This window comes from Sorex fumeus, unplaced genomic scaffold (genome assembly GCF_029834395.1).
Source record: "Sorex fumeus unplaced genomic scaffold, SorFum_2.1 ptg000013l, whole genome shotgun sequence".
Lineage (NCBI taxonomy): Eukaryota > Metazoa > Chordata > Mammalia > Eulipotyphla > Soricidae > Sorex > Sorex fumeus.
Window position 1 is genome coordinate 31727156 of NW_026606070.1, and position 119627 is coordinate 31846782.

The window sequence follows — 119627 nt, forward strand, 5'->3', positions numbered from 1 at the left end:
GCAACTTCTTGGCTATGAAGCTCAAGCAGAGGCCAGAGGGATAATTCTTCTGACATTTGCCTTGTATGTGACTGACCTGGGTTTGATCCCCAGCATTCCATAGGGCCCCCTGAGCCCGCCAGGAGTGATCTCTAAGCACAGAGCCAGGAAAAGGACCTGAGCGGCAGTAGAAGTGGCCCGAAAAACAGAGGGGGAAGGAAAAAGAAAAAGGCTCTTGCAATCCTCCGGAGAAGTTGGCCAATCCCAGAACTCACATCCACCCCCACCTCTCTTCCTTTGCTCGAACAGGCAGCACTAGGTCCAGTAAGAGAACGCACAGCGCACTGCCAGCTTCTGCATCTCACTCTTGCAAGCAACCTTATCCTGCAACCTAGCCAACAAAGTGCTGGGTGCAGACTCCCACTCCCAGGCTGAAACCTGGGCACCAAGCCCCTGGCTGCTCTGTGACTTGTCTAGCAAGTCCCCTTCACTGTCTTTCTGTGCTTGTTGACAGTTGTTCAATGGTTGGTGTTGTGTGGCGGTCTCCTCCTCCGGGAGATGTGAATCAAAGTAGTGGGTGTTCCTGACAGTCAAATCCCACTCCCCCCTCTCCCACCCCACCCCCGGCCCCCACGATCCCTGAGCATGCACAAAGCATTCGTGTGCTCGAGGACCCAGGGAGAGGTTTTATTTCTTGTTCAGGGTCGGGAGTTCATCACAGGGGCTCAGAGCTTACCATGGAGACCATGAAAATGCCCCTATGTCCTGACATCAGGGAGGCAGGCGGTGGCAGGGGCCTCCTGGGAGCCTGTTCTTGCAGCAAGGAGGCCGAGGTGGGCGGCTCCAGGACACTGAGGGCAGGTGTTGCTTGCAGTGTGCCCATGCTGATCGAGGGGGGCACACTTGGGGATCTCTGCCAACCGGAGCCTGCTCTTGCTCTGGGGGCATCTGGGAACCTACTTCCTGGCATGGGCTGGGCATAATCGGTGCCACTGTGGGGCACAGCAACTTTAGGTCTCTGCAGGCTGTGAGCCCTGGTGCTGCCTGCGCCAAGCCACATTATCTGCTCCTCCCACCACTCAGCCTCTAGGCTCCCCACCCCCCTTCCAAATCTGTGTGTTTGTGTGTGTGTGTTGTTTTCCTCCTCTATGAAAATGCCCGGCTGCTGGGCTGACCTTCCAGCACAGCTGCCCTGCCCTTCCCCATTGTGGTGGTGCTCAGGAATCACTCCTTGTAGGACTTGGGGGAACCACGAGGATGGGGAATCAAACTGTGGCTGGCTGCATGCAAGGCAAAAACGCCGTGCCTGCTATCTTACTGTGCCCACAATAAATGATTTACATTTTAAATTAGTTTTTAAAAATAACTTCACTTAATTACTATATTTCTCGTTTTTCAGCTTTTAATTCTTACCCCAGAATAGCCTCCTTTTTTTCCCTAAGAAAGTACTGCTGTTACACAGGCTGATTTCACTTTTTAAAGTCCAGTGAAGATAATGCTATGGGCCAATTCAGGGTGGAAAATCCAAACGGTTTTCTGCCAAAAATGCCAGAAGTGGTGAATGGGCCCTTTTTGGATGATCCAAAAACCTTAACGCATAGAGAAGTGGGATTTGTTTTGTTCTCCTTTCTAGTTAGAACTGCCTTTGGTTCTAGCTAGATTCTAAAGAAATCCTGACAGCTTTTCTCTAATCTTCTGCTTGAAAGTTCTTCACACGGGGATTTGGGGATAACCACATACTTCAGTACATGGTTCATATTACAATCTATGGAAAACAAGTCCACTTTCCCGCACCTCCCAGACCTCCCATTTTTGAGGTTCAAATGACTCAAGAATTGTGTAGATGGAGCTCACTTTCTTCCTCCCTTCTGAAGCTCCAAGGTTCGCCCAACGACCTTCCCATGGACTGAGCAATGGTTTTCATTCTTCATCCCATTCCTTTCAAACAGCATTTCAAACAGGGGGTAACGGTGGTTTACCAGAGAGCACTGTTTCTAGGTTTTAGGAGTACTGTGTTATCCTTCAATAAGAGTGTCAGTATCCAAAGTGCCAATATCCCTCCGTCATAGCCCATGGGACACTTTCAGCCCACACATCCCTCCCCAAATCCTGCACTCACCTCAGTTCTGTCATCAGAGACTAAGGGCTTGTTTTCATTGGACATTTTCTATTCTCTTGCTTTGTTTCCTTAGAGACCACATGATCATGTATGAGCGACATCATTGGGTATTTGTCTTCTCTTCTGATTTTAGCATTACCTCTATTCTGTTCATGTGGCAGTGAAATGAGACTCATTAATTTTTATGCAATTATCTTATAATTGTTAAATCTTTTCTTATAGTTGAGTGACACCTCACTGTGTACATATACCACAACTTTGCTATGGGGACTCCCCAGAGGAGAGCACCAGGGTTATACTCTGGTAGGATTAGGGAGCCATGAGGTGTCAGGGATTGAAATCAAGGCCCTGTGCTTGCTCAAATAATGGCACTGCCTGTAGAATACAGTGTTCCTACCTCCTATGGCCTAGAATATGTCAGCCCTTGACTATCAAAGACTATCAAATGTCCTCTCCTTACTTTTGTCACCTCCCATTCCTTTCTACTAGCGGGAGGGTTTTTTCTCTCCCCTTCTCTTAATCTCCTTCCTCTTCATGGATGTTTGACAATTTTCTTGGTTTGATCCTCAGTTTTTGGCCCAAGTACAGTTGAAGAATCACAATATACATCCGGTTCTTGTTATCTAGATTTTTAAAAGAATAAAATCACAGGGGTTGAAGAGACAGCACAGCAGGTAGGGCATTTGCCTTGCACACGGCCAACCTGGGTTCAACTCCCAGCATCCCATATGGTCCCCTGAGCACCGCCAGTTGTAATTCCTGAGTGCATGAGCCAGGAGTACCCCTATGCAATGCCAGATGTGACCCCCCCAAAAAAATCACAATTCAGTTGAAATTGGACAATCCCCAGTATGTTCAAAGCTTACTCTTGGCTTTCTGCTCAGGGATCACTCCTGGTGAGACTCAGGGGGACGATTTATGATGCCAAAGAGCCAACCCGAGTCAGCCATAGGCAAGACAAGTGCCGTATCCAGCTCCTGGCTACTCTGATCTTTACAGAAGCCAGGTTTCCTAAAGCTTGGGAACGCTTTGCTAAGTAGAGAGTGTTAACTTGCTTCCTCCACATACATTTCCCAGGTGCTAGGGGTCCTGCCATCAAGAGAGTCAACATACCGGTCCAAGGGGCTAACTGGATGACAGATTTGGGGACAGTAAAAGCTATCATTTCTGCATAGTTCCTGGGATGTAGGAAGCAACTATTTGTTCAATGTTTAGATGCATAGTATTTGATAGTGAATTTAAAAAAAATCACAATTTAGTTGAAGAATGTTTGTACTGTTTTTAACAAAAAGTGTCTAGTAAACAACTGTATCTGGAACTGGTCCATGTTAAGAGACGAAGGGGCAAGAAGACAATGTGTATCCTTAGACGACGAAAGAGCTATCTAGGCCACAATGGTACATATGGGGAAGACATTAATCGGAACTGCTTAAGCAACAGTCTTCTATTAGTGTTAAATTCTTGAATTACAGGATTAATATGATTATATAATACAACCCAGCTACTTTCTTGCTGTTACAGGACTGTTCATACTTTTTTTTTTTAATGTAGGAGTACTGTTATTTATTCAGCCACTGATTAGCTGATTGAATTGGGCATGAACTCCACCTTACTTTTTTTTTTCATTTTTTATAATTTTATTTATTGAATCACCGTGAGAGCAGTTACAAAGATTTCGGGTCTAAGTCTCAGTTGTATAATGAAACACCCGTACCTTCACCAGTGCCCATTCTTCACGCCCAACAACCCCAGTATACCCTCATCCCAAACCCTCCCCCTACCTGTGGGGCAGATGATTTCCACATTACTCTCTCTCTACTTTGATCCCATTCAATATCTTGACACCAGACCCACCATTATTGAGATTTTACCCCAACACTCAGATCTGCTGAAAAGGCAACTGTAGACAATTTGTTTTCTATTGCTGGTTATGAATAACATATGATGTTGTGTGGCTGCAGTAGTGACTGCGCGATTTTGAAATTCCAAAATTTTAACAATTAAATCTGGAGGGATTTCATACTTTTAAATACTAGGAGTAAAGCATTATATGTATAAATGTAATTCCTTCTTCCAGTAAAAGAAACGTCTCTACATAGAGGCCTACACATACCCATCAACACTTAGTGGCATGGGAAACCAACCACATAACTATGACTAAAAAAGCCAGGTAACAGGTATACATGATGACTTGTGACTACTGCTACATATTTTTCTATAGCTTTGACATTTTTTAACGTAGAAGGTTGAGAAAAACAGGGAAGAATAATTTAAAACCATCATCAGGGGTCAGAGAGGTAACACATGGGTGAAGGTAGGGCAGCTAACCCAGGTTTGATTCCCCGGCAGTCCTGAGCCCCATCAGGAGAGACCCTTGAGCACAGAGCCAGGAGTAAGCCTGGAGCACATCCAAGGGTACCCAGAAAAGAGGGGAGGGGGATAAAAAAAGAAGACCACTTTCAGTAGCTTGTATTGTTTTTGAGCTACACCCAGTGGTGCTCAGGGATCACTCCTGGCACTCTTGGCAAAGGCGATGCTGGGGAGTAAATTAGGATCGGCTGCATGTTAGGCAAGCGCTTACTTAGCCCCTGCACTACTAGGAGAAACAGGAAATATTTTAAAGCTACTTTCAGGTATTTGTTTTGGCTTGCAGGAGGGGAACGTGACCCCACACCTGGTAGTTTTCCGGGTCATTCCTGGAGGTGCCTGAGGGACCATCTCTGGAGCCAGTGATTCAAACTGGGCCCGGTCAAAAGCAAGGCAAGGAACTCCTTACCCCCTGTACTATCTCTCTGGCCCGCTTCAGTGATTTTTTTTTTTTAAAGAAAAGTGAGAAGAATAAATTCACAAATCAGTTCTGAAACCAAACACAAATACTTTTTATTTATGGGTTATCAGTTTACAACAATTCCATTAAAAACTAAAACCAGTTTGCTGTACTCAAGTTAGGTGGCATAACAGTATTTTAGTTAAGCTGGGAGTCACAGGACTTGCACACGTTTATGAATGTAATGCAAATACTGACGACACAAAGCATTCACAGTTATAGGTTAGCTGCTCTTCATAACAGTAACCCCCAAGAGAAATTATCTTATGGAAAAAAGCAACCCATGTTTTGGTCTCATTTCCAGACACCCAACATTTTAGTTGGTCAATGAATTCTATACATTTATTATACAACATATGAAAAGAATAAAAGATAAGGCTTACAGAGGTATTTTAGCAGTTTTAAGAATAAAAACCGAGGGCACAAACTAACTTGTAAAGCTTTCTGTCTAAACTTCAAAAGCACTGTTAAAATGGAAATTGAGAGGCAAAAGAAATCTACTGTTAAAACCAGAACCTAGAGGTTTATCTAAGTCAGATTTATAACAACTTAATTCAGAGTTTCATGCTTCAAAAAGCTGCATGGGACATGACAGTGAGTGTCATTATTTCAAATCAAATAATGAAATTTCTGACCTACTGCAGCAAGTGAACATCTAAATGCTGTATTCCATTACGACAGAGTATTGCAATGTGGAGTTCAAAACACAATGGAAAAAGAAAAAGGGTTGAAGAAGGCACCCTAATTTATTTAACATTAGTCAGTAAATAAGCTGGATGATTGCTTGATTTGATGTAAGGTGGGGACAGATGGAGAAAGTAACTTAGTACTCTGTCCGGCCCTCCTATCTCCCTCTGCTGTGAACTGCATCAAAGCAAGATGATGAAGGATAAGCACTCTGCATTCGAGTGTTTTTTCAAGTACGTTATTTAGAGTTTTCTAACACAAGATTATCCTCTGGGATAGGTACTTGGGCTCTCCCACCCCATCATCACTGAAATGTTTGTTGTAGATCAAAGGCAGAGTCTCCCTCACAAGAATGCTTTTATTTGTAGGAGTAACTGTGCTTAGTGTTTTAAAAATTCTCCATTTCCTAACAATAACTTTTAAAATAATTTTATCTGTTTGCTTTAAACAAATTGTAGCTGATAAAATGCAAGAACTGTTCCTTTCAAGTGATTTTTCTTAACTTAATGGGATATTTCTGGAAATGAACCCGGTTCAGTTCTCCACAGATCCAAAACTGCCGATGGCCAGGCCCCGCTCTGCACCCAGCCCCCATCCCACCCCACAATGGGACATCTCAACGCTCAAGAGCTGTGCTTGTTTTGCCATCAACATCTTCTCCTTTTTGATACTCATTTGTACAAACTGGTTGGAATTTATAAGGTAAATGGTGAGTCTACAATTCCTAAACAAGGAATGATGAAGTATATTTAATCATTACAGAATTTTTCAAACTTCTGGTTTATTTCACAGCAAACCAAACCCTTCTATTCGGTAGAAAAAGGAAGTAATTTGATTCTACCATATCATGATTTTGTATATGCACACGCACTGTATATTATTACATACAAAATGTCTGTCTTTGGTGGTTCAGTTAGGAAAAAAAAATCTGAAAATCTGAACACTGCTTGCGGGAGGGGGGTTGGAGAGAGAGAGAGGAAGAGAGAAGGAGAGGAAGAGAGAGAGAGAGAGAGAAAGAGAGAGTAGCATTGTCTGTGTGCTTCACTCATATGATGCCATTTAAAGGTTCACATTAAGTCCAACAGATCTGTTTTTGGCCAGATTTCAAAATAATCCAAACTTCTTCCAACCACTGCATGCCCAATCATGGCTCTTGCTCACATATATATATATATAGTATTCAACTTGTTCAAGTGCACCATTAGCTTTTGACTTAGTTGAAAATATTAGACTTTTGTGTTTTAAAGTTTTCACAAAACTTTAGGGACTAAATTAGTCATTCAATAGCACCAGATAGTTGAGGGAAAAACATGTTATCTACACATTTTCTCAAGAAGGGTAAGGCAAGGGCGAGGAAAAAAAAAAATAAAGACAATAAAATACAAGCCCTCCCCCACCCCCCCAAACCCATCCTGTTTCTTCTTATTTCCTCACCCACATAAATAATGGCTCTCACCCTTCTGTGTAAGTTACTCAGGCAATGACGAGCGGGCCTTCCAGGAAAGGCCCTCCCGTGTAAGGGTTAGCTCAATGCTGGTGGTTCCGTGTCCACTGCCTGCAATGGACATTCTGCCAGGAAAAGCCTAGCATGAAAGAAACAAAAAAAAAGAAAGAAGAAAACAAAAATCTCCTCTCACTTACAGGATAGTTCTTTTTTCAGGACAAAAAAAAAAAAAAAAACAAAAAACAGAAACAAAACAAGGAAAACCAAAAACTAGAAAGGTAGACATCATGAACAGTCAACTAAAGATTCAAGCCGCAAATGAAAGTGCTCTGCAATTGCAGACTGCCAGCAAACCGTTTGATTTTCATAAAGGAGGCAAAGATCAACTGCACTCAGAATGGCACAGAAAGCATCAGCAGCCCGAACACTGACTAGAGGAATAAAAAAACAAAAAAACAAAACAAAACAAAAAAAAACCCCCAAAAAACAAAAACCCAAACAAACAAAAATACCCCCCAAATCAAAGACACTAAAGAAAGCTTACGAGACTTTAAACCCCATAAAAAAAAAAGTGCTATTTTAATTTATTTGTACCTATACTCAAATTACTACAGCTTGAACATTAGAAAAAAAAACCCTACACCTCGCATGTTGGAGATGGATTTGTGGCATGGTATGTGTTTATATGTTCAAATAATTATAACTTTCATTTTTAAAATGCTACCGTCTAAGTAAACCAGATTCTATTTGGCATGTGCCTCTGAAAAGTTCTAACTCCCACCTCCTTCCCAAAGTTGGCCTCTTAAATACAGTGAATTCTGGCAACGTTTGCTCACAGTATCCGTCATTCCTGTCTGGGTTCCTGAAATGCTACAGTTGAGACCAAATAAAGTAGAACTGGTTCATTTGAAAAAAAAAAAAAAAGAGGGACTAGAAATATGCCACAAAATTATTTTTACAATACATTTTTGCAGAAATAATCTCTAGGTGAAGCTTTTGTTTTTTTATACACATATACAAAATTTAAACAGCAATATACACATAATCACAGTGAGGACGTTGGCAAATTCACCAATCTGTAGTGGAAAGACAACTGCAAAGCAGCCTTCCAAGAGAACAATGCTACACGGCAGGCAGAGCTGGCCCATTCAATAGCAAACACCAACACGTCCCTGCAGAAGGGAGACAGTGCAAGAAAAGCAGCATGCGCTTTGATACAAACAGCAATTTATGGCTAATGGTGGACAAAACTGTGGTAACAGGAACTCTCTCGCTGTGATGCATCAAGTCCTAGGACATCTGCTTGTCTTTATACCACTCCACGAACTCGTCCAACAAAACTGGCCCTGAGGAGGGAAATAAGGAGGGGGTGGGGTGTGGGGGGGAGAGAGAGAAGACAATGCATTTGGCACTGAGGGCAGGGAGGCGGGGATGCGGGAGGTTCGGGGGTGAGGGAGCAAACAGCGGGGCTGTACTTACACGCTCCGTCTTCGTCGTAGTTGCTGAGGTCAAGGTTAATTGTTCTGCTAAATTCTAGCACATTGCACCACTGGTCTTTGTTAATAACTTTATATTTTGATTGCTGGAAGGAAAAATCATACGCATTACTGACATAACAGCTGGGACAGGTTTCCACTGCTGTCTGAAATCAACTTAGGAAGGTCCAGGAAGGCCGGCTCTTTCCACTGAGGTGTCTCAAGCCCCCAGGTTGGAAAATGGTGAGAGTGTGAGCAAGAGGAGGGCTGGAGACAACTCCTTTCACTACACAAATACTGTGGGGTTCGGCCCCAAATGGCAAACTCGTCAAAGAACTACAACTTGATATGCCCAAAGTGGAAGGTTCCAGGCTACAGAGACCTTTTTATATCAAAGGGAAACGAAATCTATTTGCCAGAGATCTTGCAAGGATTATAAGTGCTTAATGTACAGTATTTCATTCAGTGCTTGGCGTAAAGTGCTCCAGGAAGAGAGGACCCCAGCTGTCATCTCTGACATGGCCAAGCTGTCAGCTGCAAGGACAGGCAGCAGCTGGGGCACCCGCTAGAACTGGCCAAGACAGCGAACCGGCTCAGCACTATGGACTCTTGGAAGAAAATGACTAGTCTAATCATTTTATTTTCATTTTTATTTCATTTATTTTTTGGGAGGTCACACCCAGTGATGCTCAGGGGTTACTCTTGGCTCTGCACTCAGGAATTACTCCTGGTGGTGCTCGGGGGACCATATGGGATGCTGGGAATCGAAGCCGGGTTGGCCACGTGCAAGGCAAACTCCCTACCTGCTGTGCTATCTATCACTCCAGCCCCTAATCGTTTTTAAACAAGAATCTGACCATCCAACGTTGCCAGGAGGGGATTTTTCTACTCCCCCTAGACATCCTCCATATGTTTTAAAAAATGCACTGTATTCCTGTATCAGGACTCAAAAATAAAACCCACATTCAACAATATTAAGACCACAGAGGTTAGAAACATGGGGAAACGGCCCAAGCGGACAGGGCAGAGCCAATGGCTGCAAGGAGACAAATACGGGAAGCACATGGGAAATGGGTCCGTGGTGTCCTTCTGCAGGAAAAACACAAACGCATGTGCGAGAGAGGGGAACAGACTACCACACAGGCAAGGGACAGCGAGGCCAGCCAGTGGGCACAGGCGGTGCTGTGGGAGTGGGCAGCCACTGTGGCTCACAGCAGGGTCTGTCTCTGCAGAGACAACCCCTCGCCCAAGCCCCCAACTCCCAGCCTGAAATCCTGTTCCGCTCGAGGAGCAAACACCTATTCCTGTCAGTACCCCACATGGAGTCACCTTATGTCATGGGATTGCTGAGAAACTACAGCAGATCGGGTACAGATCTGGACCGGTACATGACAAGTACTTCTTTACATTGAAACTAGCTTCTGGACCTTTCTTGAGCAATCCTAGTTGGTGGTGTTAAGAGAAAGCATCCCCAAAGAGTCCTATCTGATGAAGCTCTTCTGGACCATTACAGAGAGTGAACTGTCAGTCATAGATGATTCCAAGAGTGAATGCAGGGCCGGGAAGAGGGCTGAGCTTTCTACAAAGCCCCTCATCCTTTTAAGCGTAGGACATTTGTTAAAAGAGCAGAGCGGAAGGGCAAGAAAGATGCCATTTCCAAACAGCCCTGGTAATTCAGATTTACATCTTAGAAACTTCTGGGTGCTACAGGTTGAATACACCATATCAAGAGCAGCAGTTCAAAATTCCTGATCATCTATACTTACTTAAAGCAAACACAACAATAATGGAGCTGTGGGGCTGAACCACTTCTAACACAAATGTGAAAACTTTAAAGATAGTGTCAGTTTTGCCTAACACTTAGCTTAACCGAAAGTCCCTTAGAATTACGGATAGGTAAGAGTAGACAATACATCACAAATTTATTTTAATAAGAAGGCAGATAGACTGTTTTTTAACCTTGGTTTGATAGTAAGAATCTAAAGTTCTAAAAGCAAGTGAAACTTGGCTTTTCTCTTGTCAGAAAGACCAGGAAACCTAAATAAAGTAGTGCTCCTAAAAGGGAAGGGGGCTGGGGAAGGGCAGTCCCAGCTGTTTCTGCTACAGGTAGACGGGGAGGGAAATGTACACACAGAGACACACAGACACACACAAAAACTGAAACAGACAAGGTACAGACATACATAGACACATATAGACATAAGACAAAAATACACAGACACACAGACACAGACACACAGGTATAGACACACAGACACAGAAACAGACAGACACGGGTATAGACACACACAGACACACATACAGACACACTGACACAGTAACAGACACACTAACAGACACAGTATACAGACACACACACAGACAGACATGTACACACAGACACTCACAGACACAGTAACAGACACACAGATACACAGACACTGACACAGGTATAGACACAAAGAGATATATAGACAGATATACACACATAGACACTGACAGAGATAAGTAGAGACCCTCACAGACACAGATACAGGTATAGGCGTGTGCACGCACGTGCATGTACACACACACACACACACACACACACGCACACACACACACACACACAATATTAACCCTAAGTGTTTTAAAAACCTTCTGGTGACTCTGGAGTTTTTGTATTTGTTAGTGAATTATTTGCCTTTTATCTTTCCCCTATAACCTTTTATATTATTATAAAACAGTGTTCTTTGCTTAAACACAGAAAGACCGCTAATGCTATGATCCTAGTATTTGGGAGCTGACTAACTCTGAAATACATCTACTCCTGGGCATTGTCATAATTACTTGACTCAGGCTTCAGTTGCCATAGTTCCTGACACCTCCAAAAGCTGGGTCCCACCAAAGGATGTGTAGGTAGACCCGGGGCAAGCAGCAAAGCCACCCTGGTTTCAATATGGGACAGTCTAGACATCATAAAGTACATCTTGATAAAGCCATAATGATCTGAAAGACAGGACCCCATGGGGTAGGAAAAGCTACACCAGCCTGAGGACTTAGTTTGGGATTTACAGTGAAAGCCCGGCTGGCTTTTAACCTCAGCCCCTCACTCTCCCTAGCCCAGAGAACTAAGTTTTGGAATCTTTATCCTTTACTGTGTTTACTCAAATAACTGCAAATATTAGTAAGAAGTAAACTGAATTGTTTAATATGTATTAGCAGCAAGGGAAAGAGAAAAGCAATATAGATATGTGCAGCCCCTCGAGTTTCTCAGTACTGTCTCAGAGTGTCTCCCTGAGTTAATCCCCCCTGAATTACCTCTGTCAAAATATTTTACCTTTGTAAGTGATCGGTCACACCCACCTGCAGTCCTATACCTTGGACCCCCTCAGATTCTCTAGAAGATTCTCAGAATACTTAATTCGGTTCTGAATTAAGCGTCCATTGACCATCAAGTCTGAGGTACCTGTCTCTCTCTTTGTCCCTCCACTGAGAAGCAGCTCTTGGCCACCAAAAGCAGCATCGTACCAGGAACTCCCCCTCCCCCCGCGACACACTTTTATTCACAGATACAGACAACGCACAGACAGTTCTAGGTACACACACACACACACACACACACACACACACATACACAGACACACATAGAGACAGGTCTAGGCACACACAGACACACACACACAGGAGAAGACAGGTGGATCTCAGGATTAGCAAAGACGACCCCAGAATTCCTAGAGGCAGAAAAGAACAAAAAGCAAATTACATCAAACCCAGCAGTTCGAAGCAAGCAAACATACATGCCATAAAATAACAATTTGGTACCTCTAAGAATTGGTGAAAAACTGGAAAAAGGGGCCAGATTTTTCCTAGTAACAGTCCCAACATGCACTTGGCAGTGTTTATGTCTAGGCTGCGCTGGTCCTTTTCCTGTTTAACAAACAAAAACAAGGATGAGCCAGATGTCCCCAAATAATAAATTCCAATAATCCAAACGCTTAGTTCACTTCAACAGGAAATATGCCATTGGCTCTTTTACCATACATCATTAAAAACCCAGATTCAAGATGAAGGAGCAGGGAAGGGAGCCAGTCACATCTAATGGAAGGCCGGATCATGTGGACCGACTATTTACTGTGAGAGAGACTTGTCACTTGAGGAATGCCCGTAACACAATACAATTAATAGCACCTACAGTTGCTTCATGGGATAAATAAACCTGCAACTCAATCATATCTGCAGTTTGACACTTGTGGTAATCAACAAAAACCATAACTGCTGACCCCAAAGACTATAACCAAATACGGAGTTTAAAAATTTTGATTTCCCTGCTTTGGAATCAGGTTTCCTGAACAATAAATAAATAAATAAATAAATAAAAGTTTTCACAACAATTTTCGTTGATAATTTTTTTTTTAATTGTACACTAAAGATGTTGGAATTAAATTCAGCTCACATGCCGGGCATTAGATTCTCTCCCAGCTGAAGGGGTAACTTCATCTCTCCACTCTGGGGAATAAAGTAGTCTGTTACAGTCCTCCTTACCTTATCGGATGTTCCATCCCTTGGCAGAATACTTCTAACCAATAACCACAAGAAAGGCATTTCATATGACGAAAACCGGAAAAGAACGGTTACATATACCGCAATATGGGCAGATCAAGTTCACTCCACTTCGGAGAGTCCCAATTAAAGATGCTAATTTCCCGTTCTCCACTTTCTTCCCAGCATTTACTCTGGAGTGAGCTGTGGGAGGTCCTCGGGAAGGGAAGGCCACCGCTGGCTGCCCGCAGCCTCTCGCCAGCACAAGTCCTCTCCTACCACGGGGCAGAGGGCCCGGCTACCCGCTCCCCCCTTCCACGGGGCACTCAGGAGGCTGCAGTCACACCACCGGGACCTTGTGGCCAGAGTGCTGCCGTACTCCGGGCCCTGAGCCAGGGCACTCCGGCCGCTGGAAGGTCTCCTGGTCCTGGAAGTACAGCTTTTTTGCCACAGCCTCATAGCCAGGTCCCGTGCCACAGAGGCCGCCCTACCCCCTGCTCTTTCCCTGCTCAGGGTGCAGCCTTCAGCCCCCAGAGAGGACAGGAGCAATGAACCAAGCCTCCACGGTCTGCTGGACACTCTGCAAAACTTCCTTGTTCCCCCCTGTCAAAGGCATGCGGGACAACCCCCGTCTATTGATCACTAAGAAGCGCCGCGGGCAAGCAATGGGGAGGTAAGGAGATGCATGAACACGGCACAAGATGGGCTGGGGTGAGAGCGAGCAGAACACAGTTCAGGCGGCAGCTCCGGGGCGGAACGCCCTTCCAGCAGTTCCTCACCATCTGCCAACCTCATACCGCTGGTCTGCCCCTGTGACACAGTGTGTGTTTTCGTGCACCACCAGCATCAAGCCTAAGCCGCCATCACAACACACACACACACACACACACACACACACACACACTGACAAAAGGTAAAAAAAAAAAAAGGGAAAAGGAAAAAGAAGAGACACAAAGGACCAGGACAGACTCTTGGCCACAGTGTAATCATCCGACACACTGACGACTAGGAAGGAGTTCAATGCATGTCTGGCCGTGATGCCAAAACATGCCGAAAGGCTTCAGACTCACAGGGCTGGAGAGGCCGATGGGCACACACTCACTCCTGCTCTGCCAGGGTGCCAGCCCGCAGAGCACAATCAGTCACACCATCTTCTGCCTAGCAAAGAAGAGAACGATACTATGGATGCACGCAATGGGGGAACAGAGGGACCTCGCTGGTAACCAACACTGCTGGGAAGCGGGCTGGAAGCGAGGGGCACATGGCTAGCAGGAAAACACTCCGAATTCTGGGAAATGCAGAGATGACGAACGCCTCCAGCGGAATGATGTCCAGGCATCAAAACGAAAAGGGACGTAGGGAGTACCCTGGACAACGAGGTTTCAATGGCGCCTGCAAAGGGGCTCCCTACTGAAAGTGCCATCAATCTTCCAGGCTGCTATGCGGTGGCCATCAGCATAGCAGTCACTGAGAAGAGAAACCCAACGCCCCCCAAAAGTGCAACAGAACTAGCCACACAGACTCAAGGCGTATGGCAGAGACATCCAGAGGTACCTCCCGAGCGATGAAGACGGGACCTTCAATCCCTGTGAGCTGCCACGATGGCGCAGCAGGACGGGGCCGACTCCCTGCCCAGGGTCAGGCTCTCCGTATGAAGTGAATCAGGGGCCACACACAAGACCCCAAAGGTCCAGCAGTAGAAGAGAAGAAACATTTCTCTCTACCCACATCTGCTCCCAAGATGTATAAGTGTGGATTTCACAAAGTTTCATTTTTTCCACCACAAGTTAAAAAAAAAAAATTCATGTTTTAAATGAGAACTAGAACCATGCTGTTGGACCCGCACCAGGCTGTTTCACAAGGGGTGCCCCAGAGGGGGGCAGGTGAGACCCCTCCCCGCCCCAAGGGACTTCAGCTTTGGCAGCCGAAAACCTCCAGAACTCAACAGCTGCCATGCTCTTGGCTGCTCTCCACACACTCAGGCCGAACCTCACCCTCGAGTGAACCTTTTCCTGGAGAGCGTGGCTGCGTGACACTTCACAGGACACATCCTACCCATACTCCAGAGGGCCACACCACTTTTGATGGGATTCAAAGTAGGAGGCAACCAACCTTAGAGGGAAATAATGTATTATTTCATTCTGTTTTGGGGCAGGGGTAGGGGTTCGGGATGGAAACATCCGAGATACAGTGGTGGGAAGGTGGTGTATGGTAGTGGGATTGGTGTTTGAATATTAAATGTAATCAAATATTGTGAACTACTTTATAAAATATAAAAATAGACAAGAACTAAACAGGTACGGGGCACAGGGATGCCTCTGAAGGCCCTTCAGGACACGGCCAGCCCATACCCAGAGGTCTTCCTTCAACAGAGACTGTGACAGCAGTCACAGAGTAGATCTGCAGAGCAGCTGCCAAGCCAGAGACACCACTCTGAATATTCAGACGTCACTTTTCCTGTACATGGAAGATACGCATTCCTCCCGTGAAAGACTGAGAAAGATGCAGAGTAGTGAACAGTGGCATTCTAGGAAGGTCTGATTGGCAGTTCTGCTATGGAAAACACGTAGTGCTATTACTGATGTAAGGATGTTCAAGCATGTATCTGTATGTAGAAATTAAGCACTGCTTTCCTTTGGGTGGGGAACGAGATCGGGCTACACCTGGCGGTGCTGGGATCCAACTGCGGGTCCAGGACGTGCAAGAAAAGGACTTTCCCCGCGTATGAGCTCTCCAGTACTAAGCGTTGCTTTTAAATGGCACAAATAATATAAGAACCCAGAAGTGAAGCGAAACAAGCACTCTATTAACCACTGAACTGTGAATATATAAGTAATATACTACAAAAGTGAATTTTAAACCTCGTAGGACCTGGGGTGAGAGAGACAATGTATGGTGCTTACCCCTATATAAGTATATGGCACCTGCATCTACCTTTGGGCCATGTCCCTAACCCCCAATACTTTCTGGGGGCAGGGGTCCTTGGGTCTTGGTGTGTTAGCCATTCTTAGGCATCCAATGGCGGTTCAATGCAGGGGCCCAAGGACGCACACCACTCTCCACGGAGAACCCCCGCCCCGCCATCCCGCCATCCGTCTGCTCTGCTCACTGCCATTTCCTCACTTAAAGGCCCCCACTCTCCCAAGCAACTTCACCTCCTTCCTGATTCCACCTGATCCCACCTCAGTTGCTCAGAGAAGCCACCTCCCCACCCTGTATCTCCCTTGCAGCCTGGCTCTCTCCATTCTGCTATCAAGACTAGATGGCACAGCTACAGGGAAGCCAATGATGACGGGGAGTGGCCAGGCTGTGAACTCAGGGGTCTCCTCTGAGTGGGGCTAAGATGCTGGGCGACCCTTCTCAACATGCTAGGTGACATCTCACAGTGACCGCCAGCACAGCACTTTGCCTTGACCTGAGAGGATGCAGAAAACTTCAATTTAATAGAATGAGCCCTCAAAAAGAACCCTTCATAAATTACCTCATTTGCTCTTTCTCCAATTTTGGTCTAAGTTCGTTTTAGTTATTTGATTTTGAGGCCATAATGCTCAGGGCTCAGGGCTGGAGCGATAGCACAGCGGGTAGGGCGTTCGCCTTACAAGCGGCCAACATGGCCGACCCGAGTTCAATTCCTCCGCCCCTCTTGGAGAGCCCGGCAAGCTACCGAGAGTATTCGATATGCCAGACACAGTAACAACAAAGTCTCCAATGGAGACGTTACTGGGCCCACTCGAGCAAATCGACGATCAACGGGAGGGGAAAAGAAAAATGCTCAGGGCTTACTCCTGGCTCACTGCTCAGGGATCACTCCTGGTAGTGCTCGGAAGACCATATGGGACGCCAGGGATGGAACCAGGGTCAGCAGTGTGGAAGGCAAACATCCTATCTGCTGTACTACTGCTCCAGCCCCCCCCCCCCCAAGTCTTTTTCCAAAAGAGAAATCTGTGGTTTCTGGCATCTGTCTCCCAGCAGTGCTTATGGGAGCCAGGTTATGCCAGGGACAGAACCCAGGTCTCCGTGTGCAAAGCCTGCAGTCAGCCCACCGAGCTCTCTCCAGCTCTAAAAGGGGATTTTTTCAAAAATGGTGTTTTATTTATATAAATTCATGTAACAAAATTGTTTATATAATCAACTAAATGCACACTGAGGAAAATCTCATAGGCATAAAAAGACTGAGCTGAACCTCCACATGCAGGGGCAATCTGAACCTTTTGGCCCTGACTTGATCCCTCACCATTTGCTCTGTAAGAGCGCAGGGCGGGGCCCTTTGACTGGGGTGCTGGAGGGAATGCAGAGACTCAGGGCGTTGGGGCCTGATGGATCTGTGCCGATATCCCTCTCCGGTCCTGTTCCTCAGCTGCCGAGTGACAAAGGTGGCCTCGCTTCTGGTTTCTTTCAGCTCTAGCCTCGTGAGGATGGCATCTTTACAACTCTACTTTCAAGTCAAAGAAAACTTAGGTGAAAAAGAACACAACTTTACCAACAGCATGATTTTTAAGGGGTGACAAGGCTTGATGGGAAGGGGAAAACCAGGACACTCTTGGGACTATTCCTTGGTGGAAAGATGTGGACAGGAAGAGTTTGCTGAGTTGGAGAAAGCATGCAGATCAAGGAGGCGAAGGGGACTGCAATGTGTGGGGCAAACGGCAGTGGGGGGAGCAGCCAGAAGAATCTCCCTCTCTAAAGACGGATCTGTTGGGGTTGGAATGATAGCACAGCAGGTAGGGCATTTGCCTTGCACGCAGCCCAACCCGGGTTCAAATCCCAGCATGCCATATGGTCCCCCGAGCACGGCCACGAGTAATTCCTGAGTGCATGAACCAGGAGTAACCCCTGTGCATCTCTGGGTGTGACCCAAAAAGCAAAAAACAAAACAAAACAAAAAAAACCATAAAGATGGATTTGTGCGGCTCAGAGGAAACCACTAAGTCTGGAGAAAGAACCACCACAGAAGAGTGAACCGGATCTCCCAGAGCTCAAGCTGGGGTGGAAAAATCTGCCTTCCCTCAGCCAGAGCAGAAAGATCATACGGGCCTCGGTGGGGCACTCAGAGGGTCTCAACACGGGCCTCGGTGACGGGGTCTCACACACAGACTGCGGCGGAGTCTTCACGGGGTAACACCTCACTAGCTGCGCTGAATCATCCTTAGGCTGCTGGCTGCTGGGGACTGGCACAGTCAAGGATCAAACTGACTCCAAGCAGTTTAACCGGGCACCACAAAGGCAGACATCCCATCCCACACTATTTAAAAAACAAAAGCCAGCAGCCAACAATTTAAAATTCGCTATCTCCAATAAACAAGTACTAGGAATGCAGTAAGAAGCAATAAAACACAAGCCAAACAAAAACAAAATGAAACAACAGGAATAGATCCAGGAAAAGACAGATGATAACCACAAGTGGTTAAAGCAGCTGTGATAAACACGAGGAGGAGAGAGATGGAAAAAATAACCAGGAACCAACTGGAATTTCAGGAAAAAAAAAATACTGCATCCAAAGGGAAAAAATACACCATCTAGAATTAACAGCAAACTAGACAAAGCAAAAGAAAAGGTTAATACTGGAAGAAATAGTACTAAAATCATTTAAGATTAAAAGGGGAGAAAAAAAAAAAACCTTGAAAACCTTGATCACAGCATCAAGCAGCTTAGGTACAACTGTATTCCCAGGAGAGCAAAGGGAGAAAAGGGGAAAAAAATTTAAGAAATAAGAGATGAGGGGCTGGAGTGATAGCACAGTGGGTAGGATGTTTGCCTTGCGCATGGCCGACCTGGGTTCGATCCCCAGCATCCCATATGGTCCCCCGAGCACCGCCAGGAGTAATTCCTGAGTGCAGAGCAAGGAGTAGACCCTGAGCATTGCCGGGTGTTACCCAAAGCCAAAAAAAATAAAAAAGAAATAATTGCTGAAATGTATCAATTTGAGCTGGAGCAGCAGGTAGGGTGTTTGCCTTGCATGCTGCAGACTCGGGTTTGATCCCCAGCATCTCATATGGTTCCCGGAGCACAGCCAGGTGTGGCCCAAAAACAAAGGAAGGAAGGAAGGAAGGGAGACGATCACCGATTTACTATAAACTCAGAGGTCTAGAAACTTAGCAAACCCCAATCAGAATAAAATTATGCCAAGAACACTGTAATCAACTCTCTAAATAGCAGTGAAGGGAATGAAAGCAGTTAGAAAACAAAACATTTTGTCCAAAGGAATAAAGAACAATTACCAGATTTAGTTCCTAAAACAGAAGACAATGGAGCAATATCATTAAAGTAACAGAAACATAAACTGTCAACCTAGAAGCTCTGATCCAAAGATGTGCTCTTCTGAACTGGAGGTAAAGTAAGAGCTAGGGAGTCTATCACGGAAGACAGGTATTCTAGGAAATGTTACAAGGCGCTTTTACAGGAAATGATACCAGATAGAAACTGAGATTTACACAAAAGAAGACAGACACAGAGAAGACATACACTTGGGCAAATGTGACAAAGCATCTTGACACCAATTTGAACCCCGAAATGACAACAAGAAATGCAGTGGCGGGATGTTTGTGCCCCAGTCACATGTTCAAATTCTTCAAGGTCTTTGGGAAGGTGACTGGGTCACCAGGGCAGCACGTGCATGAATGTGGCTTAGTCCCTGTAAGCACAAAGTCCCAGTTAGACCCTCCTCCCTTCTCTGAGGCACAGTAGAAGATGGCCTCTCTAGAAAAGGGGCCTCTTCCACACAGCCACACTTCATCCCGAACTCCCCGGCCTCCAGAGGAGTGAGCAATAAATCTGTCATTATAATCTGCTGGTTTCTGGCACTTTGTTGGAGTAGCCTGAATGGACCAAGATAACCTGCTGTGAAATTAACAGCACATATAGCAGAACAGGACAGTGGCATCAGAAAGCTTTGGCAGAAGGAAACTGCACAATCGTGAAGATGGTAAGGATTCCTGTACCTGAAAGGGTACACCATTCGAATACAGACTGTGGAAATTTAAAGAGAAATACTCTAAAGCTAGAGCATCCATAAGAAAATGAAATAGATGTAGCGAAGGAAGCAACAGAAGTAATGAAATGGATTTAAAAAAAAAAAGCCTCAATCCAAAAGAAGTCATGAAAAGAGAAAAAGGGAACAAAAGACAGATGGGATCAACAGGAGCAAAAAAACAAGATAGGAAACACAAACTTAACAATACCAATGTACCGATAATTAAATTAAATGCAAATTATTTAAGTATTCTGATCAAGACTAAATGTAAATTTTTTAAGCATTCTGATCAAGACAGAATTTACAGCCAATTATTGGCTCTCAATAAGAAATCTTTTTAAAAAAATAAGACATATATAGATACTTGTCTTACGAAGACAAATTGGTAAAACCATGGAAATAGACTTCTGCTGACTTTAGTAAGAGAAGCAAGACTGGCTAAATTTATATCAAAACAGACTTCAGAACAAGGAAGATTACCAGAATTACAGGTCATGACAACCCTCTAAGTGTATCTATACCTCATATCAGAGTTTCAATATACATGAAGCAAAAAAAAGAAAAAAAGAAAGAAAAGAAAAATGACAGTCATGACAAGAGAAATACAAACACACTTTGGGATTATGACAGAGAGTGGAAGACGCCTCTCCCAATTACTGACGAAGCAGCAGTGAGGAAGTAGGAAGCACACAGAGCACCTAAATAACCCGGCCAGCCAATCCGACCTAACCAACACTTACAGAACACTCCATCCAACTGCGAGGACATCCAGCACGGTAGGCCACATTCTGGGCTACAAACCCAGTCTTTACACATTCAAATGGATGGACATTTTAATGGGTGCGTTTTCTGGTCATAATCAAATTAAACAAGGCATTGGTGTCAGAAAGATCACCTGGAAAATCCTAAATACTTGAAAAACAAAACATTTCTAAGTAACCACTGAGTGCGGAAAAAAAATGTCAACGGAAACTGGAAATATTTATGGGGGGGGAGGAGGAAGAGGAGAGCACCAAGTTGTCCTCAGGGGTTACTCCTGATGCATGCTCAGGAATAACTTCTGGTGATATTCAGAGGTTCATATGGGGTACAGGGGTTCAAACCCGGGTTGGGTGCATGTAAGGCAAGGGCCGTATCTACTGTACCCCTCCAGATCCCTGGGAAATATTCTGAACTGAAAGCAAATGAAAAGTTAATGTAAAAACAACAACAATAACAACAAAAATACAGCATCCATTGTAGGATAAAGCTAAACGAAATAAGTAAAAGAATTCACTAGCAAAGGTAAAGGTAAAGGTCCTCCCGTTGATCGTCGATTTGCTCGAGCGGGCCCAGTAACGTCTCCATTGGAGACTTTGTTGTTACTGTGTCTGGCATATCGAATACTCTCGGTAGCTTGCCGGGCTCTCTGAGAGGGGCGGAGGAATCGAACTCGGGTCGGCCATGTTGGCCGCTTGTAAGGCGAACGCCCTACCCGCTGTGCTATCGCTCCAGCCCATCACTAGCAAATTCATCTAATTTAGCTGAATTGAATCTATTTGTTAAAGTAATGACTAAACAAGCAGTTATTCATCATTACATAAGAGGGCTCAATTAATTAATATACGAAGATCCTTGTTTTGGGGCCACATCCAGTGGTGTTTAGGAGTTGTTTCTGGCTCTGTACTCGGGGACCACTCCTGGAAGTGCTGGGGGGACCCTATGTGATGCCGGAGATTGAACCTGGGTTGTCCGCGTGCAAGGGAAGCCCTCCACCAACTGTGCCATCTCTCCAGCCCTGATACTCTTTTTTTTTGCTTTTTTGGGTCACACCCAGCAATGCACAGGGGTCACTCCTGGCTCTGCGTTCAGGAATTACCCCTGGTGGTGCTCAGGGGACCATATGGGATGCCGGGAATCGAACCCGGGTCGGCCGTGTGCAAGGAAAACTCCCTACCCATTGTGCTATTGCTCCAGCCCCCCACCCATAATCTTGAGAGCAAAGATCTATGACATCTACTATTACAGATGCGAACTTTGTGTGTATGTGTGTGTATAAAGTCCTCCAATCTATCAGATAAACATATGGCCTACCCTCCCATTCCAAAGGCAGGCTAGAGGAGCTGGCAGGCTGTGTATGTGAAAGCAGCACATACACTCAGGCCAAGGACTGGGGCACTGTGTGGACATGGAAGCACAAGGCCTGGGTCTAACACGATGGGGGAAGGCAGTGCCAAGTGCAAACAGGGGCCCTGGAAAAGTCCCAGCAGGACAGAAAGGCCAAAACAGGTTGGCCTAAGGTTCAGTGAACAACAGCAGATTTGATTTCACCCACGAAACAGGCAGAGAGAGGGCACTTGGAACTCCTTCATGAGGGCCCAGAATACCCGGTACACTGGTCCTGGAGCTAGAACCTGAGTTTGTTTCATAAGTCATTGACCACATGACTGGTGGTCTAATTGCTCCTCTCCTCTCTTTCTCCGTCTGTGAAGATGACCAAAGCCATCCCTGTCACTGCCAGTTGTGGTGGGAACAATCACACCACACGTACCTGCCATCCCTTGTAATCTAAAACATATAGTACACGGTATATATAACATAGTATACATACACTGTGGAGAACACAAAGGCAACAGGAAAGATCCCAGTGCAGGAAGGTGGTTGAGAAACCCTGAGGCTGAAGGAAGATCACTGACACTGGACAGATGTGTGACACTGGACAGATGTGTGACACTGGACAGATGTGTGACACTGGACAGATGTGTGACACTGGACAGATGTGTGACACTGGACAGATGTGTGACACTGGACAGATGTGTGACACTGGACAGATGTGTGTTGGGGGGGCGAGAGGCTGGTGAGAAGGATGTGGGAACAAGGCAGACATGTCAGTGTTTCGTGCTGGTGTGGGCCCTGGGAAAGGCAGGCAGAGTCAAACACGGGTCAGGGATACTGACAGAGAACAGGATGGAGGGAAATGGCGAGAAAGTAGAATGGGATCCGGCTTTAAAGAAGTGGGCAAATGGGCAATTTTGACCCCCTACCCCAGAGAAATAAGAAGACAGGAACCATTTTGATGAAATGGGATCATGTTTCTAAACAAACTTTCACCCATATGGTAAGAAACAGCTGACTCTTAAGAGGGAAAAATGTCATGGCAGAAAAGTATTTAACCCTCAAAGACCAGGCCTCGATTCTAAAAGCACTGGCAAGTATCTTCTCTACACAATGACACAAGTATCACCTGGTACACTCTAGCTGAATTTCATCCAGATATTTTCACGTATGATTTCTCACTGGAGGTTACACCAACACAAAAACCCATGGGTAAGAACACCATGGAGGGCCAGCAACATGTTAACAGTGCACCAGATCCACCGTCAAGTAGGACTCTGAGTAGAAAGAAAGTAGGTAAGAAGTGAGAGGTCAGCCTGGTGGTAAGAAAAATAGACTCACCACCGAGTTCTCGGCTTAAAAAAAAATCATTCAAAAATGATTATGAATATGAATCAGTCAACAAAGCTGAGCGAGATGAATTCACCAAAGAGACGTAATAGAAGACACATTCTGGGATAAACTGTATGGACTGTGAATGAATGAAGATAGTGCCAGCTTCTGCCTCGGAGCACTCTGTCTCTGGTGACAAGAATGAAAAAGACTTTTCATTCCCAAAGAACATGCTCAAGGTACTTGTGCACAGTTCTCTGTGTGACAAACAGGATGATCACTTTTCCAAAGTTAAAAAAAAAAAAGTATCAGCTACTACATGAGAATAATGCGCGTTCAAATTAAATTCAAACGGAACTTTTCAATTGCCTTCCATATGTTATATAGCACCCAAAGTTAAGCAGGATCAAATCCGAGTAGGTTGTTCCTGTAAACTCAGTAAGTGAAGGTTTGCTGTAAGAAGAAAAAGGTTTTACCAGGATAAGCAAAAAGACATTCCTCTTATAAATCACCCCTAAATAAATCACAAGAACAGTAAGGTACTTGCAGCTACAATTTTTTGGCTAACATTTTTGCCTCATCATCTATTAGCCTAGAAATATATACAAGGGAACTCAAACTAGCGTGCAGAGGCGCTGTCACTGAACTTCTTCACTTTAACATGCAAAAATAGACTAAAAAAAAAAACAACAAAAGGGGGAGAAAGGAGAAGGAAATATCTGGACAGGCTTTGGAGTACTCACCCGTGCAAAGTCAAATGCATATCTGTAAATAAGTTTAAAGTTTGTAGACTCATTTAATAATGATCTTAAGTATTCCAAAGTATTTCTGAGTTTTTCTGTTGTGTCACATCTAGAAAAACAGAATAAAAGCAAATTATAACCTGAGCTTTTTTCTTTTTTCACACCACGGAAGCGAGCACTTTACCCCCCAGTTTTTTGTGGAGGGATAATACCCCCCAGTTTTTTGTGGAGGGATAAATCACACTCCACGGTTCTCAGGGATCACTACTGACGGTGCTCAGGGGACCATATGGAGTGCCAGGGACAACCCAGGTGGGCATATGCAAGAGCCCTATTTGTTGTACTATCTCCCTGGACCCCAAAGAAATTAAAACAAAACAAAAACTTTGGAGTTGAAACACATCTATGATGACCTTTTCCCCTAAACTTTTTATATAAGAAAGCTCAACAATACAGAAAAGTTGAAAAACTAGTATGAGTTCTGGTTTACTAGTAGATACATTATCTACTCTGTCCTATTTTTTTTTCTCTCACATACACTTTTTCTCTGTACAAAAGTAAGGTGTAAACAGGACACTTAAACCCCCGAAGACTCAGAATATGGCATGATCATGGTATCATTAACACTGTCTTAGCTACTACACAACCCAAACAGAAATCTCCCTAGTTCTTGCTGCTTTTTTCCCATCCCGGAATTAATGCTCATGCATTGTTCTTAGTTGTCATATTTCCTTTGTTTCTAGAAGGACATCCTGTACCTTTTTGTTGTTTACTTTCTCGACAATGTCATTTCTGAAGAGACCAAATCAGTGTCCAATAGTTTGCTGTAATTGATTTGCTTTTTGGCCACACCCAGGTGTGCTCAGGACTTACTCTTGGCCCTGCACTCAGGAGTCACTCCTGGTGATACCTCAGGGGTCCAGGGCAAGTGTCCTTCTGCTGTACTAGCTGCTCCCCGGCCCCTAATTTCCTGTACTTGTTTGTAAGACAATTTCACTAGGATCATTCTGTGCTGAACACACTGACAGGACCCATACTCGATGTCCTCCTCGATCCCCCCAGCCACACCGTGGTTATAGCACCCTGATTCACAACATAACGAGGGATCTCCCTGCTCTGAAACAGTCTGGAACTGGGGTGCGGGGTCTTGTCCCTACAACCTTTCACTCAGTCACAGCGCATCCATCAATGACAGCTGCCGAGTCAATTTCACACCTTGCCAAGCGATACACATCACAGCGATCTTTCTAGCTCACATGTCTTTGACCTTTGTTGACCGCCAATTTTATGAAGAATAGCTCTGTCACCATCTTGTTTTCCTGAATTTCCACTCTCCCTCAAATGTAACGGTCTGTTCCTTCTGACGCACAAGCTGTCCTGAGTTGGGCAGGGCCCCTTCACGTTCATTTCAGTGAAGGCCCGTCAGCCTCTGAACACACCCTTGCTTTCTGGCACAAGATATTTCAGCTCACCTTGTACTTTCCCGACATGAGATCTGAGCGCTGCCATTTCTCCTGGGAACCCCAGTGATAGTCTATTTTTACTGCTTATTTTTCGTACGGTAACAGACTATTTTTATGAACTAATTTTTTGATCACAGTACCTTGTCCATAAAAATCGAGAACCAAGGGTCACCATTTCATAATTGCCAAGATTATGAAAGCTTTATAATGCTACCTGTGTCCTCTGTAGAGCTTTTAGCTACTATTAGTAAGATAATCTATTATCAGTATCATCAATGTAAATATTTTGCAAACTTAATAAACAATGATTCCAAGACTAAATGGATACATTTATAGAAATAGATTTGTGAAACCATTTTTTGTATAGTTAGCTATATAAGTCTGTGTGATTTTCTTCTACTGAGATGATAAAACATCTGAAAGTCAAAAATTAAGACTAAATATATCTCATTTCTGAGGCTATTACAATTTAGGTCTTATTTCCTTCTGATATTTGAAACCTAAGAGATTAAAATGCAACTATTTTAGAAGTCAGAGAAAGCTTCTTTAAGGGACTGATGCTTGTCTGAGAGCTGAAAGATAAGCAGGAACTGGGTGTTTCTGTTCTTGCAAGACAAAAGAACAGCACGTGCAAAGGCCCAGCAGCACAAGGGGGCAGAGGCGGTCAAGACGGAGAGGAAAGTATTGTGACTAGACTGGAAAGGGCGTGAGGGGAAGGTGGTACAGGAGGAGAGGGGGGACAGGGACAGACCATGTGGTCCACAGGGAGGCTGTTCTGAGATTCTGGACAAATTCCTTTGGGATATCTACAGAGAAGGAAATAAAAGAGACTCAAGCAAGCAATATCGAGCCACAATCCAAGCAGGGGGTAATGGAGGCTGGAAGGGTATACGAGAGAGGTCTGAGGGGCCTGAAAGAGCCCTCTGCTCGAGAATCCTAATGCATGGTTCTTGTTGGGGTTCTTTTGTAATGCATGTACATCATGAGTAATTTATTGATCATAGTTATGAGGGTAAGAGAGGAGGGAAACTAACCCCAAACACCAAGGCTGACCACCTTACTCTTTTCTAGAAAGGAAGGCAAAGGACCACAAGGCTGCAGAGGATTGGCACGACGCTAGCTGGCGATGCAGTTCCGTCCTGCTCCGGGAGCATAGGAAAGCAGGTGAGCGTCTTCCCAGACTAAAGGGCAGACTAATCAAGGTGATGGGACAGGGGCACAGCACGCCCGGAAATGGGTGCACTCCCCCTGGCGAAGTCGCTGAGGCCTTGTCTGCTCAGGAGAAAGTGAGAAGGCTCTCACAGTTTTGAGCACGAAAGGCCCAAAGTCAGCTTTCTCTGCATGAACCTACACAAGACGTGAGATGGCTTAGAGCGAGGCTGTCAGTCGAGATCCAGTCTTTCAGGGGCGCTTCCAGGCAGCGTGGCTGGACTAACCCCCCCAAGGAAACCAGCCCCTCAGTCACCCTGTGCACACCCGAGCTTGCCCCCTGGCCGTCGCTGAGGTGCCTCCACGGAGGGACTGGTTTCACCTCCACGCTGTGCCTGAGCAAACTCCAGGAAATAGAATGATACTGCCACAAGACAAAGGCGCATCATCTCCCAAGCAAAGTGCTGTGGCGTCACCACTTCTCTGACCAACGGAAACCAAGGACAGTAATCCTCCCGGGAAATAGAGAGGCAGTCCCTTCCTCCTGCCTGTCAGTGGGAAACCTTCTCAATATCACCCTGACAGTATTCATTCCTCCAGCCCGGCCGGCAGATTTCAACATCCCTTTCCTTTTGTTCCGTTTCCACATCCCCACAAGCGTTAGTAACTAACTCTTCAGAGGTCACCTGACAACTTTAGTCAAGCGTGCCTGGGGCCTGGAGAGGCTGGGCACGGACTCTGGGGCCAGCAGAGCGCCAAGCGTTTGATTTCCACTCTTGATTCATTCCAGTCTGAGTCTAAGCCATTGCACTGAGCAGGCTCAGTGGACCGAAAACGAGCAGAAAACACTCAAGATGGAAGACAAAACAGCAGCCAAGAAACGAACTAGGTTCCCTCTTCAGAACATACAAATGATGAGTTCTGATTTTCTTCATTTCTAGGGGGGCACCTATCTTAAAGACAGTCCACAAGTAGCTCAAGTTATGTCATATAAAGGGAAGTGACATCACTGTGACTTTTTTTCTTTTTAAATTTTTATTAGTGAAACACCATGAGGTACAGTTGTAGACATACAAATTTTTGTGCTTGGGTTTCAGTTACACAATGATTGAACACCCATCCCTCCACCAGTGCCCATTTTCCACCACCACGGGTCCCAGTATCCCTCCCACCCCCCATCCCTCCCATCCCACCCTGCCTCTGTGGTGGGGCATTCCCTTTTGTTCTTTCTCTCCTTTTGGGTGTTGTGGTTTGCAAAAGAAGCATTGAGTGGCAATCATGTTTGGTCTATAGCCTACTTTCAGCATGCTTCTCCCATCATACTGGAAGCCTAAGCACTGCTTCCAAGCTCCAGGCCCAAACAGACTATGATTTTCTCATGGGTTTCATCTCTCCAAGACCTGAAATAGCTGGCAGACCACTGCCTCACAAAGACTGGAGCAAATGGTAAATCTAGGAGAGCAGAGGCTGGGATGGATGGGGGACTGGTGACAAAGGTGACACCTTTAAACCAGGAAGACTATTTTTGAACTATAAAGACCCTAAGTAACTATGTCTACCACTTTAAGTGAGGAAGCTAACCTGATTTTTGTTACCACAAGAGAGCAATAGTGGACATCGAGACAGCTCCAAGGACTGGAGCATTTGCTCAACATGCACGAGACCACCCCCCCCCCCCCCCCGGGCATGTCAAATGTCTGGCACCACCTGGCTTGGGGTGGAGCCTGCCCAAATTACCTGACTGTCACCCTTGCTGTCATCCACCCAGACCTGCTGAGATCCCAGGGAGGAGGGAGTGAGCTTGGAAAAATGGGGACCCACTAGTACAGCTCTCAGACTTACTGTAGAGAAGTCATTCCTTTCAACCATTCCTGTAGAGTAAAATAACCCATGTTCTGTGCATCCAATTTCCAAGCAAGAACAAGCATAACTACCTGTTTAAAAAAAAAATAGAAAGAATGTTTAGATCTTGGCAATTAAATATATCATCAACTTGCAAAATGCTTCTCGATGGCATACTTTAGTGACTGAAATATTAACATATAAGCAGGGCAACTTCAAAAACTAATTCTAGAGGGGAAAACATCTAAAGTTCTGTTGGGGGTGGGGGAGGGAGGGTTGGAGAAACATGGCCTCCTGTGATGCATGACATGACTGTGGAAGAATAAAGTGACGAACTTTCCCAGAGGGCACTTCTGCAGTACCCACCGCAACTGCAGGCAGGAGTGAGCAACTCCAGTGACGGAAAGGCAGATGCGCAGAGATGGGGATTCAACCACAGTCACGCAGTACTGTTGGTTGCAGTGAATGATTAAAATACACGCAGGGAAAGCGCTAAAATGGATGGAGCGCATGCCTTGCACACTCCAGATCCCAAGTTCAACTCTCATGCCCCAACGCAGCCTCTGAACACTGCTGGGTGCAGCTCTGGTAGTTTGCTCTGCCCTGTGGTACCTGAGCAGCACCGTATGACCAGGCGCAGGCACTGAACAGTCAGGCTGAGTGTCACCAGGGGTGGCCCCTAGGAGCCCAAGAAACAACTGGAGTCTTTCCAATGAGGGACAGGTCACATGCTTCTTTACCGAATACACTTCCTACAGAGGAATACTAGGCTGCAATGAAGACAAATGAAGTGGAGCTACGGGGTTCACAACTGCCAGAGTCGTGAGTGCAAAGAGCAAGAAGAACAGAGCTGCACACGGCTCAAACAGGGCGCAGGGCACACTCAGTGGAGCTCTGTCCCCAACAGGCTGATGCTGGCGCCTTACGCTCTCCAGCACTAAGGGAACACAGGGTGGCCCACCAACATTCCCGCCCAACGGCTCTGGGCTCTGCAGAGCACTGGGGTGCCCACACATGAGCCACTGGCTTTCATGGAATCCTCTGGAACACTGCCTACCACCGGGAGCCGTGACAACTTTCCTACTCAGCTGGCACAGAGGCTAATGGGGGAGAGAGTTTAATCAGTACCTGAAGAGGCAAGATAAAACTTGCACCCAAAGGCACGGCCAGCTTCAGCCATCAGGGCTGGGGCCATGCCTCCCCGTTTCCTCTCCTCACAGATCTGAGGGAAGTTGAGGAGTAACTCATCGGCAGTAGAGAAAGGATCAGGAGGCCCCTCTGGGACAGTCCTGGCTCTCTGGACCATCATTCAAACCTAAGGGACACCCAAGTCCTAAACTGAGGGATCCCATACATGCTACAAAGTGTAACTATCCGTATTTATTGCAGCAAGCATAAAAAAGACAATGGAAGAAAATAGCTATCCTGCAATCCAGCTGGCCAAGGAGGGTTGCACATCTGACAATGTAGTTTTTTTTTTTTATAGAAGACTTAAGGCAACCACTAGAAGAAAGCACTGGCCCCAGACCACTAAACCACCAGCCAGGTGCCCAGATGGGTCAAACAGTGTGGGTTGGTAAAAGGACTCAGCATGAGACAGCACACGGAGAACTGAGACAAGTGGCCAGCTGTCAATCACCTTGAACGAGCCTCCAAGAGCTAACGTGTACTTGATGAACTCCAGAATAGTAGAATTTAGGGCCAGAAAAATCTTTTCAGTTTGCCGATTTCCAGACTGAAAATCTCCAGTTCTAATTTATAACCACAAGATTAATGAAAAGCTTCCTTCTGGTATTGACCTTATGGTTCTCAATTCTGAAAATTAATAGCAGTTGAGAACCCACTAAATCTCTAGGATCTTTCATCAAATACGTATTAAATCAGTAACCACTTCTTTTTTATTCCCTAGGTTTCTTTAGATTTTAAAAATCTTGATTACTAGGACTGATCAAGTGAACCAATGTCTGAAAATATTTTGCACATCATCGCAAAATGCAGCTGTTAAAAAACAGGGACCTAAGTAAGGGTCCCAGGAGATGGGTCAGTGGTCAGGGACACAAACCTTGCATGTAGCAAGGCCCCGAGTTCAACCCTGGCTCCACGGGCCCACCAAGCACATCACCATGCAGCTTGGGAGGGTTAGATCTGGAAACGCCAGAATATCACTAACCAAGCATTATAGTTATATGCTTGGTAGTGATATAGTTTTCCCAGTTTGCCTAGCTGGGAAAACGCCTTTTCTTGGAATTCTGAACCCTGTCATACATCAATTTATTTGGGTGAAGTAACGACATTTTCCGGTTTAAATTTGGTATGTCTCAAATTGTATTTATACCCATCCTCTCTTACCAAGATAAAGAGCTGTACAAATACACTTAAGTCATTTAGTAAATAGTCAGGGTACAGGAACAAACACACAAGTATACAAGAGATAAAATGACAGAGCTAAAGCCGATATTCACAATGGATAGTTCTTCACACAAAATAGGCCTTTTTTCTCATGATTGCTACTAAGGAAGCTATTTTAAGCCTGCTTAAAATTCATAACCTATAAGTACCAGGCGAGGTAAAGATTTTAAATACTTTTAAATGCTTACTACTCATCAATGCAGAATACCTTCAAGAAATTTCACCCCACTTTTTTCAACGGTTACCATTTGTGAATTTTAGGGTGAGCCCACAATAGATGGCATCCCTTGTTCTCAGTGGTGATTTAAAATAACAGCTTCTATGAGTGGAGCTGAAGAACAGTAATAAACACTCAAAATATATTCTGAATTTGGTCTTCCAGTTTTCACTGTGATTCAGCGGCTCAAAGACTATTTCTATTTCTACAGAAATCGTGATCCAAAGGACTCCTGACTGCCAAGGGGTAACACAGCAAGCTCTCCTTCGCAGAGCACCGGTCTGAGTGGTGACGAAGGATTTCTCTTCTTCAGTAAGAATCCTGATGTTCCTGCTCTCCCAACAGGTCTTTCCTCGTCAGAGAGTAAATGCTCACCGAGTTTTCCTTCCAACAGCAGTCTGAACCTTGCCTCTAACTGCCTCACTCCTACTTACCAACATAAGCTGGTATTTTTCGGGGTGGAGCCTCTGGGTACCTCTTGGGGGAACTCACCCTTGTCCCTCCTACTGCACTATCCAACCTGGTCCAGCTCCTCTCAGAGATCCCCTTCTAATGAAGTCAGGGAGAGGCTCTTTCCTGGACTGTCCTCTAAGCCAGAACAGGCTAAAGAGCAATGGCCTGATTGTCTCCAAACCATGCTGAATAGCTGATCAAAGTGCTTGAAGTAGATCATTAACAACATAAAAAGCAGGGGGAAAAATGCAATGAAATAAAGACACAAAGATTCTTTTGAAAATCTGAAATGTTACTGGGGAGAAGTAGGGAAGGAGAGATTTTAGAAATAGGAACAGAAGATCGCAAAGGAAGTTTTTACGAAAAGTGTGACATCTCAATTTTAAAAGAGCACAGGCTTACCCACGGGTACTAGATTGTCTAAATGACGGCATGAGCTCTTGAGAGTGCTTCTAGACCATAAATTCATTTATGAGCTAAGTTATATTTGTTAAATTGGAGGCTAATGTAAAATTAAACTGCATAGTTAACGAGCCAGAGTTATTATGCTCTTTATTGACGCTAAGAATGAGCATAATTTTAATTTTAGTGCAAAAATGTAGAAACAGAAAAATATCCAACAATAGCATGATGACAAGAGTTAGGCAAAAATAATTAAACACTTAGAATAACTTGCAATTAATTTTTTTGGTTTGTTTTAAAGAACATACTGAGGATCTGTATATTAAAAAGCAAACACTTTCTGAGCTAAATTCACTTGGAAATGGAATGAGCTGTGAGAAGTTTCTGATAATTACAACCTACTGAAAACCTCTATGAGTATTTTGTTATTTAAAGTCCTAGGAAAACTCGACGCTGATCTGAACAACTATAGAGAGGGACAAAGGACACAACACACAGATATACAACAACACAAGGTCTCTCAATTGACCTGTTGGTTTAAAGCCTCCACATTTTTTTTTTTATTTTTTAGTTTTTGGGCCGTACCCAGCAATGCTCAGGGACTAGTCCTGGCTCTGTGCTCAGGAGTCACTCCTGACAGTGCTCAGGACCTCATATAAGATGCCGGGGATGGAACCCAGGCGTTCTGCAGGTAAGGCAAGTACCCCACCTCTCTGGCCCCAAGTCTTGAAAAACACTTTATTATTGTACCTTCAAGGAAAAAAAAAAGGAAAAAAATGATTGTTGCTTATGTAAATTATACTGAAACATTTTCGTCGCAAATGAAATAACCAGAGTTTTCTTAGATCACCTCATGGAAACGGACATACCATGACTTCCCTGGTGCTGCTTTATTTGTGAGAAAGTGAAGAGAAACTAATCAACTGAGCTGACCCAACTTACTAAATTAGGACTTACATTTTCTGGTTCCACACCAATGTCTTCACAAAATTTCTCCATGCCTTCTGGACCTACAACATCATCAGTACCTGTGATGAAATGCAATCTTATATAAATTAAATCTAACCATGTCCACACTATTACTAATGTAGCAGCAGAACACTATCAAAATATTCATTATCAAACTAAAGTCAAGTAACACTTAAAGGCCATAGCTCCTTTTGGCTGGGCGTAAGAAATCAAGGGATCTAAAATGAAAAAATATTGTAAATTACAATTTTATCTTTAGGGATTAGAGATATAATCCTGTATTGCACGATCATTGAAGTCAATTTATCACCAAGTCCTTCACCACCTCTGGGCATACATCTATTTTGAGTCTCAAGACAGGACTACCTGAGTTTAATTCCTGATACCGACTATACTGAAATATCAATTATTTTGGCAATATTTTTCATAGTAAGAAAATTTTGAAAACGTAGAAAAGAATCACATAAAATTCTCTGTAAAACAACAATTTGTTTCTTTTACACAAGGAAAAATAATTAAGGCTAAACAGCTGTTATTCTAGCTTTATAGCCAGCCATTTCTTTCTTGAGAACCATCCTCATGTTCCAGCTGATGTATTTTATGCCGGTTCATTCTTCAGCCTCCGCTCCACTAAAACTCTCCCTGCCATAGTCCCAAGAACTAGCCCTAAATGCCAGATCTAACAGACACGATCACCCTCTATTTTATTTGGCCTCTCCATGATATCTGAAAATTCGAAACAATTCACAAAACTGTCTCCTTCCTAGTTTCTCCCTTCTCACCTGCTTTCCTCCTCCCTCACCCTTTCTGGCTTTTCTGTGGGTTCTTTTGGTTCTCTGAACATTGATGTTTAGAGCTCTGTCCTTGAGCCTCTTCTAGACCATTCCACACACTCTCCCTAGGTAATTTCCATTGTGCTAAGGTTTGATTCACTACCAGGACTCATTCGAGCCCACACTTGCCCTGACTTCTGGACCGTTTCTAGTGTCCCCATTATCTTGTAAACTGCCACATCTGTATTCTTGTGTTCAAACTGACTTCTGCATTTCTCGCTGTCGAACATCACCTCCCTGAGCCTCTTCCCTTTCCATGTAAAGCATTTTCCCCCTCCTAGATGCTTTCTCAACTTGAAGCATCACCAGAAATACCTACCTGGGAGCTACCTTGGTTTTTATTTTCTGCGGGAAGGGGGGAACATCTGGTGATACTCAGGGGTAATTCCTGGCTTTGTGCTTTAGAATTACTCCTGGCAGTATTTGAGGGATCATATGGGATGCCAGAAATAGAAGAGGGCAAGGAAAATACTCTTGCCCACTTTACTATCTCTCTGTACCCCCAGCTTAGATTCTTAACCATCTCCGACTCTCCCCCGACCCAAGCAAGTGTCAGGTGTATTGTCAACACTTCCTTCTAGTATTTCTCCCCTACACCCACGGGCTCAGGCTTCTCAGGATTGCCCAAATCCCAAATCCTGTCTCACCACCCACCATGCAAACAGTTATCACTGTCACCGTTGTTCATCGTTTTTGCTTGAGCTGGCCCAGTAACATTGTGAGACTTGTTACTGTGTTTGGCATATCAAATACGTCACGGGTAGCTTGCCAGGCTTTGCCACGCAGGCGAGATACTCTTGGTAGCTTGCAGGGCTCTCTGAGAGGGGCGGAGGAATCAAACTCCAGTAGCCATGTTGGCTGCATGCAAGGCTAACGCCCTACCCACTGTGCTATTGTTCCAGCCCATGCAAACAGTTATTGAAAATAAAAGCCACTGAAACACAAACCCCATACTGGCTCAAAATGTTTCCAACACCTTCCCATCACTGAAAGTTCAAAGTCTTTGGCGTATCAATAAGGTTCCCTAGAATCTAATGCCTTTCCTTTCCTCATCGGCCTCGTGTCTATTTAAAACCTTCATATCAAAGTTCTTGGAAACAAAACAAATAGTGCTGAATAAACAAACATTAAGATCTGGAAACATTTACCTGAGACTTGCTCTGCATACACATCAGGACAGGTATCAAATGCCACATTTCTCTTTGTGGTCTTAGTTCATCTCCCCTTGCCTCCCCGCCCCCCGCCTCTTCAGCTTTCTTATTCTATTTTCCAGACCCAAACCAGACGGGCAGTCTTCCCAATACCCACCACCTCACCCCCGCAAAAGTTGGGCAGGCCACGGCCTCATGCAATACTAGGAACGTTTCTCTCACCGAGCACATCTGTGCCAAGTACCAGCTCACTTCTCAGTTCCTGACATACAACCTGGCATGGGATTCCTGCGCAGCAGTCTACCCGTAACTTCTAGATCTAGCCTCGGAGTTTCATTCCAGTGACATTTCCTGGGCACATCCTAAAGCAATGAGCTGAGGAGTGATGCAGCTAAAGAGAAACACAGTGCTTCACGCCCAACTGAGACCATGAGTTGCCCCCCATGAGCGGCTCTCCGGCACAGCCATGACACCCAGGCACAAGGAACTAATCCAGCGCCCCAGCAGCTTGCAGCAGAAATGTGAATGAACTATGCATTAAACTCTGGCGCCATGCGCCCCCTCCCCCCCCCCCCGGAAAGGGCGTCTATCTCTTCTGCCTTTTCCTCCCCAGGCAGCATGGTGACCCCTGCCTCAGAGCTTATTGGAAAGCCAGGTATGAGCCAATGGTGACAGGGCAACTGCAGCCTCATGGGAAAGGGGGGCAAAACCGGCTCGTCCTCCACGCCCAACCGAGGCCATGAGTTGCCCTCCACAAGCGGCTCCCAGGCACGGCCATGGCACCAGACGCACAGAAACCAATCTCATAATTAACTGGCTCTTGGCAGAAATCCCTCCAGACTTAATTATCAGAAATCCAAAATCCAAAAATCACAGGGTTTTCATAACCAGCAATAGAAAACAAATTATTTCACAATGCCTTTTCGGCAGTTCTGATTGTTGGGAGGAAATTCCAAACAATAATGGTGCATCTTTTGTCGAAATAATGTATTCAAAGTAGAGAGAGAGTTAAAGTAGAAATCATCTGCCTCACAGGCATCAGGAGGGGTAGGAGGGGTGGGAGGGGGGGTATACTTGGGTTCTTGGTGGTGAAAAATAATTACTGGTGAGGGGAGGGGTGTTTGATCACTGTATGACCTAGACTTAAACCTGAGAGCTTTGTAACTTTTCTCACAGTGATTCAATAAATAAACTAAAGAGAGAGAGAGAGAGAGAGAGAGAGAGAGAGAGAGAGAGAGAGAGAGAGAGAAACACAGTATATTTTGACCGCCCTCCAGAAAGGGGGACAAAGCAAATCAGAATTGGTCATTTCAATAAAAAATAATAGCTGGATCAGAAAAAGGAGATGACGGTCATTCTCAGCAGCGGACGACAGTTAAAAATCAACTAACGCACTTGGAAAGAATGATGCGACTTCTATGCTTCAAGTCCTTGGCTTCCTCTAAAGTTCAAACTCGAGCTCTTCCTTCTGATCACAGCCAAAGCAAATACTTTTACTACAGGCTGTTATTTTCCCTTTAATCACACGTGTGCAATTCCATTATAAATGGTTATTGACTAATATAATCAAATCACTACCCTTTGCTGAGATACTTTTTGTCCCCTTTAATTTTGCATGTTTTCATATGTATTTCTAACTTTCTTCCCTGATTATGGAGAATTCAAAGTAAAGCTGATCGAATATTTTTAATTTAATGACATCACGTTAACACACAAACACTTTCTCCAAAAGTGAAGAACGAGGGCCAGAGGGAGAGCGTAGCGGGTGAGGTGCCGCCCAGCACACGGCCAAACACAGCCCGATCTCTAGCCCAGCACGTGGAGCACCTCGAGCACTATCAGAAAAGCGGCCCGAGCACAGTGGCTGACGGCGCCCCTCCCCACCTCCTCTACTCCCCACAATTCTGAAAAATAAAAGTGAAAAATAACGTATTTAGAAATCACTCCAAGTTTCCTCGCTAGCCTTGCCCTGCTTTCCTAAGTACCTTCCTGAAATAAATCCTAGAACTTTACAGGGATGGAAAAAAATACATACGCAGTGTTTCTAAACTGCTCCAAGGCAATTTGGTTTTCCAAGGGCACAATAAAACTGGACCAATTCACATCTAACAAACGGTCGTTTTTGCTTCCTCTTTTCTGATATTAATGCTCCAATTCTTACAGCACTGGCTATTAACTTCCGAAGCAACACCAAGTAGGAACAGTTAGGGTAGGGAGATGGCTCAAAGGCGGGAGTACATCCTTCGCCCGTGGGAGCTCTGGGAATCAACCCGCAGACCCACGTGGTCCCTGGGGCACTAGGTGTGCCTCCCACCCCACCCCCTGCAAAGTAAAGAACGGTGAGAATGGTCATTCTCATCTCACTCAAATCTAAGTTTTTCTGCAGTTTATTATCTGATATACTGCAAGTCTGGAGTCTGAGCAGCTCACGTTTCACATGTGTACATAAACGTTACACTGACACAATCACACTGGGAGACAGAAAAAATGACAGAAATGCCTGTGGAATATTCTCCTGCTCCTTTATATATATATGTGTGTGTGTGTGTGTGTATATAAAGGTAAAGGCCCTCCCGTTGTTCATCGATTTGCTCGAGCGGGCCCAGTAACGTCTCCATTGGAGACTTTGTTGTTACTGTGTTTGGCATATCGAATACATCACGGGTGGCTTGCCAGGCTCTGCCGTGCGGGCGAGATACTCTCGGCAGCTTGCCGGGCTCTCCGAGAGGGGTGGAGGAATTGAACTCGGGTCGGCCATGTTGGCTGCGTGCAAGGCAAATGCCTTACCACTGTGCTATCGCTCCAGTCTATATATATGTATGCTTACCTGGTTATATATAACACGTGTGTTATATATCTCTTCCTAATCTTCACTGCAGTTTACTTGTGTATATACAAACATACCATGAAACCTCATTTCAGATGTGCTTCTTTCCACAGATAGGATCAGCTGTTGCTATAAACAACACACCTCACTTTTTCTGACCACCTACCCTCTACCTGGATTCCTGCTGGCCGATGATGCACTTTGCTTTTCTCTGCTGCCCGTGAATACGGGGGTCAGGTCTACGACTGGGAGACCTTTTCACCATTCTGCTAGTGTTAAGGACAGGACGTAGGCTGTGAGATTAGAATAATTATTCGGCTAAGGAAATAACCATCTACCCCTATTTCCAGAGGTTTTGTTTTCCTAACAGATGCCTTTTTGGTTGTCTATTAACAGGATGTTTTTGGGAGGCTTGCTGGGAGCTAAACAAGTTAATTTGTAATAATGCCTTTTGCTTTTGTCTGTTTATCCCAGAAAACTGACTCTCAGCAGAGGGCTTCTGTGGCCTGAACCCCCCGAGATGCACACAGTAAGGCCTCAAAGAAGGGGCACAGAGGTGAACACAACACAACAACGAGCTGGCTGATCCGTGCCACTTTCTCTTTCTGAACTCTATTCAGCGTGGCACTGCATTACGTATAGGCATGTGCATCTGAGTGATAAAAGAACCTATTTTTAACCAGTGTGACTGGCAATGGCATGACTGCCAAAAGTAATATTCTAGCCAAAAAATATTAAAACAAAGCACGTCAATAAACATTACTTTGGTGCTCTTCATAGTCTTTTTCTTTTCTCTCAGAATTTTCTCTATGCCCCCATTCAGATTTCCCTTTATTACTCATTCTAGTAGTAACCTCACTGTTTACTGGAATTCCAGTTGGATGAACACTGTTGCATCAATTCACAACTGAGCAGTCTTACTTTACCAAGCATACCACGGTGCGAACCAGAAGTAGGGTTTGAAGAAAATGTTTTAAATGCATGTATAAAAATCCTCAGCTCTGCAGTGCCCTGGCGACAGGCAGCTGGGCTACTGACCACTACTTCCAGAACAGGCCTCCCACTGTTCCTATCATCTTTTGGTTTTGTTTTGGGGACACACCCATTGGTGCTCATGACTTACTCCCAGCTCTGCACTCTGGGATCACTCCTGGTGATGCGTGGGGACCATATGGGATACTGGAGATGGAATCTAGTCAGCCGTGTAAAAGGTCAGCGCCCCTGTACCTGCTGTACTTCCGCTCCTGCACCTGTCCCTAACATCTTAAGCGAAGACTGGAATTAAACACGAGGAACCTTCCTGTGGCGGTCCACTACTCACACAGCCCATTTCTTGCTTTTTGGCGAATTTTAAACATTTTATTTTCATAAAATAGTTCACAATAGTTCATTACAGATAATATTCAAACACCCACCCCACCAGCGAGCATCTTCCCACCACAATAAGAGGGAAGTGTGTTGCTGTATTTCATTCCGGGGCAATTTAAGCCTGTATATAAGAGAATACAAGCAAGTATGTTAAAAACAAACAAATGTGTGTTACTTTAGGTACATCAGTGGGCTAGAGTATAAGAGGGTCCAGGAGACTCTGCATCGCTCTCTTCCGGGAGCTTTAGTTTATAGTCTCTGGGTCTTGGCTGTTGATGAGATAATGTGGCGTCGACGGCAGTTTGCAGGTGTCACTGCCAAGCTACTAGAAAACTGGGGAGCTGGGTAGAGGAGGACCAGTCCCGATCCGAGCAGGCTTGGAGATCTCAGCCACAGGTCCCACATACCTGGGTCCCTCGGCCAGTTCCTTCATGTGTGAGGCTCATCCGAGCGTGTGGAGAGTGGCTATGATGAGTAGGCTGCAGCTGGGTTCTGGAAGTTTTCGACTGCCGGGGTTCACAGTACATTTTTCAACCATACTGAGAGTATCTCGCCCGCACGGCAAAGCCTGACAAGCTCCCCATGACATACTCAATATGCCAAAAACAGTAACAAGTCTCACAATTTGTTGTGAGACGATACTACCGCCCACTCGAGCAATCAATGAACAATGGGAGGACAGTGCTACAGTGCTACCATATGGCATGGCCAAGGTCACTTACGAGGCTGTGCCCATCTCCTCTGGCACTGAGGAGCCTCACTTCCTTCTCTAACGGCTTACCTGGTCACTCGGCAACTGACTGCTGAAACCAGAAACCAGCTCCGCTACAGAATCTAACCCAGAATACATCCTGAGGGACGGGATCTGGAGCGCTTGACTTCAGGGTGTGTGACTTGAGTTCCGTCTCGCTGTTACCTATTTGTCTTAATTCCTTATTCTTGGATGTAGGTCAGAGAGTAGAAGTTATCAGATTGAAAAAATGGTTCTTTGCATTCGGCTAAAAGAAATGGATTCCCCGGTTTCAAATGGAGGTCTTACACACTCCTATCCACCCACTCTTTCCATAGTGTCAAAATGGTAGGGGTTGGGGGGGGGGGGGCAGGAGGTGGTGGAGGGACAGTGATTACACGCACCACAGGTGTGACAATAAACACTACTGTAACCATGAGACCTTAACCACAACAATAAAAACCCAAACCAAAAGGCTTTTTTCTCTTTGGGCCAGAGAGATAGTACAGCAGGTATGGCAGGTACGCAACCAACCCTGGCACCACCAGGAGTAATCCCTGAGCTCAGAGCCAGAAGTTGAACCCCGAGCATAGCTAGACATGGACTAAAAACCAATATATATCACTTGACATCCCGTTACTCATCGATTTGCTCAAGCGGTCGCCAGTAACATCTCCATTCGTCTCTGTCCCGTGCTAGTGTAGCCCAATGGCGTCTGTTCACTCCAGGGAACACAAAGAGCCTCAAACTGATTGTTCAGGGTCTTGACGAAGAAGTCTGACCATCTCGTAGGTGGGAGGCCACGCGACCTTTAGACGTCCCGTGGAATCCAGTCAGTAATGGCTCTAGTCCAGCGGTCATCTCCAAATCGCAATACGTGTCCAGCCCATCTGATTTTTGGCTACTTGGCAAACGAGACAGCGTCCCTGATTCCTGATCGTCGACGGAGGTCGGAACTCCGTATTCTTTCTCTCATTTGAGTGAAGTGTGATACTCCACGCACAGCTCTTTCGATTCCTCTTTGGGAGACCCAAATAGCATTGTCATCCTGTTTTCATAGGGCTCAGGTCTCTGAGGTGTATGTTAATGCAGGAAGAACAGTGGAATCGAAGAGATGTGCCCGGAGCCAGAGATTCTTCATCCTCTTAGCTATTTCCTCAACGCTCTTGAAGGTGTTCCACGCCGCTCTCTTCCTCCTGTGCAGCTCAGGTGCCAGGTCGTTTGTCATGTTGACTTGTCAACCTAGATACACATAACCGCTGCATTCGGAGATGTTCGTTCCATTGAGAGTGAATGGAACGTCAGGAATGAGTCCATTTCTCATGAACACTGTCTTCATGAGATTCAGCTGCAGTCCGACCTTTCCACACTCATGGTCAAAGTCAGTCAAAATATACATACACACACACACACACACACACACACACACACACACATGCTGGAGCAATAGCACAGCGGGTACAGTGTTTGCCTTGCACACGGCCAACCAGAGTTCGATTCCCAGCATCCCATATAATCCCCTGAACATTGCCAGGAGTAATTCCCGAGTACAGTGCCAGGAGTAATACCTGTATATTGCTGAGTATAACCCAAAAAGCAAAATAAATAAATAAAGGCAAAGTCACCTTTGAACTTAAAGTAAAAGCTTTATTATTTAATAAAACTTCTTTGAATCAATATTTTTAAACATCTAAAAGGACTGTAAATCCCTAGCTCCAGAGAAGAAGAGGTGGAGCTCCCCAGCAGGAGCTCTGAAAAGCAGAGTGCCCAGTGCCATGGAGAAACAAGGACTTCTGGAAAGGACTAAGTTCCATCCAGAAACAATAGCCCCCCCCCCCAAGGCCCTACTGTCCCCATGCGCCCCCTTCTCACACTCCCCCACGCCCCCTTAGCCTGCAGACGCGCCAGTATCCATCTTCAGTCTAAAAGCTGGTTCTCTCCAAGGAAAGGTAGACACAATTCTTTATTCTGGTGACTAAAAGGAGGTGGGGGTCTGCCTGTATCCCCGAATCCTCCTGTGCACAGCCGTTAGTCACCATGTGTCTCCTCACCCTTGGTCTTTCCTGAAAACTGGCCTACAGTGACTGGCCACGTGATAAGGTTGGGATATTAAAAGTGAAAGCAGGGACTCACTGGGGGGACTTAATGATTCTGAGGTTGAGTCATTGTTTTTACTGGTAAAAATACACCAAATACCATGAAAAGGGATTGGGGTATGTGTGAAGACCAGGACAGCCACATCCACAGACACTTCTGACAGCGACACACTGCAGGAAGCACTCAGCAGGGATCTCAAGGAAGCGAATGACTGTGGATTGAGCACTGAGTGATCCCCTGAGCACAGAGCTAGGAGCAAACCCAGAGGACCACTAGGTGTGGCCCAGAAACTGAAAAAAAAAAAAAGTGGCTTCATCTTTATCCCATGTCACCTCAGAATAGCAAATCATAAAAAGGTCACTTTCATTTTACTTTATTTTTTATTAGTGAAACACCATGAGGTACAATTGTAGACTTACAAACTTTCATGTTTGGGTTTCGGTTATACAATGATCGAGTACCATCCCTCTACCAGTGCCCATTCTCCACCACCAATGAACCCAGTAGCCCTCCCCCCGCCCCCCCATTCCCCCCCACCCCGCCCCACCTCTATGGCAGGGCATTCCCTTTTGCTCTCTCTTTCCTTTGAGGGTCATGTTCATTTTAAAAACAAAACTGTAGCTTACACTATGGAAAAATTCCCTATTTCCATGTAAAAGACACAAACACAAGATCAAGATCAACAGTTCCGTTGGTGGGATTAAGCATATTTTCCTCTTTCAAGACATTTTGTTTTTTTGTTTTTGGGGGGCCATACCTGAAGATGCTCAGGGTTAACTACTGGCACTGTGCTCAGGAATCACTTCTGTTGGAGCTTGGTGGACGATACGGGATGCAGGGATTGAAGCCAGGTCAACCACATGCAAGGCAAGAGCCCACCCCACTTCCCCAGCCCCACTCTTTCCATTTCATAACACATTTTCATAAGGAATATGTTCCGTGAAAGCAAAAGATACATAATTAAACTGATAAATATGACAAAATTCTTCATTCAGCATCCATGTACTGAACAACCTGCGAAAACACCAAAAAAGTTTCCAAAAATTCATGTTCTCATGGTCTAAACATGAAAAGAGACGGACTAGAATACTATAAATAGCTGCTTGTACTCATGGCATGCAAACCAAACCTAGTTTGAGCAATGAAGACATCACTAGAAAGATATTAAATGGCTCAGACACCCCCAAGAACTCCAGGGATCAGGATCAAAGCCTTCAAGCCCATGGCAAGAAAGATACTGTCCTCACTTCAACCAGAGAACCCGACATTTTTATCTGACTGGTCGGACCCAAGTTATCTGCGCGCGCTGGCAAACAATCTCTGCAGCCAAAGGTACAAGGTTCCCATCAAAAGAGGCGCAGAACAGGGCAGGGCAGATAGAAGGGAAAATGGGGAACTAGGCCAAGGAAGGGTGCTTATCTCGGTACCCAATACACCCATTAGTTTGAAAACTAATCATGAAAAATGCCCTGGTGGGGCTGGAGCAATAGCACAGCGGGTAGGGAGCACCCCCGAGCACCGCCAGGAGTGATTCCTGAGTGCAAAGCCAGGAGTAACCCCTGAGCATCGCCGGATGTGACCCAAAAAGCAACAACAACAACAACAACAAAAAATGCCCTGGAGTACAAAGACAGCTCTATAGAGTTTGAGAGGAGGCTAGGGAAATGCCTACAGGAAGGGGAAAGCCTACAGACCACGGAACAGCAGTGGGCACAGGTGACGGCCTGCTCAAGAATCACACTGGGTTTTCGCCAGTTCATTTCTTGTTATTTTTGTTGTTGTTGTTGTTGTTGTTTGCTCTTTGGGTCATACCCGGCGATGCTCAGGGGTTACTCCTGGCTCTGCACTCAGGAATTCCTCCTGGCGGTGCTCAGGGGACCATATGGGATGCTGGGAATCGAACCCAGGCCGGCTGCGTGCAAGGCAAACATCCTACCTGCTGTGCTATCGCTCCAGCCCCTCCTCAGTTTATTTCTTAAAATAAGAACAGCGCCAAGGTTTGGCACAGATGCTTTTCATGTCGACATGCTGATTTTGCTTCCCAGCACCTCCAAATGCAGCCCCCACAAAGCTAAAGACTATTCACCAAGCAAAGCTACTAGGGGACCCAGGAAGCCGGCTGGGAGCAGAGGCCGCTGGCAGGACGGCTGCTAAAGAGCCCAGGCGAGAGGGAGTGAGAGCCCAGGAAACGGAGGAGAAGAGGGAAGGTTTAAAGACAAGCCTTGGGTGTACACCCATACGGAACAATGTTGTCTATTTACACTATTCTCAGCCACAATAACAAACCCAAGATTTCAGTTTTACACCATCCATATTGAATACGTAACGGTAGCTTGCCAGGCTTTGCCATGTGGGCGAGATACTCTCGGTAGCTTGCCGGGATCTCTGAGAGGGGCCGAGGAATCGAACTCAAGACAAGTCTCACAATGTTACTGGGCCCACTCGAGCAAATCGATGAAAAATTGGAGAACAGTGCTACAGTGCTACACTATCCAAACAATTATAATAAGCTGCAAAAAATGATTCTGAATTTAAAGAAAGTTTAAATGGCCAAACATCTTTCATGAAATGACATTTAGCCTAAGAAATTCTATCGCATGACCTAAAGGTACCAGGCAGCAAGGTATATTTTAAACTCTTGACAAATAAACCAAATAATAACCATTACCAGCATTTTAAACAGGTTTCCAAGCAATGCAAAGTATTTCTCTCAAGTGCATTTCATCTTTTTAGTTCCATTCTAGCGTTCAGAATTCTTTGGCTTAGCTGGTGGCTATAACTAGGACATTTGGTGATTTGTTTCAATTATATTCCTCCCTTAAACGAGGACATACAACACACACCACTTTCAAAGTACAGTATCCTTAGAATTCCATAATCTCCCCCCTCCATTTTCAGAAGGATCAATTTTACCTGCATATTCATAGAACCACTCCAAGCACCTCTTACTGGAAAAGGCTTCTTCTTCTGTCTTAATCCTCGTTGAATCATATTTTCTATACATACTGAAAATTAAGGAGGTAGTTTTAATTTAAAGATACTGAGTTTTTTTTTAAAGCAGCATACTGTTTTAATTCTCTGATCCAAACCAAGCTTCTATTCAAATCACTATTTCAAATATATGGCAAGCACTTTACTTCTGACATCCCCAAGCTTCAGACTGTATTATGACAATGATAATGTCATACAAGGTAGAATTAAATAAGCAGTTAAAACAATTCTCTTCCCTCTGGTTAGTAAATTTTCAGTAGAAACTAATGAACAGAACATGTATTCGATAAACTTACTTCTACCTCAGCAGTGAGAACTACAGAACATAGAATATATGTGGAATATAGAAGAAAATGTTAAAAGTGCTTTTCTTCCACTGAGGAGCCAAGAACTTCCTCAGGGTGCTGCAGTGAGTGCTCCTGACTTTTGTGGGAGCAGAGAAAAGTTTAGTGAAGAACGTTGTCAGTATCAGACACCTCATGGGAAAACTAAATAAAAATTATGTCCAAGTCTTTAAAAGACACAGAGACAGGTGTAAGCCTGATGAAATAAAAAGTTCCTTGGATAATTTCATAAGGGATAACCTTAAAAACCTGAGAGAGGGGGCTGGAGTGATAGCACAGCAGGTAGGGCATTTGCCTTGCATGTGGCCGACCCAGGTTCGATTCCCAGCATCCATTATGGTCCTCTGAGCACCACCAGGAGTGAGTGCAAAGCCAGGAGTGACCCCTGAGCATCGCCTGGTATGACCCAAAAAGCAAAAAAAAAAAAAACCTGAGAGCTGAGAGAGTGAAGGAAGGGGAGAGAAATGCTGGCCCCTGGCCTTCCCCAGTGCTGTGGACACCCAGACAAGGCAGGAGTGGTCATCAGGACATTCTGTGGCCTCAACATGCAATGCTGAACACTTCCTTGGATTCCTTAGTTTATGACAACCACAGGAAGAAAGTACCAAGACACTTCCGTACTCAGGACAAGTGGCAGTTTAGAACAGAGGCTGGGATGTAAAATTAGGAGCATGTGCATTACAGGGGAAGAACAGAAATGGTTACATACAACTGTTCATAAGAGCAACTTATTTACATATATTGTATGTAAAAGTAACAATAGCTGGGGCTGTAGGGATAGCACAGCTGGTAGGGTGTTTGCCTTGCACGCAGCCGACCCAGGTTTGATTCCCAGCATCCCATATGGTCCCCCGAGCACCGCCAGGACTACTTCCTGAGTACATGAGCCAGGAATAACCCCTGTGCATTGCCGGGTGTGACCCAAAAAGCAAAAAGCAAAAAAAAAAAAAAAAAAAAAAAAGTAACAATAGCAATTTTGAAGGAGTGTTCTTACAGGACCTTCCCACTTAGCAGAATACTGCTATCTATCTTTGATTAAAAGATTCTGTGCTTTAATACCACCCCCCAGAACATGATTATCAATGCTAATCTACTGAGATTCAATGTCGCGTTTTGTACTTCTCTAGCCAACCCACCTACGGTGGTACACTCAATGAAGGTGGATACTGGCTGAGGGTTTACAGGGAACTGCTTTCTGGTCCTGCATCTAGAAATTCTTATTTCAACTCATGCTCTATCATTAATGGATAATCTGGAGATCTATACAGACACTGTCAAATTTGAACTGCTTAAAAATAATCTACACAGAGCTGGATAGTATAGAAGTTAAGGCGCTTGCCTCTCAGGTGGCTGCTTTTGCCAACCCTGGCCTGATCCCGGGCACCGACTGGGGGTGACTCCAAAGTGCTAAGCCAGTAATAGCCCCCGAGCACTGCAAGGAGTGGTACCAAAGCAAACCAAACCAAATCCGTATAAAAACCTCAAGATGGAAAAAGAATGGAGGAGTCAGGGGATAGTACAGGGTTTAAGGCTCTTGCCTTATGTGCAGCCAACCCTGTTCCATCACAAAGTCCCCAAGCATGTGCCAGGTACAACCCTGGAGACCCCCAAGAAGACTTTTGGGGTAACTGGGTACTCCACAGCACCACAGGGCCCAAGCAGCAGCAAATCCTGGCCCTCACATTAAACTACTAGCCAGGCAGAGAACCTTGGAGAGGCGGGGGGGGCACTGGGTTCCTGAGCATCGCTTGGAGAAGCCCCTCCATCACCCAAAAGAGGACAATGAAATACCATAGAACTATTTATGTGACACTGAATTATACACTTAACATTGCACACATTAAAATATGTAAAAGCTGATTTTTTTTTTTAAAAAAATTGGGGCTGGAGATAGAACAGCAGGTAGGGCATTTGCCTTGCACGCGGCCGGCCTGGGTTCGATTCCCAGCATCCCATACGGTCCCCTGAGCACCGCCAGGAGTAACTCCTGAGTGCAGAGCCAGGAGTAACCCCTGTGTATCACCGGGTGTGACCCATAAAGCAAAAAAAAAAAAAAAGTTTATGGGGCCAGGATATGGCTCAGTGGCACAGAGCCTGCTTTGCATGTACAGGATCTGGGTTCAATCTGCAGCACTGCACACACAAAAGCAAGCAAGCAAACTAGCACTAGACCCCTGAGCCCTGATTATGTCTTCCCTCCCTTCCACAACTCAACTACCCAGTTTTTCAACTACCTATATCATACAAAACTATATCATACAAAATCATATTAGACTGTGGTGTATATAGTAAGAACTATAGTTACAAAATGCAATGGTTGTTAGAATTTAGCAATTCTCTAAAAATGGTATCTACATTCCTTTTTAAAAGGTCAAGGGAACAGGCTTCATTAATCTGAAAAATCAGTCCTCTAAACACTGCTGGTGATTAGAAATGCCATCTCCTTTTAGGTGTTTTTCTATTCATTCGGGACCTAAACAGTGACCCTATTTGATATACTGAAAGTCCTCCTCAATCCCTGTGAGTTAAAGCGTATAAAGTTTCACAACAACAACCACCAGCACTAAAAAGATCATGTCATCTCATATAATCCCCCTGATTTCTCAGTAGGGAAATTGGGGCCCATTAGGGAAATCACCTACAGAACCAGAACACAGGAAGATGGGAAAGCAATGTTTACAGGAGGAAACTTGCATTAAAATCAGGGAGAAACAATAAAGACACCTTAGACACTCAAGTCTAACAGTTCTTTGGATCTACCAAAATTAACTGTTCTCGTGTCTGAAAGAGAAGTTGTTTGAAGTCTTGTTTTTCACAGCTTCTAGCGCGTTCTCACTCTTCTGAGAATGAGCCTCACGCAGCACATCTACGGGCAGGTGTGTGTGGGGGGGATGAGGGGGCTGAGCACATCCCCCCTGGGCCGCCCCTCTCCAGCCCAGCATTCTGCTCTGCACAGAATTCCAAGGTGCACTCGGTGATCGAGACCCCCTTAAAGAGCAAATACAGACCAATCGCTGGACTGAATTATAAAAAGTGCCTCAGGACTCAAACCACCTTGTTTCTTGGCAGCACCCCCACACCTCAGTCGGAGGAAGCGGTGCCCAAGAGGCAGCGCTGGCCCAGGGAAAGGTCACCTGGCAGGGCCCCAACCAGTGCCCACGTGGGCAGCCAGCTGCACAGGCGCAGCACAGAAGGTAGACACAACAACCTCCGCGGCATGATCCACACCCACCTACTGTCTTGGCAACGTACCTATCATGTCTACTTTTCTTGGCAGATAAATCATCTCCAGAGGCAGGTCTTCTCTTTTTCCGCGGCGGCATCACTTTACTAAAGCGGTCTGAAGAGGTGCAAGACCGCACGCTTCCTGCAGAGAGAAGAGTCCCGGGGCACACAGTTAAGGCCTGCCTCGACTGAGCACGAACAGCGCAGCACGCGGCCACGGACCTGGAGGCAGCCCGGGCACTGCTGAGACACTGCCTACAGATGCTCGTGGGGGAGTGGGGAGTGGGTTTCAGTGCTCTGAGAAAATGTTCGAGTCAAGAGATAAAACCTGGACAGGGACACGTTCATTGTTCTGCCACTCCCCCGCCAGACCACGCCAGGGATAGAAAGTCATTACAACGTCAACTTACTCGACAGGGATACTGACACTGAGCATCTAGGCGGCCAGGCTTCTCTAGCACGTCACCGCGCCTCCCAGCGGGACGGTGCAGCTGTCCCATCTCTGGCTTCATTAGGCAAGGCGGGCACAGCCAGCAACCCAGAGTCGCAGACTCATCGAGCATGTCAGTCCTATCATTCTTAAACTGCAGGGGGGGAGCTGACTGACACAACACAGGGACAGAGGGACGATGGGATTTGGGAGGTAGAATTGTGACCTGATCTTAAGCAAAACTTCCCAGTGTTTTACTTTATTTCTGCCGCTCCAGGATTCTGCCACTTTCAGTGTATTCAGAAGCCGCCTTTGTTTTGTTTTGTTTTGTTTTTTTTAAAAAAAGAGATTTCTCTGGTAATAAGGTAAAGACAAAACGGAACACACAAGACCTCATTGTGAGAGGACCTTGCCTCTAACATCTGCATGAAATCACACTTCACCTTCCTCACATGCAGCTTTGGAGAGAAGAACCATCAAAACTGCCTATGCAGAAGAGAAAATGGACACAGAGGGGTTAGGAAAGCAGCCCAGCTGGGACGCAAACCCCACCAGTGCAAGGCAGCCATGAGCTCATTAGGCTACTCCTCTTAGCCCCGGTGCCACCAGAGGTGTGTCAGCCTTTATTTCCACAATAACCCTGGTCCTGCTCGTAACTCCTGCGCCCCGCACCCCCTCAGGAAGGCTGAGTGAAGTTCACATCCCAGTGAAATGACAAAGAACTACATACAAGGCACAGCACTGCTCACAGAACCCTGTGGCAAAAAGCGAAAAAAGTTTCAGGCTACATAAAGAATAAATTGCTTTTGATTTGACCGACACCCAGCTGTGCTCATCAGGGCTTACTTCTGTTTGAGGGGCTTCTGTGGTGTCAGGGATCAAACCCTGGCGAGCCATGTACAAGGTGCCTAAATCTCTGTACTGTATCTCTCTGCCTACCCCCGCCCCCAAGCAATTTTTGAATGCCAAGGAAAACAAACAAATCTGAAGTGTAACTAGCCAATGAGTCCAAAAAAAAAAAAAAATCAGAGCAAGCCATATCCCTCAAATCTGGCCCAAACCTGCTCTCCTGCTCTCCCTAGACTCCAGAAACCCTCCCTGAGCAAGGGTCAAGTGCTCAGATGAACGCACACCTTGCTGTTCAGGACCCAGGTGGGTCACCAGTGCAGACACAGCAGCTAATACAGCATCTTCCAGAGTGACCAGATTCACCCTAAATTGAGTTTGACCAACTCATCAAGTTTTCGTCACGTTCCTAAAACACATGTAAATCAAATTCTGCTTTAAAATAAATAAAAGTACATTTCCGGAGATTTAAAGCACATGTGACTAGATAATACACCATCCCAGATTTTTTTTTTCCTTTGCATCAGTCAGCAAAACCAATACTAGACTTAAAAAAAAAAGGGGGGGGGGCTGGAGCAATAGCACAGCGGGTAGGGTGTTTGCCTTGCACGCAGCCGATCTAGGTTCGATTCCCAGCATCCCATATGGTCCCCCGAGCACCGCCAGGAGTAATTCCTGAGTGCAAAGGCAGGAATAACCCCTGCGCATCACTGGGTGTGACCCAAAAGGCAGAAAGGAAGAAAAAAAAACTCTGAAGAGGGAGGGGGTTGGGGGAGGGGAGAGAGGGAGGGGAGGGAAGAGGGAAAAGAGAACAAAAGGGCCTGCCCTGGGAGGGGTGGGGCAGAAGAAAACAGGGGGACAATGGTAGTGGGAAATGGTGAAGAGATATGTACTGAACATTATACAACTGAAACCCAATCATGAATAATAATAGCTAACATTTATAAAAAAAAAAATCTCTGGGGCTGGAGAAATATAGCAGATCGGGCATTTGCCCTGCATGCAGCCAACCTGGGTTCCCAGCATGACATATCATCCCCCAAGCACTGTCAGGAGTGACCCCTTGGCACTGAATCAGGAGTTAAGCCCTGAGCACTACTATGTGTGTCCCAAAATTTAAAAAAAAAAAAAAATCTTCCACACAATTATCTAAGAATGCTTCTTAGAATTTTGATGTTTACTGTTAACAGTTTTTGGTTTTTTTTGGTTATATCCAGCAATACCTGACGATCATGAAGATCTTGGGATCAAACCCAGGCTTCTGTGGGTCAAACATTCTGCCAACCCTTTCAGCTCCCTACCCCAGCTGTTACGTCTTTTTGTGATAAAAGTAATTACATAGTAAAAGAATGTTTTACAAATTCATATTAATTCATATTAAGACTATAGAATGTAGCCTGCCCACAGAGCAGAGTCTGGCAAACTCCCCGTGGCGTACCCAATATGCAAATACCAGTAACAATGATGGGTCTCATTCTCCTAAAGAGCCTTGAATATAATCTCAGGGCTAGGATGAAGGAGACGTTACTGGGGCCTGCTCGAGGTAATCGACGAATAACAGAATGATGAAATGAAAAAATGAAATGAAATATTAAGACTTAGAGTCAGGGTTTACTAACTCAGTCCGGTATCCCTTTATCTCCTTTCACCTGTCTGAAATTTCTGTAAAAGGAGTCTTTACTTGGGGGCCCAGAAGCTAGCTCAATGGCTGGAGGATATGCTCTGCACCCAGCACCCCCAGCTCAATCCCCAGCACCACACGGTCCCAAGCACTGAAACGGGACCAGCTCCCCCCGCACAGCCAGGGTTAGACCCCCACACAAAACAACCTCCCTAAAGTAACTACTTAGGTTCAAAACAAACCGAATAGGTGGAAGCAAAAGATTAAGACTGATGTTGCAAAGCATGGACAGAGATCTGTTTGAAATCTGAGAAGTGTTTCTACATGGTTCCAGAAAACTGGTCTGCAGGGTACACTTCAAAGTTCCCAGATCAAGAAGGACCTATTAACAAATAAAAAGAAAAATAAAGTCCTAAGAAATTCTAAGAAACCCAGAAATTCATCCAAAATTATTGAGGAGCTGAAAGTTTTTATTCCTTGACGATAAACCAAGAGAAAGTCACGATGAATGAATTCAGGGATCCATCGTAAGCCTCATTAGAAATGTTTGGCAAGTACATATGAAAGAGGAAGAAGTGTTCTGTGGTAAGAAGAGGAGGATAATCTCGGCTAGAAACCCCGCCGCGAGTCCATGTGATCGGACAGTCTGCGCTCCAGCCTGAGCACTTGTACAGTAGACCAAGAGCAAGCTGCCGGCCCACGCTGCTTAGGGCAGGAGAACAACACAAACTGCTTACGTTTTTTTCACCCAAAAATTATTACTTGAGTTCAGATTCATTTCCTTTTGGTTCTGTGTTAAGTGCAAATTAAACAGGGCCGATTGCCTCGAGCAGGCCCCAGTAACGTCTCCTTCATCCTAGCCCTGAGATTATATTCAAGGCTCTTTAGGAGAATGAGACCCAGCATTGTTACTGGTATTTGGCATATTGGGTACGCCACGGGGAGTTTGCCAGACTCTGCCGTGTGGGCAGGCTACATTCGGTAGCCTGCCAGTTTGTCCAAAGTAGGAATGAGATAATAAGATGTTACAGTAAGATGTCGCGTGGCCGCATTTGCGGCCACACGGTTCCGGGAGCTGGTTTTTATAGTCTCTGAGTCTTGGCCGTTGATGGGATTACATGGCGCCAGGGGGCCAGTTGGTGGGTGTGACCCCCGCCTACTGGAATTTGGAGGATCTGGGTGGAGGATGCAAATTTGTGATTTGTGAAACAGGGCCAGAGGGGCTGGAGCAATATAACAGTGGGTAGGGCGTTTGCCTTGCACGCGGATGACCCAGGTTCAATTTCCAGCATCCCATATGGTCCCCTGAGCACCGCCACGGGTAATTCCTGACTGTAGAGCCAGGAGTAACCGCTGGGCATCACCAGGTGTGACCCAAATGAAAAGCAAAATAAATAAATAAACAAACAAACAGGGCCAGAGTATGGCGCTTGCCTTGCACATAGCTGAATGGCTTTAATCCCCTGCACAAAGTATGGGCCCCACAACACCCCCACCCTGCCAGGAGTGACCCCTGAGCGCAGGGGCAGGAGGAAGCCAGAAGGAAGAAAAAAAAGCAAATCAGATATTCTATCCGTTGACCATATTTTAAATAAATGAATATGGCCATTTTCTCCACACTAAACAATTAGAAATACTGCCCCAATTTTTATATGAAAGTTTTCATTATTCTATTCTTTAGACCTAGAAGATAAATTTTAAAAAGCAAACCTGGGGCCAAGACCGAAGGCTAATGTCTAGCCTGCTGTTTTGATGAAAGTTTAAGCAAGTTATTCTCAATAAACGATATCCTTGAAGGTACTTCACTGCCTTCTTTTTACATTTTTCCCCCCACTGCTTTTAGTGAGGTCCTCTATTTTGTGGACCTCAAAAGTCCTGCATAGGATTCACTACCTATAAGATATTAAACTCTGGGTGTGATTGCTAGTCATCACAAGTAACATCTCTAAAATGAAAGAATTTTTGGCTTTTCCAAACTTAGTACCAACACGTTCCCATACAAAAGCCTCACTATGTTGTTTTTAATTTTCTTGGGTTTTCATTTTGTGCATTTTTTTATAGCCTCGTTTCCTAATCAGATTTTACCTGATTTATTCTGCCATTTTAATGTATTCACTCAGCAGTGTCACAACATACATAATTCAAGTTGATATAAATTGCATTTTAAGACCCCTTACCAGTATTTAATATTTTGTTTACTTCGAGAACATTATACTACTGACTTGAGAAACAATTAATGACTAAATGAGCAAGTTTTATCCTATTAAGAGAAAAAAAAATTCCTCCCTTTTTAATACTGGGTGCTAGTATTATCTTTCTTATTTTGGAGATATATCGCTGGAATGATAGCACAGCGGGTAGGGCGTTTTGCCTTGCATGCGGCCGACCTGGGTTCGAATCTTCCATCCCTCTTGGAGAGCCTAGTACCGGGAGTATCCCGCCCACACGGCAGAGCCTGGCAAGCTCCCCGTGGCGTATTCAATATGCCAAAAACAGTACCAACAAGTCTCACAATGAAGACGTTACTGGTGCCCGCTCGAGCAAATTGATGAACAGGAGGACAGTGCTACAGTGCTACTTATTTTGGGGGTATATAATTCTTTTTTTTTGCCTTTTAACATTTACTGAATTTTAATTTTCTCCTATTTTGGAGGAAAATGTACTATCATCCTTGTCTGAAAGAAGTATGACTATAATTTATCCTTGTAGTGCAAGATACGAAATATTTGTGGGAAATGGAGCTAAGGGAACCTAAAATGGGACAAGCAATCCCCAGCACAGTAAAATAAATTAACACATAAAAAAAGGGAGAGAAATCTTTACTTTTTGTTTATAACTTATCAGTGCTTCTTTCAAAACCATGCAGGTACAATCACTTTATAGTTAATGACTTAAAAAAAATTTTTTTTAAACACTGTGGTTCACAAAGTTGTTCATAATACAATTTTTTCAAGCATTCGACATTCCAAAACCAATCTTGCCACCAGTGTGACCTTCCCTCTACCACTGTCCCATTTCCCACCCACCCCCCAATCTGACCTCTTGGCGAACACAAAAATAATTTATATTGCTTGACACAACAACATGGTTTAAGTGGAATTACCAAAAAAAGAGTTCAGTAAAAGAAGTTTGTGGAAGTTGTTCTATCCCACAACGCGGTGACTAAAGCGGCCTGAGGATTTCCTGAGCTGTCTGCTGCCGGCTGTGCCTTCTGTGCTACTGGTTTTTGCTTCCTGAGCTTAGTGGGCTTCTATGCTACTTTCCTGTCTAATCAGCTGTGCCCCTACTGGGCTGTCAGTATTGCGGGAAATGAAGGTGTCATTCCAAATGCCACAATACCGATACAATACTGACTCGGGGGCTCCAGGATCTATGGAACTGGGGGTTTCACTAGCTCGGTGTCTCTGCAGATGAGTTTTTAAAAGCAGTGGAGCTGGGCGGAGGGCATGACAGCCCCTGTGGGGCATGGGAGCGGAGAGCAGGAATCTGTCCCCCCTCCCGAGGGCACCCCAGAGGTTTGAGCCCCGTGACCATACCCGTGTGTCATCAGCTTGGCTTGCCTGCCTTCCGAAATTAGCTGTGAAGCTGTGCCACTGTTTACAAGGTGGCAGCTCTACAGTTAGCAGTTTTGACTGCCTTTGAATTGATCTGTATTTCTTGACAAGGACAGATCAGAACGATCTCCCTAGCCAGGCCTTTTACCAGATTCACACTCTTCCACTGTCACCAGCCAGGAACCAAGTGCAATGGCAGTGGTGGTGCTGGCCCCTGATTATCTAGCTGTGGCAATGGCTGTGTGTAAGGGTATTTCTCACAGGTGAAATACCAGAAGGTTCATGCATCCCTGCTGCACATCCAAATTGTGATTTTCAATAAAAGCATTCCTCTTAACATTTTTTTCTTACCTTGGGGCCACACCCAGCTGTGGTCAGGGCTTACGCCTGGCTCTATGCTCAGGGACCACTCTTGGTGGTACTCAGGGGACTGTATGTGGTACCAAGAACCAAACCTGGGTCAGCTGCATACAAGACCAGACCCTAGTCCGCTATACTATTTCTCTGGATCTTTAATCTCTTTGGTTCTAATTCCCACTGGTTCTGAACCAAATTGGAGGATACAGTAGGATGAGTTCTGAATCCCAACCTTAAATACAGACCATTAATAAGAAAAAAAAGACAGATGCTGAACAGAGTGATCTCAATCAACCCTGAATTTGAAAAGCTACTATAAAAACATGTGTGCCGGTCAGGGAAATGGCACAAAAGACTGGAGAAGAGATGGAGCAACGGGCTGGCCTACATACTTTGCATGCGGGAGTCCTCAGTTCCACCTCCAGCCCCACATGGTCCTGGTCTCCCCTAGCATGGCACCAGGAGTAGCCCCAATCCAAAACCAACCAAGCCCTACCACAGGATTGTGTGTAACTGCCTAACAGAACAAACATTCAACCATGTCCTGGGAGGAAAGCTGCTGAATTGGGAGGCATGAGGAAAACTCACTTTTCCCTTCAACGACTTTTGTGATTCACCAGCAAGTAAGCATTTAGGTACACTTCTCTGGTAACTGTTTTAAAGCGTATTTTATAAAACTTAAACTATTTAACTCCTGAAAGAGATTTTCAAGATCTTTAAATATGTACCCTCCGCTGGAAGTTTCAGGAACAGAGATCAAATGCAAATTTCTGAATTTTCTACAGTTACCAGTATGCTTCTCCAACTGTGGGTTCCAGATCAGTGGCCTCAGCCTCAGTGTCAACTGGGAGCTGGTAAGAAATGCAAAATCTGGGATCCCACCCCTAATCTATGAAACCAGGAACTCGGGAGTTAACCTTAGCAATGTGTACTAACAAACCCTCCCTCCATGATTGTAAGCTTCCACTAATGTCAATGCCACAGGGGAGAGTCATTCAAGGATCATGTTCAATTTTCTCATTCAGAAATCCTCAACACACACACACACACACACACACACACACACACGCACACCCTTAGAAATTTTCCCTCTCCACGATGAGCAATAAGCTTTATTGGGACCTTTCAAACTGCATGACCACATTATCTTGAGCATGACCACAATATCTTGAGTTCTTCCATAAGAAGTAGTGCTGAGAAAGCACAAGGGAGAATTTGACCCCTTTAAAGGAATGAAGTACAGGTCATAAACCAGGACGCCGAGCAACTTTCCTAGCAGAAAAGGAGCTATACCACATCTGCCTTCCTACATCCTGAAAAACAGCTTCCACCCAGTAGCAACTCCCTAAGAGACAAAGCAAGGAGCATTTTCAACTAGTAAGTACTTGTCTTCTATGTTTATATTAGGATGTTTACTTAAAATGAAAATTGTTAGCATATATAGATACCTGTTTGGTGATCGTCTTGGCCAATGTCTTCTGTTAGATTCTGCAAGAAATATGTTCATTATTACCAAGAAATAGTGTATCTATAGCAAGCTAAAATTTCAATAGTCACAAACTGTATCTTAATATTTATAATCGAAATTGTTACCAAATATACTAAAGCAACTACTTTAAACAGTTGGTAATTTTGTCTTTAAAGGATTGACTTACTAGCTTATTAAGGGTGTGATAGATCTTATGAATATTTGCCAGTGTTGAGAGATGAGAGTTCAGCTGAAAGTCTTAAAAAAAAGGGGAGGGGGGAAGAGAATTCAGTGTCATTTATTTCCCACACTGCAAAGAGACTTTTAAGAAAGTTCAGAAGTGAAAACAAATGCTTTGATACAAGTAAATGCTATATCCATTAATTTGTTACTCAGTAAAATCTAACATGCAACCAACCTATCACCTGGAAATAATTTGACAACAATGTTAAAATCCCACCCAAACATGGGACCAGAGAGAAAATACAGCAGACAGGAAGCTTGCCTTGCATGCAGCCAACCTGGGTTCAATCCCTGGCATTCCATATGGTTCCCCAAACCCACCGGGGGTGAACCCTGAATACAGAAGGATGTGGCCCAACCCTACCTCCCGCCTCAAAAAAACCAATAAATTGCTAAAGTAAAATTTTCATGTGATGTCTAAGGAAAAACGAAAACACCCTCAGTATGTTGTAAAATCCTAATTGTAATAAAAATGAACTTAATTTTTTAAAAAAAAATCTAGCAAATTTAAACAAATCATACAAACAGAAGATAGCTGTCAAATGAACTGTCTTCACTTTCCCTTTCTCTTTCATTACTAATAAGGGTATCAAGCTTCAGGCAAGTAAGTGACATAAGTCTCTCAACCAAATGTCATTTCTTATACTTTGTTGTCCCCTTAGCAACCGTGGGAGCAACAGGATCTAGGCTCTCTCTCGCATCACACACACACATACACACACACACAAACACAAACACAAACACAAACGCCCCAAAGAACTACCCTGCCAGCTCCTAGAGACCACTCTTCCTGTGATGTGATATTAAAAGTGAGCATAGACCCAGAAACACAGGTGCAGACATTACAGACATAAAGAAAAGTGTCCAAATCAAAAAATACATCCACCCATCATTTCTAATCATTTCTCAACACACACTAAACCCTACACACAAAATTAAGGCATTCCAGATTAGAATCAAAACTGTAATAAATGAACAAAACTAGTTAAGTTGTTCGGTCTCTTTTAAAAAGAAACTGATGAAGCATGTCTGCGTACCTTTTAGACAATGCAGATACAAAAAGTCTGGATAACTCATATTTGAATATGCACCAAGTATTTATTTTTTTTAAATAAAGTAGTAAGATTTTCTGGCCCAGATAGGTACAGCTGGAAAGGCACTTGCCCTGCATGCAGATGACCCAGGTCTGATTCCCGAGCACCACACATAGATCTCAGGAGCCCAACGAGGAATGATCCCTGAACAGAGCCGAATGGATGTGGTAAAAAAAAAAAAAAGCGAGGAAAAGAACTAAGAATTTTTATTCCTTCCTTTTCTCTAGCATTATAAAGTTTAGAAAGGGTTAATCTGAAAGTTGTTTCAAAAAAAACACTGTAACTGTCCAAGTCCAATCATTCTGATGAAAGAAAACCCCTCCCTGCACTGCAATCTTTTATTTGGGACACGGAGCCAACGCACAGAGCAGAGAATACAATGCAAGTTGTCAGTGCCGGGCTGCCACTCTGAATCTGGAAAGCAAACCCACTTCCCTGCCAGTATTTAGAAAGCTTTCTCTTCTTCTCACAGCCGTGCCAGGAATCTGCTTGAGATCGCCTGCCAGGCGAAGGAACCTGCGGGCAGTGGAGCCACAGACCCTGGCAAGCCGCGGTGGTCAGGAGCAGCAGGTCACGGGGCACCCGCGGAGGGACGCGGGTCTGGCACCCGCAGCAGCAACCAAGGGCCCCCACCACAGTTGAGGGTCCCGGGGCTGGCCCCAGGATCAGGGCCCGCACTGGAGAGAGAACCGGAGAGGCTTCCTGCCAGTATTTAGAAAGATGTAAAGACCTTTCTCTTTTTCTCTGTGGCTCTATATGGGCTCAAGAGTGTGTGGCATCTGGACAGTTTAGCAATGTAAACAGTGACACAATGTGGCAGAGAATCTTGGTTTTCCATCTTAGTGTAAACATACACAAAAGGGTCAAGTATCTGGGCTGTACTGGGGGCGAGGGGGGGGAGAGAGCGAGACAGAGACAGAGACACAGAGAGGGACAAAGAGAGACACACACAGAGACAGAGAGAGAAGGACAGAGACAGAGGTTACTTATGTTTCTAGTTAGCGACCATGGTTGTAGGGTTGTCTAAAGCTGGAAGAGACTAGAGAACCTGAGCGTTCCCCGCCCCCTCCCCACTCCCCCACATTCTACTCAGCAGGCCACTTCCCAACCCCCCTTTTATACTCTCTCAATTTGAAAATAGGAAGTCTATCACTATCTTGAGTGATAAGCATCTGTGGCACTAAAGCAACCCCCCAATAAAAAGCCCCCCAAAATGTAAAAATATAAAGATCTCGCCTCTCTTCCTCTCTAAGGTCAGAGAGGAGAGACTCTCGAGAGAAGGCCTTGCTAAGGTCCATTAGGCAATCGAGGACGCCCTACTCCCCAAGCTGTGCATTTCCCACAGTCCTGAGACACCTTCAAAGTTCCCCTAAGAGAACCGCAACATTTCCAACTACTTTTCTTCACACACCAGGGCTGCCCGAACACCATGTTTCCACCTTCTCCTGTAGCCTGGCCGCTGGTGTGAGCCCTCAGTTGTTTAACCTCCATCTAAATCTCCACGTCCTCAACTGCAAAATGAAATGACAGCGCCTGGGCCCTCACAGGCATTGAACAAGACGCCATCATCCCTATACCAGCCTAGATCCTTCTGCACGACCCGCCCCTCCTGACACTCTCTCCGCAGGCCCCCGTCAGGCCCCACCTGCAAGGCCCACAAAGGTTACCCCTGCAACGGAGCCTTCTGGCCCTGACAGAACCTTCCAGTCTGTGAGGGCATTGCTCTGCTCAGACACCCTGCTTGGGCACCGCCAAGGGGGTGTTCAGAATGACGGCCAGAGGTGATCTCCCCACAGTGGAGCACATATATGGGTGCATGTGAGACCAGGCTTTATAGAAGAATTTTCACACTACAATGCACCAACAAGGCTCACTCCACAGTGCTCACACGTGCCGGCAGTTCTCTACTTAACACACAAAAATATTTAAAAAAAAAAAAAAAGCAAAGCAAATTAATTCTTTCATTTCACCAGGGTGAGAAACTAAGAGGAGACAAAAATTCAGGGGGAAAAGACCAAATGGCATTAAAAGATAAATCCACAAAGGTTAACACATACCGAATTTATGGTTCACTTGCTCACCGCTCAGGGCAAGTAATAGATAGACCTTGAAATCCAAAATGGATTTCACATCCTTAAGGAATAGATGTTAAGGGTAAAGAGCTAATGCTTTTTTTTTTTAAAAACAGAGAACAGACTCAGGAAAGGAATAACTGATTCATAAAAACCTTCCTTCTGTTCATGTTTCAGTGCCAAAGAATAAAGACAAGGTTAAGTCAACATTATTCCACAATCAAATGCTTTCCTCAGTAAAGTGGCAGCCGGGTCTGTCTCTCCTGTGTGACACAAAAACCCTCCAACAGACACACAACAAATGGTCTATCTGATCAATCTGAATGGTCTTCAGGAGACTCTTACTATTGAGTGTTGAGCGACAGTGCAGCAGGTAGGGCATTTGCCTTGCCCTTGGCCAACCTGGGTTCGATTCCTGACATCCCATATGGTCCCCTTAGTGTGACAGTGATTCCTGAGTGCAGAGCCAGGAGTAATCCCTGAGCATTGCCAGGTGTGGCTTCCAAACAAAACAAAAACAGAAAAAAAATATTAACGAACATTCACAGGGCATAAAGCCTCCTGGGGTTGTGTGTATGTGTGTGTGAGTGATTGGGATGGTTGGTTGGTTTTTGGTAATTATTATTTGCTGCGACTTAATGTGAAAGAAGAAACTGTCACCAAGGAGTTCAAAGTCCACGTCCCCAAACTATTCTACAGAGTACCACAAGACAAACACAAGACCTAAATGTTGGTGAAACAATTGACAACATTGAGACAATGACCATCAACTCCAACAATCAAATTTAAAATTTAACACACCTAATAGTTTACTTCCAGAAGAGGATTAGAAGCAATCTGAATAAAAATCATTTCCTTTAGACTATAAAGAATCACTCAAAACACATATCTGGGGAAGATGAACTCAACTGTAATAGCAACAAAAGTAAATATACTTGCGGAAATAAGTATATCACGTACAAGTGACACAAGAAAAGTTTACTAAAAGAAAAAGGGTAGTTAGTGGAAAGACTCAGTATGGTAATCACATCTTTTATTTGCTAAACTACAAATAGACCAAATTCACATTTTTCTGCCTCCCAGATTCTCACCACAGAAACAGAGGCAGGGCAAAGGAGTCAAGCGAAGTTGGTCCACGGATTCTGAGTTCATCTGAAAGAACAAACATACTCCACTTGCCAAGGAATTATTGAAAAAGAATGAGGAAGAACTTGCCCTATCAGATATACTCGGTATACACAGTATAAAAAGCGAAGGTGGGTCAACGGTCTGGAGAAAGCCAGACTGTAAATATTTTAGGCTTTGTGGGCCATTCGATCCCTGCAACTACTCTGCCACTGCAGTTCAGAAACAGCCATAAACAGAACAAACAGATGCATGTGGCTATGTTCCCATGAAACTTTACTTACAGGGGCTTGGGGTGGGACTTGGTGATACATGCCTTGCTGTAACAAACCCCAAAAAGTATCATAAAAACTTTTCTTGGAGCTAATACAGCAGGCAGAGTGCTTACTCTGCATATAGTTGATCCAGGTTTGAACCCTGGCACCACATATGGTTCCCCGAGCCTGTTAGGATTGGTCTCTGAGTGCAGAGCCAGGAGGAATCCCTGAGCATCGCCAAGTGTGGCCCAAAAGTCAACTTCCCCTTCCCCCTTCAAAAAGACCTTTTCCTGGTAGTAGGCCAGACTGTGGGCTGTAGTTTGCTAACTGCTATAAAGATACAGTACTCATGAAAATCAACAAATCAACAGAAGACTTGTATGTAAGTGTATGTATGTATGTATGCATGCAGGTGTATACATAGAATGGCATTTCAAATCAACAGGGAGGGGACAATTATTTAATAAACAGAGGAGATGGCAGCATGTAAAACAAATTAAAATTACATCCAATTTCAGCCAAAAATTACAGATGGAGAAGGAAGGCATCAGTCAAAGAACAACCCTTATTGTGGGCTCAAGGCGCTGTACACTCTATCCCCTGGTACATATCAGATCTATCCCTGACTATCTGCCCAATCTTGTTCTCTCCCCATTTTTCACTGCCCACTGTTCACTGCGACAGTGAACTTCCTGTGTCCTATGAACACCAAGCACACTCCCACAAAGGGCCTTTGTATATGTCATGAGCCTAATAGCACATCTTACCCCTTAATTCATCAACATTACTTCTATTTTGGTGCTGAGGGTTGAACGCCGGACTTCACACATGCCAAGGCAAACACTCTACCACGGAATTACATCCCCGGATGCATATAACCTTCTTACAGCCAGACCAACATTCTTCATTAACTTATTATTATGCCCTTCTTACACTTTGCTTGGTATCAATTTTGTTCTGTTTGTACTAATCCTTTGCCATTAAGCTTACTGAAGGCAAGGATTTGGTTCTGTCCACTGCAGTCTGTCTAGTACCTAGAAAATAATACCTGGTACATATCAGATCCCCAATAAATGAATGAAGATAGGCACCAAAACTTAAATACCATATGTTCAGGACATTTCACATCATTACATCCTCAAATGTGAGACGAAACATGGTCAAAGAGGCAACTCCAGGAATCTCTGACTCTTACTTAGAATGAAAGGTCAGGTTTCATCTCCTAAAGACTTGCATTTCCAACTGGATCCCTGAGGGAACACAAATTTAACAAACATGGCACATTCAAGCAGCGCCAGTTCTACTCGGTGGTGATTCATCTGTGTGAGTTTCCCAGGAAAACAACAGGATCACAGCACTGATTTGAAAGCAATTTCCCTTCCCCGGAGCTCTGCTCAGAGCTGGGACCCTTCCCAGGCAGCAATCACTCAGAACATCAGCCATCGTGAACACTCGTCAAGTGTAAGAAGCACTGCTGTGAACTGGGTGCCACAGAAGTGTGTTAAACACAAGGTTTTTTTTGTTTGGTTGTTATTTCTTAAATAAATGTTTGCCTACAAATGTTAGCCTGGATGAAGGACAGCATGAAGTCAGACTGAACTTTCTTCAGGAAAACTAATGGACTGAACTTTCTTCAGGAAAACTAATGGACATGACAGAGAAGTGACATTATTGGGCCTCTGTTAAGACAATGCTACTAAAGCCGAAAAAGACATCCTGAGTACAGTGGGGCTATTTACTCACCTCCAACTCCCACAAATTAAACTTCATTCACTTGGGGGAAAAGGTACAGAGGCGGGGGAGAGGGTTGGGAGAGAAACAGAAGGAAAAACAAATTCAGTTGTCTTGGTAACTGCCTACCTTTCTACTAACGAGCAAGAGTCAAGCAACATGAATCCAACAGTCACTTGGTCCCTCTGAATCCAGTAAAGAGATTCCACCCCCCACCCCCACCCCGTCCACACACACAACCTAGTCCCGAAATCCAAGTCAGCTGCTTCAACTCAAACAGCTAATAATCTGTCCCAATGTCGAAGGAAACACTGGCTGAGCTGAATTTATCCAAGACCATCTCCAGCAAGCACCTAAAAGTAGCTTTTTGTTTTCACCTTTTCTGTGGCGGCTATGGCTCAAACCCAAGACCTCACACACTCAAGGCATGCGCTCCCACCACTAGCCACATCCCCTGCCCTCCGTGATGGTCAAGGCTAGTCCTTACAAGAAGACTTCAGAACTCATTTCTACATAAGATGTGTTTTATACTGTCAGGAGAAACCATGCACTAAGCCTGAATCCAGGAAATCAGGAGGAGGACAACACTTGTGTCCTTTTGCATAGTTTTCCCTCTTTTCTACTAGCTCACACAGGGCCAGACTGACATGTGGCAAAACTGGGAATAAACCACATTTTCTACTGCCTAGTTCAAAATCTTTCTTCATTTCAAACTTAATTTCTGATCAAAGCAAACATGCGTGCTACATAAAGGAAAAAGCTGCAATATTTCCCATCCAAAGTTAAAAATCAAGCATGCCAACATAATAGCTCTTTAACACCAGTAATTTTAAAGTTAAAATAAAATGTTCTAAATTATAATACTTTTAACATAAACTGGTTAAATCTAAAACAATCTACCAACTTAACAGAGAAACGATGGTGCCAAAAATAACTAACCACCGTTACTGCTATTTTAAGTATTCTTTTCCTTCCAAACACTAAGAATTCATAAAGATATTTTAATATTAGCTAAACTCCCGTTGGCCGGTGAGCAATTCTCAAGTATGGAAAAGTTTAATGCAGCATGATGTATAGATATGTACTTAATAAATGCCTTGATGTTCATGAAAATGATAAACTAGTAAGGGCTTTGGAAAAGGGGCAAAATGGCTTTGTTATGGGGGGGGGGGGGGGGATGTGGAGAGGAGATGGTAGAAGTAAAAAACTGGCCAAAACTAGCAGCAGTTACCAGGGGCTGGAAAGATGGCACAATGGGTTGGGTACCTGCCTTGCACATGGCCAACCTGGGCTCAATCCCCAGCACCCCGTATGGTTCCCCCAAGCCCTGCCAAGAGTGATCCCTGAGTGCAGAGTCAGGAATAAGCCCTGGTCACTGCCAGCTGTGACCGGAAAAGCCTAAAATCAAACCAAACCAAAAACTAGCGGTTATCAGAATCAACATTTACCCATTTCTGGGACAGACACCGTAATGGAAAAGCCTCTCGACTGACTTCATTCGGCAGGGACCACTTTAGGAGTGCCCACACCATGGGCATCCGGCCCACCCTCCTGAAACGTGAACGCCCTCTATGACAGAGAAGGACAAGGCCAGGATGGACAGCGGTGGGATCCATGTTGAAGTTCGCCTGTCTCCCTTCTAAAAAGAGGCCTCCTGGCTGTGGGTTTTCAGATCAACTGAGCACATCAATGTTTGAGCAGCGACTCCTCTCCCCCCACTGGTGTTCACCTGTTACCTTCAGTGGAAGATCTGCTCAGCTGCCAGAGAGTACCCAGAGTATCCCCGAGGTTCCCTCTCCAAGGCCACACACCTCCATTCCCCAGCGGGTTCAGAACTTCTGTGGCTCGCACCACTCAGATGTTTCTGAACAGCCTTACTGTGCGACCATTCACACACCATTCCACTCAGCCCTTAACGTGCACAAGTCAATGGCTGGTCCTCTATTCACAAGTGGTGTGAGCATAGGCACAATCTCATTTTGAAAACGCTTCATCACCCCACCTCTCCTTGCTCCTAAGTCTACTTTTCTGCCTCAAAGACCCGCCCAGGCTGGCCACGTCATGCCAACAGAATCACAAGGTACCTCGCACCGCTGATTTCATGGCCATTCCCGCCTTATCCTTTGCCAGTCTCCCTAGCGCCCAAGACATCCCGGAGAGACAGGCCTCTGGTCCAGGAGTGGCAACGAATAAGGGCAGGAGGACTTGAAAAGGGGTCACCGAGGCTTCAGGGCTGGAGCACATGCCTGACATGCGGGAGCTCCGGGTTCAAGCCCAGACCGCCACCCCACCCCTCGGCACTGAACAGTTCGCCCAGCTGCCAGGTGTTTGCCAAAAACAAAGCCATCACTCAACTTAGCAGTGTGGAAACTGCCCTGGGACTCTGGCGAAGCTGATGAAGCCAAGGAACGAAGGCCAGAATGAAGCAGAGCGGAGGTGACGAAGCAGGTATTATGCCAAACAAACGACCTGTTCAGAGGGTTGCTGTGCGAGGGAAACTAGCCGCAGCCAGGCCCAGGGAGCGCAGCTGGACTTCTCCGCTGGCCAGCCTGCGTGAACGGAACGTGCTAATGTTCAATCCTGCTCAGCGCCCTGAACGTTGCAGAAGGCAGAGTGTAAAGCTCACCAGGCAGGGGCCGGGCAATAGTACAGCGTTTACCTTGCGTGCAACAGTATCATCCCTTATGGGGCCATGGGCACCGCCGGGAAGAATTTCTGATTGCAGAACCAGGAATCACTCCTGAGCATTGCTAGGTGTGACCCCAAAACCAAAACCCAAAAAAAAAAAAAGGCTCATCAGTCTGCACAGTCTTTCACAGGAACCGAAACACACCCAGCACTTCTTATTTCTTCTTTCTGATCCCCCCCCCCCCCCCCCCAGCAGGGTTTGGGAGCCCAGGGACCGCTCCTGGTCATGCTCAACCCAACCTACAATGTTGGACCCAGTCAGTGTGGTGCTCAGACTTGAGGCCCGGCTTAGCAGAGCTACCCTGAGCAGTGACAGGAAGACAGGGACAGGAGACAGGGCTCAACCCTGGGCTTGCTGAGCTCTCTGCTTGGCCCAGTTCGTATGTTTTTAAAGAAAGATCCAGTGCCAGGGGCTGGGAGATAGCTCAAAAGACTGAAGCACATGCTTTGCATGTTCCGAACCTGGGACAAAATTCCTGAGCACTGCCAGGAGTGAGCCCTCTCCCAAATCACAACCCCTCCCCGATCAAACGAAAAACTACAAAATGCAGTTTAAAGTAGAAAAGACGACAAAAATGAGTTGTTTCAAAAATGGCAAGAAACAAAAAATCAGCCCCATATAGTGCTATTTTTTTTTAATACACTACTAAAACAGTGGTATTTTAAGGGACCAAAGATCTAATATGGGAGGTTAAGGCACTTGCCTTGCATGCAGCGGATCTCTGTTCAAATCCACCACAGATGGTCCCCTGAGCACCACCAGGAATGACTTCTGGGCACTGAGCTAGGAGTGTGGTTCAACCCCCTCCCCATCCAAGTGGCATTCCTGTCTTATAATTGTTTAGGGAGAACGTGAAGGGCCACTCCCCAGTTCAGTGTTCACAGCACACAATGCCAGAACGAGCAAAACCGAGATCCCACATGCAGCCTGCCGTCCAGCCCTTCCTTACCTCCCTCGCCCCAGAAGCAGTGTTTTTAACGCTCTGCCTCGCCAGTTTACACCTGGTTTGCCAACAGAGAGTCATTTCTAGGAGATGACAGGTATAAGCCTATTTGTAAAAACAAATACATTCCCATTAAGGCCACCAACTGATCGCAACACAAGAATTTCAAGCGCGTCTGTCACAGAGCAAAACCAGGAGAATCCAGATGCTCCTTTTGTGGGTCAGCTTCATGCCGCATTCCCTGCGCTGCCAGAAGCAGGAATCTCAATCTATAAAACGGCCAACCGTGGCAGCCTTATAAGGAGATGTCGAGGAGTCAATGAGTGAAGTCTGCCATGTGTGTGCGCGGTGGGGGATGGCCGGCCCTCAGCACCCCGGGCAGGGCCCTGGACCCTACCCCGCCTCCAAGAGCACACCACCTTACAGAAACCAAGCCAGCCCGTGAGCATCGGGATTCCCGGGCTCTTTCTCCCGATAGACAAGCAGGGTTGAGATGGTGGGGGGGGAGGGGGGACCTCCAAACTATGACCAGGGGGTTCCAAGCAGACCCAAACGGGGAACCTTTAAGCTTGGCCCCGCCCATCCACCTACCACCTGCCGGGGGCAAATCACCTTCTCCTGGAACCACCACCATGGCAAAGGCTAGAAAGGGATCAGACTCATTCCTTCATTCCTGCCCCTCCCCTGCCCAGCATCATGTGGGAGTGAGTGGGGAGCCCAGCAAGGGGAAATGCAAAGAAACAATGCCTCTGTGAGGAACGGGTCCTTGCAATAGATCCCTGCTCTTGACAAGGCCCCAAAGCCCAACGTGGGGGGGGCAGGGAGCTCGGCCCAGGGGAAAGCAGGTCGGCCCAGGGGAAAGCAGGTCGCTGCAGTGCCTCAGTCTTGTCAGTGCTTCAGTGCACCGAGGCAGTAGGCTCGCTCCTCCCAACTCTCAAAGGCCCAGCAGAGAGACCGCGAGCCACAGAGACCCTGAGATCCACCACCTGGGCCTGTGGGAGGCCTCTCAAGGAGCCAGCTGTGCGGGGCCCCACACCAGTCACACACCCCAGGTCCTGCAGGTCCCACGACCATTCCCCTGACACAGACCCACCTGCTAAGAAACACAACGCCACAGGACAGTGCATATCAGATTCAGCCTTCATGGCCCTAGTGTCACAAGGACCCACTCTAAGGAATGTCGGGAAGGGCCGGGGCAGGAGATCCAGCTGCAGACCCACCCTCACAGTGCCTCAGTGGCATCCATGCCACGGGAACGGAGCACCCTGGCTATCTGAGGACAGAGGGCACTGAGGCAGACACTGTGTCGGTCCACATGCTGCTCCAATCAGGATTCATCATCTTAATTCCAAATATTGTGAGCAGGTAAAAAAGACCAAGAAGGAATGCACTTAGATCAAGAAGCCAAATAAGGGGCTGGAGCAATAGCACAGCGGGTAGGGCGTTTGCCTTGCACCCGGCTGACCCAGGTTTGATTCCCAGCATCCCATATGGTTCCCAAGCACCGCCAGGAGTAATTTCTGAATGCATGCGCCAGTAATCCCCGCGCATTGCTGGTTGTGACTCAGAAAGAAAAAAAAAAAGTCAAATGAGAGTGGATGACAAAGAGACACGCCTTTAAAATGGTCTTCAAACTCAAGCACTGCCATGCTCACGGCCACTCTCCACAGGCTCAAACAGCCTCATCCATGAGTGAATCTGCTAAAAAAAAAAAATCCAGTTATGCAGTACTTGTGACTGAAATCTCCAGGCTCACACAGAGTCTGGAATGGGCGCCCTCCCCCCATCTCCCTGTTCTTCCAGGAGGCTGGCAGTCACACCCAGAAACTGCTTCTGGTGGCATCTAGGCTCATTAATGGCCATGATCCAGTGACGAACCAAAGAAAGCTCTCAAAAGAGAGCAACACAGAACGATACACCCAGAGATGCCTCCATACCCCAAAGTCACCTTCCAATGAACAACAACAAAAACAAAAAATTAACCTCAGCTGTATAACTGTATTTAAAATTTTAGAATTCCTAGAGCATGTGGCCACATGTGGTCGTACATTCGCAATCTCTTATACAAGGAGACTGGCTCCAGGGTGAGATACAACAATCTTCACACACTTTCCTCTAAGGAAAGTTTTTGGGATCATTTTTAGCAGATTATTCATAACAAGCAATACAAAATTAATGATTCAGGTCCTGCTTTGGGGGCAGGGTTTGGGGTTCGGGGTGGAAACATACAAACTATGGTGGTGGGAAGGTTGTAACGGTGGTGGGATTAGTGTTGGAATGTTAAACATAACAACTTACTGTGAACTTCTAAAAATAAAAATAAAATCCAAAAGGAAAAAAAAATGATTTTCAATGTTCAGTCGCCTGGATTTGCATGTACAACTATCCTCCTCTCAGCTTTCTGTTTTTTTTTTTTTTTTTTTTTTTTCCCTTTATTTTATTTTATTTTTTTTAAAGTTGTAGATTTACAATTTTTTGTGCTTTGGTTTCAATTATACAATGATCAGATACCCATCCCTCCACCAGTGCCCATTTTCCACCACCATGGATAATATCCCTCCCACCCCCATCCCCCCATCCCCCCGTCTCTGTGGCAGGGCAATCCCCTGTGTTCTCTCTCTCCTTTTGGGTGTTGTGGTCTGCAAAAGAGGCATTGAGTGGCAAACATGTTCAGTCCATAGTCTACTTTCGACATGCATCTCCCCTCCTGGGAGGATCCTCCAAACATCCTTTATTTGGTGCTCCCTTCTCTATCTGAACTGCCCTTTCCTCTAGGATACCCGGCTGGCCTCTAAGTTATGGAGTAATCCTCCTGGTGCTGATCTCAGCTATTCTTGGGTATTAATCTCATACTTTGTTACTTTATATCCCCCAGATGAATGCAATCTTTCTATGTCTATCCCTCTCTTTCTGACTCATTTCGCTTAGCATGATACTTTCCATATTGTACCACTTGTATGTAAATTTCATGACTTCATCTTTTCTAAGAGCTACATAGTACTCCATTGTGTAGATGTACCAAAGTTTCTTTAACCAGTCATCTGTTCTTGGGCATTCAGGTTTCTTCCAGTTTCTGGCTATTGTAAAGAGGGCTGCAATGAACAAACAAGTGCAGATGTCACTTCGACTATACATTTTTGCCTCTCTGGGATATATTCCCAAGAGTGGTATTGCTGGGTCAAATGGGAGCTCAATTTCTAATTTTTTGAGAATCGTCCATACTGTTTTCCAGAAGGGCTGAACCAGTGGACATTCCCACCAACAGTGAAGGAGTGTCCCTTTCTCGCCACATCCACGCCAGCATCGGTTGCTTTTGTTCTTTTGAATGTGGGCCAGTCTCTGAGGTGTGAGATGGTATCTCATTGTGGTTTTGATCTGCATCTCCCTGATGATTAATGATGTAGAGCATTTTCTCATGTGCTTTTTTGCCATTCGGATTTCTTCTTTGAGAAAGTTTCTGTTCATTTCATTGCCCCATTTTTGGATGGGGTTGGATGTTTTCTTCTTGTGGAGTTTAACCAGTATTTTGTATATCCTGGATATCAACCCCTTGTCAGATGTGTATTCGGTGAATATCCTTTCCCATTCTGTAGACTGTCTTTGTATTTTGGTCACTGTTTCTTTGGAGGTGCAGAAGCTTCTTAGTTTAAGATAGTCCCATTTATCTATCTCTGTTTTCACTTGCTCGGCCAGTGGCGTGGCATCTTTGAAGATACCATTAGCTTCAATGTCATGGAGGGTTTTGCCAACTTTATCTTCAATGTACCTTATGGTTTCTGGTCTGATGTTGAGGTCTTTAATCCATTTTGATCTTACTTTTGTACATGGTGTTAGGCAGAGTTCTGAGCCTATTTTTTTGCATGTAGCCATCCAGTGATGCCAACACAATTTATTAAAGAGGCTTTCCTTACTCCACTTCACATTACTTGCACCCTTATCAAAGATTAGATGAGCATATGATTGAGGAGAGATGTCAGTGTATTCAACCCTGTTCCATTGGTCTGCAGTTCTGCCTTTGTTCCAGTACCATGCTGTTTTAATTATTACTGCTTTGTAGTACAGTTTGAAGTTCGGGAAGTTGATTCCTCCCATTTTCTTTTTCCCAAGAATTGCTTTAGCTATTCGTGGGGGCTTATTGTTCCATATAAATTTCAAGAGTGTTTGCTCCATTTCTTTGAAGAATGTCATGGGTATCCTTATAGGGATTGCATTGAATTTATACAATGCTTTCGGTAGTATTGCCATTTTGACAATGTTAAGTCTCCCGACCCATGAGCAGGGGATATCTTTCCATTTCCTCATGTCCTCTTTTATTTCCTGAAGTAGCGTTTTGTAGTTTTCTTTGTACAGGTCCTTTACTTCCTTAGTTAAGCTGATTCCTAGGTACTTGATTTTCTGGGGCACAATTGTGAATGGGATTGTTTTTTTCATGTTGCTTTCTTCTCTCTCACTGTTTGCGTATAGGAAAGCCATGGACTTTTGGGTATTGATTTTATAACCTGCAACTTTACTATACGAGTCTATTGTTTCTAAGAGTTTTTTGGTGGAAGTTATTGGGTTCTCTAAGTAGAGTATCATATCATCTGCGAATAGTGAGAGCTTGATTTCTTCCTTTCCTACCTGAATGCCCTTAATATCTTTTTCCTGCCTAATCGCTATTGCAAGTACTTCCAGTACTATATTGAACAGCAGTGGAGAGAGTGGGCATCCCTGTCTCGTCCCTGATCTTAGAGGGAAGGCTCTCAGTTTTTCCCCATTGAGGATGATGCTTGCTGTAGGCTTGTGGTAGATGGCTTTAATTATGTTGAGGAAGGTCCCCTCTATAACCATTTTGGCTAGGGTTTTCATCATAAAGGGGTGCTGGATCTTATCAAATGCTTTCTCTGCATCTATTGATATGATCATATGCTTTTTATCTTTTCTTTTGTTGATATGGTGGATTATGTTGATTGATTTCCGAATGTTGAACCATCCTTGCATCCCTGGGATGAATCCTACTTGGTCATGGTGTATGATCTTTTTGATGAGTAGTTGGATTCTATTTGCTAGTAGTTTGTTGAGGATCTTTGCATCTGTGTTCATCAGGGATATCGGCCTGTAATTCTCTTTCTTTGTGGTATCTCTGTCTGCTTTTGGTATCAGTGTGATATTTGCTTCGTAGAAACTGTTTGGAAGTGTTTTTGATATTTCAATTTCGTGGAAAAGCTTAAAGAGTATTGGGAGTAAGTCCTCTTTAAAGATTTGGAAGAATTCACTAGTGAATCCATCCGGGCCAGGACTTTTGTGCTTGGGGAGACTTTTTATTACCATTTCAATTTCCTTGATGGTGATAGGTCTGTTCAGGTATTCCAGGTCTTCTTGGTTCAGCCTTGGGAGTCTGTAGGAGTCTAGGAATTTATCCATTTCCTCGAGGTTTTGATGTTCCGTGGCATAAAGCTTCTCAAAGTACTCCCTGAGGATCCTCTGAATTTCTGTGGTTTCTGTTGTAATGACCCCCTTTTCATTTCTGATTCGGTTTATTAGGGTTTTCTCTCTCCCTTTCTTTGTGAGTTTTGCTAGAGGCTTATCGATCTTGTTAATTTTCTCAAAGAACCAGCTCTTGGTTTCATTGATCTTTCGGATTGTTTTTTGGGTTTCCATCTCGTTAATCTCTGCTCTGAGTTTTATTATTTCCTTTCTCCTGTTCGGGTTGTGCTCCTTTTTTTGGTCCTTCTCCAAGCTCTTAAGCTGTGAGGTTAGGTTACTTATGTGTGCTCGCTCCTCCTTCCTGAGGAATGCTTGTAGAGCTATAAACTTTCCTCTTAACACAGCCTTTGCTGTGTCCCATAAGTTTTGGTAACTCGTGTTCTCATTTTCATTCGTTTCTAGGAATCTTTTGATTTCCTCTTTGATTTCCTTTCTAATCCACTCGTTGTTCAATAGTGCACTGTTTAATTTCCAGGTGTTTGATTTAGTTTTCTGTTTTTGTGTGTGATTTACTTCTAATTTCAGCGCATTATGGTCTGAGAAGATTGTTGATACAATCTCTACCTTCTTAATTTTATGGAGGCATGTTTTGTGGCTCAGCATGTGGTCTATCTTGGAGAATGTTCCATGTACGCTTGAGAAGAATGTGTATTCAGCTTTTTGTGGATGAAGTGTCCTGTATATATCTACTAAGTCCCTTTCTTCCATTGTTTCCCTCAAAAGAAGTATGTCCTTGCTAAGCTTGAGTCTGGTTGATCTATCAAGAGGTGACAAAGCAGTGTTGAAGTCTCCCACTAGTATTGTGTTGCTATTGATGTCTTTTTCCAAATCTATGAGTAGTTGTTTTAAGTACTTTGCTGGTCTCTCATTAGGTGCATATACATTTATTATTGTAAGTTCTTCCTGTTGTACAGATCCTCTGATCAATAAGTAATGGCCTTCACTGTCTCTTATGACCTTCCTCACTCTGAAATCAATGTGGTCTGATATAAGGATGGCTACCCCAGCTTTTTTATGGGAGCTGTTTGCCTGTAGGATTGTTTTCCAGCCTTTGACTCTGAGTCTGTGTTTGCTTTGACTATTGAGATGCGTTTCTTGCAGGCAGCAGAATGTTGGGTTCAATTTTCTAATCCATCCTGCCACTCTATGTCTTTTAATTGGTGCGTTTAGCCCATTGACATTGAGAGAGATTATTGTTATGGGATTTTGTCCCATTGTTATGTTAAAATTGGGTGTATTTGAGGGGCCTTTCTTGCCTTAAAGTAGCCCATTTAGTTGTTCTTGTAACCATGGTTTTGAGTCTATGAAGTTCCTGAGCTGTTGTTTGTCTGTGAAACTGTGTGTTGTTCCTTCTATTATGAATGAGAGTCTTGCTGGGAAAAGTATTTTGGGGGAGGCATTTATTTCATTGAGTTTTTTTACTATGTCCCACCACTGTTTTCGGGCCATGAGGGTTTCATCAGAAAAATCAGCTGTGAATTTTAAGGATGCTCCTTTGTAAGAGATTTCTTTCTTCGATCTTGCTGCTTTCAGAATTTTGTCTCTGTCTAAGGTTTTGGTCATTTTGATCAGAATGTGTCTTGGGGTATTTTTATTCGGATTTCTTCTAGCTGGTACCCTTCGGGCCTCCTGAATGTGGTCACAAGTTTTCTTCAGCTCTGGAAATGTTGTAGCAATGATGTCTTTGACAGTTTCTTCTTCATCGAGGTTTTCTTCCTGTCCCTCTGGGACTCCAATAATTCTTATGTTACCCCTCTTGGCTTCATCACGATCTTCTCTTGCCATCTGTTCCCGAATTGTGAGTCTCTTTTCCATTTTCTGCTCTTTTCGGGAGAGTCTCTGAACTTCATCTTCGAGCTCACTGATTCTGTACTCAGCCGCTGTTACTCTGCTGCTGAGGCCTTCCACTGAGCTTTTCAATTCGCCTACGAGATTTTTCAGGTCTGACATTTCTGATTGCATTTTCCTCATTTCTGCCTTCAGATCCTCTTGTCTTCTATTGGCATTGGTTTCCATTGTTTCTTTTAATTCCCTAAGCATCCTAAGTAGCTCCCTTCTGAATTCCTTGTCAGAGAGGTTGTCTAACACTACAGTACTGTTGGTGTCATCTGGGCTAGACTCTTCAATATGAATGTTTGGTGGGCTTTTGCGTTGCTTTACCATTGTGAGAGGTGTGGTTTAGTCCTTCACGTTCAGTGTTACTATTCCGCTTGATTTGCAGTGTGAGTTAAGATAGGCTTATGAGTTATTGGCAACTGTATTTCTAGTGGCTGAGCTAAAATAGAGAAGTTTCCATCTAAGAAGTTAGCTTATGGTTCCTATGGCATATGTAGTGGGAAAATATTTCGCGGCCGCGTTAGCGGCCGCGGCTCCGGAAAGAGTCCCTGTCACTGGGCGAGGAGTTGGGAATGTCTCCTGTTTGGAATTGGAGCCGTTCAGCTTTGTTGCCCAGAGCTGGGCCTCTGTGCCCGTCCCACGCGGCTCAGGGGTTGAAAACCGGCTGTCTCGGGGCTGTTTCTAGCTGCGCGTGCCCAGAGAGGAACCCAGGCCCTTGGGGGCGGGCTGTACCTGTTGGAATTGGAGCCGTTCAGCTTTGTTGCCCAGAGCTGGGCCTCTGTGCCCGTCCCACGCGGCTCAGGGGTTGAAAACCGGCTGTCTCGGGGCTGTTTCTAGCTGCGCGTGCCCAGAGAGGAACCCAGGCCCTTGGGGGCGGGCTGTACCTGTTGGAATTGGAGCCGTTCAGCTTTGTTGCCCAGAGCTGGGCCTCTGTGCCCGTCCCACGCGGCTCAGGGGTTGAAAACCGGCTGTCTCGGGGCTGTTTCTAGCTGCGCGTGCCCAGAGAGGAACCCAGGCCCTTGGGGGCGGGCTGTACCTGTTGGAATTGGAGCCGTTCAGCTTTGTTGCCCAGAGCTGGGCCTCTGTGCCCGTCCCACGCGGCTCAGGGGTTGAAAACCGGCTGTCTCGGGGCTGTTTCTAGCTGCGCGTGCCCAGAGAGGAACCCAGGCCCTTGGGGGCGGGCTGTACCTGTTGGAATTGGAGCCGTTCAGCTTTGTTGCCCAGAGCTGGGCCTCTGTGCCCGTCCCACGCGGCTCAGGGGTTGAAAACCGGCTGTCTCGGGGCTGTTTCTAGCTGCGCGTGCCCAGAGAGGAACCCAGGCCCTTGGGGGCGGGCTGTACCTGTTCTCAGCTTTCTGTTGAATTAAGAAAAAGTAACAGTGGTCTAATCTTGAGAATGGCGTTTGTGCAAAGAAGGATTAGCGGGGGCAGGAGAGGGCAAAGCAATTGTACAGAAGCTAAGGCATTTGCTTTCCTGCACACAGCCTGCCAGGGAGGGTCTGGCCCCCAGGACCACATACAGTGCCCCCCCTCCAGCCTGTCCAGGAGTGATCACTGAGCCCAGAGCCAAAAGCAAGCCCTGAGCACCACCAGGTGTTACCCAGGAACAGAAACAAAATAATTAATGATGGGGGGGGGGGGGGGGGGAGATTTAAAATTGCCCCCAGAAAAAACAAAAAATTTCAAGGATGTTACACAAACTATCACTAGGAACTCCACAAAGATGGTAAGTTTCAAGCTTTTCACCATGTTGTTAGGTACTTTTAAAAGGAATATAGTGTGTTTTTAAAGTTTCATTTAAAATAGAGTCTAAGAAGACTAAAATGAACAATTTCATGAGTTCAGAGAAGAATGGGAACTGTTCCCTCTGCCACAATGAGTTGCTCATTTTGAATCCCTTTTTAAGTGGCTCCTGTCACCACAAGGAAGATGGCAGGAAGGAGAGGAAGAGATAGAGCATGGAAGATCTCTCCAGGTCCTAACCTAGCTAAGGTTCACTCCAAAAAGCAGCATCAAAACCAGACAGGGGCTGGAGCAACAGCACAGCGGGTAGGGCACTTGCCTTGCATGCGGCCGACCTGGGTTCGATTCCCAGCATCCCATATGGTCCCCTGAGCACAGCCAGGAGTATATTCCTGAGTTCAGAGCCAGGAATAACCTCTGAGCATCGCTGGTTGTGACCCAAAAAGCGAAAAAGCACACACACAAAAAAAAGCAGTAACAGTGCAGTGGGTTGGGAACTTGCCTTCTGTATGCAGCTCACCCAGGTTCGATCCATGAACCCAGAGCCAGGAGTTAGCCCCACGCACAGCCGGGTGTGACCCCCAAACAAACAAACAAAAACAAAAAGCATTACTGAGAGCAAAGTAGAAATCAACGGTCTCCTCGCTGTCCACGCTGACCTCTTATGGACACCCACACACACCCCCTCCCCCCGCCCCATTACACCTGCAGGGTTGCTGTGAGGATTAAATACGAAGAACACGAAGGAAATGTTGAGTAAGATTATTTCACTGGCAGTAGGGAGCATCCAGACCTTGGGGTCAAAGGTCTGAACAGTCTCATTTAACTCGCTATTTAGAAGCTGTGACTTTATTTGTGTGCCCTGGACAAGGTGAGGTAAGCTTTCTGCACCTGTTTCCTCTCACCTGGGGAGAGAGACGTAACTCACCCTCCCTCCAAGGGTGCCATGAGGACAATCACCGCCTCCCAAGCCCTCCACCCCCTTCCGCCCGCCCTTGGAGCCCTCGGACTCCTCTCCTGACTTCAACTCTCCCCTGTGCCTCTCTACAGCCTTTTCCCGGGAGCTCCTGACACCCCACTCTCCCCCCCAGACCGCTGCTCCCACACTCCTGCTGTCATCACAAACACTCTTGGCCTCCTGGCCCAGGCTGCCTCTCCGTGGGAAGGCCCACGGGGCCCCGCTCTGCAGGGTACCCACAGCCCTACTTTCAGAAGCTACAAATCCACATGACAATGGGCAAACCCTCTCCTAAAGTCTCCCCTTTTTCATCTGTTCCCAAAGCACTCTGGGCTCCCACCTACCCTGGGAGCCACCACTCAACCTTCAACCAGCCTTCCCTTCTCCGCCTCTGCGCCACTGACCTCCGCCACTGACCTCCTCAGAAGGCCCTTACACACGGGGACAGACCCAGCGCTCCTCTGCCACAGCAGTGCCTAGCAACCAGAAACGCCTCCAGTGTTTGGTCAAGGACCAAGGAAATAACCTCCCTGCGTTCTTCTTTCTTACAACCAATCTCTTGCCCTCTTTTAAATGAGACTGTCCTCACACCGTGGTCATTTAAAAAGGAAAAAATAAAGACCTTTATATGTTTTATCTTCATCTGATCTTTGGGGGTCACTTTTGATCTTGTTCCCCCCCCCCCCCCCCCATTTCTTTCTCATCTCACCGCCAGCTCCATTTCAAACACGCCAGCCCGGGACAGAGAGGGCCTTATCTGCATGCAGGGAACCCAGGGAAGATGTCCGCAGCACTGCATGGTTCCGAAAACAGACAACAACAACAAAAAAAAACACACCGACTGGTCCACCTCCTTGCTATTCCTCTAATACAGGCCTTGTCCCTACCCTCCAACCCCCACCCCGCCGTTCTGAAGAGCCTCCTGGTTACATGCTCCCTCTGCCTGAACGCCCCTCACTTCCATCAGGGCCTAACACTTTGGTCAAATGTTTTGTGCCCATGCAATCTAAAGCGGCACACCCCTGCTCCTTCCCCCTTTCATACGAGGGCACCTGTGCTCTCCTGTTCCAGCTTTGACTACACAATTTCTACCAACTGACACACTGTGTACCTTTTTTGCCTCCTCCACACATTCAAAATAAAACATCCCGAACAATCAAAAGGGAGGTTTGAGCGACAGTACCACGTGCCTGCCTCGCATGAGGCTGACCGGGGTTTGATCTCAGCCACCTAATACATTGTCCCCCCCACCCCACCCCCACCTCATAGTGATCCCTGAGCACAGAGCCAGGGGTAAGCTCAAAGCACTGTCAGGTGTGGCTTCCACCCGAGTCCACCCAACAAAGAGGGGGGAAAAAAGGCCTGGTGTATAGCAGTCAGTGCTCAATAAACATCTATGCACTAAACAACTCCAGTCCCTACAACGGGAACTTCTTCCACATGAAGGTTTTGCAAACAGAGCAAGAATCTGAACCTAGGTAATAAACTCCAGTAACTGCTATGTTTTCCTGCCTCCCAATCCTGACCCCCCCCCCCCCCCCCGCCGCCCCCAACAACTAACAAGCACAATTACATCTCCGGAGCCAGTCTTTGAAGTTACCTACTGGAAAACATTCAGGAGAGCAAGCCATCTAACGCCAGGGTTTTATGCACTCAAGTTTCAATGATCAGATGATAATTAATAGGGCACTGACAGGTTTTCTTTGGATTTTACAGTTCAGTAAAGAGTGACTTACCACAATAGCCCCCTGAACAGTGAAATGGCACCAGGGAGTAACAGGGAAGATGGAATAAAGATGGGATAAAGTCAAAGGCTATGGTGAATGTACAGCAGAGAAGCACAGATCACAAGGAAACCCTCCTGGAGGGTGATGAAAATATGCCACAAAGAATCTTCATTTCATTTGTGGTAATACCAGTATAATTGTCATATATGAGACAAAATTTTTTGTTTGGGTTTTTTTTTTTTTGGCTTTTTGGGTTTGGGTCACACTCAGTGATACTCAGAAGTTACTCCTAGTACTGGACTCAGGAATTGCTCCTGGCGGTGCTGGGGATACCATAGGATGCCGGGGATCAAACCTGGGTTAGCCGAGTACAAGGCAAATGCCCTACCCGCTGTACTATCCTCCGGATCCATGTTTGGGTTGTTTCTGAACCACACCCAGCTGTAGTCAGGGATTATTCCTGACTCTGCTCAGGAATCACTCCTGGCAGGCTCAAGGGACCGTATGGGATGCCAGGGATAGATCCTGGATCAGCCACGTGCAAGGCACGCGCCTAGCCTGCTGTACTATCTCTCCAGTGCTTAGCAGAAATTTCCATTAAGTAAATTAGACTTAACAAATCGACCTTAGGACCATCAGATAATAATTTTGACTAAGCTATTCCCAGAGCTAAAACCACCAAATGATCCCTGAAGCAGCACAAGCAATGAACAACACATCTGGTCTTGAGTATCAGATTCTCTCTATACGGAGGAGGTGAAGGGAGATTGGAACCGGGGGCCCGGCAGTGCTCAGGGCTAACTCCTGACTCTGTGCTCAGGGATCACACTTGGATCACACTCCTGACTCTGTGCTCAGGGATCACACTCAGGAGACAATCTGGGATGTCAGGGTCTGAACCTGGGCTGGGTGCGTGCAAGGCCTAACCTGATGTCCTCTATCTCTGGTCGATGGGTCTCTAGATGTTTAAGGGACAGCAAGGCAATTAGGAAAAGCCAGTAAAATTCTCCTTTAAAATGAGACCCAACAGGGTGGTCGAGAGTGATGCCCAATGCCCATTCACAGCCGGCATCGTCCCTCCAGACTCTGGTCCACTTGGGCCAGTACTCAAGCAGAGTCCAGCCAGGTCCATGCAGCCTGCCACTTATCGAACAGTGAGAGGCCTAAATATCACTGCTGTGTCAGAAACCAACTAAGTTAATTTAGGCAGAACAGTGGCCCCCACACCTCCCCCTTCCAACCGTGTCCACCGTCAGAAGACCTCTGAACAGTCACCGGGCAGCGCCAGGAAAACCAAGCACAGACACAGGTGTTACTCGACACAGCAGGCCCAGCCTGCCGCTGCGGCCTTCCTGGCCTCTGGAAAGAGCGCTCCCTGTTCTACAACCCCCACACGTGCAAGGGGATGTCTGGGCAGTTCGGCCTGCTCAGGGAGGAACTCTTTCTTCACTCCGAGGAAAAACAAAGGTCTTACTGACAGCAAAGGCTGACAAGGAACCACCACGGACACACCTGGGCCGTCAGTCTCTGAGAATTCTACTGACAAAAGCCAGCAAGTCATGAAAGCTATTCAAGAAAAGTCAGCGGGGGGGGGGGGGGGGGGGGGGGGGGGGGGAGAACCTACAGAAAGCAGGTAGGGCCTTTGCCTTGCATGCAGCTGACCCAAGATCCACCAGGAGTGACTCTTGAGTGCAGAGCCAGAAGTAACCCCTGAGCATTGCCAGGAATGGTCCAAGCCCCCAACCCTCCCCTCCCCCAAATACTCAAATCTGGAATGGGGAAGAATTCTAGCAAAAGTTAAACCCACTGGGGAAGAGCAGGGGGTCTGTTTTCATACTACAGAGGCTCATCAGGATATGGACTAGTCTCAAAGACTATAAGACTTTCTTCTAGGCTAAGACAATCTAAATGTCTACCAAGAGAAAAATTACTCAAATCTTAGAATACTTAACAGTGTAGAAGAAGAATTTTCAGTCTGAAAAAGCCATGCAATGACTACTCAAGTATGATTCTACTTCTTCTATGTTAAAAAGATCTATTAAATGTTCTGCCTAAAAGAATAACGCTCAAAAGGTAGTTCGTTCCTCACCTAAATTTCAGAATAAGAAAAAAAGAACATGCTATGAAAAAAAAAATGTAACACTAGCTAAAATGTTCTATCAACTCTAAAATGGCGTGTGTACCACCCTCAGATTCTCGGAAAATTCACCCCCACTAACAATGTTTCCTTTGTAAACGAAGGAAGAATTTTGCCCAGGGATGGCACTCAGAGGTACAGCTCAAGCTTTGCATATATGAGGCATTGGGTTCAACTGTCAGCGCCAACCAAAAAAGGGGGGGAAATGGCATTTCTGAGATTTCAGTGCATTGTTAACATTAAGAAGTGAACTCTTACAACCAGAAGTTGGTCATAAATATAAGACTTTGGGAAAAACAGCATCACTCTTATCCCTCATTACCACAAGCCTGGAGACCAAGAATCTGAAAAAGCACACATGTACTTTCATACACACTCCCAGACACACCCCACAAGGCCAGCATCTCAGTCTCCTGGGGAACTCTCCAGCCCTTAGACATTCTTCAAAAGGGGTAACTGCATGAGTTTTAAAAGGAATGTTTAAATTGGTCTTCATAGAGCTGACTTTGTCAAGGGGAAAAAAAAAAAAAGCACAGAATGAGGAAGTCAAAGTTAGCCCGGAAAAAAAAAAATCCCTGAAAAAAAAAACTCAAGATAATGAAAGACGACTTAATGCAAGTTGGATAGCAGAAGGTATCAAGAATTTCCAGCTAATTAACTATTCAAAAGCCAATTTGAGACCAATTTAATATATGTTTGAGGATCTAACCAAGACCCCATACAGGTCCCAGATCTCAAAGATAGTGGTTGAATAAGGGCACAGGCAAATAAACAAGCAGTTGTCAAAAGAGAAAACCAAGCACAGAAGCAGTACTTTAGAAATCTGCTGTAAAGAGCACTACAGAATATCAAACTCAAAGGGTTACAGAAGCAGCACTGAGCAGTGGGTGACCCAGTGGAAGATGTAAAACCAGAAGTCAGACCAACTTAAGAGTTGGTTCTTAAGAGTCAGAATTTAACAAGGCAGCTGAGAAGTCCTGGAAACTTCTGGTTAAAAGAAATACATGGAAAAATAAAATTCAGCTGGTGATGCAAAGGATAAATTTAGAGGAGGTCGAAGCTGGCAAAAACGCATGGGAAAGGGAAGAAGAGAAGAGACGCTCTTACTACCCACCAGGGAATAACGAGGAGAAATCTCTAAGTTTGCATGAGGGATTAAACCAACCACAGTTAACTAAGTGAAACCAACTGATCTAGTTCTCCTCTGTTTGGGATACTAGAAGCTCAGAGTCAGATATATTTGCCTACTTTCAATACAGCTAATATTTTCATGCAGACAGTAAATCTGTTGTATATCATTTCTTCCTCTTGACAGGAGTCTATCTATAAAGTCATTTCTATTTCACTGTTTTTGTTTTGGGGCCACACCCAATGGTGCTCGGGGCTGATTCCTGACTCTATATTCAGGGATCAATCCTGGAGGGCTCAGGGGACCATGTGGTGGGATGCTGGAGATTGAATCCTGGTTAGCCACATGTAAGGCAAGTGCCCTACCCACTGTATTATCGCTCCAGTCCCCAAATTACCTCTATTTTACAAATGTGGCAGGAAAAAAAAAGAAAGAAAACCATACCACAGCAGTGGCAGCTGGACCAAACCATTGGTTCAGAGCTAAACCCAAAAGTTTCAAACAGTATTCTGCTCACCCTTCCTGCAGGCTAGCAAAGGCCACGGTCCACAGCAGAAGCTGGAAAATAGCCACTTTTACTTTCTCCACCTCCTTTACAACTAACAATCCAAGAGATGGGCTCCACTGGGAGAGAGTAAATGGGAAGACTCCACAGTGACATGGAGATGGGTATCTTCCCGCCTTTCCTAAGATGGGCCAGACACCGGTGCTATGGGAACCATATTACAAACAGTAGGCAATGAACCCAAGGCCTCTGATAAGACAAAATGCTAAGACTCAAGGAAGAGCCTTAGAACTATCCGATTATACACTGGCAAGCAATCATAAATGCTATGATACAAGCCATCTGTCAAGGACTGCTATCTGCCAAATGCATCCTCATCAATAAAACCCGGGTCATCAGGAGATCAGCTTCTGACAGGTAAATCTTATATTGCTTGGTTAATAAGAGTCTTGCTATTGAGATGAAAATAGTGCAAACATGAGTCATTAGGAAGAAAAGCAATAAGCTAATAAAGCTCCTGGAAGCAACTAAAGATGAAACAAGAATGAGCATAATGACAAGTAGCATGGGAATATGGGATCTGGTGTCAGCTGGGTACTTCCTGAAGACAGAAACAGGAAGAAAAAGAGTAAATGTGGAGAAATCCTCCTGGGTGAGAAAAATCAGGGAGGTTTTCTCTTGTGGAATCGGTACTGATAAGACAACTCAATTATTGAAAGTTAAAAATGTCTAGGTAATTTTAACAGAAATATTGCTCAGATTCACCAAAAAAAAAGATAAAATAAAAAGAAACCCCAAAATGAGCAGAAAGTGGCAGCTAATAAGGTATAGAACCAAGAGTTTGGGGGCTCTGGGGAGAAAGGGTTGTGTTCAGAGAAAGGGCACTAGCCCTTTGGGATAAAACAGAAAAAAGATAAAGGGAAATGGCTAAATTAATGGTATCTTTACAAATGCTATCTTGGACAACAGTGGCTCATTATGGATGTCATACAAGTAAGTTTCAATGATTGGTCCATGCTACATATTAGCAAGTCAGAGATTCCTAAACAATTAACCAAAGACATTAGAAATAAACTGACATTAAATAAATAAGACATTAAGAAATAAATGACTCCACGACTCACACTCTCTCCCCCAACAAGGTGCACCCAAGTTCTTTCCATACTGGCTCGGAAACTGGCTTTCAAGTACACACAATTCAGTGTAAACTTTAGTCATGAGAATCACCTGAATCACACCCTAGTGACCACTCCCAATCGCTTCATAGTAACCTTATAGATCAGGTAAAGATGTCATCTCATCGAATCTTATGGCCCTCTCCATCATAGATTCTGACAGCATAGCATAAAAATGGTGAAAGAAACCAGCAAAAATTGTGAAGTCTGGGGCCAGAGAGAGAGTACAGCAGGTAGGGCATTAGCCTGGCACAGAGCAGACACCTGGGTTTGATCCCTGGTACCCATATGGTCCCAAACACCACCAGAAGCAATTCCAGAGCCAGGAGTAATCCCTCAGCATCACCAGGTGTGGCACCCCATCCCCCCCCAAAATATATATATATGAAGTCTGGGGAAGTGTACACACTGAAAGGACATCACTATTATTAGAGAAGCAGAATTATAGTCATAGCTAAAATTTTTTTTGAAAAAGAAAAGCTCTTCGATCCTCCACTGAGGTTACTTTCACCTGCTTATCTAAGCAGGTAAGTCTCCACTTCATACCACACTTCTTCAAACACTGAAGGCATCATATACTATTACTTTTGCTCCTCTTCACATCCACTTTTGGGGCTGTTCTAAAGGAATGTGACGGACAACTAAGTTCCACCCTCATGGCTCCACCTCCATCACTCAATTCATTTCAAAACTATCGTTCCCCCCCCACAAAAAGTCCATTTAATCGAGGGCAATCCAAGCAGCCCAAAAGAGAAACACCTAATTTACATTATCTTCACCAGGCTGCCAGCTTTGCCCTCCCAGATGTAAGATCGAACCTTGTAGCCCAGTATTCCTACAAATACCCGCGGCCACAATACACCCCTTTTTTTTTTTTGCACGCTTTGTTTCCAGTGGTGCTGCCCCGAGTTTTCCCACCACCTGTGTGTGTGCTAAATGGTGCAAAACTTATAGACGGATTTTACCCTAAGAAAAAGGCCACCCCAAGTGCAGGGAGAAATTAATTAAGTCGGGAACCGGGTGCAGCAACAAACTGCTCTTGGCTTGGCCCTCGCCCTCCCGCCGACGCCGGGAGAAGGAAGGTCTTAGCGAACCAACCACTCGAGTCTCCGGAGAGCCCGGGCGCCCGGGGAGAGCGCGCAGCTCCCGCCCGCGGGGAATCCTGCACGCGTTTGCAGAGAGAGGCTCCCAGGCGCGCGCGGCATTCTGGGTCCGGTTTCCACAGTTACCCACGTGCACCCAACCCAACCGCGGCCCGGCGCGGCCGGGACTACAAGTCCCACAATTCCGCGCGGCCGCCTTTCCCCTGCACACCCAGAGACCGGAGCCAGACCCTAAAGAAAACCCCTCAAGCGCTCTCCCGGCACGCCTGCGAGAGGTCGCGCTTTCTAGACCCCCGCGGGGCCTCCTGCCCAGACCTCCCCGCAGGGAAGTGGGTCCCAGGGCGCCGACCTCGGCACCCGACCACCAGAAATTAGACAACTGCGTCACATCGCAGACTGCCAAACCCATGCACTGCCAGGGACCCCGATACCTCCCCGACCCCAACCGTCCTCCTCCTCCCCAACCTGGCCTGAGGGCCTGACCCCGCGTGCTCCCGAAGCGGAAAGTCCCGCAGCCCCACGCTCCTGCCCCGCCGCCGGGTCCCCTCCCGCAGCCCAGCCGGAGCCAGCGCCGACGCTGACCTCGCTTGCTTCCCGCTGCTCCGGGGGGACAACTGCGGCCAGCGCCGAGCTCGGGGCACCTCCCCGCCTCCTTCGCTTCGGCCCCGCCCCCTTCTCTTCCCAGCACCCGAAACTCTCCCCTCCAGGGACACCCCCGCCCCCCGCCTCGGTGGGGAGGGAACACCTCCCCTCCCCCTGCAACACAGTCTGCCACCCCACCCCCCGTCCCCCAGCCCCCACGAGCACCGAATCTGGACAAGACAATCTTCCTCCAGCCGAGGCCCCTCCCAACCTCCTTTTCCTCCCAACTAGTGCACCTCCCCCTCCCCCTGCCCCCATCCGGCCTCCCCAAACCCTTCCAGCCCTCCTCCTCTCCCCGCGCTCCCGATCACCCCAAGCCCCCCCACACCTGTTCATCCTATCACCCCTCTCCCCACCCCGCTATCCCACCACCGGGCCCTCTGCCCTTCTCGCCCCGTCGGATTCCCCAACTCTTCCATCGCACCCCGATTCCTCCACCCTCTCCCTCTCCCGTTACATCAGCGCTCCGCTCCCTGCCCGCCCTGCAGGCAGCCCCGCACGCACGGCTGCAGCCCCCAGCTTCCCCACCCCATTGTTCCCCCCGCACCCCCACCCCGCCATCCAGTCCTCCTTTCCCATTGTCCCCGCCCCCGTGCTCCCCGAGCACTCACCCGCCTTTCTCAGCCCCTCGGAAATCCTCAGCCCTGCGCCCGCCCGCTCTCTCGGGCTCCCTGCCCCCCCGCCGGTGCCACCCCCCGGCCCAGCCCGCCAGCGCCGGCGGCCGCCTCCACCTCCATTCACCCCGGACACTCAGGTCCCGGCCCCACATCGCACGTCCCGCCCCCCACCCCTGAAACGGAGCCAGTCCCCACCCCCCTCACCTCCGCCCTCCCCGGCAGGCCGGCCCCTTCCCCCCACACCCGCCCCCGCCCCGAGCCGCGGCCGCCCGCAGCGCCACCACCCGCTCCGGCCCGGGAGGGGAAGGGGTGGCTCCAGGGCAGGGGCTCCCGGGCGCGTTTCAGGACAGGAGGCGTGGGGCGGGGACTGCGGGAGCCGAGTGGAGAGTGCTAGCCGCCGGCCGGCCCGCTCGCCCCGTTACTCACTGACAGCGGCAGCATCCGAGTGCATTTTCGGGCAGCTCACACCCTGCTCCGCCGCCCAGGCTCCCGCGCTAGCCCTGCGGTCCCCCCACCGGCTCGCCGCACCTCGGCTCCGAGCAGAGGACCCGCCGCCAGGCACTCCCGGCCCCGCCCACCTCTCCTCCCCCCATTGGCGGAGCCTCGGCCGAGAGGCCGCCCCCCGACTGCTCGCATTGGTCAGAGCGCGCCGAGAGCGCCGTTCTGGAGCGGGCACGGAGGCCCCGCCTCCGGAGGTCCCTGGCGATTGGTCCCCGCGGCTCCTCCCCCGCGAGGTTCCCCCTCCCCCCCGGCGGAGGCCCACGCTCGGGGAGAGCCGGTTGGACCAGGCTGCCGTCACTCATCCCCGGGGGGGGTCCGAAAGCGCGTGTAGGGGCGAGGCCGAAGACTGGGTCCACCCTGACCCTGAAGCCCCGCCCCCTGGCGGGCGCGATTGGTGGAAGTGTAGACCAACCGAGAAAGATGGGTCGGCCTCTGAAACAAAGCACGCGAAGTGTTCCCCGAAGAACAGAGCCCGGGCAGCTGTCGGGGCAGCGGCCGCTCTCCCGCCGGCAACCACGCGTCCGAGTCCCGGGCTGGCCTCGCGCTCCCCGGAGCGGCTTCCCGGAGCGGTGCCGATCCTGGACCGGGACTCCCGCTGCTGCTGAAATCGGGATCAAGAATTGCCGCATCTCCGTTCCCTGCACACGCTCGGGTGAGGAACAGATTCCCTTCGCTCCTACAACGATCCGTCCTCCTCTTCCCCGTATTTTTTTCTCCCTGCACTTTTCCGGAGTCGATACACTTCTAACCCGCTTCGTCACAAATGGGCTGTGCTGAGGGCTTGGAACGCTGCAAGGATTGTGGGTCGCACACCTCGGGCGGCGCTGCAGGAAAATCCAGAGCCATGCACAGAGCTCGGGGCTCCCGTCCGGCACGTCCACCAGCCCAGCAGGGGCAGTTCACCGGCCCTCGAAAGAAAAACGTGCATATGCAGCATATGCATATGCTGTGGACGCAGTTTTCTAAACGAAACCGACTGGCCATCGGCCGGAGGAAAGCATTTCAGTGATTCCTCCCGATCCCTGAGTTTGTCAAGAGTCGGTGATTCACACCATAGTCTCAGGTTCTGCCGATTCTCAAAGATTTTTTTTGAAAACAGCTAATCAGGCACTTACCCTGTGTTGTCGAGGGATATTACTTGGAGATGTCAGGGGACACTCAGCCTACTCCGACCCCGCACCAGCGTACCTACACAAGTATAATCTTGTAAACCCAAAGGCCAGCAGCCGGGCTCCACCCACCCGGCCCCAGAATGGATGACACCGCAGCCTGGTAACCCAACATCAGTCGCTAGGATTTCAGATTTCTAAATAAAAAGGCCTTTTTGAGTTCTGGGAGTCGGAACTTGAGGTTTCAAATCTGCACCTAAAGGGTTGCCACATCAACATGATATTGAACAGAACGGATCAAAACAATTCCGAGGTCAAGCCACTCTCTTTGTCTTACCTGACTCCCTCCCTCTTGGTCCCTCATGTCTCGTTAATCACTTACACCCGTGTAATCTTTCTATCTATTGTATTTCCATCAAACATTTATGAATCACTTCAATCTAGGATCTGAGTTGTACTTGAATTTATCCTCTTCTGGTTCCTCGAGACAGGAATCGATTGTATATGGGTGACCTTTGATCTGACAGCCGTGAGCTTGCCACCAGGAGAGGGTAGATACCTCTGAGATAACTCATTGCTGGTTGGGCAAGTGGAATTACAAGAATGCCTGTCCTTACTCTGAGCAGCTTCTCCTGCAAAGTTTGTCACTTTTGTTTTCAAACTACTCTACATCTAGGACATAATCAATTACAAAGGGCTTATACAAGCATATGTTATTTTTATGATTTCTACTGCTAAGCATGGTACTTTCAAAAGTTGAGTTTTTATTTTACACAATGGGCTTGCTTTTTGACACCTCTAAACACTAGCTTGTTTGAGCCAGACATTTTCTCTGTCAATTTATTGGCATCAAACTTCATAATCATCTGTACATTAAATGAAGAAACTGGCCCAGTACTCCAGAATCACATGGTGTCCATAAATAGCTGAAGAATGCACTTTTTTTTCTTACTCTACATCATTTCTCGGTGGCTAAGTATGATTATTTTCACATTTCAGAAACAATAATTGACAGATCTTAGTAGAAGTCAACTCCAGTTTGAGTATTGAGAAGCAAAACACTTTCTTGCTCAACCAAGACTTAATGCCCCATAGCGCTTTGCGAATAATAAAACAAGTATAGCTAAATGACTAGCACCTAGTACAGTGCTTACAATTATAATTTGTGCTTATAATGCACAAATTTAACTGTTCCTTACAGCGAATGAATATTGACATACTATAACATTTTAAGTCTGGAATAAAATATTGAGGCTTAGCAGACCCAGTACTTCCTCATTTTAAGAATATGAGTTGAAAACAAGAAGTGTTGGCAGGGTTGTGATGAAAAAGGAACCCTCATCCATTGTTGGTAGGAATGTTATCTGGTTCAGGCTCTCAGCAAAGGAATATGGAGATCTCACCAAAAAAGGAGGACTAGAACTCCCATATGACCCAGCAGTACCACTTCTTGGTATCTATCACCAAAACACAAAATCATTGATTCAAAAGGATATATGCACACTTACGTTCATTGCAGCACTTAAGACACTACCAAGATACAAAATCAACCCAAATGCCCAACTGTGGGTGAATTTCAAACAACAATGGACTACTAGGCAGGTGTAAGAAAGAACAAAATCATGCAATATGCTATAACCAGTGGATCCAGAGGATATTATGGTAAAGAAAGTCATTAAGAAGGAAAGGGATACATACAGAATGATCTCACTCATATGTGGGGCTTAAAGATGCACACAGGTAACAATAAAGTCCAAAGGCAACAGGGTTGAAAGGAAGGAACATTGGGAATCTTGGGGGAGGGAGAAGGGTACACTGGGAACGGGTGTTGTGTTGGAATTATGTATACAGGAAACCCTCATTGACAATATTATAAATCATAGTTCCTGAATTAATAAAATAATAATTTTTAAAAATAATTATAAAGGTAAAGGCCCTCCCGTTGATCGTCGATTTGCTCGAGCGGGCCCAGTAACGTCTCCATTGGAGACTTTGTTGTTACTGTGTCTGGCATATCGAATACTCTCGGTAGCTTGCCGGGCTAATTATAAAGAGCTCATTAAATCTTAATAAAAGCTCTGTAGTAAACATGTACAAATTACATCATTGCCAAAAATTTCAACCCAATTTATGTCCAATCTTTCATAATTACACTCAGGATGGATAAAATAAATACAAGTATATTGGTCTAGTTAAAGGGGAGGGAGGAGAATGAGACATGAGATCCAAAGAAAAATATCTAACCCAATTCACTCAGCATAACAAAGCAATAAATTTTCCCAACTTCTAGACCAATTCTTTCCCCCAATACCAGACTCCAATATCAAAGTTTCACATTTCAAAGATGGATAAACTATTTTCGCCTCCCTTCCCACTAGAAACAGATCAAGCTAATATAAAGTTTTATACTTCATAGAGCTGGAATATTGCCTTTTTAAAGGATTTCGTCAGGAACTTGAAAACTATAGTATATATTTCCTTTTTTTCCTCACTGGTACCATTCCCAAATAACTTGATCCCTATGGGGATATTTACTGAGATAATGATGTTAGACTTCTGTGCATTTATATTCAAATCCTTAGAGAAAAAATTAATAATTGTCTTGGGACATGATCGGTAAAGATATTTGGGGATGTATTCTGTGCCATTTTGCTTCACCTGGTTACTACTGTAGGGTAACATGTGGACAAGTTACCTTATGTCAGCTGATAGACAAGAGAGTGAGGGAGAGAGAGAGAGGGAGAGGGACAGAGAGAGAACAAGAGAGAACTGGGGGTAAGGAGCTTACCTTTCATGCAGCAGACACAGGTTCAAGCCAGGAGTAAGCTCTGATCACTGCAGTATATGCCCCCAAACAAAAAGCAGCTGATAATCTAATTGGAACTTTTGTATTAGTTGTATATTAATTTAATCATATATTTATATTGAACTGCTCTCAACTAGATTAGAAATAGATAGAACAATCTTAAAGTGAGAGAAGGAACCACTGAACTGTTTCAGAGATATTTCAGTATCTCTGAAATTTTAAAACTTTACCTCTGATTCCACTGATGGAATCAGTTAGCATGTTTTTCCTGGATGTGTTATAGTTAGGGTACAAGAGGGAGAATGGCAGGTTCTCAAGACTGAAAGGCAGTCAGGTCTATTCAGACAGATAAATGTACCCCTGGGAATATTTGTATGGGATGAGAAAGAATACACAGCAGGAAGGAAGAAATTCATCAAATTGCAGTGCAAATATGGAGCACTTTACCAGTTGTAAAACATCAAGCTAAAAGGGTTCCCAGAATATGGAAACAAAAATAATAAATACATGTCTTAATAGAGATGAAGAATCTTTATTTATTCAAACTCAAAACCAACTGACCCAAATGATGGCCATTTTAGTATTTTCAAGCATATAAAAAGGCACTGCTCTTATAGTGATTTACTTACAAATTATTACAAAAAGAGGTTACTAATATTATCCCCAATTTACAGGTAAGTTAACTGAAAATTTTCAGTAGTCTGCTCCAGAGCGTATTAGTAACCTTTGCCCCTAATTAAACAAACTCCCTGTGTGGTGATACTTCATGCTGAGTTTCAATTCCTTCTCTTTTTTAATCAGGATAATATGACCTAGAATACCTGAGAGGTTTATTTAGAAGACAGTGGCATGAATGTGTGCCTTTTAAAACACTCGAGGCAGGACCTTGTTTGACAGCTGAAATCTAACCATTCTGGCTATCTTCATAATAGATATGTACTATGAAGAATATGAGTCAGATTATTTCCCCACTGCTACATTCTTGCTAGCTATTTCATCCTGTTGACCTTATTTGAACGCAACTCTCTTCTTGGAATATTATTCATGAGATTATTCATTCAGATTATCTAATGAGGCTCTGCTGAATATAGTAAATCCTCGATTTTTATATATCAGTGGGAAGAGGCAACTTTTTGATCATGAAGGCCTCTGTTATGGGAGAATGGTGAGTTTAGTCTTTTAATTACATAAGAATGACCCCTTTTTATATATATGACAGATGTGTAAACAGCTGCTTGGATGTTATTAAGGTAAAGAAAATGTTGGTGTCACTTTTCAATACCAGCACATACTGTCAGATCCCAATTGTCAGGTTAATGGAAAAAGCACTTTTTTTTCATTGTCACCAAAACAACGTTTGCTCAAAACTGGCAGTGACTGAGACGCTGAAAAGTGTTGTTTGCCATCCCTCTTGCTTTTCTGTGCCTTTCTTTTATCAGCTTCCCTTTCCCATAAGGATAGAACACTGACCTCTATAATCACTGAAGATTACTTCATAGAATTCATATGCTCTTACTCTATGAGCTGAGATGCACTTTCAAAGGACTTTGTTTAGCCATGAGCCTGCACCAAGGCCATAATGTCTCCACCAAAATAAAGACCCTTGCCAAAACTTTCTGGAACAACTCTACACAGGGCATTTAGTCTTAGGAGCACATTTACCATTTTTTCTGAACCAAACATGGGTTTTCTGGAACCAGATAACCCAAATTAAAATCCCCTTGGCCCTACCACTTAAGACAAACAATGTTTCTGTCTTGGTTCCCTCATCTGCAAAATGGTGAGAATAATGGGCCTCGACTCATCGTTGTGCTCTAAGGATGAAATGAATGCAAGTACACAAAAGCCCCTAGCTCAAAAATTGTTAGCCGAAGCACTCATCACATTCACTACCCCTCACCTCCAGCTCATCATCCCAGATGTCTCATTTCCCCTAAGCTAGTCCCTGTGATTCGCCAGTCACTGTGTTTTATAACTTGACTTCCTTCCTCCCTTCCAGAGTTTACTGTGAACACTGAGTTAGCACACAAAGAATCCTTCGCCTGGAACTGCCACCAGTGTAAAATTAGCCTGTGCAAAAAGAAAGAGAAATGAGTACGCAGTGTCTGTGCTGCGTTCTTCAACTTTGTCGTTGGAAAAGCTAGTTTAGTGAAACGTCATACTGGGCATTCCAATGATACAGGACATGCCTGTGAATATTGAAAGATGGCATCCTAACAAGTAAACAGATTGTAATCAACCAGAGAGAATTCGCCATGAATAGAGACACACATTGTGTTCCCATAATGAGTGATTTCCCTTCCTTGTACTTGGAAGTCATATTACCCCTTCCTACTTGAGCCATAATTTTTGGTATAAGAAATCTCTGCCAGAGGCAAAGATTTATGTATTACCCCTGGGCCACCCTGGACTCAGGTCTTTAAACAGACATTAAATTTATGTGGGCCTTACTTCCTCCATTTCTAAAAATGGGGATCATCCCTTCAAGGGCTAAATAAGATGAAATCTGTAAAAATATTTATAAAAGTAGTGGAGGGAAGCAGAAATGAGTGTGTGAGTACCAATTATAGGAAGCTTGCATTATTTCCTTGTAAACCTAAAGCAATTTTGCTAGGTGTAGTTGGCTACGTTTTATGCTTGGAACCATTTCAAGTGAAAATGAGCCTGTATTTTTAAATTTTCTAGAAAATCCTGGGTTCTTTTTTTTCCCCCCTCATGGAGCAGCCATCTTAGGGATGTCTCCCAGGAGCTAAGAATTTTCAAAGTACAGATTTAACATTAATGTTTAAATTTCATTTAGAAATAATTTTTATCTCCTTTTAGATGTTAGAATTTCATCTATTTTTATAACTATTTCTAACTTCTGCTATTTCTTTACACGTGACTATTAGGGTAGTATTAATAAGCTCTTTGGCTGATCTTTTTCTCTAGCACAACTATAGGCTTCTTAACCCAACACTTATTTTTGACCCAGAACTTTTTATTTACAGAAATCACACCTATTTAGGGGCTTAACATATTTGTATTAAGATATTCATTTATTGCCATATGTTCTTCTCCGACTTGGGCATTTTCACCTTAATTGCATCAAGCTAATCAAGTTCTAATGATGTTGCCATCAATTCCATCTCCAAAAGGTATAATTTTCCAATTGAATCTAAGCAACTGCATGACCTCTATAGTGACTTTCATAAATACAGCCTTGATCAGTTACTCCAGCTAGCAGACAGAAAGAATAACCATTTCAGTTAGACAATGGCTCCTGTGTGTCGTGGGGCTCCTCATCTCTCCTTGCCTTTTCTAGCCTTTTCCCATGAATACAATGTCTTTTTAGCATCCCTCTCAGGGCCGCACTGGAGGCCTCATCCATCTCCAGACGTCAGGAAGCCGAGCATCTCATTATGGCAAAGCGAAGCATTCTGGGAGAGCGCATAGAGCCTGCAGACAGCAGGAGCGAATGGGGGAGGGAAGTCGCCAGGAGCTGTGGACACTCCGTGCTCACTTCCTTGGTCGAGAGCAGCGATTCTCAAGTGCAGGCGCCCAGGATGCTCCAAGGAGCCACAGGTGAAAATTGCATAAATGGGGGCTCATGTCAGAAGACTAGAGGGGCCAACTGGTAAGACGCGGGGTGGGGGTGGGGTGGGGGGCCACCGCAGAAGGGAAACAAGGTTTGAAGGGGGCCACAGTCAGAAAAACGTTTGAGGGATACTGGTGGAGATCACATGATAGGAGTGACTTCCTGATTTAGGAAGGAAGAGCAGGTAGGATGTCACAAAGCAATGGCAAAGCAGATTCCAGCCTCTCCATCCTGGCTTCACCTGCCTCAGCACTCACACCTGAACCTCCCTTTGCAGCTACCACTGGAGACAGACGGTGGAAGAAAAAAGAACCTGAGCACTTGGGGGTGGGGGTGGGGTGGGGAGAGAAATCTATGGTTCAAAAATAGGAATTTGGACACTCACATGCATGAATACAGGTGTGTATACATCCCGTATACACATACACAAACCACTTTCTGAGCTGAAAAATACTTGAATGTTTGCATTAAAGTAAATGCCTTGGGCTGGAACAATAGGACAGTGGGTTGGGCGTTTGCCTTGCACGCAGCTGACCGGGGTTTGATTTCCAGCATCCCATATGGTCCCCCGAGCACCGCCAGGAGTAATTCCTGAGTGCAAAGCCAGGAATAACCCCTGTGCATCGCCGGGTGTGACCCAAAAAGCAAAAAATAAATGCCTTAAACATTTGAAAGCCAACCTGTTGGCTCAAGTTGTCAAAGGTCAGAAGCCCCTTCGTGCCACCCTGTGATCTCTAAATTATGAATCCTTAATTAGACATATGAGTTGGCGGGGTTTTTTGTTTGGCTGGGATTTTTTGAGGATGGGGCACATTTAGGGCTCTGCCAGGGACCACCCCAGGTAGACTTGGGTGGACCATATTAATCGAACCTGGTTGGACCATGTTGATCGAACCTGGGTTGGTCACTTACAAAGCAAGCGCCCTAACTGCCGCATTAGCCTTCCAGCCCCACAACTTCCTTTTTAAAATCCAGGCTTTTAGGGACTAGTCAATGGCCATAGGGAATTTTGTTAGTGAAGATTAGTTCCACTCTGTAAGCTTCAGTCCCTGTGAGCCCGCAACCAGTAATGGGGATTCTGTCAGGGAGCAGGTGGGCGAGGTGGTTTCAGGGAAGGAATGGTGAAAGAAGGCTTGGTTCTGGATATATATATTTGGGGTTTGGGCTACACCTAATGGGGCTCAGGCTCTGCTTACAGTTAACCCTGGCAATGCTCAGGTAATCACATGATGCTAGGATCAAATGCAACCCTGGCTTCCTGCACAGAAGCATGCACTCCAGCCCATTTGAACTATCTCTCAAGACTAATTTGTTTGGGGGCCACACCCAGCAGTGCTCAGGGCTTCCTCCTGGCTCTCTGCTTGGGGATGACTCCTAAGTGGTGCTCCGGAGACCATAGGTGGTGCCCTACCCACTTTACTATCTCTCCACCCCACCCCTAACATTTATTTATTTATTTATTTTTACCAGATCTGTGGCTTCCATTAACAATGTTTCCTTTTCCTGATGGGCAAGCACTGACTTTGTTCCACTTTGTGAATGCTTTTGAATTTAGATGATTGTATAACTCAAAACGGTTTTTTTGTTTTTGTCTTTTGATTTGAGGAGCCCTGACCAAGGGGTGCCAGGCATCAGACCTGACCTCCTGCATGCAAAACATAAACCTTTGCTCCAGCCCACTGAGCTACATCTCCCCGACAGGGAGTCTTTCTAAGGCAGAAAGAGGACCACAGAGCCAGAAAAAAAGCAGAGCTCTCTAGAGCCTTTACCTCTTTGCAGATTTTGTTCATTCCAGTTCCAAACTGGGTTGCAGTGAAAACAGCACTTTTTCTGCAGCCTCTCATCCTGTGCATGGCCTCCCTCTGCTTTCTGTCATGTTGTCAGCATCTCACCCCAGACCCTGATCAGCAACTCTGGCTCTGGGCATCTCAGCTGCAACCCCTTCGGTTTGATCTGTCTTTCCTCAAAGGCCCCAGCTTGAGCCCCTCCACCTGCTTCCCTTTTAGTCTCCATCCCTCCGGCTCACTGTCACTTTTCTTGGCTTCAAAGCTCCAGTACCACAACTTCTATACAACGTCTCCATCCATCCAAGTGTCATGGGAAATGTTTGGGAAAACATTTTCAACTCAACAGCAATAGGCTGGGTACACAAACATTGGTACACACCGAAGTCACTTTCCCTAAGCCCCAGGTCTATTAACTCAGTTTATCTCCCACAACCCCAGGAGGTCAAAACATTGGGGAAACCCACTTTACAGATGAGGAGAATAAAGCACGGTTAGGTACCTGGCAGAAGCAGGCAAACAGGCAGACCAGCTGGTCTGGTCACAGACGTGTTTTCCCCGAGGGGCCAGATTGCTTCATTGGACAGCCATTGACAAGGAACTCTCTGCCCACCCACAGCAGCCACTCCATGTCCTTTCATGGGTGCTATCCCAGTTTTCTAGCACCTGGGGACAGTCCTAGCACAGTCCTGTGGGGGCAGGGTAGATGCCCTGAGTTCCCTCTGCTTCTGATTTGTAGAGTTATGTACCAATTCCAGGACAGGGAACCGCATTCTCTTAAGGATCCAGCCACAGAACTTCATATTGCAGGATGTAAGAGTGAGGGTGCCATGTTGGAGGGTGCTGTGACTGTCAAAATAACTTTGTTTTGGGGGCCAAACCTAGGCGGTACTTGGATGTCGTCTATCCAGCAGCACTCAATGAACCATGCAGTGCAGAGAATAAAGCCTTAAGCCAAGCCTTTACTCCAGCTCTGGGCGCCACCTACCTGGCCCTGCATATCTTTGAAGGGGTGCCTTTGCACATAGGGGTTAGAATGACCCCCACTGCCCCTTCCAACCACTACTTCCCTCTCTCTCTTCCTCTCCCAGGCACTCAGGGCTCCTCGGGGGGAGAGCTGGTACAAAATCATAATGGGCAACATACCCTACCACCAGCCCAACATTGGCAAATGCTCCCAATCAGACATTGTTGCTCCCTGTTCAAAGCAAGAATGAAGTTGGCTCCATTCAGACGTCAGGGAGCTTGGAAAGGTACTGAAGAGGTGGAAGGGACAACTGTGTGTGCCAGGGCCTGTGTCACTTGATGAAATGGACACAATTCCTCCTTCCCTATCTTCCTGAGTCATTCTCCTGAAACCCCAAGAAACTCCCTCCCCGCCACCCCTCAGCATACAGAGCACAGACATCAGTCCCCCAAGCCTATTTCCCTAATTCACTCATACACCCCAGAGAAGCCTGTACCCAAGATCCCGTTCAGCGATCACAGCTTACCTGTCCAGTATCTCATTCCCTCAGATCCTTGTGGATGACCGGCTTGTTGTTCTTTGAGAAGCTAAATTGAGGGGAAGGAAATACAGATGCATTAATACAGGATCTCTAACAAAGAAAGATATTTATTTTTATTTATTTACACATATATGCGATAGCACAGCGGTAGGGCGTTTGCCTTGCACGCAGCCAACATGGCCGACCCAAGTTCGATTCCTCCGCCCCTCTCGGAGAGCCCGGCAAGCTGCCGAGGGTATCTCGCCCGCACGGCAGAGCCTGGCAAGCTCCCCGTGACGTATTCAATATGCCAAACACAGTAACAACAAAGTCTCCAATGGAGACGTTACTGGGCCCGCTCGAGCAAATCGATGAACAACGGGAGGGCCTTTACCTTTTACCTTTACACATATATTGTTTTGGGGGCCACCCCCAGCTGTATTCAGGGCTTACTCCTAGTTCTGTGCTCAGGGATCACTCCTGGTGGGCCCTGGAGGCTGAAGCTGGGTCTGGGTAAGGCAAGCTCCCTGACCCTCTTTACTATCTCTCCAGGCCACCCAAATGTATTTACATTTAAAAAGAAAGAGCCACCACCTTGAGGGGGATATGGCAGGAATGTGGTACAGCCTTGCATATGGACCCGGGTTCAATGCCCAGAGCTACCAAAAGAGACTCTAACAAATGACTCCACCCCAGGACCCAGCGACCTTCTTGCAGGCATGTTCCCACCCTTTAAAAGTCCCTCCTCCTTCCTCTCCCCGGGTATCACCCCGCAGCCTTTCCTGAAAGCTCCCCTGCATGAAGCCTTGCTAGACTGACGCTGCCCTCGGTCATGTCTCTTGCCACTTACCACCCTCAGCACTAGAACAGAATTTGGTGGAAGAAAACAGAATCAGGAACAGAGAAGAACAGAACGTCAGGCTGGGTGAACTCTGAGGTGAGCTCAGCACATTCCGTGCCGAACAGAGCGAGAAAGCAGAGACTCCCCCAACCCCCCCTCGCAGGGAATAGCCCGAAGCCAGGCCCAGGCTACAGGTGATCCTCTGAACTCACTTTCTGTGCATCCTGCCGGGGGAAGCTACCTACAGTCCAAATACAGCTTTTTTATAGGGCGGCCGGGTGAGGTCCCGCCCACCCCTTAAGCATCTCGGCGGGCCAATCAGCGTCTTACCCCTATTCACACGGCGTTAAGGAGAAACACCTACTATCTGTAGACTCCTAAACTGTCTGCGACCATGGCCCCACTTCTTAAATAAATAAATCAGGCAGTCCGAGAAAAATTAAATACTCATTTGTTTGTGCCTTTACTTAAAACGAAACAACCCGTTTTGGTTTTGTTTTATTTATTTACTTATTTTCAATCAAGGGCCTTCAATGTGTTTGATGGTTGGACTTTGGGAATGAGTACACACTGAGCAAAAATAGCCACTTAATACCTGCATTGCAAACCCCAGCACCCTAAAGGAGAGAGAGAGAGTAAAAGGGATTGTGCCTGCCACAGAGGTGGGGCGTGGGGAGCTTGTGGGGGAGGGATACTGGGAACATTGGTTGTGGAGAATGGGCACTGGTGGAGAGATGACTGAAACGTAAGCAAGAAAGTTTGTAAGTCTCTAACTGTACTTTACGGTGATTCAATTAAAAAAATTAAAAAATGAAAAACAAAAACAAAAAAAAAGCCCAGTTTCATGAAGTTGCTATTCTCCTGTGGCTTAGGAGCATCTGGGAAGATATTCTATACAAGCACAGTCAAGCTACTGTTTTGCTGAGAGGAGCAAAGGTAGACAGTCTTCTGAGAACATAGGATGGGGGATAGCAGGTTGGGATCTGGCTTAACTGCAATGTACAGTTGCACAGTTTGTGCACTGCACAAAGGAACACACCTCAGGGGGAAATTGAACAGAAATCCCACTTATCTGGCTAGGCCATTAGGCCTGGTGTGAAAATATCTTTGTCAGAAAGGGGGACCCAGTTCTTTGCCTACCCATAAGAATCATCTCCCCGGATGGGAGAAGCATGCTGAAAGTAGACTATAGACCAAACATGATTGCCACTCAATGCCTCTTTTGCAAACCACAACACCCAAAAGGAGAGAGAACAAAAGGGAATGCCCTGCCACAGAGGCAGAGTGGGGTGGGGGGATGGTGGGTGGAAGGGATACTGGGACCCGTGGTGGTGGAAAATGGGCACTGGTGGAGGGATGGGTACTTGATCACTGTATAATTGAAACCCAAGCACAAAAATTTGTAAGTCTACAACTGTACCTCATGGTGTTTCACTAATAAAAATTAAATATAAAATAAAATAAAATAAAAACACCTGTCTCCTTGGAATTAAGTTACCTGGTGTATGTAAAGTTTCTAACACAAGGCTGCCACAAAGTAAGCAGACAATAGCAGTTACCATAACTACTGTGATCATCATGAGATTTGGGCTTAATAAATCCTTTAAAAAACTAAAAAAAGAATGTCCCTTTAACACTTATCTCCTATTTACACAAAATCTTTCCTTTTCTTTGTTCCCCGATGATTTTTGCTTCAATAAAGTTTTGTTAGAGAAAAATGTATTAAACATCACCTGGAAATGACACCAATAATTCCATAGAGAACTAGTTGGTTTCCAACTTAAAGGAGTAAATTAAAAATTCCTTGAGAGGCATCATTCTCCTAGCTCTATGGAGAGCAGTTGTTGGTCCAGCTGACAGCAGAGATGCTCACAGTTTTCCCACAAAGTACTTCGTAGTGTGGGAGCCACAGACCTGACAAACCCCTTCTTTATATCCTTTGGGTAATACTAATTAATTTCCCTATAAGTTTATAAGTTATTCACACTGTTCATAAAAAATTAACACAGGATTACAAAGCAGATCGAAAGGTTCTGGCCACCAACTGAGAAGTTTATAAAAGTTCATAGAAGTAGCTTTTTGCAGTTGGGATGCAGAAGGAACCACTAAGTAAATGATGGTTGGAGGGATTGCCAGGATGGGAGATGTGTGCTGAGAGTAGACTAAGGACCAAACATGATCGCCTCTTTAGTACCTGTATTGCAAATCATAATACCCAAAATTAGAGAGAGAGTAAGAAGAATGGTACCTGCCACAGAGGCAGGGAGTGGGATGGGGTGTGGATGGCAGGTGGGACACTGGGAACATTGGAGGTGGGAAATGTGCACGGGTGGAGGGATGGGTGCTCGAGCATTGTGTGACTGAAACATAATCATGCAAGATTGTAACTGTATTTCACAGTGATTCAATAAAACTTATTTAAAAATAAAAAAGAAGCCCTGTTATAGAGGATATAAGCCCTGTTATAGAGGATATACAGGTTGGTGGAGAGGAAAGAGCTAGCAGGTTCCGTCACAGATCACGGGAAAACCTACTGATAGAGCACTCAAGATCACTAATGAATGATTCTTACACAGGAGTGGAGTCAGGGTCGCTCCTTTGTTAACATGTGCTCTCTCGTATTTTAGTGTCTTGAGAGTGATTGGTATGCTCAGAGAACAGAGCTGAATGCACAGTCTTATCAGTGTGAATCACTGCAGATAATAGTGGGGACACATTAGAGTTCTTTTCAACATTTGTGATTTTGTCACATCTGAATATATTAATGAAATACATTTATCTTCATGACAATCATCTCGCCTCTTATCAAGGGAAATGGGGTAAGAAATCCGACACCAAATGAGCTCTCAAGTGCTTATTAGCTCTCACACATCTGTGATGACTCAGGGCCTATTCTCAGCAGGAACCACTTGTGGTAGAATCACCTGGAAGCTTGTTAACCAAACAAAAGTCTAGGCCCACTTGGGATCAATAGGATGAAAGGGAGGAGGTGTGTTCTTTATGCCAAGTGTATGTGTTCTTGAGGTGCTCTCATCCTAGGAAAAACACAGGAACAACTGAGTAGGACAGACGAGCTATCTTGGCCATGAAACAATCGACTTGGGAAGGAAGTTCATCAACTCAGGCTGAAGATCAGCTTCAGAGAAAGGGAATTCGGGAGCTGGCGGGGGATTGGGGGTCAGGGGGGGTGTCTGGTTTTATGCCCAGTAGTACTAGAGCAACATCCAGCTTATATACATTGTGGTACTTGTTTATTTCCCCCCAAAAAAACTCATACATATTCATGATAGAGACTTGTGTACACGAATTGAGGAACATACACTGAACATAGATCACAGGTACAGAGAACAGCGGAAAAACATCACGGAAGATGTGTTTTAGTGTGGGAATGAAGAACAAAGAGATTAAAAGTTGAAATGAATTCTACTTCACAGCCTTTAGTGGCCAGTACTGTCCAGCCAGGGGCCAGGAGTCCTTATCAGGGAAAAAATATCATCAAGTTTCCAGCTTGGCCCAGGTCAGAACCAATAGGATGCCAATGAGGCCGCTTCTCCCAGAGAGGTTGTCATAATCTGCGAAGTACAGGTTTTATTTCAGCTTTTCCTAACACCAAAGAGTCTTTCTAAATTTTTAAAGGGGAAGGAAAATGGGAAAAGTTACGAAAAGCTTTGATAGTGCTAAATAAAGGTTAGAAGAGTCTTCCCACATCTCCTGAAGGACAGCTTTGGCCAGTTCATCTCCATGAACTCTCTCAGCCCCATCTAGCCCCTTGCTTGACCAGGATAATCTTAATGGACTTGACCACCCATTCCCCACAACAGAGTGGTGTTGAAGCACTATGGCCTGTGATTTTAGCAGAAAATCACGTGCAACTCTTAGAAAGGGTAAATGTGCTTAATAACCTCTTCAACTGCCATCTCCACCTGTCTTTATTGTTAAAGCCTCACCAAGTAAATAATACATAAGGTTAAGTTTGTAAACTATAAGACTTGTGTTTGGCTTTCAGACATATAACATACTGGTATATTTAGGGATGATTGATCCTCCCCAGCAAGCAGAAAATTTCACATCACTGATGCAGTGGGGTCCACAACTCCAAGAGCTAAGAGGAATTGAGCTTTTATTTCATGCGCCAGGCTCACTGCATGCTTCCAGTATTCACAGGCTGTTGGTCCTGAGTGACGGTGATGTCTCACTTGATTCTCATTTTCCAGAGTGATTCAATTTGTTTAGGGCCAAAAGCAAGAGTACAGGGAAGCACTTGCTTTGCATGTGACAACCTGGGTTCAATCCCTGGAACCACATATGGTCCCCTGAGCCCTGTCAGGAGTGACCCCTGAACATAGAGAAAGGAGTGAAAGAATGTGATGAAGAAGATGAAGGAGAAGGTGAAGGCAATAAAGAAGGAGAAGGAAGAGGCAGTGGAGGAAGAGAGGAAGAAAAAGATGGAGAAGGAGGAGGAGAAGGAAAAGGATGAATAGAAGGAGGAGAAGGAGGGGGGAAGGGAAGGTGAGATGAAGGAGAAAATGAAACTTGCTTCACTGATACAGAAAGATTTGCAGCTGATTATCATTTTCACATTTTAAAATCATTTTTTATTATAGTCACATTACATGATAACATTCCCATCAGTAATAACTTGAGGGCAACTTCCAAATGCATAAATTTGTTTATAAATCTGTGCCTTAGGAACCGGTTTGCTTTCAAATGTTGGGGGTATCCAAGTCACTTGGAGAGATTGTTCAAGCCCCTAGAGCCATGTTTCTGCACAATACTAATAAGACTGACTCCTTTGTGGGCAATATTAACCATCCCACAATACTGCAACTTCCCAGGGACTAATTGTAGCCTACTACCTAGGCAGCCATGAGTAAGGAACATGCTTACTTGCTGTACTACCGCTCCAGCCACTTGGAGGGTGCATTCTGTCTATCCTTCTTAAAAAAGGTAGATTTCCATAAGGCACTGAATAATTTTTTTCCTGAAAAGTGGAAAGCAAAACATGTCTGGAAACCTTTGCAGAATGTCAAAGATTCAGCAAGTTCAGACAGAGAACTCGAGGATTTGCTTTTTTAACAGTCTCTCAGGTGACATTGATGCCTCTCTGAATGCCTTTTATCTCAGTATGGTTAGAAACAAGAACACCCCAAACTAGACGTTTTGTTTTATTTTTTGAGCCACACCCAGAGATGCTCAGAGGATACTCCTGGCTCTGCACTCAGGAATCACCCCTGGCAGGCTCAGGGGACCATATGGGGTGCCAAGGATCAAACCCACGCCAGGGTAAGCTCCCTACCTGCTGTACTATACTCTGCCCCTAAACTGGACATTTTAGAAGTGAAAATTAGGCTGGAAAGATAACTCAGCAGTCAAGGGCACATGCCTGGCCTGCACAGGGCCCTGAGTTCTCTTCCCAGCCCCTCATGGCACCAGAGCACCACCAGAGGCCAACCCCACCCTCTGCCTCTGCACCAGTGGGCCCGATTACCACCAGTTCATGTGATCATGCATAGAACCGTCTAGCCAGGTTGGAGTCTCCCCAGATCCCCCCAAGCACTTCTTGAAAAAAAAATTAGAATAAAATGGAGCAAACCATTAAAATAGTATGAAATCAAAGCATGATTGCTTTTTTCTCCAGCAGTTGACTGTGATACACATCCTATTTGGATTCCTCTGCACTAGCCCAAGCCCACTGGCCTTCCTTGCCAAAGAAGCAAGCCAAGCAGCACATCAGAAATCAAAAACAATTCCCAAACCTCAGTCATTGCACATCAAGAAAATAATAAAGGACTCCATCAGGTGGGCACGGCTCACCATCACATTATTGTCCCCCCCGTAGTGCTCGAGCACTCTGCCTTTCATTTTCAGCTAAATATGCTCCTCTCATCTTTCGTCAGCCCTAATTTTTTCTCCCCTTTGTGATAACAGTTACCATCCCTTTTAGGTAATGCAATCCAGCACTCCTGTTGTTCCTTTTATGGAAATTCAAGCTTTTGCTAGTGCATGAGGTACTTGATACCCACAAAGCTAAAATGCTCCCAATGACCAAGCCTTTGATTGTGCTTTAATTTTGCTGTTGCTTTGAAGTCCTGGCTCTGCATTAGTAACTGTGTGGCTCAACCTGGCTACCTTCAGAAGCACCCAGGAGGGAAGTTTCCCCCTGCTCACATAGGATGTAGATTTCCAAGGTGCTTCTATAAATTTTTCCAGTACTGTTGCTATTGAGTGAAAAATGAGGTTAGATTTCAATGCAGTAAATAAAACAAACGGCAGTATTGCACTTTGAAAGAAGAGAGAAAGGCATTTGCCAAAATTTAAAATGTAAATTTAATTCAAAGGGATACCAGGAGAAAGAGTAGACAGGCCAGAGAGATAGTACAGGGGTAAGGTTCTTGCCTTGCGCTCAGTTGACCTGGTTTGACCCCACATATGGTTCCCCAAGCACCACCAGGAGTGATTCCTGAGCACAGCTGGATTTGGCTCAAAAACAAGCCAAAAAAGTAGAATGTAGAAACAATATGCTATTGTAGTGATAGAATCATAATATACAAACATGAATGTGATATTATATAACTCAGCTATAGGCTCCACTATAATGTGAAGGAAAGGAAAGGGTGAGAATAGCTCGCATTTCTGTGGAAGAGAGACTTTCTTCTTTGAACTGTTGAGATAAAGGAAAATGGATGCAGAGCTTATTAGTGAGATAGGGTGCCTTCTGCCAGCCATAGTCCCATTATTTTCTGTCATGAATTAAAGAGAGCAAATGCATCCTGGGAGAGGGTTTTCTAAAAGCCATTTGTACCTTACAGGATACCAGTTGGGAATCAGGCTCTTAACTTATTTTTTTCTTTTTGGGTCCCACCCGACGATGCACAGGGTTTACTTCTGGCTCATACACTCAGGAATCACTCCTGGCGGTGTCCGGGGGACCATATGGGATGCTGGGAATCGAACTCGGGTCAGTCACGTGCAAGGCAAACGCCCTACCCACCTTGCCATCGCTCCAACCCCAGGAATCAGGCTCTTGCTTTTGTGGGATCATGTCTCAAGTCACAGTCAGAATCCACAGGGTGGACTGAAACTGGTCAATGAAGCATCTTCTCTTATTTCTTTGCCCTTCTGCTATTATGTCTTCACTAGTCACCCACCTCTACTCACCCCAAACAAATGGTTCTTCTCTGGATTAAGCCCCTTGCTTGCTCAGAGCTCAGCACGCACTCAGCAACATACACACGTACGTATCGTGTACACATTGGGTGTGACAGGGACCCAGTTCTTGTGGAAAGTTTTCTGTTCTTTCCCTCTGGCCCCGTCTTCATCCCTGTCTCAGGAAGGGAGATAGGTGGAGAGAGATGCCCTGGGGAACCTGCACCATCAGAAGCACAAATTCCTAAGGGCCCTTTGTGGGTTACCCCTCACATGCCCTGCTTGGGCCCAATAACTCAACAGGAGGGGAGCAAAAGAACAACAGTATTAGCAAATGATGAACTTCAGAAAGCATTGATTTGAGTCCAATAAGGTCTCCAGCAATACTTACACACAGATGTATGTACATATGCACTTGTGTATATATACACACAGATGTATATAATATACATATACATACATGCATGCACATCTATATGCACACATGAATACACATATATGTATACATGTAAACCCGTATCTCCCATGCTGGGGTGGTGTTCCACCTCCACCACCTACAAGATACACCATTCTGGGAAAGTCAATTCATTTGCCTGAGTATCTGGAAAACTCAAATATGGCCTGAAGAAATCAAGTTGTGACTGAGTAAAGAGGGCCCTACTCTGTGTGATTCCTCTCTAATAGAGAAGTGAATACTGGCTCCTTGTCCTGGATTTGGCAACTACTTGGGTGTCTAGGATATAATAGAAGTGTCATTGTTCCGATTTCTCAGCATAGACTTGACCCTGCTGGAAGCTCCATGTTCCGCATCCTGTAATACTTAGTCTGGGATCCCTGCGCAACATAAAAAGTTCAATTACAGGGTCTTTCCTGAGCAATAACTCAAGGGGTAGAGTACATGCTTTGCATGTGGTGGCCCCAGGTTGGACTCGTAGCATGGCATGGTCCTTTGAGCGTCATCGCATGTGACCTTCTCTTCTACACCTCCCTCCCACCCCATCAAATTCCAACTACCTAATATAAAGAAAACAGCTAAAGGCTTCAGCCAACCTACTCTTCCAGGCATCTGCAAGGCATAGTCACTCAAAGTCCAGCCTAATCACCACAACAGGCCAGCAAGTGACCCTGATTGATGCCATATGGAAGAGAAAGATCACGTACCCTAATTCTTTTTTTTTTTTTTTTTTTTTTTTGCTTTTTGGATCACACCAAGCGAGGCACAGGGGTTACTCCTGGCTCTGCACTCCGGAGTTACTCCTGGCGGTGCTCAGGGGACCATATGGGATGCTGGGGATCAAACCTTTGCGTGCAAGGCAAATGCCCTACCCGCTGTGCTATCTCTCCAGCTCCCACATAGCCAAATTCTGCCCAAACTTCTAGCTTACAATCATGAGATCGGAATTATATTATATTATATTCAATAACAGAGCAGTGACTAAAGAGATGTGTGAAAATGAAAAACAAATTCCAGGTAAAAAAAGACACATGGATCCAAACCAATATGTTTTGTCAATATCTTATAAGGGAACAATATAGTCTTAATACAAAACTGAAAAATATTCATAGGACTGGAGGACAATTTTTGCAGGTGGGAAGCCCAGTTGAATTCGTGACACTGCTTAATCTTTTGAGTACCAAGCTAAGAGTAGCCTTTGAGGACTGCTGGATATGGTCCTTACAGCTCGGGGAAAAAAAGGCATTTTCAAACATTAATTTAGTTAATTTATGTGATATATTCCATAACTGTTTAAGGATGGGAAGTTAATCACCATTAACTGCACGGTGGGTTCAAGCCGGGGTATCATCTTGTGTTTGAGTCGTGTTCAAGGCAGACTGACATATTTCAACTCAGAACACTGAACATTTTTGTTTGTTTTTGTATTTGTTTTGGGGGCCACACCTGGCAGTGTTTGGGGACTACTGCAGCTCTGTGCTCAGGGATAAATTTTTGTGGTGCTCAGGGGACCATGTGGAGCCAGAAATTGAACCCATACCTCCCACATAGTCCCTTGAGTTTTCTCCTTGGACCCCAGAACATCAGTTTTTATGATGTGGATATTGGGACTGTATATCAGGACCTCATAACAGAGCAAGTTTCATAAGAGAGAAACACCGGGGCCAGGAAAAAGAAAATTTTATTCTTGTTCTAACTTTTCTATTATTTAGCAATGCCCTTGTGTAAGTCAGAGTGCTTCACAATTCATTTTCTTGACTGCAAAACAAGCGAATTGATTTATGTGGTCTATAAGTTCCTCTCCATCTATGTGACTCTGGAGTTCTGAAGTGGCCATATTATTTGATTATGATTTCCCTTGTATTTCTAAAAAATAAGTGCAAGAAAAAACTGATAACTTATTACAGGTACCTAATTTGTTTTGTTTGCTTTATCAATCCATGTTTAACTAGGTGCTTCCCATTCTGGAAACTTTTTTCATGTCTTTACTCTGAAATAATTAACTGTATTGCTGTTATGGGCTGGAGCAATAGCACAGTGGGTAGGGCGTTTTCCTTGCACGCGGCCAATCCTGGTTTGATACCTCTGCCCCTGGTTTGATTCCTCTGCCCCTCTTGGAGAGCCCAGCAAGCTACCGAGAGTTTCTTGCCCACACAGCAAAGAATGGCAAGCTACCCGTTGCATATTCGATATGCCAAAAACAGTAACAACAAGTCTCACAATGGAGACGTTACTGGTGCCTGCTCGAGCAAATCGATGAACAACAGGAAGACAGTGCTACAGTGCTGTTCCGGTGAACTGCTCCAATCATAACTCGGTTCATGATAACTTTTTTAGAGCTACTTGATATAGGTTAAAGAAACCTCACTGATAGAGAAAAGAAGAGATTACATCATTAGCATATAGGGAGCTCTGGTTAAAAGAATCAGATGCTTCCTAAGTGCACGAATCACTTGATCACTTGATCACTTGACTTCCCTTTAATCGTCGATTTGCTCAAGCGGGCACCAGTAATGTCTCCATTTGTCCCTGTCGCGTGCTAGTGTAGCCCAATGGTGTCTGTTTGTTCTAGGAACACGAAGAGCCTCAAACCGATCATTCATGATCTTGATGAAGAAGTCTGACCATCTGGTAGGTGGGCGGTCATGCAGTCTTTTGACATCCCGTGGAATCCAGTCGGTAACAGCTCTAGGCCAGCGGTCGTCTCCAAATCTCATTACGTGACCAGCCCATCTGATTTTTGATGCCTTGGCAAATGAGACAGCGTCCCTGATTCTTGATCGTCGACGGAGGTTGGAACTCCAGTTTCTTTCTCTCATTTGAGTGAAACGTGATACTCCAAGCACAGCTCTTTCAATTCCTCTTTGGGAGACCCGAATGCGTTCTCATCCTGTTTGAGTAGGGCCCAGGTCTCTGAGGCGTATGTTAATGCAGGAAGAACAGTGGAATCAAAGTGCATGAATAACGTCAGTAATACAGTGGGAAGTTAAGCTGCCTTCCAGATACATGGAGATCAGATGCATTTGGGTTGTTTTTAAGGGTGTTTTTTGGGCATATCGGTGACTCTTAGGGGTTATTGCTGGCTATTAGTAATTCTTAATGCTCCTCAGGAGATTATTTTCATCCTAAAATTTGAACTTAGATCAGCAGCATGCAAGGCAAGCACCTTACCTGCTGTATTATCTCTCCAGCCCTCTTCATTTAGAAAACATAAACTAAATTCACCACCATTGTCTCCATAGCACACTAGGGACACACTTTTCCTCTTATCTCTTTCATGTTCCTGGATTCGCCTGATTAAAACGTGTACTGGGATTTGAAAAACAAATGGAAGGCAGGACGCAAATGAACAGATGTCTTGAATTACCAGATTCCACTTAGGAGAAAAACTACTGGAAATAAGTAGGAAAGAAAGGAGACCCTGGTCTTCAAGAGGAGGACACCCAAGTGCATCGTTTCAAAGTCAGGGCACTTTTATTTGTTTTGTTGTTGTTGTTTAGTTTTTTGTTGTTGTTTTTGTTGTTGTTTTTTTTTTTTTTTTTTTTTTTTGCTTTTTGGGTCACACCTGGTGATGTACAGGGGTTATTCCTGGCTCTACTCTCAGGAATTACTCCTGGCAGTGCTCAGGGGACCATATGGGATGCTGGGAATCGAACCCAGGTCGGCCATGTGCAAGGCAAACTCCCTACCTGCTGTGCTATATTGCTTCAGCCCCAAGGGTCCTTTTATTTGGATGCTTTCATCTCCCTCCTAAAAATCGGCCTCCCTCCATCCCCAGAACACTCCCCACTTCAGGTTGAAAGTCATAAAGTTAACAGAAACTCCAGCTTTAGTGCAGCTACTATATCATATTGTAGCAGCTTATAACACCACAGGCTGGGAGGCTGAAATGACCCCTTCTCACAGTTCTCAAGTATGTCAGATAAAGGTGAAGTTTTTGGCAAATCTGACATCTGCTGAGGCTCTCTTTTGGGGTCTGCAAATGACCATCCTCTACCTCTCATGGCAGAGAGGAGAGAGAGAGACACACACACACACAAACTCTCACATCCCTTATAAAAAGGGCACTAATGCCACAGGGAGGGCTTACAGTTAGGACCTAATCATGTTCCGGACACTCCACCTCCTCTGTCATGAGAGGTTAGAGTTTAAACAAATGAATGTCGACAGACACAAATTTTCAGTTCTCAATACCGTTCCCCTTTAAGGGAATACTCAAAAGGATAAAAAGCATTTTCAAATTTAAAAGGAATCTGGAAAATTTTAAAATGAAAGCTATATTAAACATATCTCATAGCTAACCTTTCTTCTTTTTTAATTACTGAGGGGGATGCTCCCAGTGGTGTGCTATAGTAGGGGCCTCAGCACTACTAAGGTTACACCCAAGGATGTTCCAGGGACCATGAGGTTTTAGGGATCAAATCAAGGGGTCTGGCACATGCAAGAGATGTGCTCTAACACTTGAGCCACACACCCCATTTCTAACAGTTATTTCTTGTGTTTGCTTGTTACAAGCTCATGGTATTCAGGGACTACTCCTAGCTCTGTGCTTAGGGTTAATTCCTGAGAGTTCTCAGGGGACCATGGAATAGGATGCAGGAATTGAACCCAGGCCTCCTGAATTTTTCCATTAAAAACATTGCTCAGTCCATTGAGCTCTCCCTACACAGTTCTCAAGTATGTTAGGTAGCTAATTTCACCCGCTAATGTTGATAAACAATGATGTATGGCTTGTGATCATTCCATACATACATTATGCCAATACACACCCACCACCAGAGTGTCCAGTAGCTAAATTTTTTAAGAGGGAAAAATATCTCAAGTGGAAAACTGCCAGAAATGTTAGAAAATGCTTACAGAGACATTGCTAGAACGTTTCCTCTGTGGCAAGTAATGACAGAGAAATATTTTATATAGTGCTTTACTGGGCTAGGAAGCAGTACAAGTACGAAGAATCTGTAGATTTCTCTTTTTTTTTTTTAACAAAGTAAATTGGAACTGAAGAGGAGTTGGATCCCCAGAACTCCCCAATTATAGATCCAGTTATAGAATATGAACCTTGGCATTTTTATTATTAAAAAAATCCATACAATTATTTTCCATTGAAAAAAAGCCAACAAAAAAACCCCTCAGATCCAAGTTGAAGAGAACACAGGGTTAAGCTGCTTACCTTGCATGCAGCCATGCCCACTTCTTTTTTTTTCTCCCACTTTATTTAAACACAGTGGTTTACGAAGTTGTTCATGATGATTTGTTACAATTATTCAATACCAATCCCACCACCACTGTCACCTTCCCTCCACCATTGTCTCCATCTTCCCAACCATCCCCCAAGCCTGCCCCTATAGCAGGTCCTCAATAATTTATTTTCTATTGCTTGTTATTATTAAGTGACTAACGAAATGATCCAAAAATATTCCCATAGAAGAAAATTTGTGAAAATTGTTGTGCTTTACCATGGGGACATTACATCCTTGTCTGGGGTTTTACTAAGCTTTTGTTGCAAGTTAAACCTTCTTTGTTATTGTTTTTGTTAGTCGACATTGGTTTGCTGGTACCAAGCAGCAGCACCAGAGTGATCCCTGAGCACAGATCCAGGAGTAAAACTTAAGTACTGGGTGCAGCCAATAAAAACCAAAGAAAAATAGAGCTCTTTATGCCAAGCTCCACCCCAGACTTAATAGCCAACCTCACTGCAGTTTCTGCTCTCCTGAAGGTGGGATTTAAAACCCACCAGCCTGGGGGTTCCTGAGCATCAGCAAGGAGTTCATCTGCTTCCACCCTCTTTGCTAGTATCCCATCCTTTTTTGACTATAAATTCCCTCCATTCTGGGGATCCTGCTTAGGATCCTGCTAAATCTGGGGTGCTCCCTGCCCTTTACCCCTGATTTCTGTTCTCTTAAATAAAATCTCATCTGAATTCAGCTAAATACAAATCACACCCATCCAGGGACCAGGGAGACAGTACAGGGGTTAAGGCACTTGCTTTACACACAGCCGACCCTGTTCCATGTCCATACCACATGGTCCCCCGAATATCACCAGGAGTGGTCCATGAACACAGAGCCAGGAGCAAAACCCTGAACACATCTAGGTGTGACCCCACTGCCCACCTCCCCCTCCAAAAGAAAACCTCTCCATTCTGTATAAGCCGGGGATGAGGGTGGGGGGATATCCACACTGCAGGACTCAGGGATCCTTTAGATGGTGGGGACTAGATCTGGACCTCCCTCCAGCCCTGTAAGCCTTCTCCCAGCCCTTGTGTGACTTTTCCTCTGCGCCTGCCTGTCAGAGAGGATGCTTCCTGGTTCAGAAGTTGCTGAACAAAGCCAACTCCATCTGTAGACAGAATAGGGTCGACCCTTCTACAAAGGCATGGCTAGGGTTTCCTGACTTCGGGTATGTAAGAATTGGATGTAAAAACACATGGAGTTGGTGAAATTTGAGGTTACCTTGTTCTTTGCTGGCCCAAGATCAGCAATCCTACATTTGGGAGTGGATGTGGGGGAGGAGAATGGGATTGGATTTTTTATTATTGTTTATTTAACTTTTCAAGGGCTGGAGCGATAGCACAGTGGTAGGGCGTTTGCCTTGCAAGCCGCCGACCCGGCCGAGCCAGGTTCGATTCTTTCGCCCCTCTCGGAAAGCCCTGCAAGCTACCGAGAGTATCTCGCCCGCATGGCAAAGCCTGGCAAGCTCCCCGTGACGTATTCGATATGCCAAACACAGTAACAACAAGTCTCACAATGGAGACGTTACTGGGCCTGCTGGAGCAAATCCATGAACAACGGGAGGACAGTGCTACAGTGCTAACTTTTCAACAGATTTCCTTAGAAGCCTGAAAAGTAAGGATAGTTGGGGACAGTTGTATTCTTCTGGGGTGGTACACCACACTGCTTTGCTGATAATTTTAAGTTCGACCATATTATTAAAGTCTGCAAAGCGATCCCCAGAGTTCCCCGGATGCCTTTCCCCGGATGTCTTAGCCTCTGACCCTAAGGTAGTGCAGAGGGTCCAGCAAGCCAGGAAACTGTAGTCGGCCACACCCTCATCACACTTAACCCGGCAGGCTCTTTGTTTTTACCACAGGACTTGGCCACTGCATGCCTTTGCCAGATAAGATGGCTAGAGGTGCTCAAAATTACTGTGCTTGCGTTGAACTAATAATCACCAGGTTAAAGCGATTGTGCAATACCTGTACTCTCTGTCCTTTCTGTTAAAACTAGTCAAAAGGCTATGTTGACTTGCACAAAGTACTCTACTGTATGAAGGTGTAGGTGATCATTAAACCTGTACTTATATGTAGAACAAGAAAAGATGACACAGACGTAATGGGCTCTTCCCTGATTCTTCTTCCTCCAAACCTTCTGCCTCTAGACCTTTCTTTTGACCTCTCTTTTGGACCTTCAGCTATTTGTCTTTTCTAGTGTTAAACACATTTTATGTCATTCTTAATTTTGGAGTATTTTTGAGAAATCTCGAGATTTTCCTTCCTTCCTTCCTTTCCTCCCTCCCTCCCTTCCTTCCTTCCTTCCTCCTTCCTTTTCTTCTTTGTCGCTTTTGGAGTTCCCATTGGCTGCCAAAATGTTCAAACTTGCTCTTTAACTGAGAACACAGTGAGCATGGTTGTGTTATAGGTTATATCTTATAAATCGTACACCCCAAGTCTTGGTTCTGTTCCCTCTGTCTGTTGCTACTGATTGTGGTGGTTTGTGGTGTTTGATTGCCTGTGTTCAGTCACCTTGAGTTACACATTATAATGAAAATTGCTGATATTAATAATGTGAGAACTGCTATTTTACTCCTAAAATATTGTTAATTGTTGCATTTACCAGGTATCTAGGCATGCAAGAGACCCAGGATTACTTTATTTTAAAATATTATCTATTGGGGGGAGGGCTTGGCCCTTGAGGTGCTCAAGGTCTTCCTGGCTCTGTGTTCAAGAGTGATCCCAGGTGGTACTTGGGAGATCTTATGCACTGTTGGGAATTTGAACCAAGATCTGTCACATGCAAATCAAGTGTCTTACCCTCTGCATTATCTCTCTAGCCAGCACAATCACTTTAATCTCAGTTCTAGATTTGAGAGTTTCTGTTTGGGGTCACACCAGGCTGTGCTCAAGGATTATTCCTAGCTTTGCACTCAGGGATCACTTCTGCCAGGTTTGGGGGGACCATATGGGGTACCAGGGATCAAACTACAAGGTAAGCGACTTATCCACTACACTCGCTCTCTAGTCCTGGATTTGAGAGATTTCAATGCTTAGAGCCTCTCACACTGTAATGTGTGCGTACATGTTCTCATATCTCTTATTCAAGTAAAACTATTTTTAAATTTTATTTTAGGCATCATGCTTTACAAAACTGTTAACAGTAGATCAGGTTTCATAAATGAACTATTCCAGCACCGCAACGCCCCCCCCACTAAAGTGTTCCCTTTTTCCTACCATTGTCCCATTGTCCCACACTTTTTTACATTCCCATGGTAAGCTTCCTACTGAAAATTAGTTTTCATTTTCTGCTGACTTTGGGCATTTATTATTCACCTACTACAATTCTTTATATCCCACATATGAGAAAGATCATTCTGTTTCTGTCCCTCTTCTTTTTGACGAACTTCACTCAGCATGATACTCTTCGGATGTATCCACATAGCAGAATATTACATGATTTCATCTTTTTAATTTTTTTTTACTTTTTTATTGAATCACTGTGAGATATACCTTTACAAAGTTGTTCATGATTGAATTTCAGTCATATGGTATTCCAACATCCATCCTCCACCAGTGTACATTTCCCAGCACCAGTGTCCCCAGGTTCACTCCCATTACCCCCAACCCTCTGCCTGTCTCTTTGGCACAAGCTTTTCTTCTCTCTTTCTCTCTCTCTCTCTCTCTCTCTCTCTCTCTCTCTCTCTCTCTCTCTCTCTCTCTCTCTCTCTCTCTCCCCCCTCCCCTTTTGGGCATTGTGGTTTGCGATATTGATACTGAAAGGTTATCAAGAATATCCTGTATATCCCTTTACCTACTTTTAACACTCAGATCTTGTCCAACGCGATCATTCCTTGCTATTATTGTCATACAGATCTCTTTTCTATCTTACCTACCCTCAGCCCACACACACCTGTGGTTAGTTCCAACCGTTGACCAGTCCTACTAGCCCATTTTCCCTCACCATGGAGTCTTCTACTATATATTATTTTTATATTTTTATGTGACAAATGAATGCAGTAATTCTCCATCTGTCCCTTTCCTTTTGAATCATTTCACTCAGCAGATTTCATCTTTTCTTAAAGCCGCATAGTGTTCCATTGTGCCATGGTTTCTTTATCCAATAATCTGTTCCTGGAACTTTGAATTGTTTCCATATTTTGATCATTGTGAATAGTGTTGCAGTGAACATCGGCATGCAAATATATTTTTCTGAATAGAGTTTTTGGGCCCTTGGGGTAAATAACAAGAGTGGAATTAGTGAGTCATATGGAAATTCAATTCCTAATTTTTGAGATGTGTCTATATTGTTTTCCAAATAGGCTGGGCCAGTCAACATTCCTACCAGCAGTGAATGAGGGTCCCTTTTCCCCCACATCCACGCCAACACTGGTTGCTTTTGTCAGTTGTGATGTGTGCCAGTCGTACTTGTATGAAATGATATCTCGTTGTTTGATTAGCATTTCTCTGATGATTAGTGATGTGAATATATTTTCATATACCTTTTGGCCATCTGCATGTCTTCTTTTTGGAAGTTTCTGTTCAATTTTTCCCCTGGGTTTTTGATGCCTATTGTTATGGCTTTTTCTTTAAAGTTCTACCGGTGTTTTATATAAAACATTTTCTCACTTGAGTGGAGGGAAAATATTCTTTCCCAGTCTGTGGGCATCTTTTTATCCTAGTTATCATTTCCATTGTGGTGTGGGAGTTTCTTAGTTTTATGTAGTCTCATTTGTTCATTCCCCCCCCCATATCAATGTTTTTATATCACTTTGATTTTATTTCGGTGCATGGTGCAAGTTAGAAAGGGTTCTGAATTCATTCTTTTACATTATTGACCAGTTTTCCCAGCATGTTTGTTGCAGAAGTTTTCCTTGCTGAGGCAAGCCCTCAGACGCCACGTTGTTAATAAACCCCAGATGATGTCAGTGCTAGTGATGGTTAATTTGGTGTGTCAGCTTCATGGGCCTCAATGTGCCATATTAAACAATAAGTCTGGGTGTGTCCTGAGGAGATGAACGTTTGATGGGTGTGGGCAGGAGTGCTCAGTTAAGTAGGGGGCCCTCCTCATGATAGATGGGCAGCTTTCCATGCTCTGAGGATCTAAACAAAACAAAAAGTGGTTCGGGAGTCTGCCCTTTCCTTCATCCCTGCTACATGAGCCTGGCATTGAGCCTGTTTTTTCCTCAACTCTCCAGGTTCAGGCCTTCAGACTCAGACGAAATGCCATTCTCTTCTTGGTCTCCAGCTCCCTAGCAGGGGATGGTAGGAGACATCTCAGACTCATTAATTGCATGAGTCAATTCTGGAAAGACTCATGAATCAGAACATATATGCATTCACAATATCTGAGAAGAAATAGCTCTTTTTGGTTCTTTTTCTCTGGAGAACCTTAATAGAGTGGTGGTGATTCTGTTTCCCAGTTGAAGGGATGATTATGGGCTTCCTTACACAGTCAGTCATCTGATCTAAAATAATGGCAATTTTATTTCTTCTTTTCCAGCTCCATAGAAGTTGGTTTTTCTTGCCCAATTGCTTTGGTTATGATCTCAAGTATAATACCACATGAAGGATCATCAAAGAGATTCATGTTGATGCCTGATCTCAGGAAGAGAACATTCAATAATTCATTGTCCCGTACACAAACTTTATTGGATTACCATGTTAACGTCAGTGCATGCCAACCGTGGGTCACACCTGACTGTGGTTTAATAGTCCCAAATTACTGGCATCAATGTGTTAAAGTTCTCGTCTACTTTTCATTTACTAAAAGGCTTAAAAATATAGACAATTGAATGTGTATTGTTTTATTCAATGTTCTTTAACATATATTTTGCATACATTGTTGAAGTGGGGAATTACACTTTTTTTAAAAAAATGTTTGTAGGAACTGTGGTTTACAAGACTGTTAATGTTTGTTTCATGTACAAATGTCCCAGCACCACACCCACCACCAGAGTGCCAGTGCTTCTTCAGCAGTGTACAGAGGTGTTCTTCTGTCACACACCATCTCCCAGTAGGCCTGGTTCTGATGTTTTATCATATTTTACCCATGAGAGAAATCATTCTGCATCCCCTCCCTTTGACTGACTTTACTCAGCATGACAACCTTGAGTTCCAGCCACATGAAAATAAACTGCATGATTTCATCTTTCATCATAGCTGAGTTACCCTGGATAGTTTTTAAGTGTAAAGTGCATGTGTGATAGAAGTTGCTCTCTCACTTGCTTTTCTATAACTTTTTTTTCAGTGTGTGCTTGTTTTAGTGGTGCTGGGGATCAAACACTGAACCTCACATATGCAACCATGTTCCTTACCACGTTCCTGTCCCTATTTTCAGTTTTGATATTGTGTCAGTCTAAGATCTTCAGAGAGCAGAATCAAGAGACGATCTAAATATGTACACATATATATCTCTACATATATATTCTATTGATTCTGTACCTCTTGTATTATATATTTATTACTATTTTCTTTGAGTGCTCTGTGATTCCTATTGTGATTTATTTTTTTGATAGATAACAGACATTTATTATTCAATTTCCAAAATTCTAAGATTTCTTAACTAGAAACAATTTGTTGTTTCTAGCTTAGCTTCATTGTGATTGGAGAATATTTTCTGTATTTATTCAATATTTTGAGAGCTTTTGAGTTTTGCTCTTTGACCCACACCATACAATCAGGTTGAATAAATGTTCAGGTTTCATATACAGTTGAAAATATTACTTTTAAGTTACTTCAAGAACTTTTCAATACATGTTAATTATTGTCTAATTGTGTTGCTCAAACTGTCTGCTTAGTCTATAATTTACTGAGCTTTTTGAAATTTCCACCTTAGAGAAGTCATTTGAGTTGGAAGATAAGATCCTAAGAGCATGCACTGTAACACTGTCATGCGTCATCCCATTGTTCATTGACTTGCTTGAGCGGGCTCCAGGAACGTCTCCATTTGTCCCAGTCTTGAGATTTTAGCAGCCTCTCCTTTCTTGTCCTTCCTAACTCTGCCGTATTGGAAGCTCTTTCAGGGTCAGGGGAATGAGGCACATTATTGTTACTGTTTTTGGCATATCGAATACGCCACGGGTAGCTTGTCAGGCTCTGCTGTGTGGGCAGGAGCATGATGAATAAGAAATAAAGAAAAAAAATCTTATTTGTATTAGGAATTAACTGAAACTTGAGAATAGTATAAATCAAGCAGATTAAAGAAAGATTCTCTAAACTACATGATAGGGAAGAGACAAAAGATTTGTAGAACAAAGGAACATCTAATTATTCTGTTGAAGATATTTTGAGTTTCTTTAATACAAGCTTTTTTGTGTCTCCAAACTTACAGCAAAGTATACCATCTAAAATAAAACGGACTCGTTTTGTTTTGAGAACATCAAGGGAAGAGCAAAGTTCCGTGTTAACCAGCAAGTATGGAAGTAGCACTTGCTGTATATGTCCTGGTCTCCATTGGGGCAACTTTCAAAACCCCTAAGGGCTGCTTGCCCAAGAAGACTGCATTAAATGCATTGACTGGCATTGTCCAGTGTCAGAAATGCAAACTTGGACCTCTCTGAAGGAATACATGGTGTGGAAGTAACACATTACGTGGATGAGAAGGTGAGAGAAGTGACATAAAAGTGTGCTTCTTGCTCCTTATTCTCCCACAATTCACAGAAATCTGGAAGAGGACTCTCTTCAGGAGGGAGTGGAACAGGGTCTGGCTGTCTTATTCAGAACCTAAAGGGTAAAAGACCCCAGGCATTTGGATCTCATAGCTTTGTTTTATTTTTGTCAGAAGATAGTGATGATGGGGCTGAGACAATAGTACAGCCAGTAGCAGGGTAGGGCGTTTGCCTTGCACGTGTTCGACCTAGGTTCGATTCCCAGCATCCCATATGGTCCCCTGAGCACCCCCAGTAGTAATAATTCCCGAGTGCAAAGCCAGGAGTAAGCCTTGTGCATTGCTGGGTGTGACTAAAAAGCAACAACAACAACAACAAAAGTGAGGATTTAAAAAATATCAGCTGGCTAAAAATGACAATAACCTGTAATTACTAATCATCTTATCTTTGGACATTCTGCTCCCTAACTTGGCCTTTAGGATCCAGAGAAAAGAGCAATGTTTTAGTCAAGTGAAACGTCTCCTAATACCATCACATGGCTAGGAAAGTATTATGGCTAAAACAGACACTAAGTACACTTGGATTTCTTGTTGCCAGGTTACAAGATTCCCCCAAATATAAGTAGGTTTAAGAACTGTATTAGTTATTTTATTTTCCTGTAGTGCCAATGATTGAATCCAGGGTCTCACACTTGAGAGGCATGAGCTCCACCACTGAGCCATATCCCTGCCCCCCGGATTAGTTATCTATTCTCCAGAGATAATTACTCTTTTATGTAGATGACTTAAAACAAGTTGTTTTCTCTTAAGAATTTGGGAGTAGGAACCTGCAATATGGCTTAAATAGTAGCAAGTTCTGGATTCAATCCCTAGCATGTCATATCCCACCTCCGGCACTGCTGGATATGGCTCGGGTGGTCCCTAAGCACAACCAGGTGTGACTGCAACAATAATAACTTAGAATTTAGGAGAAATTGGGGCCGGAGTGATAGTGCAG

The 119627-nt window shown here is 45.2% G+C and overlaps 1 protein-coding gene and 1 non-coding gene across 7 annotated transcripts; one reads left to right on the forward strand and one right to left on the reverse strand.

The window, feature by feature from the left end:
• Nucleotides 1-7620: 7620 nt before the first annotated feature.
• Nucleotides 7621-86659, reverse strand: DCUN1D4 (defective in cullin neddylation 1 domain containing 4). Of its 6 annotated transcripts, none has more exons than XM_056111258.1 (11): nt 86534-86659; nt 57104-57174; nt 56897-56936; nt 48668-48782; nt 44994-45085; nt 33063-33115; nt 28625-28716; nt 24171-24279; nt 12315-12419; nt 8536-8638; nt 7621-8402 (listed from the first exon to the last, which is right to left on the reverse strand). In XM_056111258.1, the coding sequence occupies exons 1-11, from the start codon at nt 86556-86558 to the stop codon at nt 8347-8349; spliced, it is 861 nt and encodes a 286-aa protein (XP_055967233.1). In that variant the 5' UTR covers nt 86559-86659; the 3' UTR covers nt 7621-8346. The 6 variants fall into 6 exon arrangements, with proteins under 6 accessions (XP_055967233.1, XP_055967232.1, XP_055967237.1 ...); XM_056111257.1 differs by having other exon boundaries at nt 33063-33133; XM_056111262.1 differs by lacking the exon at nt 86534-86659 and adding an exon at nt 86102-86146 and having other exon boundaries at nt 33063-33133.
• Nucleotides 86660-112172: 25513 nt separating this feature from the next.
• LOC130020831 (small nucleolar RNA SNORA38) lies at nt 112173-112303 on the forward strand. The gene has a single exon (XR_008792034.1). It is a non-coding gene; the product is annotated as a small nucleolar RNA SNORA38 (small nucleolar RNA).
• Nucleotides 112304-119627: the final 7324 nt, after the last annotated feature.

Coding starts and splice junctions, on each gene's coding strand:
- DCUN1D4 (XM_056111257.1), bottom strand. CDS start 86,558: ATGCACTCGGATGCTGCCGCTGTCA. Junction 12,420..24,170: donor ATGCATTTGACTTTGCACGG/GTGAGTACTCCA, acceptor TTTGTTAAACAG/GAAAAGGACCAGCGCAGCCT. Junction 8,639..12,314: donor TTTTTCACCAATTCTTAGAG/GTACCAAATTGT, acceptor TTTTCCTTCCAG/CAATCAAAATATAAAGTTAT.